Raw genomic sequence first — 144,179 nt, 5'->3', positions numbered from 1 at the left:
TTTCAACTAAAAGGGGATGGGAAACAAACGAGTAAATCTAATTAGTATTTCAACACTTTTCCTAATTGAATTTTGGCTATATCTATTGGATTTACCTCTTTTAATATAATGATTAATTTAGTAAGATTGGTGGTTTTATCATCTTAATTTTTGAAACCCACATTTTAAACCATTACACTAGATATCATCAAAAAGCTCTCAGAGTCCTCCATCCAAATCTGAGGTCCTTTTTTGCATAATATTCATCAAGTATTAGAGATCTCAATCTTGTCATTTTGGGCTCCTTTCTTGGAACACATGCAAATTGGGTCTCTATTTGTATTGAGGGTTTTTGTTTTTGTCCCATTTTTGGAGATTATCTTATGGAGTGAATCATTTATAAGGGTTGTAGATGTAAATATTGTGGGGGAAATCAACATGGGAATGAATTGTGTCCTAATTTATCACATAATTCTTTTCAACCCTTGCTTGAGAGTGCATTAAATTCTCAAGTTGCTCCTTGTCCTCCTACAAGGGTAGTTGTTGCACCTTAATTTATTGATACTCTTATACTTGTCAAGTGGGATAATGCATCTTTTTGTCTTCCTGATTGGGATTCCTATTTGATAGAGACTGCTTCATTATTTGTGGAGTCTGGAAGGAATAACAAGAGAAATAATAAAATGAAAATCCAAGTAAGTCTATTGACTGAAGTAAAATTTACCAAGATAGAAGAGAAACTTGAGAGAAATCACCCAAACATGAAGAGGAGACACAAGAGTTTTTGAAAGAGTAAAAGAAAAGAAAAGACCCTTATGTATTATGAATGAAGGAAAAGCCTAAAGAGAGAGAGAGAGAAATCAATAAGCTTATTACAATGTCATGAAGTGAAGAATGAGAGGAGAAGCATCTCTTAAATAGAGATGAGGAGAGGAGTTACTTTGTAACTCCCAACTCTATGGATGCCACCATTCACAACATGTGTGCAATGTGTCAACATCCTCTTAAGGAGGAAATCTAATATTCCACATATTTGGAATAAATAAAATGAGTTGTGAGAACTCAAATAAGATAAAGGACTTGTAGGGATTCCTTAGGAATATTCCTACAAGTAACAAATAAAAGGAAATTAACTTTACCAAGTAAAGATTAATTCCTAACAGAGTTTCACATTTTATATTTGGAGGACACATTTTAGTGTTTGTCTCTCCTATTTGATGATAGTCATAGCACAACTATTGCCACATCACGTTTGTCATTGAAGCTTGTTCAAAACTCATTTTTCATTGGTTCTGTGTTTGTCACCTTCTATTGTGAGTGGGCATGTACCCGATTGGTTTGTGGCATCTTTCATCATCCAAGGACTTGGCAACACATGAGTAGTTTTCGAAGACATCATCATATATTTGGATTTGGATTCCTACATTTTTCAATTTATGGGAGTGACTTCTTGTATCTCTCATGGATTGGTTTCTTCTAAAGAGAAATATTTTTTGTGGGCAATGGATCATGTTTTATCTTCAGGCATTTGTCATTGGCACATGAGCTACTTCTTCATTGGGGGGATTTCTATCCTCATTTTTCTCTCTTATGGGGGGGACATTTATTATACTGTTGTGATAGAAGCAGTCCTTGGGGGTCACATTGATCCACCCTCCTTTCCTTCTTTCTCTTGTACAATTAATTATTTTTCTCTCTTTTGGAGAGTATTTTTCTCCCACTGGGTTTTTCTCCTTTTCTCTAGTTGTGAGAGTTGCATTGGTTTGCATTGGTTTGTACATAAGTACTTGATCAACCCTTCATTGTTAGGACTCATTCATGCATGCATTTTGCATTCATCATTATATTTTTAGCTACTACCTAAGTTAGTCTTAGAGGGGGTGTTTAAGTAATTATATAATTTATTTAATTAATTAGGTCCTTTAATTAATTTTTCACTTAAGCTAAACTTAGGTTATTTTTTCATCTAGATTTTTCTTTTCTAGCTTTAGTTCAGGCTATAGTTGAACTTAATTTATCTCCTCATGCTTTTTATTTAGCTCTCCTAATTTATCAATCATGTATTCACAAAATTTTTCTTTTTCTTTGAAATCCCTTTGTTGACCATCCCATGTTTTAAGCTTTTCAATCTATTTAGTGGTAGAAGTGACATTCTCTGCAACTTGTTCATCCCTATTGTGTGAGGCACTAGTCCAAGAAGTATGGGTTCTCGTCCTCCTTTTAGTGGAATTCTTTTTCTTACCCCTATCATCCTCTAGAGGTGGAGAAGAAAACATATGTATAGAAGTATCCTCATAATCAGTTTTATCCACCCATTCTTCCTTATAGTCCTTATCATTAGTTTCCATTTCTTCAATGTTAGTAAGCATACATGAATAATGGTTAACCATATGGTCTTATTTCTTAATTCTCTTGGTCATTTTCTTGGGGATTTTAGGGGAAAAATATTTAACCTATTTCATTATCAACAGAATTAACCCCTCATTAAGTATGGGGTATTTATAATTCTTCCTATGGTCTTTAATCCCCTTATCTAATGAGACAAGTAAAAAACAAGAAAATACACCATCATTTTATGCATGAAATGGTTAAGGAGAGTGAAATGGACACCATAAATGGTAGTAAACTTTCCATCTAAGGTTACTTATTGTATTATGATCTTTGGTACATCAACCCAAATTTGTTTGATGAAAATTCTTTCATAAACCTCTCAAGGTTGTTTGACAAGTCTCTTCTTCTCCTTCCCTTTGAGAAATTGTTTGATGGTTACATTAGTAGCCTTCCTATATTTGAAAATTTTCATTCTAGTCATTGACAACTTAGTGATATGGGAGATAAGGTCCTTTGAAATAGTAATCTCATATCTAGAGGCAACAATGGTGTGACTCTTCTGGCCCTCAACAAACCTCTTTGAAACATTAGGGTCATGTCCATGAAGTCTTTGAATATAAGCCACCAAGCCCCATCTTCTATAATCTCCTAGGCTAAACCATTATCCTTAAGCCCCTCATAGGAAGTAGGCTCTAGATGGTTCTTGTCCTTACCCATAATCAAATTTATTGACAACAAATAGTAGTAGGGGAAAGCACCAATACACCACCTAGAATGTAATTCCCACAAACCTCACCACCAAAATTCAAAGAAATAAGCCCAAAACCACAACAACATGAGAAAGAAAGTACCAAAATCACCCAAAAAGTGTGTGAAATAGAACCAAGTCATTATCACAAATAATGACATATCAAGTTTAGATCCATTGAAAATCACAAGAAATGATGCTAGAAGCCTCTATGGGAATGGGCCATGGGAGTCCCAATATTTAGTCAAGTGCCTACATAATTATTTATTAGCAAACAAGTTCACTAACATATTCACATCCCTATAGATGTGGGAAATAAATAAAACTTTGAAGAAGTTGATAATGTTTAGGGAATCTTTGACCAGGGCCTTAGTAGTCGAACTAGGCTTGAATAAGTTCTTTAGGAATTGGATGATATTTAATGAATCCCCTTCCAACCACACCTTAGTAAAACCCTTAGATCGAGCAAGTTTAAATCAATTGTAGGCCATCATAGCTTAAACAAAGTGATTGGTTTGGGTACTCAAAAGGAGCACCACTGCTACTATAAGCCTACCATGATCATCTCTCAACATTACACTTCTTGCAAGACCAATATTACCCTCGGAGGAGGGCTCAAAGTGACATTCTCTATGGATTTTTAAGATTTTTCTCATAGGAGTAGAAATAACACAAGTCAAGTTTCACCTCTTAGCAACTTAGAGATCATAATGAGAGGTAGGAAGCTTCAAACCAGGAAGATACTTATCATCAAAACACAACAAAAAGTTATCCTTGATAGATTTGATGAAAATTATTTCAGAATGCAAGCATTCATCCTTGAAAACCCTGCAATTTTGCTCTTTCCAAATTCCCCAAGAAACATAAGGAATAGTAAGATTATATATAATTTTAAGGGCATGGTTACTAGTAGGAGTGACCCATTAATCCCACAAATTAGTAATAACGTTAGGAAATACCCAATCAATTTTGGAAAGGGCAAAGAATTAAGACCAAATTACAAAACCAAAACTACAACTCAAAAGCAAGTGATTGAAATCTTCAACTGCATTCTTACAAAGGACACACATATTAAGAATGAAAAATCCCCTTCTACACAAGTTGTTAGTAGTAAGGATGTTATTCTAAGTTGGGAGCTAGAAAAAAAATTAATTTTTAGAATGAGAAGAGGATTCCAAATCTTAGCCCCAAAAGTGGGTGAGTCGACAAAACCAATAGAAGATTGAAACAAGCAACCCCATTGAACTTATCATCAGGAGAAAAAGACCAAATAATTGTTGGAGATTGTTGTTAGCATGAGCTTGTATGGTTTTAATCAATGTCAAACATAGTTATCCAAATGGATATTGGTCCATATATGATTTGTCAAACCTTGGTTATCTGGATGGATGTTGGTCTAGATACTCTTTTGGTGTTCGTTGTGTCATCATGTATTCAAGGTGGTCCGGAATGCTTTTGGTGCCCTTTGGATATGTTATTATTTGTATTGTATTTTAGTGGATCATGTTATTTTGGTCTGGATATGTGTTGAAAGATGTGTTGAGATGTTTATTTGGGTCTCACTTTAGTGTCTAGAGATTTGCATGCAATATTTTGTATTGGAAGTAGTTATGTGGCTGAGTAGTTGATTATATTTACATGTTATGATGTGTAACATCCTTTAGAATATGTATTAGCATGTGAGGATTTTTGGAACATTCATACAATGATGTATTATGATATGTTTTGGTTCCCTCTTTCTCCTAGAGTGGACCAATCTAATTATATTAGGTTCAGGTGGCTTATTTTGTGTAATATTACTTATTTTGTTTTGGCCAACCCTTGATTAGGATTACAATGTTTTATCTCATATATAAAATGTGCAGATGGATGAAATGAGCATAGATAAGAAGTGAATTGTGTGAGAAGTGTATGTGAATTATTTGCAAATAGATTTGAGTTTGTGGTGATGCGAAAGTTGGTTTGAGAAGATATTTGAAGTTGATATATTCTGCAAGATAGTGTGTTGTGATAGTGGAGATTATCAGAGATGTTTGTAATGTTATTGGTCACTTGATTATTTCTCAAGGACAATTTCATGATCAAGATAATCCTTCTCAGTTTCAGTTCAACTATTTCATTCGTTATTGATTGACAGTGAGTCCTCTGGCAGTAGTTTGTATCTTGTCCTAAAGAAGTATTCTTCAGCTATACAAGTCCTTCTTATATCTTTCCTAAGGTAATGTTCCTTAGTTCTACAAGTCCCTCAAGTGTTGGTGCTGCTTAGCTACAAGCCTAAAATGTCATAAACATTATTATTTTTATTGTGTTAGATACTCAATATGGCTTTTCCTTGTTTGGTTTTTCCATGTAAATTTGGTGTTCTTGTGGTTGTGTTTTTGTGCTTGATGTGATGATGATTAAAGTGTTGATATTAGATAGGTTGATTAATAATTGTTTTTGAAGTTCTAGATTGATTAAAAATTAATCAAGGTGTGATGATGATTAAAGTGTTGATACTAGATAAGTTGATTAAAAATTATTTTTGAAGTTTTGAACTGATTCACCCCCCCCAATCCTGATGGGTGTTTGTAATGTCCCCTTTTTAGCGCAACATGATATGGGGTGTCGTTAGCCTATTCTGACACGATCCCGAAGGCTAACAAGGACATTGTTGGGATCCTGAGGTATTTTGGCCTAGGTGTTTTCAGTTTCAGGCCAATCGGTGCTGCTTTGACAAGGTTTCTAGACACTTACTATTTATAGTAAGTTAGTCTCCAAGCAGTGACTTGGAATTTTTAGTGTTTCCCTGGTTGGCATAATTATCAGTAGAAAATATTTGAAGGCGACAATGATTTAAAGGGATTATCAACAAGGTTTTAATTTTTAACGATAAAGTGTAAAGTTAAATTAAATATTTAACTTTATCGTTATATTATAAGGTTGGGAATATAAAGTAATGTTTAAAATATTAAAAGTTCCCTTTAAAGTGTACATTGTGGGAAATAATATTTTATTCTAAAATGTATTATCCCACATTGAGAAAATGAAGTGTTTGCATCCAAGAAGAAGATATAAATGGAGGTTGAGAGCTCTCTTTTGGGATATGCTGGGATGAATTAATGTTATGCTGTTGGATTTCGTAGAAATCTGATTATTGGGCTTGGAGGACGAAATCCCTCTTTGCTAGCGTTCTCTTCGCTGTTGAAAGACACAGTCAGGAGGATTAATGGTGTTTTCATTCAGGAAACACATTGGGCTTCATTTGGTGCTCTCGCATGATGTTTTTACAGGGGTTTGAAAGTGCAGATTTGAAAATAGTGTTTTTGCTACAGTACCACGTGAATAGTGTTTTTTGCTACAGTACCGCGTGAATAGTGATTTGCTACAGTACCGCGTGAACAGTGTTTTTGCTACAGTACCGCGTGAACAGTGTTTTGCTACAGTACCGCGTGAACAGTGTTTTTGCTACAGTACCGCGTGAACAGTGTTTTGCTACAGTGCTGCGTGAATAGTAAAATGCTACAGTGCCGTGAATAGTGCAGCTACAGTGCGTGAACAGTGTTTTCAGCAGGTTCTATACTTGTGGAGTCCAGGTTTGAATTTGTTTATTATCATATGGTCTGTAATATTCTTCAAATCTGATTTGTATGCTTGGAGTTGGAATTAAATAAATATCATCAGCATTAATCCTCTTGCTTTTGGCATTTGATATGTCTGGTTATTTTTATATTGAATAAACTTGAAAGCTTTACAATAAATACCAGTTTACCAAATTTATCCTATAGCAAATCAAGAACCAAAAAAAATCCAGTAGTCAGCTTGCACGCCAACTGTTTGACAAAATTACACTAATAGAAAGGACATAAATTTAGTACCGAACAGGGGGTGTCCATTACAGTGGTATCAGAGCAGAAGATTCTGCCATCTTGTGGGAAACTTTCACCAAAACATATTGCAGAAATAAAACAGGTCCAGAATGTATGATTGAGCATGCGACAGGGGCATTATAATTTTCGCAATACCAGGGCCAGACAAAATAGAAATCCGGATAGTCAGAGTGAGCAGTCTAGTTCATCCGTGCAGGTGGACATAGAATCCAGTCATACAGATATAGAGGAAATATTCTTCGATCAGGACAGCAGTATGGGTGACCGAGATGAGAGGAATATCGTTCCAGATCAGGGGGAGGTGATGTTCAGACAGTTGCTGGGTACGTTAGAGCAGGGGCAGCGTATGCAGCAGGAGCAGAATAGGCGAATGGACATGATGTTGCAGCTTATGGCTAGACAGATGGGCATCAATATTAATCCAGGTGATGCCAACAATGGAAACAATAACAATGGGGGAAACGATAACAATAGGGGAGATGATAATAATGGAGGCCGTGGCAACAACAATGGCCCTGAGAATAATATTAATGGTAATAATGGACATGGCAACAATGGGAATGAGGCGGATAACTTTAGACACGTTGCACGCCCAGCTCGAACAGCGAGCTCGAGACCTCTTCTACCCACCTTCCCACCTAGGGATCCGATTCAACCAGTGAATGAACCGCAGATTACTGAGTTACAGGGTCAGTTCAGGAGGGACTGGGAGGCCAGTGGACCCGAGTTTCAGGCAGATATTTCCCTCAGAGATTATATGGACTTGAGGATGAGACATATGCCTAGAGCAGGAGGGAGGAATCAGAATTTTGAGCTAAGAAAGAAAGTTGGAAAACTTTCCTTGCCTTATTATGATGCTTCAGGGAAGATGACTGCACGAGCTTGGGTGCAGAAGATAGATACATACTTGCAGCTAAATCCTATGCCTGAGGATGAGGCTATCAAGTATGCGGCTATGCATTTGGACGGCGTTGCGCATGAATGGTGGCATCATGGCATGGTGACTCTGGGGCATAATCAGATTACATCCTATGAGGAATTCACAGAAAGATTGATCGAGAGATTTGACACTAGGGATCCCGAGTTACATTTCAAGGAGCTAGCACAGTTAAAACAGTCAGGTTCAGTGGATGCTTACATCGCCGAGTTTCAGCGTTTGTCTGTACTTGTTACTGATATCTCTCCTAGGAGATTGGTGGTGTTATTTTGTGATGGGCTTGCTGATCCGTTACGTGGTTGGGTGAAGGGACATGATCCACTCACCTTAGCAGAAGCAACTAAAAAGGCACGAGATTTAGCCCCTTCGGTATACAAAGGAAAATACCATTCAACAGATTCTCCCTACCGCAAGGACAAAGACAAAAAACCATTTCAGAAAGAGTATAACAAACCCAAAGAAGGATCAAAAGGACTAGACAGTGAAACCTTGAATGAACTACGAAAGAAGAAACTATGCTTCCAGTGTAGAGAGCCTTGGGACTTATCTCATAAATGCCCTCTCAAGGCTAAGGCAAATCAAATGGAGTATTTTTCAGCAGAGGAGTCAGAGTCAGAGGGGGAGGATCAGCACTCCGATTCAGATGAGGGTAACACGATAGAGGAGAGCAGCATTCCTAAGGATGATAGATCGTTGGCACGCTTGACAGGGGCCCAAAAGGCAATCACGTTTAAGGTCAGGGGTACTATCCAGGGGCAGAAAGTGATATCTCTCATTGACACTGGGGCTACACATAACTTTATAGATACACAGTTGGTAGCCAGGAGAGGTTTACAGACAGAGGAGCATGATGGTTTTAGAGTCATGGTGGCTAATGGCCAAAAGCTATTATGTACTCAGAAGGTTTCAAATCTTCACATTAGATTTGGAGATGGCTATGAGTTGGAGGATGATTTCTATGTTGTGGACATGGGAGATTACGATGTCATCCTCGGTATGACATGGATGGCATCGCTGGTTGAGTTCACTTTCAACCTAGCGAAGTTGGAAATGAGGTTTCAGCATGAGGGAAGGACTGTTGTACTCAGGGGACTTTCAGATGGGAGTTGCAGGGTAGTCTCTTTGAAGAGAATGGAGAAACTTTTTCGACATAATGACATAGAGTGGGCAACAGAGTGCTTAGTTATGCCAACTTCACCAGAGCCTCGAGTGAAGAGTCATCCACCAGATATACAGGAGATTCTTGACAGACATGCCAAGGTATTCAATGATATTCCGCATGGGGTTCCTCCTGACAGGGGTGCAGAGCATGTTATTGAGCTCGAGGAGGGAGCCAAACCAGTGATGATCACTCCCTATCGTCATCCTAAGAAACATAAAGATGAGATAGAGAAGGCAATTAAGGAATTGTTGGAAATGGGGCACATCAGGCCTAGCAAAAGCCCCTTTGCTTCAGCTGTAGTTCTGGTAAAGAAGAAGGATGGGACAATGCGCATGTGCATCGATTATAGGGCATTGAATAAGAAAACAATAAAAAACAGGTATCCCATTCCTAGGATTGATGAGCTGATTGATGAGTTGCATGGGGCATGTTTCTTCACCAAAATTGATTTGCGATCCGGATACCATCAGATCAGGATGAGAGCAGAGGACATTGAGAAAACAGCCTTCCGATGCCACTATGGCCACTTTGAGTTTATGGTTATGCCATTTGGACTAACCAATGCACCCGCTACATTTCAGAGTTGTATGAACCAGGTATTCAGGGAGCAGTTGAGGAGATTTGTTTTGATCTTCTTTGATGACATCTTGGTCTTCAGTAAGACCTGGGAGGAACATTCACAGCATCTGGAGGAGGTATTATCTATCTTAGAGAGAGAGTCTTTATATGCCAAGGAGTCTAAGTGTGAGTTTGGTATGACAGAATTACTATACCTTGGGCATATTATTAGTGTAGATGGAGTTCAAGTAGACCCTGAAAAGATTAGAGCTATAGTAGATTGGCCTACTCCCACGAACCTCACACAGCTTAAGGGGTTCTTTGGTTTATGCGGGTTTTATAGGAGGTTTGTTAAGGGGTTTTCACAGACGGCAGCACCTTTGACAGACCTCACTAAAAAGGGAGCCTTCGTATGGACAGAAGCAGCGCAACGATGTTTTGACCACTTCAAACAAGTGATGTCATCTTGTCCGGTTTTAGCTCTACCAGATTTCACGAAGCCATTTGAACTTCAGTGTGATGCTTCAGGTGATGGGATAGGGGCGGTATTGATGCAGGAGAAACATCCCATTGCATTCGAGAGTAGGAAGCTCCGAGGTGTTGAGAGGAGCTATTCTATCTATGGCAGGGAGATGTTGGCCATAATGCATGCATTGGCCAAATTCCGATCATATTTGGTAGGTGGGCGTTTTGTGATCAAAACTGATCACAATAGTATTAAATATTTCATGAACCAGCGCGATCTTAATGACCGACAACAGAAATGGGTTACTAAATTGCAGGCTTATGACTTTGACATAGAGTTTGTCAAAGGTAAGAAAAACGTGGTGGCTGATGCCTTATCTCGGAGACCTCACTTATGTGCCCTGGCAGAGATTTCAGGAGATTGGAGAGATCAGATTATAGCAGAGTATGTCGGAGATGCTTGGGCTTCTGGATTGATTTCAGGTACTATACAGGATGATCGCTATGAGGTGATAGATGGATTGATCAGAGTTCAGGACAGGGTTTATTTGATTTCGTCATCACATTTGAGAGAGGTGATACTTAAGGCATTTCATGATGCACCCACAGCTGGGCATCCGGGGATCTTCAAGACCTACAGGCAGATCCGAGAGCGGTTCACATGGAGAGGGCTCAAGGATGATGTTCAGAGGTATGTCAGGGAGTGTGCGGTTTGTCAACAGAATAAGGGAGAGCACACATTTCCTGCAGGTTTATTACAGCCCTTGCCCATTCCAGATAGGAAATGGGAAAGTATTTCGATGGACTTCATCACTGGTTTACCACGAGTGCAGGGAAGGGATTGCATCTATGTGGTGGTGGACCGCTTGACGAAGTTCGCTCACTTCTTTGCTATTCCGTCCATTTACACAGCAGCACAGGTGGCAGATCTTTTCTTTAGAGAGATATTCAGGTTACATGGGTTGCCCAGATTCATTGTCAGTGATCGGGATAGTAAGTTTATGAGTGTTTTTTGGCAGGAGTTGTTTAGGTTGTGTGGTACAGATCTTACACCTAGTACTAGTTATCATCCGCAGACAGATGGGCAAACAGAGATTGTGAATAAATGGGTGGAGGGATATTTGAGGAACTATGTAACTGCACAACAAAAGGCTTGGGTCAGATGGTTGCATATGGGAGAGTATTGTTATAACACCACTTATCATATGTCCATCAAGATGACTCCTTTCATGGCACTCTATGGTTATGACGCACCTAGCTTCATGGATTTAGTTTTGGGGGACAGCAGAGTGCCCAAAGCCAAAAACTTATTGCAGGATAGTCAGGACATCCTGAAAGTGCTCAAGGAGAATATACAGCAGGCCCAGAATCAACAGAAATTGTACGCTAATCAGCACCGAATAGAGCGCAGTTTCGAGGTAGGGGATATGGTTTACTTGAAGCTACAACCATATAGACAGTCATCACTCAAGAAGAGCGGAGCTGAAAAATTGAAGCCTAGATTTTATGGTCCCTACAGGGTGATTCGCAGAGTGGGCGAAGTCGCCTATGAGCTTGAGCTTCCAGAGGGCAGTCGGGTGCACAATGTGTTTCATGTGTCTAGGCTTAAGAAAGCCATTGGTCAAAGTGTAGTGCCTTCTGCAGATTTACCCCCTTTGGATGAGGAGGGGAAGCTTGTGTTAGTACCCGAAGCTATTCTGGATGTCAGGGAAAGGACACTCAGGAACAGAATCGTTAAGGAATACTTGGTGAAATGGAGAGACCTGCCAGATGAGGATGCTACATGGGAGAATGAACAGGTATTGCAACATTCAGGAGTGAATTTGCTTGAGGACAAGCAATTTCAAGGGGGGCGGACTGTAATGTCCCCTTTTTAGCGCAACATGATATGGGGTGTCGTTAGCCTATTCTGACATGATCCCGAAGGCTAACAAGGACATTGGTGGGATCCTGAGGTATTTTGGCCTAGGTGTTTTCAGTTTCAGGCCAATCGGTGCTGCTTTGACAAGGTTTCTAGACACTTACTATTTATAGTAAGTTAGTCTCCAAGCAGTGACTTGGAATTTTTAGTGTTTCCCTGGTTGGCATAATTATCAGTAGAAAATATTTGAAGGCGACAATGATTTAAAGGGATTATCAACAAGGTTTTAATATTTAACGATAAAGTGTAAAGTTAAATTAAATATTTAACTTTATCGTTATATTATAAGGTTGGGAATATAAAGTAATGTTTAAAATATTAAAAGTTCCCTTTAAAGTGTACATTGTGGGAAATAATATTTTATTCTAAAATGTATTATCCCACATTGAGAAAATGAAGTGTTTGCATCCAAGAAGAAGATATAAATGGAGGTTGAGAGCTCTCTTTTGGGATATGCTGGGATGAATTAATGTTATGCCGTTGGATTTCGTAGAAATCTGATTATTGGGCTTGGAGGACGGAATCCCTCTTTGCTAGCGTTTTCTTCGCTGTTGAAAGACACAGTCAGGAGGATTAATGGTGTTTTCATTCAGGAAACACATTGGGCTTCATTTGGTGCTCTCGCATGATGTTTTTACAGGGGTTTGAAAGTGCAGATTTGAAAATAGTGTTTTTGCTACAGTACCACGTGAATAGTGTTTTTTGCTACAGTATCGCGTGAATAGTGATTTGCTACAGTACCGCATGAACAGTGTTTTGCTACAGTACCGCGTGAACAGTGTTTTTGCTACAGTACCGCGTGAACAGTGTTTTGCTACAGTGCTGCGTGAATAGTAAAATGCTACAGTGCCGTGAATAGTGCAGCTACAGTGCGTGAACAGTGTTTTCAGCAGGTTCTATACTTGTGGAGTCCAGGTTTGAATTTGTTTATTATCATATGGTCTGTAATATTCTTCAAATCTGATTTGTATGCTTGGAGTTGGAATTAAATAAATATCATCAGCATTAATCCTCTTGCTTTTGGCATTTGATATGTCTGGTTATTTTTATATTGAATAAACTTGAAAGCTTTACAATAAATACCAGTTTACCAAATTTATCCTATAGCAAATCAAGAACCAAAAAAAATCCAGTAGTCAGCTTGCACGCCAACTGTTTGACAAAATTACACTAATAGAAAGGACATAAATTTAGTACCGAACAGGGGGTGTCCATTACAGTGTTCAACAATAATCTGATCATCCCTTTAAACCATAGGAATATGAAAGAAGGAAAGGACCTTTTTAAAATAAGAAAGACTATAATCTAATTAAACAAAAAAAAAATGAACTCCCATTTTACATATAGTCAGCAAGCCTCTAACTAAAATGCTTGATGAAGGAATCATTAAAAGGTTGCGCCTAGGAAAGAGCACTCAAAGGAGTATCACCAAACTATTAATCCTTCCAAAAGTTAACGAGTCTCCCATCCCCAACAGTCCATCTCAAACCTTTAAGAATAATGAATCAGGAAAAAAGAATACTATTCCAGAGAAAAGAGCCAATATGGAGGGTCTTCAAATACTAAACATCTCTAAAGTTCCCCATGACCAACACAATATTTTAATTTGTGATCTTGACCCAATCATTATTTTCCAAAATGAGTCTCCAAAATTGTTTATCCAACAAGAAATGTTGAAGTTTTAAAAAAAAAATCTAATACCCAAGTCTCCCATCTTTTTTGGCTTGCAAACTTGATCCCATGCCACAAGATGGAGCCTCTTTCTATCCTCAATACTTGACCAAATAAATTTTTATTGTATTCACTCTGTTTTTTCAACAAATTTTCTAGAAACCTAAAAAGGATTTTAGCATAAATAGGTAAGATTCGAAAGGTAGATTTGATCAATTGTATTTTCCCAACATAGTTGAGTAAAGATCCTTTCCAACCAACAAGCTTGAAATGGAACCTATCCAATAGACCATTTCAAAAGGAATCAAAAGCACTATTCAAGAAAAGAGGAAGCCCAAGATGTAGAAGTTATATTCCCAATCTTACAATAAGAAAATTTGGCAATCTTCAAATGATTTTGCAAGGGAGTGTTCATAAAAAATATAGTGTCTTTGGTAAGTAAATATTTTTACTTGAGGAAACCTCATAGTCAAGAAGAGTCAGTTTTATACTTCTAGCCTCTAAAAACAAATGATCTCCCATAATAAACGCATCATCAACAAATTGTTGATGGGAGAAAGCATGTCTATTGGAGAAAGGATGAAGACCTTTCAAGAAACCATTGTCAATGGCCTTCTACAAGATCTACTGAAAGCCTCAAGAAAAATTACGAAGAGGAACGATGATATTGGATCCCCTTGCCTTAAACCTCTAGAGATCTTTCAAAAACTAGAATGGTATCCATTGATATTAATAAACATTTTCGGAGTTGAAATGAGCTACATAACATGATCAACATTTCTACTATCAAAACCAAAACCAGACAAGACTTTTAAGAGGAACATCAATTTACCTCATCATAAGCCTTTTAATAAATCCAAATTCATCAAAAAACTAGCCTTCTTATCACAAAAAGGAAGTGTTGGTAGGAAATAGGGTTGTGAGGCACCACATATGTCATTTAGGTCATTTCTAGAGCAATATATCCATTATATGCCCCTTAAATAGTCTCAGAAAACATCTAGTATGCCTAAATAAGCTATTAAAAAGTAAAACATTATATAATTGTAAAGATTGGAAAATTAAGAATCAAGGTTTTACTAAGTAAATCCACTGATATCCCAATTAACCAAATTACATTGAAAGAGGATTGATCCCAATAGATCTAGGCTCAATCCTAATGGGGAAGAGATTGAGATTCTATTTGGATACAACTAGTTGGTAATGATTAGCATCTTTCTTAATTGAATTTGCAATGTAATTGTGAAATTAGGGTAAAACCATAAACTATTGAAGTAAATTGACAAAAATAGTAAGCTTTAGATGACCCATTGAGCCACCAACTTGGATTTGGGAAAAAGGAGATGTGTAGAACCTGTTCTCATAAGTTTGGATTTCTTTTTCCGGACCAGGTAGCATATATCCACCCTAGTCCTCTGAATTTTTCATCATTGAAAGATGAACATGTTCGCCACTTTCAAATCTACTGGATTTCCCGAATACAGATTTGCACCTATTTATTGCACATAGAAAGAAAGGGAAATGTGTTGGGAATAGGGGTTTACCTTAGGTAAAACCCTAGTTTTAGAATTAACCATGAAATTGAATTGACAAATGTAATGAAAGACTACAGTACAGTAATTTCCTTTTGAGGGAAAGACTGAATCTGAAATATAATGCTTGAAACCACAATGTTTATCTTGATGATTTTTTGTTTTTATTCACATAAAGCTTTTAGGATTCCATGTAGGATGTCTTCATAAAACATTGATTATGAATGCCATCTTCAATTCTTGAACTTGACTTCACTTCTTCTCCAATGCTTGATGAATGATTGATTGCTTGCTCACTTGAATTTTCTAAAGTGTAATTGAGATCTTAGAAATAATTAAATGATTGATTAGGTTTCAAATGAGAGGGGTAGACCTCCTTTTATACTTGACTAGATCAAAATAAATTGAATTTCCGCAATAGGCCGACACTGGTCCAAATTCTTGCTCATCAATAATGACCGTTATGAGGGTTCAATTTAGGGCTTAATCAAGAGGCCTAGGGAGTGGTGCGCTTGATCTTGATTTGGGACTAGGGTGTGGTATGTGTTGGTCCTGTAAACCAGGACCCCAAATTGGAGGTAGAATTAAGAAGTTGATGAAAATGTAGAATGGATGGGTGGTGTGAGAAGAATCAACATTGCAATTAGGGCTTGGAAACTAGAATGCCAAAGTGAGGCGTAGGTGAGGATGAAATTGTAGGCGAGTACAATTTAGGACATTACATTTAGCCTCCACTTTAGTGGGAGTATGAGCTAAGCATACTCATGATAAAGTACAAAGTTGCATTGAAAAACTTCTATCAAGATATCAAAGAGAGAAGACACACTAAGCCTCTAGGGACTTTAGGATTTTACTACTCTAATATCAAGAAAAAAGGGATAACATAAGAGAAGAAGAGAGAACATGTGATTGTACTAGCCTAGTAATATTTTCTTACTATGAGTCATGAAAAAGAAAAATACCAAATTACAAAGCAAAAGGCTCAATTTCAAAGTAACATGAGTATGCAAACATGCCACATTATGTGTATAAAGTATACATTGAGAAAAGTGTATGCCTCCACATTAAAGTGATTCCATACACCTTATTGGGAGCAATTTCTTTAAGGTAACATGCATCCAAAAGACAAGCACATTACCACAATGAGATGCCCCCAAGAAAGGATAAATCAAAGGACAATGGTCTCAAAACACATATGAAAAACTACATAAGGGATGCACTAACTCTAGGGCGAATATCCTCTGATGATAAATAATGTATATCAAGAATATTTGTATTGAATTGACCTCATCCCCCAAAGGTAGTGGAACTACAAACACAATGGAAGAAAAGAACATGTGTCCTTTTAAGTCAACATGGAAGAGACCAAAAGAGATCTCAACACTTTGCATTATCCCCAAGTAGACAACATAAGGGAAAATATATAGAAGAATTGAGATACAAATAGAAGAATGTCACAATAGATTTAGCCTCTTTATTACATTGCACCAACAAAGTAAGTATCAAATCATGGGGGAAGCACATTATAAACAAGAAAACACATAAGAGAGGATCTACGACATAAATAAAGCTAATAAAGAAAATCATGTTCCCCCCAATCTCGTTGAACATAATTTAGGGAAGGTGGAAAATATGCAAGAGGAGCCACTTTGAGAACAATAGATGGAGCTACTACAAGTTCCAAACAAGGACCTTGCTCTAATGATGAGTCATTTTGTTTGTCACTAGGAGCTAGGGTTAATGCTTTTGAAAAATGTGAAGATAAGTCATGATTAACATCAACGAGCTCATACATATCATCATAATTATTAGAATAAATATTGTTATCACGAAAAACATCATCATCCATATCATAATTTTGTTTAATAAAAATATGATCTTGAATGCAAAAAGAGCATGAACCATCATTTTTCTTAAGCATTTTTCATTTTGGTGATTTAGGTTGAAATTTCTCCCTAGGGTTAGGTGAAGCCTAAACAAATGGGATCAAGTCAACTTTTCATGTATTCAGGGAGGAAATGGTTTCAAAAGTAACTTCACAAGCCTTAGCACTATGTCATTTTTGGCATTCTCTCACACAATGATTCCTTTTAGTTCTAGCCAAGACTTGTGAAGGTTGAAGATCAACGATGCAAAAAATGTTGGTCCTCACAATTGGAATGGCAACTAGGTAATTAAACATAATTCAGGGATTCAACATCCTTGAATAGCTAGATTTCCTATAGAAAAGGTTCATTTACTTATCGACCAAGGACGTAAACTTGAAATGGGCTAGCACTGTATGTGCACCAAGTTCATATCACAGCCATTCTATCCTACTGCAGGAGAGGAAATTCTCTGAAGTAAACATGAAAAAAAATAATGAACTAATACTTAATCAGAATTCACAACTGAAAATAACTTAAGCAACTACTACCAAACGGTAATGTTCTGGCAAGTGGATAGAAACTACTTTGCTGCTGTGGTTGCAGGAACAAACACAAGAATTGTTTCTAGTGGCTGCAGGAACATACAATTGCTGAAACAACAACTATTGCAAGATATAAACTAACTGGAAAACACAAAGGATTACTCACCAAGTGGGCCCCCTTGAGTGAGTATATCCAGAACTTTCAGATTACAATTGTTAAGCTCAAAATCACATTGATCTCTTTATTCCAAATTGACTGTGAAAATACATAAGTCTAAAAAATTGAGTATTACAAATACTATGGTCATTATCTTTTGTCCCTAAGAGGAGATAGAGACCCTTTATTTATATGGAAACTTATAACAGATTCCTAGCTGATCAACCACATTCCTACAGAATAGGTGAAAATATTTTATTATACTAAAGAAGAAGTCAATGCAGGAAAACAGTACAACATATGTCCTGCAGCTAAGAAAATATAGCATTACTTGCTTCCTAGATCTAAGCTCCACTAAGAACAATTATAAATGTATTATAAATCATTTTGCTGAAGAACTGGTCAAGTGGCTTTGATCTCCTTCAATGCTACGTTTCTTTTACTGGGTCTGCATTATGGTGGCATGCTTGGTGTTCCTTTAAACTGCCACTTAGTCTTTCCTTCTCCTTTGATGACCCTGCATCATGATGTTAACGTGCACAAAAAACATGTGTATATACTAATGCTAACATGACATAAATTAAACCATACTTAAGATTGATTTAGATTTTTTTATAGATAAACCATTGAAAAACCATTATATGACAACCTTAAGTATCATACAAATCAGTTCTAGAAACACTTAAAAGGTATCAACTAGGAGTGTATCCTAATCCAAATATCATCTAATCACAAGACCTAGGCAGGAACACTATAACAAAAATCTATCAAAATAGAGCCATTATTTAGGCTCATCAATATGTTTCTTATCTTTCTTTAAAGAAGGAGGGATGGGGAAAGACCTACTAGGTTGAGACATAAAAAATGTCAAAACGCTTTCCTTTGTAAGATGTAGGAGGCGAGACCAAGGCATATGTGAGAGGAATAAAAGGAGTAGGAAGAATACCAGACCCATTATCGGGAGGAGGAATATCCATAGGTATAGGACCTCTAGGCTTACTCAAGGATATGATCATCTCATTTTTTCATTTCTAATAAGATAAGAAAAGGATGCCACTTCGAGCCTTAAGAGGTTCAATTTATTGAGGCCAAAAGTAAGCAAGGGTGAAATTACCACACTTGGTTGTGGGTTGGTAAAGGCTATGATTAATTGTTATGATAGTGTTGTTATGAGGGAATTTGAAACATTTATGGATTGTAGAAGCAATAGCATTGAAGAGAGCCAAGGATGGTCCAACTTCACACGAAACTGATTCAAAATAGGAATGATAGAAAAAGTCACATCTAAGCACTTAGTACCAACCTCAACAGGGAGAGTAATAGAACCAATAGTAGGGAAAGGGAAACTATCATACACCTTGACCAAAACATCAAATTTATCATATATATATCTTGATGCAATTTTAAACTATTGTCACGAACCACATTTATCTATAATTACTTATTTTGAAAATGATTCTTATTTTATTTATTTATGAAATCAAAATGAAATGGAAATGGAAATTTTAGTGAAATAGATGATAATGAAATAGGAATTCAAATGCAATGAAAAGATTTACATTACATTATTTATGTAAATACAATTGAATGATCAATATTACTTTTGTGAAATTGGGGATCATCATTGCCAATAAGCAATTGAGTGCAAGTGAATACAGGAACAAGTGAACGCGGATGAAGGTGAGGACAAGCTTCAGGTAGAGTTGTTTTAGCCCTTGGACTTCGCTAGAATAGATGGGAATTTCACACACCACATTAGAATTTATAATCTGCATCTTGTAAAGATGGATGATTTAAATGCCTTTAATTGAGTTTGTGAGATTTTGCCAAGATCAAGAGCTCAATGAAATGTACAAAATAGTGACAAAATATAGGACAAGAATAAACTGTATTCTCATCAATAGATAAATGATCAATATATCAATAGTTGTTCATACAATGAATATGAGCTTGCTTATATAGGCAAGGCTATATGGATATGTGAGCACACAAACATGACATGTGGCTCAATAAGAAACAAGGGTAGGTAGGAAATAGGTGTGGTAGGTAGGAGAAACAATAAAATATTCCACATGAGGTGGATCACCCACCAAAGGTGGAATTATCACTCCACAATAAGTGGATATGATAGAGTAGTAACAAGATCAACACCATAAAAGGTGGAAATTCTCCTACACACACTATCCCAATGTGGCACAAACACCAAAGTGTCTCATACCCAAACTACTATGAAATGCATTTCCTAAGTAAACTTAAGTAAGGTGTAATAATATCCAAGATGAATAATTATTTACACCAACACCCCCCCTTAAGTGCAACTTAGGTGAATACACTTAATTTTACAATGCAAATAAGCAATGCAAGATGGGTCATGGCTACTAGGCCATGTTAGGTACCCATGTACAAATGCAAATGCATGAAAACCAATGCAATAAAATCTCTCACAAAGCAGGGAAAGAGAGAAAAACCCAATGGGAAAAAACCCTCCCCCAAAAGAGAGATGAAGGCTATACAAGAGAACTCTCATAGAAGTATGTGAGGAAAAAAAACCCATGTGAGGAAAAAGTTCCCCTATATGAGAGAAGAAGAGAAGCTAGGAAGCCCCCCCTCAATGTATAATCTACACCAATGATAGAAGCTCGATGATGTATGAAGAAACTGCTCCACGAATGTCGAACAACATTCCTCCCCTTAGGAAGAAACAAAACCAAAGTTGTATCTATGAAGTCTCCCCAATCATGAAGGGAAGATGTATGAAAAAAACTCATGATGAATGAAGTCTCTGAAAACTGCTCAAGTGTCCCCATGTTGATACTGAAAGATACCCGTAGTGAACTACTCCACATTGCTGATAAAGGCACTCCAAGATCTAGTGGAGGTGAATGTAGAACATGATCCAAAGACTCACATGTCTCCTCTAAACATAAAGAGACCTCCTCCAACTACTGTACATAAGTATCCACAATCATGTCAACCTCAAAAGAATGATCATGTAGAGAATGAACAAGAGGGTCAGAGTGTTCCCTTGTAACAATAAAAGAAGGATCATCTTCATAAAAGAGAAGATGAATATCATCAATGATGTCTCCCAAATATACAATGTAGGAATCCACAAACAAACCAGCAATGTCTGTTAAGTAATCATCCCATGAAACTAAAGTTGGAAGACATGATATATCCTGTTGTACTAAATCACATGAAGGCAAAAATGTCACACTATTTGCATCATCAGGAGAAATAGGTGACGTGATATCAATAGGAGGAGATGAAACACAAGGCTCAAGAACGGGGTCACATGTGAGAATCCCCATGTTCAAGTACCCAAAGTTCTCCTCAAAATATGAATCACCACAAGAAGTGTGATCATCATGTGTAGACTCATCATATGTGAAATCATCATCATCAACAAAATTTGAAAAGGAGTATAACCAAGATGCACGATCAACCACCCCAGTCGCAATGATAGCTCTAGTCTCCAAGTCTCTAATGAAAACTGATTCAGGTGTGAATGCCACAATTCTCTTAGTTGCACCATGTGTGATTTGATAGATAGAAAGGAGATTGTTTGTCAAGTGGGGTACAGACAACACATCATTGAATGAGTTATCCCGAATGGCAATAGAGCCTTTCCCAATCACATCCATGTATGTATGATTGCCCATCAAAATCTTTGGCATGGTGCAAGGCTCAAATGAAGAGAACATAGACTATGAAGATGCCATACGATGAGAAGCCCTTGAATCTAGAAGCCATCTCCCTTAATCATGACTTGTAGTAGCACAAAGAGATTTTCCTATTCTTGTCCCCAAAAAGCGAGTCTTCCCACTTGTAGAAGCCATGAATGCTTTCCCTTTTCCTTTTGATTGTGAGGAAGTAGAAGTTGATGAATCATCCTTCTTGTAGGCATTAGGCAAATCAATGTTGTGCTTTTTGATGATGTGGGTGAGCTCATCAATCTTCTTAGAATGACAACGATGCTCCTCATGACCAAACTTTTTACAATAGGCACAAGTAGGTCCCTCCCTCTTTGGTGAATTGTCCCTCTTGGAAGAGGATGAATCTCCTTGTTGTGGAGAAGGTGATGCTTTGTCCTTAGGCTTTGATTGCCATTTCTTCTTGTTGGAGTTATCCTTTCCTTGATTTCCTTTTTTCCCTTGATTTTCCACTAATGCTTGAGACTTAGAAGCCTTAGGAATGCCCATGCTTATCAACTTAGCTTGTTCCATCATCAACATTTCAAAGAAAGCATCAAATTCAGGCACTGTGTAGCTTGAACCCATTGTCATTCTATGGGTTTGGAAACTAGAAACAAATGTTGCATATTCTTATGGAAGCTTGCCCATCAAATTAAAGATCAATTGAGTATCCTTCTTATCAATGCCACAATCCTTGAGTTGTGCTCTCAACTCTTTTACCTTAGTGACATAATCTTGTATAGTATCAAAGTTCTTGGGATCTAACATGGTGAGATCACTATCAATATGATATCCCCCAATCTCATCAACTTGACCATACAAGTCTTGAAACTTTTGCGAAGCATCTTTGATAAGAGTACATTTCTCAACATGAAAAATGAGATCTTTTGATACATACTTTCTTAAGGTACCAATTGCCATTATATTTTTAGTGAGCCAATCCAAGTGACCAATAGGATCAACCTTAGGATCAGTGGGAGAAACAATAGTTCCATCAATATAATGAGTTAGTCCCTTTTCCATAAGTTTACTCCATGCATCAATTTTCCAAGTAGCATAATTATTAGGAGTTAAGAGAGGAAACTTAGGAGAACCCATAGCAGCAAAAAGGAAAGGAACACAAGAGCACAAAAGCACAAGAGACACCCCCAAAATTCACTTAATCAAGGTACCCCCCCCCAAAAAAAACGTCATGATTTGACACTTTATACTTAGTGTGTGTACAATGGGCCACTTGCAAAACAAGGCAAGGTGGACTTTTGATTTCAATTTTACAACTTCTGAAAATGAGATATAAGAGACTTCAACAAATACTGCTAGTGATCTAAACTGAGATCCAAGCAAAATACAAATACCAAATAGGCCAAAAAATGACCAAATACTGAAAGTATAATTTATGCTCAAAATCACTACAAAAAACTGATAGATTATGAAAGTAGACAAAAAATTATGCACTTTCAAAAAAAAGACACCTGAAAAGGAGTCCATATGAGCCCAAACGAAGCCTCAAAAGTTGTAAAAATTGAGATTTCACGATTTCAAAAAAACCCGTATTTGAAAATCAGAAAACTCCTGCACCACTATACAGATCACAAAAGTCTACCCCAAAACAAAAAAAAATTGCTTGAAAAAAGGAGTCCGGATGAGTGAGATATCACTATTTGAAAATTGCCTACAAAATTATAATTTCCAGAAAATTTTTGTCACAGCTTCAAACTTCAAATGCCTCTAGATTTGGCATCCGAAGTTCGATTTGGATGAAACAAAATACAAAAATAACTTTCTTGGACCTCCTCAATCCAATGGTAACCTCGGATTTGACCCATCAAGCTTCAATAATAACCTACAATAGAAAGCTCCAAAATACACAACCCCAAATAGCATCAAATTTCTCTCAATTGGCAAACCAATGACACTCTAATGGCTCTGATACCATGTGAGATTTTTCAAATCAAGAGCTCAATTAAATGCACAAAATAGAGACAAAATATAGGACAAGAATAAATTGTATTCTCATCAATATATAAATGATCAATAGATCAATAGTTGTTCATACAATGAATATGGGTATGCTTATATAGGCAAGGCTATATGGATATGTGAGCACACAAACATGACATGTGGCTCAATAGGAAACATGGGTAGGTAGGAAATAGGTGTGGTAGGTAGGAGAAGCAATAAAATATTCCACATGAGGTGGATCAACCACCAAAGGTGGAATTATCACTCCACAATAAGTGGATATGATAGAGTAGTAACAAGATCAACACCATAAAAGGTGGAAATTCTCCTACACACACTATCCCAATGTGGCACAAACACCCAAGTGTCTCATACCCAAACTAATATGAAATACATTTCCTAAGTAAACTTAAGTAAGGTGTAATAATATCCAAGATGAATAATTATTTACACCAACAAAGTGTTTGTTTAAATTGGAATGAGTAGTTTTAATTAATAGATTGGTTTAAATATTTGTACATGTATTTTTTGATGTTTGTATGTGCATCTTGTGAAATGGATTAAATATCACGCTTATATTTCCACTTCTTGATTTATGATAATGATAATGATATATATATATATATATATATATATGATGTTTTGAAAAGAAGAAAAGATAATTAAATCTGAATTGATTTATTACTATAGTTATATTTATATGTATATATAATTATACGTATTATATATATATGAGTTCGAATAAAAATTTGATCATACACACACACACACACATATACATACGTAATTATTATATATGTAAATATATTAAATTGAACTTAAATTATTTTGTTTTATGAAAAATCATTATATATATATATAAACATGATAGCAACTTATTTGAAAACCACATATCCGATATGGTGGTGGGTTTTAATGCAAGTCATAGTCGACAAAGTATGTTACATGTTATGAGGGAAGTCGATTGTGGTAAGGTCAACTTGGCATAGACTTAAATGCCACTAAGAAATCAATTTGCAAGGGGGAGTTGATAAGAATATAGACCATGAACCTTATATATATTAGGGTGGCAGACTTATTTTATAGCAAAGCACATCGCATAGTGGGAGTCGATGATATAATCGACTAACCTACATAGCATTCTAATTGGCAAAGGAGTGGGGGTCGATTACAAACACCAACCTGCCCACGTAACCTTGTTTGTAGCTGAAGGAATTCGACAAGTGTATCAACTCTGCAACAATACCAACATTGTTTGTAATTGCAACGAACTCATTGAGTTTGAATGAGAGACAAATTTGGTGTTCATAGTGTTTGAATATATCACGACTCTGTCCTACAAATAACCATGCCTACATGGTGCTTTCAAATTTACCATATAAAGTGGCATGGCCAAAAATTAACGTGGTTAACCAACCCACATGAAATCATAAATAATTATGAACTTAACAGCTTGAGCAGTTTGGTTTCACGTAGTGATGGGGTTCACCTAGCTTGCTCACACTTCACCTAGTTGGTGTTGCTCAATTCCACCAACCTCTCTAGGTCTAGCTATGCTCCAAGACCTCCAAGTCCTTATAAATCTCTTCTAGGGCTTTCTTCTTTCCAATCTCAAGGTGTTTGCAACAAGTGTTTAACTAGGAACCCTACCAATTCAAAGTATTTCCCATATTCTCATTCTTGTTGTCTTGTCTTCAACTTGTCAATTTCACTTCCTGCTGTTGTGAGTTTTTGTAGAGGTGTGGAGGTGGATTTTAACATGAAATGAATTCCATTTGGGTCCATTTTTGGTTTGCATCCATTATTCTTCCTATCAATTTTACCATTTTGCCTAGAAAAGGGCTACAAGGAACGAGCCCCTGTTAGGTCTCCAAAATCTGGTTTTCAAGGGTTTAGAAGAAAATGGTCCAAAAGACCCTGCAACAAGGTTTGATTTTCTTCATTTATTCACCTATCCCCAATTTATTTTGGTGGTTTTGGTTTCCCAACTCATCGTACACTTCCCTAACCCAAAAATGAGGGTTTTGAAGGGTTTCTAGGCCTCCTAACTGGCAATGACTGGTCAAGTTTTTGAAATGGGAAACAAAAGGTCTTGTCAAGGTTTCTCCTTTCTATGGAAACTCTATATGGAATTCATGGACCCCTCCAAATGATTTGGTTGTGGTTTGTGTTCACCTCTACACTAAGCACTCAAATTTCACCTTGTCTTCTCTAGTTGAGTTGCTCCTGGACTCGCCTAGAACAAGGTGGTAGCCATATCAAACACCACTTCCAAAACTTCTCCCTACATATGTACACTTTACAAGTGGTTTCCTTCCATGTCCCAATATGCCGTGATGGTATCACAAAGGGATTTTATGGGGCAACCATTTTACAAGAAATTGCTATATACAAGCCAAAACTGACTGATTGAAAACAAAACTATGAAAACACCAACACACACAAACTAAAAAGATTGAAATGAAATAAATGACTCTGAAACACACCAAAGAAACTCAATCCATAACTATATCAATGGATTCAATCCATTTGTATTCACATTGTAAGCAAAAATGAGCCAAAAACAGTGATAACAGTCCGAAAATGAGTAGTTTCAGATTGTTGATCATACAAAAACAAACTTCCAACCTTGGTAACCATGCAATATGAGGTTTTTATAGTCTTCCCCATGTGTGGAGGAATTCTAGGGCATTTTTCTATCCCTAACTCCATCACTAATCACTTTTAGGACAAAAGTTGTCATGACAACTTTTACAATTTTTTCACTTTTTGCTTTGCCAACCTATAAAATCTATTTTAAGTCATTAATCATGACTTTTTAAGCATTCCTAAGACCATTCTAAACCTCTCTAATGATTATACCAAGTTATACCACTTTTGACCATCAAGAAGGTCATTTTCTTACTCAAACTACTACTTATGCACAAAATGCAAACCTAAGAGGAAAACTAACTCAACTAGGCCTACACTTGACTCAAAACAAACATCACACTTACTCTTTGGACCCTCCTGGAGTCCTTATTAGGAACCTGACTTGGCTAAGGTTAGTACAAGCCAAAATTGTGAAAAGACTACAAGCCTAAGTCCTATATGCTCCTGCACCACGTAGTAGATAACGAATATCATTGCATAGAGAACACATAAGTGTTCAAAACAATTTAGGACTGAGATGTTGTAGTTAAACAATGTGTGGTGTCACTTACATACCAATAAATCAGTCCACCACTATGAGAGATTGGCTCAAAAATAGGAATTAATATAGATTTGATCACTATATATATAGACTGTTGGTTTTAGAGGGGAGACACGAGGGAAGAAATATGCAAAAAATATAGATGAAAGAATAGAGAATAGGGATGATAGAATAAAGATTATAGATGATAGAATAGAGAATGGAGATGAAAAGAACACAACAAAAGGAATTGTAAAGCATAGAGGAAGAAAATCATTCGAAATTTAGAAGTTTTGCGGTCAAATTTAGAAGAAGAATTAGTGTTGAACATCACAGTTTTGGCGTCGAATTTTAGAGGTAGGCTCTTAATCGAGCAATAGTTTATTATATTTAAGAATAGGATTATCTTGAGAATTGTTTATTTTAGATCACTAATGAAGAAAGAGATAAACTTTGGATTAGTTTATGCAATAGAAGACATGATAATTTATTTTGAAATTTCATTTGAAGAAGCCATATAGGTATGTGCTTTATCATCTTACTTAATACTTGTTGTAGAAAATTATTGAATTTAGATAGATGAATTCTTAAATCATAGAAAACACATGTTAGTGTCAAATTTAATATGTTATTTGATGAAAGAATGTGTACTCATATTCTATTCATTTATATGTAAATATACATACATACATGTGTTATACCTTTTTATTTTAATTCTTGTCTTTGATTTACTTGAAAAGATAGAAGTGAAAGATTGTTCTCTTTTCAGATATATATTTGTTTATCCATGAAAGATTGTTTTCTTTCCAGATATAATTGGTTATAAATGAAAGATTGTTTACTTCTATTTTTATTTAACAAAAGATAGTCTTCTTTAACATTGTATTTTTATTTTGTGAGAAATAGGAAGCTAGAATTGAAAAATGAAAAAGTGTCTTCTATGTATTTATTCTAAGTTTCATATGAACATTAGAAAAGCTAGATATGCTTGTGTTTGTGGGAAAGTTACCTTCCGGGACGGGTGCCGAATGTGGAATCATAGAGAGAATAGTTTGCTTTTTCAAACTATATTTTATTTCTATGCATGGCATTATTCTCAGCCGAGTAACTAATTGACCATTGAAATAGATGGATTTATTTATGATTTCTACCATATCCTTGAATGATCTTGCCTGTTTCTTAAAGGAATTAGAAAATAAAAAATGCATGTATCATTCTAGGCACACACCAGATTCCATCTTGTCTATCGAATTCCTTTTGCTAAGCAATTCGTGCAGGGTCGGGTATTCTTGATTGACCAAGGATTCCGGGGAAGTGTAAGCTTCAAGGTTGGGTGCTAAAAGCACCCGAATCTTGTTTTCATCTTCATTCTAAAGATTGCATTGAAGATAGCTTGGATTGTAGATCAAAGGACACATCTCATCCTTTACATAATAATTTCTTGTTATTGAACTTGAGGCATTGAGAAAGGTCTAAGTATTGTATGTAGATATGATTGAAATACTACTACACTTTATTATTGAATAAAGAATCTATATCTCCTTATAGAAATATCATGTTTATAATGATATCATTGGAAATGATCATTTAGAACTAAGGATGAAATAGTGGAAGTAAATAGACTTATTTAAGGAATTATGAGTTTATTTAAGAATAACGAGCATTACATTTTATTATTGAAATTAGAATGTTTTATGTCTTTACATCTTGGTATCAGAGCGCTAGGTTTGAAACACTAGGGTCTTTGACCATTACGCTAAAGAAACATTTCCTTGATACAGGAATTGTTGAATTGCAATGGGTTCTAGAACTACTAGAGTTGGACCGAGTAATGGGAATGAAAGACTTGACTAGATTCTTGATCTTTTAATTAGCATAATGCTAGGATGGATGGAATCGAACAAGAAGTTTGAAGGGTTGGTGAGGTTCAAAATGAAATTCCTAGAGTTGAGGAACAACCTGATTATTGAGCTAGGATTGAAGGGGAGTTAGCCAAAGACTTGAGAAGGATAGCCCCACCTAAGTTCGATGGTAAGACCATTGGTGATGGTGCTAAAGCTTGGGTAATTGAGATGGAGAAGTATTTTGATCTTTGTAACATGCCCAATTAAACTAAAGTGGTATGGATTGTTTATCAACTTCCTAGAGAAGTTGCGACATGGTGGGACAATGAGAAATTGGAGAAGAAGTTACAACCTGGTGATATTACTTGGGAACTATTTTTGCAATCATTTATGAAGAGGTGGCTTCCTCGGTTATTCTTCGACAAGAAGATGATTGAATTCCAGAATCTGACACAAGGTGGTTTGATAGTTACTCAATATTTGGAGAAGTTCACCAACCTCCTAAATTATGTTCCACGATACCAAATGGATGAATTATTCTTCATTCAGAAATTCATCTTGGGTTTGAGGACTTACATTGGAGCAGAAATGGATATTCATAATCTATTGACTATGGATGAAGTCTTTGAGAAAGCAACTAAACAGGATCAAAAGTTGAAACAACTGGTGAATTTTTGAAAGAATGTGAATACCAAACCAGGTTTTGGGAATAGGAATTTTCAAAATAATGATCATCAGAAGGGCAACTGATAGATAAGGAATCCTAAAAGAGGACCTAACACTCAAGAGAAAGGAAGAGTGAACCAGGATGGAAACAAGAAAGTGAATAGTAACACCAACTTCACTAATCCCAATACTAGGCAGAAATTTGATAGGAATAGATCAGGTGGACACCTAGGAACTAGAGATGGATACTACAACTATGGGGGAAATCATTATGCTTCAAACTGTCCACAACATTCCAATTCTCAAATAGGAGGAAATCAACAAGGAGATTCACAACATTAGATTCATGCAGCAGTTCACAACCGTCAGACTTCACCTATCCAGATGACGGGTAAGCTTTTTGGTCCATCAGTTTCTATTTTGATAGATACAGAAGCTATTGAATGCTTTATTGATCCTAAAGTAGTTTCTAGATTATCTGTTAGACCTAGTTATATGTCAAATGCATGGATGGTTCTATATGGAAATCAAGCAGAGAAGAGGGTAGATTCATGTCTATTTTGCAGTGATTTAGAGCTTCCTAGTTTCCAAACTCAAGTTAATCTATATGTGGCCCCACTAGGATTGTATGATGTAATCTTAGGTATCAATTAGTTAACTGAGCACAGAGCTATAGTAAACTATGAGGATAAGGTTGTTAGTTGTAAAGATGATTTTGGAAATCTAGTTGAGATTTTTGGCTCTCGAAAGCCTTTTGAATTGAGACACATCTCAACTATGCAACTCAATAAAGCCCAAAGGAAGGGATGTTTCAACTTTGCTGTCATTATAAGTGACATTAATAATGCCAAGAAGAGCCCTAAGGATTATCCAGTTCTTAGAGAGTTCTTGGATGTTTTTCCAGAAGATCTTACTAAGTTACCACCAAAAAGGGAATTTGATTTCTCTATAGAACTCTTACCTAGAACTGAGCCACAATCTAAGGCTCCATATAGAATGAATACCACAAAATTGTATGAGCTTAAAGCTCAAATGCAGGAGTTTCTTAGGCAAGGTTTCATAAGACCTAGTGTATCCCCATGGGGTGCACCAGTAATCTTTGTGAAGAAGGAAGATGGTACCTTGAGATTATGTATTGATTACAAGATGCTAGACAAGGTAAACATTAAGAATAGATATCCTTTGCCTAGGATAGATGAGTTATTTGACCAAATGAAAGGAGCTATAGTATTCTCTAAGATTGATCTTCGATCAAGTTACCACCAGTCGGGGATTAAGGATGAGGATATTCCTAAGACAAAATTTTGAATTCGGTATGGACACTATGAGTTCACGATCACACCTTTTGGTCTAACCAATGCCCCAACAACATTCATGAACCTTATGAACAACATTTTTAGAGATTATTTGGATGATTTTGTGCTTATATTCATTGATGAAATATTGATTTATTCAAAGAATGAAGAGGAACACAAGAAGCACTTAAGGATAGTTTTGCAATGATTAAGGGATCAAAAGCTTTTTGGAAAGTTTTCAAAGTGTGCTTTCTTTCAGGAAAAGGTGCACTACTTAGGTCATGTTATATCTTCTGAAAGAATTTCAATTGATCCTGCAAATATAAAGGCAATTGTAGACTGGCCAACACTTCAAAGTGTTACAGAGGTTAGAAGTTTTATGGGTCTTGCAGGATATTAAAGGAAATATGTGGAAGGTTTTTCAAAGATAGCAACACCTATTACTTCTCTTTGGAAGAAGGGAAGGGAATTTGAATGGACTGAGAAGTGCGAAGAGGCATTTCAACTTTTGAAGCAGAAGTTGACAACAACACTAGTCTTGACTATACCAGATCCTAATGGACACTTCACAATTATTACAGATTCGTCAGGTGAAGGTGTAAGAGCAGTGTCAATGCAAGAAGGAAATGTGGTTGCTTTTGAGTCTAGGAAATTGAAGCAATATGAATTAAACTATGCACCACATGACTTAGAGCTCTTAGCTATTGTTCATGCATTACAAATGTGGAGGCATTACCTTTTAGGGAAGCCATTTGAGCTAAAGATAGACCACTTAGGACTGAAATATATCTTTACACAACCTAGCCTTAATGCAAGAAAGAGAAAGTGGCTTGAGTTCCTAAGTGAGTATGATTTTGGTATTGAATATATCAAAGGAAAGGAAAATAGGGTAGCAAATGCTCTCAACAGAAGAAGACATCTATTTGCTATGGTTACTACAAGGTCAAACTTGAAGCAACAAGTGTTGCTGAATCTTTCTGAAGATGAGCATTACCTAAGGGTTGAGCAAGCATTGGGAGTAGATCCTTCAGATCACCGATTTGATGGATATGAGTTGGAACCTGATGGTATTTTGAGATACCAAGGAAGGATGTATATTCTTGAAGGTGGAGACTTAAGGAAATTAATATTGCGTGAGGTGCACAATACACCTTATTCAGGACATCTTGGAGTGACAAGGACTGTAGAAGAATTGAGATCTTTGTATTTTTGGCCTAAACTCAAGAAAGAGGTGATTGAGTATGTGGCATAATTTTTGAAATGTCAGCGAGTGAAAGCTGAGCATGTTCATCTGACAAGACTTTTGTTTCAACATGTCATACCAAATTATAAGTTACAAGTAATCAGTATGGATTTTATCCAAGGATTACCTATGAGAAAAAACAAGCATGATAGCATCTTAGTAGTTGTGGATAAATTGACAAAAGTTGCACATTTCATAGCTGGAAATCTCAAGGATGGATAATTTATTCTTGCAAAGAAATTTGTGCAAGAAATATTCTGATTGCATGCTGTACCAGAAACCATTATTTCAAATAGGGATACCAGGATGACATCTAGGTTTTGGACAACATTGAATGCAACTTTGGGAACCATACTGAACTTTAGTTCAACATATCATCCTTAGACTAATGGCCAAACGGAAAGGGTTAATCAGGTTGTGGAGGATCTTCTACGGATGTATCACATAGATCAACAGTACAAGCGGGAGGAGTATTTGCCTTTGGTTGAGTTTGCATATAACAACTCTTATCACACATCTTTAAGGATGACACCTTTTGAGGCACTTTATGGATGAAAGTGTCACACACCCATTAGTTGGGATAGAATGCAAGATAGGATCATTATTGGTCCTGATTTGCTCAAGGAAATGGATGAGTAGATGAAGTTGATCAGGACAAGATTGAAAGAGGCAGCCAAAAGACAAAAAAGCTATGCTGATAGAAACATGACTTTTAGATAGTTTACTGCAGGAGATAAAGTATTTTTGAGGGTCAAGCCTCATAAGAGCTTTATCTCATTTGGGAAATCATCAAAGTTGGCACCAAGATATGTGGGACCCTTTGATGTGTTGGAAGTTATTAATCTAGTCACTTATATATCAGCTTTACCACCTTCTCTAGCTCGAATCCATAATGTTTTCCATGGTTCTTTGTTGAAACCTTATCATCTTGATGCATCTCATATTCTTGATTAGTGATCTTTACAGGTACAGGATCCGGGGGTGGTGCTAGTGGAGCCCATCCGAATCCTAGATCAACATAGCGTGAAGCTATGTAGCAAAGATTTCATTCAGTATAAGGTCCAGTGGGACCAATATTATGAGGATAGTGCTACATGGGAGGATGCTGAGATGATTGACCTCCATTTTCCTCATTTGATTTCTTAGAGTAGTATTTGCTTAGTGCATGAGATACCTTGGTACTCTGATTTGATTTACATGTTGTGAACTTGGATAGCATGGATGGTATTGTTATTGTTTATGTTTTGGTTTGAGACTATGATATATGGTTAATATTCTATGATGTTGAAATACTATGTGCTTATTGATAGATAATAAGACATTGGGGCGATGTCTCTTTCAAGTGGGGAAGGATGTCACAAACCATATTTATCTATAATTACTTATTTTGAAAATGATGTTTATTTTATTTATTTATGAAATCAAAATGAAATGGAAATGAAATTTGTAGTGAAATAGATGATAATGAAATAGGAATTCAAATGCAATGAAAATATTTACATTATGTTATTTATGTAAATGCAATTGAATGATCAATATCACTTTTGTGAAACTGGGGATCACCATTGCTAATGAGCAATTGAGTGCAAGTGAATGCAGGAACAAGTGAATGCAGATGAAGGCAAGAACAAGGTTCCAGTAGAGTTGTTTTAGCCCTTGGACTTTGCTAGAATAGATGGAAATCTCACACACCACATTAGAATTTATAATCTGCATCTTGTAAAGATGGACAGTTTAAATGAGTTTAATTGAGTGTTTGTTTAAATTGAAATGATGAATTTGGAATGAGTAGTTTTAATTGATAGATTGATTTAAATATTTGTACATGTATTTTGATCCGAGAAATTCAAAATGAATTGGCAGCATAGTGCCCTCTGAATGTTTGTCTATGAATAAACTATATTGAGTTCAACCTCCACAAGTGAAGGTTCCCTATGAGTTGCCAAAGTTGTAGATCCTATCCACAAGCAATCGAGTTGATCTAACCCGAGATATTAAAAACCTTGTGCCTTCAATTCATGCATCCCTTTTTGAAATATCATCACATGGAAATATGGTGCTCTCTCTCAAGGGTGCACAATATTTCATTTGTGTAGAAATTTTGTAGTGCCCCTCCCTGATCCATCTTTCCTTTTTGTGCATCGATAAACTATATTGGCACAACTTAGACTATTTTGTGACACTATGATTGGGTGTTTATGGATTTACTTATGATTTGAATGTTTCTTTATTGGTGATAGACATATTATATTTGCACTTGACATTATGATTTTATGAGGATGATGATGGACTCTTATTTGATGATCTATATGTACTCATTTCATATGCATGGTTAATATTTGTTTATGGTGATTTGATGATATTTTATGATGTACTAACCCTATTTCATGATTATATTGGGTACGATGATGTTGATGATAGTGCTTGATTGTTGTGACTATCTTCTAAGTGTATTCGTGATAGAGATGATGTCATATCACTCATTGCAAGTATGATATGATGTTGTGATTCTCTTCACTTGCATGTTTATTTACGTTAAATGTTATTGCATATGTTGTTGTATATGTATTGGTGGTGACAGGTTTGCAAGTACCAGATATCAACTCCACCTAGCTCCATAAGTCTGAGCGTGTCTTTGTCTCAATGGCAAGTTGATCGGAGATGACATGAAAACCCACTTTATACTCTAGGTTTAAGCTAATCACCCTTGTCAGTTTAGTGTCTTGGTGCGAGTAGTTGCCTAGCGTCAATTCGTTTCTTGAGTTATCCTATGTTGGATTGTTTTGTTGTGTATGATTATTGATTGGTTTAATTATTAATTAATTAATTGATTGATTAAATTGATTTATATAGTTTAATAATGTTAAATTAAATTAATGGATTTACGTAATTTATAATAAAAAATTAAATAAATAGTTGATATAAATTTTTAATATTAATGTGTGATTATTACTTAAATTAAAAATTAATTAATTATTTTATATAATTTATTAATATTAAATTAAATTAATGGATGACATTAATATTTAAATATAATTGTTAATTTAATTATTGAAGGTTATTATTTATTAATGTTATTTTGTGGATCATAATATTTGGTATTTATAATTATGCATGAAATATTATTTATTTACTATTATATTTTATACGTATGTGGGATATATTAATGGCATTGACTTTAAATTATTATTGGCTGGAGCATTTATATGTATTCGTACATTTAATTATTTGTTTATTATTTTATTTATTTATCCATTTATTTATTGTTGGGTTATTTATTACTTATTTTATTATTTATTATTTTATTTATTTATTTATTTGCTTTATTATTTATTATCTATTTATTTATTTATTGGTTATTTATTTGTTATTATTTCTTTACTTACCCCTTGTTATGATTGGCCCTCTTGGGAGTTGTGGTTGTGAAGATAATATTATTTATTTGCTTGTTTATTTTTTTTTATTATTTTGTAGTTTAACATTAATTGGGCATTTGATTTATTTATTCTATATTAGCCCTTCCTATTTTATTTATTGGTTAATGAGATTATTTATTATTTATTATTTATCTTACCTACCCTCTCCCATTGTTGGTTGTGAGTTTGGAGATTGTAATAATATCATTTTATATTATGGTTGTTTTAATTTTCGAGATGGTTGGTAAGAAATATATTATTTTGGTTTAATTATTTATCTATTATTTAATTATTTATCCTACCTATAGTATTTTATTATCGATTGATATATTTGGGTAAGTTAAATAATATTATTTTATATTGTTCTACCTCAATATTTGGCATGGTTGGTATGAAATATTATATTTTAGATTATTTTTATTGGTTGGAGAAATTGTATAGATTTTGATCAATTTCTGTTTATTGGGAGATTTGAGTTTGTTGCATGTGTGGCCTGGTTGGAGAATTTTCTGAGAATTATTGATTTGTCTTTTGGAGCTTGGCTTGGATTCGCTTGAGGTTGCAATTTTTTATGGTGGATTGAAGATTTGTCTTGTCGCTTCTGCAACAATTTTGCATTCCATAATTTCTATTTTCCAGGTTGGGGATTTTAAATCCTTTTTATGCAAATTGATTTGAAAAGATTGTATTCTTTGTGTATGTGAAAAATATATGGTTAATGTATTCGCTGGGATTTTATTCTTGATTTTGGTTATTGAGAATTTTGGTATTTAGACTCTCGTGCTTGTGCATTGTCATGAATGAGTCTATCCCTATGATGTTGTATGCTTGATTTATTGATTGAGATGATTGATTTCATTATTGGACTGAGCAAGATGAGAAATGCCTTGCTGTTATTCTTTGGGCTCATGTTGAATATTTTTTATAATGAGATTCTTGATGTTTAAGGATTCTTGGTTGCCTTTGTAAGGTTGTGATATTGGCATATGTTGTTCATGTTCTTGGAGATTATTATTTGATGTGTAACCTTGGTTATCCGGGTTATGATGCATCTGAGAGCCCTTGGTTATGTTATATTATATTGTGTGTGTGTTGTACCTTGAGGTCTAGGTGCATGCTAGGGGGAGTGGGCTTCCAAGTGAGTGGCTGGGGTCGTGGGGAGTAGACAGCTAGGTTACCTGGGGTCTAGACTGCCAGAATATCTCATTGGGAGTTTATCTTGTAATCAAGTGATAATTTAATTAATTGATTCTAGGAAGGTTAGGTAATAGTAATTCATCATAATAAGTTAAGAAATGGTTTGTGGCCTCAACACATATCCCTAGTGTGTTTATAGTGATTTAGGAATGGTTGAGAAGACCTTGGTGATCTAGGTAAGCTAATCTCCCTTACTCCTTCAAGGTTGAGATGGCTCCACATAGGAATTATGGATGTTGGGAGAGGCTCCTAGGTTCCCATTATGGCTGCATGTGATGGCACTCCTTCCCTACATGTAGGTCCTAGCACCTTGAGTCTTGATTTGATGTATTGCCTTTGGAGATTTTATGTTGGAAGTTTTATGATTCTTAAGCCTTGTTTTGGCCGTGTGATGTGCGGAGAGTTATCCTTTGGTTATTAGGTGTCAGCCTAGATCTAGAGTGTGAGTGGGATCTTGTGTCATCTCCTAGCACAAGGGGTGGTTCCTTATGGTTCCACATGGTCGGGTGGTTTGATGCCTTCTTCCATTGGGATGTTCTTTTTGGATTCTAGCATGCGTGGATTGGATTCTTCTTCATGTGATTATTCTTGGAGCTTATTTCTATGTAATTGGTAAAAAATACTATGTATGAAGATGCTTTATATTTGTAAAAGAGATCATGTATTCTTATGCTATGTATTGTGAAAGAAAACATGTACCCTTTTGTTATGTATCTTCTTATGATGTAATAGTTAGGTGAAGTTCATATGGTATGTTCATTGATGTATTAGTTATTCCTTTATGTAATGATAGGTCATAATTCTATGTGAAAGAAAGAGATAGTATTTTGTACTTGCATTGTATTGATATTGTATGAAATAATTGTATGTGTAAGCTTACAGGAGAAATTAAATTAGAAGGATAGTAGTTTTTGTTATTATTTGTTTAAAGTGATGGAAATCTTCAAGTTGTAAGGGATTATGTTGTTTAGCTAATTGAGCTAGTTATCTTGAGTTATGTAATGAATCTTAAAGGTTTCTCTTATTTTTTATAAGATAATGATTATTAGGAGTATTTATTTGGGTTGTTTCTTAAGGAATCTAAAGAATATGATAAGGGATTAAATTATGCTATGTGGTTGAATTAAGCTTATGAGTTAATGAAATTGATGTAGTTGAATGGAAAGTAAATGGATAATTTGTAAGTTATATTATGATGTTCTAAATGGTTATGTGATGTGTCATTTTTATGTCAAGTAGTGACGTTGAGATACCCTAGGGAATGGATATGCATTGTATGGCTTAATTATGGAGTTAAGTTAATGATTGATTGGTTATTCTGCTTACATAATATGGTTTCATGATTATATTCATATATATTTCATGTATATGGTAATGATGCAATAATGATTTAAGGAAGTAATGTGTATTCTAGATGTTGTATTGTAGTAAAGATTTATTGAAAAAACAAATTATCTCCTTTGTTAGTAGATTTTGGTTTATTTCTCTAGGGTATTTTGGTGGGCATTACAAATTTGTAGGCATGCCACGTGGTGATCATGTGTTCTTTCAAAAAAGTCCTATTGCTTAATTGACACCCGTAAGGGAGTGTGACATGTGGAGGCTTTGTGGAAGTTTGGAGCAAGATCAAAATCAACACCTCGAAAATCCCCATCACAGTGCCATGTACCCATAGCACATGTGGGCTTGACAAGCTTGTATGAAATACTTTCAAGCACTGAAAAAATGTATCATGTCTCAATTGTGCGAGAGATATAAAAGATTTTATGTACAAAAAGAGAACGCAAACATGCCATTAGTTGATAGGAAACAAAGATGAACCCAAATGAACCGCATAGCCAAACTAAGAAACAAGCATTGAAAATAGAAAAGTAGATTCCATGCCTAGATCGTTTCGATCAAAATCATCGGAAATCTAGGTTGTTCTCATGCCACACACTTAGGGAAGAATAATGATGCAAAATTATCTCATGTGGAGACAATTATAAAAATCTCTATGATAAGGGTAACATGTAATGATTCAGATGTAAAACTCTTTTCCATCTTGGAGAAGTGATTCTATTGAAGCCTGTGGACATTCTGTAATGAGGGTTCAACACTTTAAACATTTTTTAGAGAAAAGAATTGAAAACATTTTAAGCTCAGTAACTTGCAGCCATGCTTAGACCTTAGCATGTTTGTTCTTAAATAAAATATTCAACTTGTGCCTATGTTTTCCTTTTTGCTTATTTTATTTCTATATAAATTCTTTGTGTCATTTAGATATAAATGTAGTTACCGATTCTCAATATAACTTTTATGATTCCTATTTAATCTATGAATTATGGACCATTTAAAGCTCTTTAATTCTTCCATTTTCCTCAGATTATGAAGTTAGACAATGCTCTTGATGGATGGAACCTATGAATGGTTAATTATTGTAAAAATCCCCAACGATCTATACAACTTACCAAGCCTTGATATATGCTTCCCATGGTGAGGATTTGATTATCATATCCTATGTTTGTGTAACTTTATGTATCTTATTCTCCTCCCAACTATGAAGGGTTTGTAGTGTGTTGTGCTCAATTCTAGAAAATGATATTTTCTTGTGCTTTTATTAGGGAAAGTTTGAAGTGTTGTAAAAGTTTTGCATCAACATTTCACCTTAGTTTAGTAGATTTAGTATATATTATCCTCTCCCTTTTCATCCTCCTCGAAATTCAAAGAGTTGTCTTCTAATATCTCAAAGGTTGTTTCACAAGTCGCACCAAGTCCCACACTTGTGAAACATCTGGACTTCCCTCGTAATAAGAAAAATCCTTGGAGGTCAACAATATACATCAACCCTTAGTACATAGTAGGTTGGTATAGAGGGTAAAAGTATTGTAACACATTGTTTTAAGTTTTTTTTTCCCTCAAGTGTAGAGGCACATTGTTTTTACTTTCAGGTCAATTGTAGTAGCATTTTTAGTTTGATTCTTGCTATTGTAAAAGGTGCTAACAATTGTGTTCAAGTCTACATTTGAGTTGGTTTTAGGTTGTGGTGACTCTTTAGCCCAATGGATGACATAAGATATCCAATCCTTAGAGCTTTAGTAGGAAAATCTTAAGCAGAATTCACCAAGAATGTTACTCATTTTTTATTTTATACTATTAGGTCATTTTTTGTTTTATTTTTGTCATCTTTGGTGAGTTTCTAGTGAGTCTTAGACTCTTAGTCTTGGTACACTAAAAAGAGGGATTGCATTGAAGCAAATTCAATAAATGTTAGTTAAAATCCTAGGGTTTTAGCTACTCCCATGCCTTGCTCATCCCCTTTCTTTGCATAGGACTTAGTCAAAAGTTCCTAACTTTGTTAAGGAAAATAATTTTTAATCGTCAAAGCTATTTCCCATGAAAAGGGAAAGAGAGGGAAATGTTTTTTTTTGGTTCTTGTTTCCTCATGAAAGACTTGTGTCTACTTTGAATGAAGATGTCCTCCTTACACGAGCATCCTATGGTTTTTGTTTTGCAATAATGACACATTGCATAGAAGGAATGAGACATGTTGTAGCATATTATGAAGGATATATACTTCCTCGAATGCAGAAAGAGGGATTTTAAGAAGTTGGGAAAACACATCTCCACATGCCTGAAGGATTACAAAGGTAGTTTCAATGTATCAATCACTATGAAAGGTCCAAGTATCCTTTTATGCTCTAATAAGTATCTTTGATGTGTCATTCTTCCACAACTTTCCAACTTTTATCTAGTTAAGGGTTTTTGTTATTTGTCAAGATCCTTGGAGCTACGATAGAATAACAGTGTCCTTGAATGTTTTTTGTACATATAAAAAACCATGAGAAAATGAATACCTTAGCTCTTAGTGTTTTCAACAAGTTTATCACCATGTTATCTCCATATGCTAACTTATCTAGTCCCATGTTTAGCGTGTAAGCTTTCTATCGTAGGACCTTTTACAATCCTATGTTTAGGTCATGCTATTTGTGATGTATGCAAGCAATATGTGATATTTAACAACACAATGAGCAAGACAATTAAATGCAAAGAAATATACAAAATGAAGGCTAAAAGATAGAGGGAAAGAATGGTCAAAATGTTGAATAATCCGTCTAAAGATCAAAGGCCAAGATAATAGAAGATAAGAGGTTGGATAGACAAGGGACGATGAAGTAGAGAGAAACCTTTAAGGGAACAACATGAATCAAGAGTAAAATTTGTTGTTCAAAAATATTATGTTCATTTTGTTGAATAAAGGATAAGTAGATATCATGAAACTCAAAGGTTTTAGCATAAACAATGAAAACACTACTAAACAAGGGTAGTAAACTATGATAAGAGGACAATATTAAGAAGAGGACATACTTGGGATCACTAAGAATATATATGAAACCCAAATTATTGCATAGTGAATCTTTAAAAAATGATAGTGTTTCCTAGGAAAAGACAACAAAAACAAAGCTTGTTAATTGGTTAAAGACAGTCCCACATTAGAAGATATGTTATAGTCTATAAGATAAAAGAGAAAAATAAAAGGTACCAAATTCCTTCAAACCACAATAACAATTTCTTCAAAATGTATGATAGTGACTTTCACACCACAATGATGGGGGATTCAATAAAAATGGCCCTCAAAGGATAGTGCATTACATATAAAGATATTAGTCATGCTGAAGAGGTCTGTTACAAATCAAGTGTTTTTGTCTCCAAGTCAATGCGACTATTCAAACCATGACAAAGTTGTGGAATGGCTATAGAGGATAGTGCATAGTCAAAAAGCCACGGAGAGAGGATATTAAAAGCCTTGAAGAAACTCAACAACCACTCCTCCTAGGCACCCAAGTAGGTGGAACTAGTTTTTTCCAACATTTATTTTCTTCATAGATGAAACCCTATATTCAACAATCTATTTTTTGAGATGAGATATAGGAGTCCTAGGACCTAGTTTTTTTTTTAGTTTTTACAAATTTGTGCTAAGTTGTAATTTTTGAAAATTCTTCCAACAAGAGAATATTGTCTTGTAACTCAAAACCAATCAATTTTATGACTAGACAATAGATGCAATACTTGTTTTCAAGAAAATATTACGTATTTTTAAGACTATATTGTTGTAAGAACATCTTTATATCAATAAAATTCAATGTTATTGCCTTCAAAGATAGTTCCTTTGTGTGCAATGTGATGTTTGATGCATACTTCATGTGATTTTGTGAACTCCTCAAGTAATTATCTCATTTGTAACACCTTAGAAAAAGAGAGCACATACATTCATGCAAGTTGCTAGTTGTGTACTGATATAACCAACCACAATTTGTGAAATAATATCATTTTCCTTTTTAAGACTATGTAAATTAAAACCTTTGTGCAAAATACAGATGTATGAACACATTTAATGCTTAAGTTGTAAGAAAAAATAACTAAATAGTAGAGAAATTGTGTCAAAATAGTGGTATAGGTCTTATTAATAATTTGGTGCGTCACCATAAAGTAGTCTTAAGTATCATTTCAAGCTATTTATTTCTCTTTACCTCAACAAAGTCAGTAGGTGAGTTAGGATTTAGGTGATAAGTGAGGGAGTCATCCTTCTCTAGAGGTTCATTTTCAAGGTAGGTAGCCCACAACCTGAAAATGATCCAATGTTTCACTAAATTATTGAGTTGATAGCTCAATAAAGGGTACAAGCTTTAGTGATAATAAGTATAAGAACATAATTAATTACCCACTAATATGAGTGCCATCACCATATGAAATAGTAATAATCAACACAATATGTATATGTATGTGTGTGTGTGTGTGTGTGTGTGTGTGTGTGTGTGTGTGTGTGTGTGTGTGTGTGTGTGTGTGTGTGTGTGTGTGTGTGTGTGCGCGTGCGCGCGCACTTGATTTTTATAAAAGAGGTTTGATATTTATGTTGTTCACAATCATTACTGAAATGTTAAATAGACATAATCCATGTTTTTGAAGTTCCACCAACATGTTATATACAACCGAATCTTATATGCATGTGCATGTGTGTGTGTGTGTGTGAAAACATTGTAAAGGAAGACATTGATCATGTAATCATCTCTATTTATAATTTAGGTACAATTACAAAAAAAAGGGTCTAAAAAAATGGGCCTTCACAAATTGTAAGTGCTTGATCTTTATAAAAGAGGTTTGACATTTATGTTGTTCACAATCATTACTGAAATGTTAAATAGAACATAATCCATGTTTTTGAAGTTCCACCAACATATTATATGCAGCTGAATCTTTTGCATGTGCATAGTCTCTTTCTTGTTTGCCTTGAATTGAGAGGCTTTCTTTATTGGGAATGTCTACCATGACTTTGAATAAAAATCTACATAAGCAAACCATAAGTGAATAACAGTTGAGTGCAAAAACATAATCATTATGAAAATAGAGTTTAGAAAATACTTGTTTTCATGAGGCATGCCAACTTCTTCTATCAACTCAAATTTAGGTCTCCTAAAATGCATTTTTTGGCACACTTCATTTAGATTTTTTCTATAAACACCTATTCATGAAACAACCAAAAAATGCATATTGTGAAATAGATCGCCATAAAATAAATACCAAACAATATTACTCTATAGGAAATTCTTATTAGTTTGTAGGTCTAAGTAATTTCACTATCTATAAAGCTTATTTATTTAAAAAGTGATTATGGCTACTTGTTTTTAAAGATTTAATAGAGTTGTAACTATATATATTTTTTCAACAATATCTCACATCAATACACCACTCTTGTGTCGCAATAATATTCATGACATAATATAATGTGTCCATGTTTATTTAAGTTAAATGCAAGTTATTAGGGGTAATGTTATATGGTCATCTTTTATTTCTATAATCTCTAAAAGAACACATGAAATTCATCATAAAAATGAGGATTAATCAATATTAGTCTATAAGAAAAAATCTTACCAATTTGTGGATCTAAATTCAATATTTATAAAGCTTATTTATTTAAAAAGTGGATAATGGCTAATTAATTTGAAAGCTTTAATAGAGTTATAATTATATATACTTTTTCAACAATATGTCAGATCAATACACCACTTTTGTGTTGTAATAATATATTTTATTTAAGTTCCATGTGAGTTATATCAGTGGTAATGTTGTATGGTTAACTTGTATTTCTAAAATATATAGAATAACGCATACAATTCATCTTGAAAATTTTGTGATCTAATTATTGCTATTTTATTACAGATGTATCTACATAATTAAAAGTCTATTTAGAAAATTGGTGATTTTATAAAGTATGGTAAATGGAACTAAACTTTGGCATCTTTATATTATAGTCAGACAATGTTTTTATTCACTTAAAAAGTATGTTAAGTTCATCTTCTAAGAATATAGTCCCAACATCAATGAAAGATGGGTTATTTTTAAAATTACAATAAATCATTTGATAATTTTAGACCCTTATATATTTCCCTAGTCCTAATCAACTAAACACACCACCTAGACAAGTGGACCATTCACCTAAAGCCTCCCACATAAGTAAATAATCTTATTATTTAATTAATCCCTTTTCCATCTCATCTCATGTAAATAAATAAATTATTATTATTGACACCTATTTTCCACCTCACATATGGCTAAAATAACCAAATGATTATTATTGATTAATTATGGTTTTATTCCCTTCACCTATCCTAAGAATAAAGGACACCTAAGAACACTTGTCCTCATAGTTCAAATATTTTATATACCAAACCCAAGGATAAAGGACTCTTAGGTACACTTGTCCCTTATGTCTCTCATTAGCACAACTACTTACTAAATTTAGTAAATACAACATATCCCTTCACATTCTAACATCTAAATCTCAACTCTCCATTCCCTCCTTGATCCTAGAAAAATATTCTCATTCATTTTCCACCGTTGACCTCTCCCTCTCATCTCAACCACCCATTGCTCTTCCAAAATCCTATTAATTGAGGCACTCTCTCATCCATTTTCAGTCCATCACACTTAAGCTAAGTACATGCTATCAAAATATGTAATGTTTAAGCAAAGAAGCATCTAAATACCAACTATCATTGGAGCAAATCATTCAACATCGGAGTGTTATTGATAATGTTATTTTGATTGTCCTATTTCTTTTGTTTGAATTCATTTGTTGAGATTTGGAGTAGTTTGAAATAGGAATCTTGTGTTTTGCATTTGCCTCCCTATTCAACTTTGAATTATTGCTTATAATAATTATTTAGTGTCTCTCTAACACACTTCGTATGAAAATTTATAAACATATTCCTTCGATGGTAAACCTTGTAGATTCCATGTAAACAATATTAAAAGGAATTCACCATAATCATTCTTCTTCCTATTGATCAATTATTTTGATAAGATACAATGCTCTCAAGATAAATAAAATAGAATATCATGCCATGAGATTAATTATGAAGTATGAATTATAGGCTTATCCAATTGATTCCATCAATGTCTCTAGTTAATTGCATAGGAATTTCCAAGATTTTTTTTAATTTTTTTTTAACAATAAAAAAATTAGTATCTCAAACTCCCAACTTATGGAATTCTTATCATCAAATGTAATGTGCTTTTTGTTTGAAAATTGGAGATGTGTTCATCTCAGCCCTAGTTTGACTATGTATCTAGGGATGCATAGGGTTGTGGATGTAATGAGCTTCTCGTTTGCAAATTGGAGATGTGTTCATCTCATCCCTAGTTTGACTATGTATCTAGGGATGCATAGGTCGTGGTTGTGTTTTTTTCCTTTGAATTGATTTCTCATTGTCTTTGCTTCATCATGCAATTGTGATTGGTATCTTATGAATTCATTGTGTATAGACCACCCACATGTTCAAGATGATGTTCCTCAACATGTCGATTGTTGGTATTATTTTTATTCATTCGTGTATGATATTGTGTCACGTTCCTTATGAGCACTTAATGCATTCTTTTGTGATGATAGTTCATGTGATGTATATGTCATGGTATTATACCTAATTTTATTATGCTTCAATTCAATGATGTGTGATATATTGGTTAAATGTACACTAAATGTGATTACAAACTTATGATGTTTAGAGATATTCATGTTAAAATGGAATGATAATGTGATTTATATCAATAAAATGTAATGAGATTATGATTATGATGCATATGTCACATTGGCCATAACTGTTTAGCCCTACCCATCATACTCGTTCGAGTATAATTTTTTGTTAAAATGTTTAGTGAGATACCCCAAATATTGTGGTTGGTAATGCTCTGAAAACCCTAATTCTTATGTGGATGACCAAAAAAGAGTGTTTGGGCATTTTGGTGTTAACTTATATTTATTGTAAATTAAAATATGAAAATGAGCTTTTATTGTTTAAATTGTATATTCTAAAATATAATCCTAAATTAGGCTTATATGAAAATGAAAGACTGGTATGTTAAAGAATATGTTTGAATGTCTATTCTGGGTCCAATGGTGAACTCGGGAGAAAATTTAATTTTCAAACAAAATAAAATTGTTAATTGAGTTTTAGGGTGTTAAAAGGGAAATAGAGTTTGTTTTGGAAAGAAAAAAAGGTGCAGGGAAACTCCTCTCCTTTTAAATTTGTTTTGTAAATTGGGAGGGAAAATTGTGAATGGAATTGAGTGAGATTGCATTCATTAGGATAAGATTAGGGAAGTAATCATGCTACCATGTGGATTCAAGTATATGTTTTGTGTGTGTAAAGAAATTCACATTTCAAGTTTTAGCTAAAATTAAAGTTCCTCATTTCTTCTCCATTTTGTTTGGTTCTTGTTTCTAAATGATTCAAAGGTATTTAATGGACTAGAAATTACATTTCCACTGGTTGTAGAACCGAAATTAATGTTTCATTTAATTATATTGAGATTTTTTGTGAAATTTTCCAAAATACATCGTTATTATGCCTATTTTTTTGTAGGATAATAAAAATGCTTATTTTATGTTAAAAAGAGGGTGTTGGGCACTTTTAAACCAAAATAGTATTCTCAAAAATTTGATTTAACAAATTTCAAGTGAAATTCGAAGGTATTTAATGGAGTTTGAAGAAATTTCCTAATTTTTGTGCTTTGGAGAAAAAATGGAAAATGTGAATTTATGATGAATTTAGATGAATTATTTGTGGAAATGATAGTATACTTATCAATTGTGAAAAGAAATATGTTTGAATCATGTGTGAATTTGGCAAAAATGAGAGGTATTGGGAAATGATACATTATTGAGTATTTTATGCTTTGTGTTTGTTTTATGTCATGCTTGTTGGAGAACTTGATGAGCCTAGGGTGTAGGTATTAGAGAGGGTTATCATTGGAGTTATTTGTTCAACCCCACAAGCCCATGAATCACCTAAAAGAAAAACACCTATGACATTTGAAGAGAAAAAGTAATTAGTAATGTTATGCAACCTTGAGAGAGATTGATCCAAAGAGGATTTTGATATTGAGATTAGCATGTAAACGAATTGGATAGATTATAATGAATGAATGACATGCTTTATAGAAAGCAAGAGAAACCTAATATAAAATTAGGAAACTAAAGATTCACTCAACTAAGTGAACTTAATCTATTATTAGTCTAATCTAATAAAAGATAAAAAGAACTTGTGCTTAGCTTAAATGAATAAAGTAATTAAAGGACCTGATTATAGAATCAATTCGATAATGTCCTAACTACTCCAACACCTCTATTTAAGATCAACTTAGGGATAAGCTAAAGAGATAATGAATGCATGGATGGATGGGTCCCAACAACATAGGGTTGATTAGGTACCCATGTACAAACCAATACAATTTCTCACAACAACAACAAAAAAACACTAGTGGGACAAAACTCTTCTCCAAGAGAGAAAAAGAAATACAAAATAATACATGTGACAATAATGAAGGACTCAAGATGTCCCCACAAGTATTGAATCAGTCACATAAGTACAATCAATATTCCCCCTCAATAAGAGAAAGAGTGAAAAGTATGAAGCCCCCAATAAAGAAGTAGCTCCTATGCCAATGATGAATGTTTGAAGACATAACACAATCCACTGCCTACAAACAACATTTTTCCCCTTAGGATGAAACAAATCTACTAGAGATATGAGAAGCCACTCTCATAAACTGGAATAAGTAGGAATCCAAATCCAAATTGTGTGTGCCTCTAAAAACTACTCAAATGTCACTATGTCCATGAAGGATGATGATGTCACAAATTAAGTTTATGCTTAATCAATATAGAAGGTGACAATCAAGGACTGTGTGAAAACTAATGTAGAACAATCTCCATAAGCATAGAAAATAAGCTAACAACGCTAATGTGGCTACCAACAAAGAGGAGATGAATGTCCTCTAGATAATCCTTTATATTTGCGATATGTGACTCCACAAACAAGAATGATATGCCCGTAAGATACGAATTCCAAGTAGTTGTGTTTAGAATAACAATTTCTTGTTGCACTAAATCAATGGGGGCTATATATGAGCCAATGCCAAGGTCATCAGGAACAACAAAAAAAGAAGATGATTGAGATGGGATCTCAATGTGAGGACTAGGAACTAGAAGACAATTCTCTGATCCATCAAACACACAAGACCTATGATATTATCAAGTTCCTCTAAATTATCATTTGAGGATAACATTGGATGATCAAGGAATGTCCTGATGTGCTTTGCATCATGCTAGATGGTTTGTTTGATGTTGCATTGTGACTGCAATGGGTGTTTCAAAGTAACTGCTCTGGTTCGGCTGACAGATGTTCATTTGCTTGTAATGAAACTTCAGGTGGCTTTGCTTTCTTTGTAGACTATGTTGCATTAATCTTGGGTCCCACCTTGGTGTGTGGAGATTCACATCGAGCCTATTCATCTGGAACACATGTTTTGGGCTGACTTGTGGTGTGTTGCTTAGTGTATCTACACATTACTTTGTTTTCGACCTTGAAGGATGTGTGATAGCATGTGAATCATTTCGAACTTCTTAGAAAGAAGAAATATGATATTTTAGGTCCTCTCTATCTCCTAGATTGGACCACATTCACCATACTTATGTTTTGGTGGCCGCTTTGATAGGACCTATGTTTGTCCTTTGCTTGGTTAACCTAATTGATGTTTGCAATGAAAAAGATGGTATATATAGAAGATCAAATTGATGTTGATGGTGTAGATGAGTGTGCGGATCAATATGTCTATTGTGTTTACATGATTATATCATTTGCAAAAGTTGTGACAAAGAAAGGGTGTGGTGCTTGTTGTGAAGGTGATTGCTTGATACAAAGATCCAAGGACAACTTCATATTTGGAGATCGTCAAAGGCTATGTTGCCAAAGGCCTATCCATTCTTGATTCATACATTCATGTACCTTGCTTGAAGATAGTGTCTTCATTGCAAACTCTATATCTTGCCTGGAGGTAGTGTGTCTCAGCCTGCAAGTCATTTGTATCTTGCCCTAAGATAGTACATCTCAACCTACATGTCCTATAGGGAGTAGTGTGCTTCCTTGACAGTGAGCCTAAAACAAAATTGTAATAATTTCTTATATTGTGAGTTGACTCTCGCTGTGGTTTTTCCTTGTTTGGGTTTTTCATGTAAATTTATGTTCTGTTGTGCATGGTGTTTTCATCATTTTATCTTTCCTTGTTGTTGATAAGAGTAAGGTTAAATTGATTGTAAATTGTGGAATAAAGTTTAAGTATTTGTTCCAAATTGATTCAACCCCCCCTTCTTAGTCCTAAAGTGTGTTCAACAGTTGTCATGCTTGAACAACAAATTAAGAGGCAAAAGACCTCTGACCCAAAGGAGAAAGGGAAAGATCCTATTGAGATTATGAAGATAGAAGATGTTTTAGAGGTTCCAACAGGGATGATTGTCCCTAGTATGCCTGCAAATAAGAGTGAGGAGTATTTGAAGGTTTTCACTAACAAAACTAGTCTTCACAAACTCATCATTAGAATTAGATGAGATGAGTATTAGAAAAGGGTTGTAGAAGAAAGGAATAAGGTTGACCCATCCCAATGGAAAGAGGTGGCAAAGCAAGTTTTGCCACAAATAGATTTCAAACAAGACAATATCACTCCTGAACAAGATAGAAAAATGGTAAGAGATAATGGCATGTTATTGTTTCCTAATTGGAACATAGCAACTACGCTTGCCTTTCACACAATAAGGAGACAAAACAAATAGATATCTACCACAAAAGAATAGGTTGAGTAAGCATTCTTTGGTTAGGGGTTCGGCCCAAGTTTTGAAACTCTTGCAATTTGGGCATTGGCTCCCAACACTAATAAGTTGAATGTTGTTAATAACATATAAGAACTTAAGGGAGTTATGGTAATAAAGAGAGTATCAGAGACTCCCGCCCTTGAATTTGCATCCCTAGTTATCAACACTACTCTATTCAGTGAAGCAACAATCAAGAAATTGCAGAATGATCATAATGATCTACAATAGAGATACATGTGGGTTTTGGTAAATCTCAAGGTACATTATGAGGAGTTAGCATCATCTAGTGCTCATGTTCCAATAATTGCAAACCCTTCAAAGTTTGCAGAAGTCTTTCCATTGGATAGAGAGGCTTTTCTCTTTGAGATCAAGGATTTGAAGGAGAAAGTGTGAGAAATAAAAGAATATAAGATGCAAGTTATGAGAAAAATGGTCTCAGATTTGGTTAACCATAGGTTAACTAGAATAAATGGTAGGTTGGATGAAGCATATAAGGCCTATGGTGACCTAAATTTTGCCTTGGCCAAGAATGACCAAGATTCAGATAATCTTAAGGAGATTAGAAATAGAAGGATGTCAAGGACTGCAGTACAATTAGGTAGATTGCTAAGGTGTCAAATTTTGATCTTGAGAAGTTTGCATGGTTGAAAGATGCTATTGAGATTATGGAAGCCTTGGAGGAATTAGTGACCTGCATGCTCAATCTTAACAAGCAATTGAGGGAGAAGTTGAAGCCGATTGACTCTATGGATGGTAAGGTTATGCCCAACATAAACATTGAGAAGGGTCAAGCTAAAACCTTAGAGCAATGGAAGGAATAATTCAATAATGTTGACCCAAAGGCGGTATCCTCTATTTGTGTTGATAGTGAATTAAACATGGGGTTAGTGAATTCAATATTAGATGAGATGTATTCTCTATAGATGCAATGTGATAGTTTTAGCAAGGAAGTAAGGGCAATTTCAGATGTAAAATATGCTAATCATAATCATAAAATTGTCAAGAATTAAGAGTTCCAATGGCTTGATGAGAGGACATAGGTGGCATGGGAAGAGAATTATGGAGGATAGAACATACTTGCATTTTAGTAAGTCATCAAATTTCAATCAGATTAAATCTAGTTTAGTAGATGACTTAGTTTTTGACAATTTTGTGGCAATGCAACATTCTTGGCCTATGCAAATGGATCAAGCATCAGAATTGGAGCACTGTATTAGCAAACTTGTTATTATTGATGTATTTTAAATGCAAAATTAGATATTGTTATGGGCACAAGTTCCCAAATCTATTTTATAATTTAAAAGTCAAAATATTGTAAAAGTTGTTATAAGGTCCTAGGCCAACATGTTTTCTAATTTTCCTATAAAAGGGAAATTGTAATTTGTAAAAGGAATCCTAAATGTTCTAAATGTAATTGAAAGATAGTCAAATTGGATCTAGTTGAAAGTTTTGTGATTTTTAGGGATATTTAATCACGAGAAGTACCATTTATTGTTGCAAAACAAATTTTGTAAGTAAGTGGAAAACTATGTATGCCAATTTTCTATTCAAATTGAGCTAAAAACAAAAACACTTCGTGTGTGTACTTTACAATTGTCCACTTGAATAATGCATTTTACTTTTAAGTGAAGAAATCAAGGATTTTTAAGCTTATCAATATACATTTATTGTATAGTGTATCTTGTTTACTGCTTCTATTCAAGTAATGGATTAAATATGCTTTAAATGAGATATGGGGGAATATGTATTATATTGAGGTATCCTTAAGTAGAGTTCCAAATTATACCCTTTCATGGATATATCATTGTATGGCAATGATATCATTACCAGTCCTTTGAATAATGAGTTGTGTTGTTAGAAGAAGGTAGTTGCATGTAGTATTTGACTTTGTTGCCCTAGATAGACATCAATTTGAGAATAATTTTTGGTTTGAAACCTATATTCTCAAACCCTAATATAAAAAAACAACTCTTTATTTTCTTATAATGTATTCAAGTTGTTCCATGTTCTCAAGGTGATGAAAACAAGCTTTCTGGAGGACATGTCCCTGAGCCTATTTGACTCTCCCAAAAATGGGGATGTCCCAAGAATGTGAGGATGCCTCAACAACATCCCCAAGTTATTCACAATGAATCCCAAATTTTGAAAGTAATTTGAATTAAGTATTAGTGTTTGAGTTTTGATTTATTAATTTATTTGACTATGACTCTCATGTGAACTCTCAATTTAACACAAATGTTATATATTAAGGTTCTATAATGTATATATGCATCCTTTATCCATGTTTTCATATGAATATTTAAAACTTCCCTATATATTTTAAATTTTCCATATATTTAATATAGTCATCACCTTTTCTGTCCCCTAGTTGTCCCCAAAAATGGCTCAAAAAATCAAGGACTCGAAAACATGTCCCCCCATCCCAAAAACTCAAGTAACCTTGGGTGAAATAGATATCTTATTGAGGGTCTAGCTAATTTGATGTAAAATCATTTAGTCCTTAATACAAGTGTGAGAACATATTTGCATTAATCAATATCTCAATGTAAAAAGGCCAAATCTTATAGACATTCTAATAAGCGCTACTCACCTAGGTCAAGTAAATCCTAAAGTGTATAGGAGAACACATCATTTTCTCATGTTCACTATCCACTGATTTGAGAGTCTCAAGGATTAAAGATGGCTACTTTCTATAGATAATTAAGCAATCAGTTGGAAACACCAACAACTCCCCTTGAATACACACTTCATTTGAAGAACTTAGTGACTAGATGAGAGTGATATCGCTCCTAGTTTCTCCCTTAGGTACTCAAAAGTCTTTATTGGAAGAGGCTTTGTGAAGATGTTCATAATTTGTTCCTTTGTAGTGATATATTCCAAATTTAATTGTTGATCTACCACCCGTTCCCTTAAGAAGTGACACTTGAATTCTTTTTTATGGAGTGCGTGATTGGATTCTTTGAAATGTTGATTGAACTTGTATTAATATCACAAAATATAAACATAGGATGATTATTCTACTCTTATATCTTTCAATGTTTGCTTCATCCATAAAACTTGAGTGCAACAAGATTGTTGCAATGTACTTTGCCTCTATAGTGGATAGGGAAACTAATGCTTGCTTCTTATTCAAACAAGAAGCAAGTTATCTCCTAGAAAGAATGCACCACCACTTACACTCTTTCTATCATTAAAAATTTTGTCCTAATTTGCATCTATATATGTTGTTAAGGTGAATTCTTCACGTCGTGGATACCATAAGCCAAAATCTAGTGTGCGTTTCAAATATTTATATATCGTTGACTTGAACATGAATTTATTTAGGTACAACCTAAAACCTTGCTACCATGCCAATTACCTACATAATATCAAGCCTTGAAGATGTCACATACAAATGGATTCCATCATTGACCAATGGAGTGTCTGCTTTGCCTTGGGTGATTCATCATCCTTAATTTAAATCTTGTTACATGTGTCTGCTAATGAGATTACAATCCTCCATTCTAAACATCAATATTTTCTTATTATACTTGGGTTGTGAAATGAAAATCCCCTTTTCCATTGAGAAATTTGTAGCCCAAGGAAGAAAGATAACTCCCCAAGAATAGACATTTCGAATTCTTTTTTCATCTTCGTAGAAATACTTGACACATATTGTCACTACTTCCCCTAATATAATATCATCTATGTACACTACAACTATCAAGTAATCTTCACCAACGATTTTGATAGAGGTTATTATCCACAACTCTATCTTGAATCCTTCTTGTTGTAGCTATTTATCCAACCTTGCATACCATGCTCTGGGAGCTTGTTTTAGTCACTACAGTGGTTTCTTCAATCTGCACACATTATCCATGTTTTTTGACAACAAGAACCCTTCTAGTTATTCAATGTATACGTCTTCCTCTAGATTGCCATTAAAGAAGGTGGATTCACATCCATTTGGTGGATTTTGAAATTCTTAAAGCTAGCAAGAGCTAAAAACATCTTTATTACCTCCGTATGAGAAACAAGAGGAAAGGTTTCTTCAAAATCAATTCCTTCGACATACTTGTATCCCTTGCATAGTAATATTGCCTTGTTCCTCACAACTTGGTTATCCTCATTTAGCTTGTTTCAAAATAACCACTTAGAGTCAACGTTCCCAAGTTTCATTTTTCTTGATTTGATCCAATTCCTCTTCCATAGCATTTATCAAATCCTTGTCTTCACTTGCTTCTGTAAAGTTCAATTATATTTGTCACAACCCTCCTTTATCACCTTTTTACAAACTCTATTATATTTCTTTTGGATAAACTATTGAATGAATATTGTAAAGGAATAAAAATAATAAATCACACACACACATGGAAAACATATATATATATATATATATATATATATATATATATATTTATTGGTTATTTAAATTCCCTCACCCAAATTAAGGCACATGTTGTAGGAGGAATAAGAAGCTTCTAGAGGCTTCTCCACCACCTTGCATGTAACTCCTCCCACTAAGTCTAATCAATTTGCATGAAGGCCAAATTGGGAGAGAATCTCTTTTTTTCAATTAAAAATTAGGTAGTGGAAATTTGAAATTTTTTTATATAAAAGATGTACAAGTTTCAAAAAGAGGTGTTGGCTATTCCATAAGAAATTCTCAAGTAAAATTTTCCTTTGTAGTCAATTTTCATTTCAGCTAAGATTTTTGTTTGGGAGGACTTCTCTTCAATTTTGGTGGGTTACTACATGTGGTATCAGAGCAAAGGTTCAAATCTAGGCCTTGTGCTCACTTCAATTTATTCAACTAAGGGAATGTTTTACAATAATAGAAATTAAATTTTATTCTATTTTAAAAAAAAGGGGGGGGGGGGGGGGGGGGGAAACTAACTACATAATTTAACTTTCAGGTAAACCCTAGAATGGCAAGAGGAAGAGGAAGAGGAAGAGGAAGAGGAAGGGGTAATGGAAGACGTACTAGGAGTCAAAGGGAGGAAAACCATGAGGAAAACCATGAAGGAAACCATGAGGAAGATCATGAAGAAGATCGACACAACCCAGGGAATAACGGAGATGGGGTCCAAGCTATAATTGACCTTCTAACCAAACAAAGAGATAAAATCAACTTCTTGGAACAATCACTGCAGGACCTTAGGGAAAGGCAGAATGACTATGAGAACAGAAGTGGTACCGAGAATGGAAACCCTCGTAGCAATCAAGGAAATGTGATGGGTAATGGAAAGGAAAATAACATATTGGAACTCTCCAAGGATTTAAAGAAAATCACCCCTCCTAAGTTCGATGGGAGGCAGATTGGTGAAGGGGCTGAGAATTGGCTAAATGAAATGGAAAAATATTTTGAGCTAAGAGATTTTAGCGAAACAACCAAGGCTTTATGGGGCTCCTATCAACTCACAAGGGAGGCGGCTAGTTGGTGGACCAACACCAAGGAACAAAATGGGTATAACAGGGATACGATCACATGGGATCAATTTGTTCACCATTTTCGAGATAGGTGGCTCCCTCAATTGTTCTTTGATGAGAAAGTGACAGAATTCCATAATCTACGTCAAGGGCCCCTATCCGTTCAACAATATTGGGATAAGTTCGCCAAGTTGCTTAAATATGTGCCTATGTACCAAAAGGATGAAGAAGGCCAAGCAAGGAAATTCATTTTGGGGCTGAATACCAACATAGGGGCAGAGGTTGACATGCATGGACCCAGAAATATGAATGAAGTACTTGAAAAGTCCCTAAGGCAAGAGAGGAAGATTCAAACACTAGCAGGATGGAACTATAATGGAAACCACTCATTTAAAAGGAAGCAAGAATTCAATGGAAACACTAATTTCAACAAGGGTCAAAGGAATAACTCTTCCGAAAGGAGACCACCGCCTAATCAATATCAGAGGAATGGAAATGATAATAACAGGGGCAATAATAACAGGGACAATAATAACAGGGGCAATAATAACAGTGGCAATAATAACAGGGGCAACTATAACAGGAATGACCAGCAGAACAGGATAACTTATCCACCCAGGGGAAATGAAACAAGGAATGATCCCCCTAGAAATCAAGGTAGGAGAGGTCCTCCACGTGGATGCTTTATGTGCGGGGAAAACCATTTTGCTAGAGAGTGCCCCAGGATGCAAGGACAAATTAGGGCCAATCAACCCCAACAAGGGCCCCAACAGAGGATTCATGCAGCGGTTAGGAACCAAAGAAGAAGATACCAGAATGTTCCCGTGGAAACTACAGGTACACTATTTGAACAACCAATATCAATTCTAATTGACACTGGATCATCTGAATGTTTCATCTCACTTGAATTAGTGAACAAATATGCATTAAAAGTTAATCAAATGGAGTCATCATGGACGGTTCAATATGGGGATAAGGCAACTAGGGAAGTAACTAAGTGTTTACCGAGGGCAAGGGTACAATTCCCTAAGTTCGAAACAAGGGTAGATCTCTATGTGGCACCCCTAGGATTATATGATGTAATTATGGGAATGAGTTGGTTAGCAGACCATCAAGCTAATGTAGCTTGCTATAACAAAGTTGTTGAATGTTTGGATGATGGGGGGAAAAGGGTCAAAATCCAAGGAAAGTTTAAACCCATTAATATAGAAACTATCTCAGCAATGCAATTAAAGAAGGAAAGGAGAAGAGGAGGACAAATCTTTATGGTTGAAATTGATGAAGGAAAGGAGGAAAATACACCAACATTTGAAAATACCCCTTTCTTAAAGGAGTTTAAGGATGTTTTTCCAAAAGAATTACCCGGTTTACCCCCCAAGAGGAAGTTTGACTTTTCTATCGAAGTACTCCCAAGAGCTGAACCAGTATCAAGGGCACCTTATCGGATGAACACAACCAAATTACAAGAACTCAAAATGCAATTAGAGGAACTCTTAACTAAGGGATTAATAAGGCCAAGTGTATCACCATGGGGAGTGCCAGTCTTATTTGTTAAGAAGAAGGATGGAACCTTAAGACTATGCACCGACTATAGGATGTTGAACAAAGTCACCATAAAGAATAGGTATCCCTTACCTCGCATAGAGGACCTTTTTGACCAAATGAAAGGAGCGGCAGTTTTCTCAAAGATAGATCTCCGGTCAGGGTATCATCAACTCAGAATTAAGGAAGAAGACATTTCGAAGACAGCTTTCAGGACGAGGTATGGACATTATGAATTCACAGTAGTCCCTTTTGGTGTAACTAATGCCCCAGCTGCATTCATGAACCTAATGAATAGTGTATTCCATGACTACTTGGATAAATTTGTTTTGGTATTTTTGGATGACATATTGATTTACTCTAGAAATGAAGAGGAACATTTAGTGCACCTACAAATTGTTTTGCAAAGATTGAGAGAACATAAGTTATATGGGAAATTGTCCAAATGTGCCTTCTTTGAGGAAAAGATTCACTATCTTGGGCATATAATATCAAAAGAAGGAATAGCAGTCGACCTAGATAAAATAAAGGCGATAATAGAATGGCCAATCCCTAAGAATGTTTCAGAGGTAAGAAGCTTTATGGGGCTAGCAGGTTACTATAGGAGGTTTGTGGAAGGATTCTCTAAGATAGCAAACCCCATCACCTCGTTGCAAAGGAAGGGCAAAAGGTTTGTGTGGACCGAGCAAAGTGATAAGGCATTTCAAATCTTGAAGGGAAAACTAACTTCAGCACCCATTCTAAAGGTACCAGATCCAAATGGACACTTCACAGTCATAATAGATGCTTCTATTGAAGGGTTAGGAGGAGTACTTGTCCAAGATGAAGGGGTAGTGGCTTACGAATCTAGGAAGCTAAAGACTCATGAAGTCAATTATGCACCCCACGACTTAGAGTTGACAGCAATTGTGCATGCCCTGCAAAAGTGGAGACACTTCTTGCTAGGGAAGCCCTTTGAGCTAAAATCAGATCACCAAGGACTAAAATACATCTTTACCCAACCTCACTTAAATGCCAGACAAAGAAGGTGGTTAGAGTTTCTAAGTGAATATGATTTTGAAATTGAATATATTAAGGGAAAAGAAAATAGGGTGGCAGATGCCTTAAGTAGGAGGAGACACTTGATGACTATAGCAACCTTCAAAACCTCCTTCAAAAGGCAAGTAATGGATGAACAAGGGCATGACCCATGGTATGAGCAAGTCAAATTAACTATAAGACACAACCCGACCGATCCTAAGGTCGAAGGGTATACATTAGATGAAGATGGGTTGCTCAGATACAATAATAGAATCTATATTCCTAATTCAGGGAACTTAAGGGAAGTAGTCTTGTCGGAGGCTCACAATGCCCCTTATTCAGGCCACCCAGGAGTTAACAAACTTTATGCAGATCTAAAGAAGTTATACTTTTGGCAAGGGTTGAAGAGCGATATTGTCAAGTATGTAGCTAAATGTTTGGAGTGTCAAAGAGTAAAGGCAGAACATAGACACCCAGCTGGATTGTTGCAATTGCACGATGTACCTCAACATAAGTGGCAAGTTATTAGCATGGATTTTGTACAAGGGTTACCCATGTCACCTTCTAGGCATGATGCAATAATGGTGGTAATTGACAAACTCACTAAGGTGGCACACTTTATACCAGGAAATTTGACGGATGATGCACCCACCTTGGCTAGACGCTTCGTTAAGGAAATATTTAGGTTGCATGGAATACCAGAGAAAATCATATCAGACAAAGATGCAAGATTCACTTCAAGGTTTTGGACCACTCTTCAATCAGCTCTAGGAACTCAACTAAATTTTAGCACCGCATACCATCCGGAAACCGACGGTCAGACAGAAAGGACAAATCAGATTATGGAAGACCTGCTTCGCATGTACTGCATGGACCAACAGAGGAAATGGGAAGAGTACCTACCTTTGGTAGAGTTTGCCTACAATAATACATATCAAACATCTTTGGGAATGGCGCCTTTTGAAGCTTTGTATGGTAGACCATGTCGAACACCTTTGAGTTGGGATAGTCTTGAAGATAGAGTGATTATTGGACCAGATGTGTTGAAAGAAATGGAAAGGAAAACTAAGGAGATTAGGCAAAGGTTGAAGGAAGCCTCAGATAGGCAGAAAAGTTATGCAGACAAAAACAGGACACCAAGGGAGTTTGAGGTAGGAGAGAAAGTCTTCCTAAGGGTTAGGCCACACAAGAGTTCCATAAGATTTGGGAAAAAGACTAAGCTTGCACCTCGTTATGTCGGACCTTTTGAAATATTGGGAAGAATTAATCCAGTTGCTTATCGGTTGGCCTTACCTCCCCAATTGAGCCGAATCCATGATGTCTTCCATGTATCTCTTCTTAAAAAGTATGTACCTGATGAGAAACACATTTTGAATTGGGATGCTTTACAGGTCTAAGAAATGGGAGGAATAATGATAGAGCCATTCAGAATCTTGGAGAGGCGCTAGTGCCAGTTGCGCAACAGAGAGGTTGATCAGTGCAAAGTGCAATGGGACCAGTATGACGAAAAGAATGCCACGTGGGAGGATACTAAGGAGATGCAGTAGTTGTTTCCTTTTTTGTTTTGAACATGGACTATAAACTCTTTTTGAATGCATTTAATAAGTGCATCGGGACGATGCACAGATTAAGGGGGGGAGGATGTCACAACCCTCCTTTATCACCTTTTTACAAACTCTATTATATTTCTTTTGGATAAACTATTGAATGAATATTGTAAAGGAATAAAAATAATAAATCACACACACACATGGAAAACATATATATATATATATATATATATATTTTTATTGGTTATTTAAATTCCCTCACCCAAATTAAGGCACATGTTGTAGCAGGAATAAGAAGATTCTAGAGGCTTCTCCACCACCTTGCATGTAACTCCTCCCACTAAGTCTAATCAATTTGCATGAAGGCCAAATTGGGAGAGAATCTCTTTTTTTTCAATTAAAAATTAGATAGTGGAAATTTGAAATTTTTTTATATAAAAGATGTACAAGTTTCAAAAAGAGGTGTTGGCTATTCCATAAGAAATTCTCAAGTAAAATTTTCCTTTGTAGTCAATTTTCATTTCAGCTAAGATTTTTGTTTTTGAGGACTTCTCTTCAATTTTGGTGGGTTACTACAATATTGTGGAGAGTAAAAACAAATTTGCATGTTCTAATGTACTAAGAAGTCTCCTTGTCTAAATTTTGAAATCTTTGTCCCCAATAATCAAGTTTTTTAGATGATTCTTTTGGACAAATCTGGGTTACTACAATATTGTGGAGAGTAAAAACAAATTTGCATGTTCTAATGTACTAAGAAGTCTCCTTGTCTAAATTTTGAAATCTTTGTCCCCAATAATCAAGTTTTTTAGATGATTCTTTTGGACAAATCTGGATGGTATCATGGATGGTGCCCTTTTGGTTCTTTTTGCTCAACTTCTTCATTCTCAATTTCTACCTCTACTTCCTCTTCTTTGCAATTTTCTTCTTCTTAATGATCAACTTATTGAGCCATTTCCCTCTAATGCCTTTCTTCATCAACTTTTACATTTATACTTTCAATAAACCTGTTCAATATTTTATTATAGCATTGGTAAGCTTTATCCTTTGTGGAATATTCAAGAAAAATACCTTCATCACACCTAAAATCAAACTTTCCCAAACCTTCATTGTCTCTTCTAATATAGTACTTGCTCCTAAAAACTTTAAAATACTTCACAAGTGTTGGCCTTTCCTTCCAAAGTTCATATGGGGTTTTGCTATTGTTTACTCTGATTTTCCATGATTCAAGATACAAACCAATGTATGAACTGCATCTATCAAAAAAGTGTGAGATAATTTTGACTCATTTAACATGGCTCTAGCCATTTTTAGGCCTATTTTATAATTTCTAAGTTCCACCACTCCTTTTTTTTTTTGTCGAGTCCTTGCAGTTGAAAGTTGTCTTATTATCCCATGCTTTTCGAAGAAGTCTTCAAATTCATTTGAAGTAAATTCTCCTCCTCTATCTAATCTAAGACATTTGATCTTCAAACTTGATTTGTTCTCCACTAAGGCTTTGAATGCCTTAATTTTCAAGAGCTTCATATTTCTCTTTCAAAAATGTGCCCCAATTTATTCTAGAATAGTCATCAATTAATACCATGAAATAGATTTCTCCATGCATGATTTTTGTTTTGGTTGGAGCACAAAGTTAATATACATGGCATGGTAAGGATGTAATGGAGTTGAAGTTGCTTGCTACTCGTATTTTATAAGTTGTGAGTGACTTATTTATAGAAAGGAATAGGTCCACATACAAATTCATTTAGTCTATCACAAGGAATATGCTTACCTCTCAAAATGTGACAAAATTGGCAGTTGTATATAGTTAGAGCCATGCAACTTCATGATTGACAAACTCCCAAGTATTGTGAGACTCCAACAACATGATGGAATGTTGTTCCTCAAGATGCCACAAAAATTGATGAAAAGACATGTGACAAATTAATAAGGGAACCATTGGATAAGTTAGTCCCACATATTGGGAGAGACTCAAAGAAAGAAATTTTGATATGATATCTCTAGAAAAAGATTAGGCATAACTTCAAGATTGGCAAACTCATTAGTATCATGAGACTCCAATGCCACACAAATTGATGATATGACATATGAGGAATTGGATGGGTTATTGTTGGACAAATTAGTCCCTCATGAGAGTGACTCAAACTTAGACTTTGATTTTGATGCAAAATCTATAAACAAAAATCCAATGTCATTATAGGAGATCTAGTTACCATTTCATTTTTTTATTTTTTATTATTTGGTAGTTGTAGTCTTTCTGCTTTTTAATACTTGTCATACATACACATTAACAATGAAAATAATGAAGGTGATCTATGCTAAATGTGATGCTATTGTTGTGGACTTGGCTGCTCTGAAAGTGAAGGTGACAAACCTAGAGAAAAAGATGGTGCACATCTCCAAGTTCAATTTGAAAGTTATGCATAGTTTAACCACCACTTTGTGCCTGTTGTAGAAGGTCCTTGGGGAAGATGCTGAAAATGAAGGAAACTATAAGGATCTATTTAAATTCCTTACTAAAGACTGGGGCAAAATGTTTCCTTGACCACCTTGTGGTTGCCTTTTTTGGTAGTTTTTGTTAAGTATTTTATACTCTAATAATGCTAAAAACTCGTTTACCTATAAAATTTATGTGTTTTTTATATTTCAAGTATAAATTGCTCGGTGTTGTTAATGCTACCTTTGGTCTATTTGTATATAGGGTCAACACCCTTGTTTTGATGCTTTAATTATTAAAAAACAATAAAAATATTGTTTTTTGTTAATTTATGTGTCCACAATCATGTGAAGTCACAATTCAATTCTAATATTATGTAACATAATTCTGATGAATTCTTTATAATCTAAATGATTAAAAATTTCTATACTTTTCCCTATTTGTTAATTGTAGTCCCATATAATCTCCAAACAAAAATACCCTCAATCTCCTAATGTCCCAAAGAGTGTTTTCTACCATTCCTCTCCTTAAAACACCATGAAACTTTGTTTACTTTATATGTGAATAGCATTTCCCTATGACATATAGCTCATTTTATTTTACACATGGATAGATTATTTAAGAGCTAATGTGTAAGTACATTTGTCCTCCATATACCAACCTTTCCCTCTTCCAATTCACATTTTCTAGTCTAGACAACCTATTATCCATTTTGTTAGTGAACTTTGTATTCCAAGGAGAACCAAAATTCTCATTGTTCAATTGAGAAGCAACTCTCATCGACTCCGATGTGAAACAAGGAGGTGGAAAAGTGTAATGTCCCCTTCCTAAGGTGTTTATTGGTTTGTGACCGTTAGCCTATTCCTTGGGGTTCTTGTAGGCTAGAAACTATTTGATGAGGGAAGTTCACGATGTTTGATGGTTAACAAAGCAATGCTAGTAGACTCTAGTTGTCTCTTGTAGTTTCAAATGATTTTTCCCCTACTTACTAGTTTTAGTAAGTTGGTCCTAGGGCATGGTTGGGTTAGTTAGCAGTTGTCTTTCGTCAGGAGATGACATTTTCAGTGTTAAGCCCATGCTTGATATGGTAGATGTAGTATTTATTTTAAATGACATTAAACATTAAAGTTAACTTAAATATTTAGCTTATGTTATTTAAAGTTATAAAGTGACTTTATAAAAAGGACCATGAGGCATCATAAGTTATTTTTAAAAGGGGTAAAAGTGTGTCTCCTAGGGATGAGCGCCCCTCTTGGAGAATTTATAAAGTATTAAAAAAATTTCCTCCTTTTTTTGGACGACCAAGTGAGGGAGCATATTTAATGGACTTGAGAGCTCATTTTAGGGTGTTGGAATTTGATACTTCATTTTTTGATTTCTTGAGGAGGGCTTTGCAATTCGGGTTAGTAAGGGTGAAAACCCCTACAGATAACATTCCTTGTAGAGTTGAAAGATACTTCTTTGAGGAATTTGAAGGGGAGATTTCACACAAATGTTCACTTTGGTTCAATTAGAGAACTTTTTGGATGAGGGGGTGTTTGGGAGTTTGAGTTCTTTGCATGCATGTTGAAGGAGGTTCGAACCAAATTTCATTGCAGCTATTGTACACATTAAAATCAGTCATATTCTTGCATATTGGATGCCAACGGAAAATATAACATGTTTTAAAACATTATATTTAGAAAATCTATATATGGGTATTGTTTAGAGTAATTGAAAATGTCATTTAGAAGTTTTATATGCATGTGGGTATTTCCAATTTTTGGTATTTTGTATGATTTTTCGCATTTTAGCATTGTTGTTCAAAAAACCAAAACCTCAAAAAATGCAAAAAAAAAATCAAAATGGGGTTGCATATTACAAAAAGACCTAAAGAGGCATGGGAAGAAGGAATGTATTTTTTGCTATACTAAGGTAGTGGAAAAACAATTTATTTTAGAACCTGAAGCTTTCAAGGACATTAGGGACAAACATGCCAACTTAATGACAAATGTTTCGTGGCATAGTTTATTCAATGTGGAGACAATTAAGAAGGTGGGGATGCTTATCATCTCTTTGAATAAAAAAGGGACAGAAATATAGAAGATCGTTATGTCAAGGTTGGATGTCCCATATGCTATTTTTAGCCTCGGGAACATTAAAAGCTATATCTATTTATCCATGTGAAAGTTGATTAAGATCTTTACCTTGCATTGATTTGCTGCTATAAAGCAAATTCTTCTCCTGATCTACTTGTCCTCCGCAACATTGATCCACTTCTTCCGAATCTATTTGTGGACTGCTAGCAATTATCTGATCTAGCATCAAAACATTGTTTCTATTACTTGCATAAATTTTTTTTGAAAAATAAGAGCTCTTCATAATTAATCTCAGAATTTATACTGAAGTCAAACCATTTTTTCTTGAGCAATGAGATTGGATAAACGTGGAGCTTCATTCCCAATCGTGTCTATTGTACTCTGGACAAAGATATGGCGACCATGACCTATGCCCTTAACCTTATTTACAAAACAACTATTTCAAGATCAGAAATTCCCAATTATTATTAGTCTTGTCCAAATGATGATATCAAATGGTAAAGTTAAATTTAAATATTGCAATTAAACTACTTAATCTTCTTTCATTATTATAGGCATGTATGTACTAAAGGCTTCTTCGTCAAAATACTTGGTAATTTAGTGCCTAGCCTTTCTTTACTAGATGTATCATGAGAGAAGGCAATGTTTGAAAATACCCGTAGCTGTGCCAACGCATCTATGGCGGCTTTAGTCATTGCAAGCTTTGAATTCTTATTTGACCCTTCTCCATATATATTGAAGTCCTCGAGCTGTATTTGTATAGTGGCGGCATAAACATTCCCTGTCTTAATAATGGGCTTCCAATTGTATTTATAATGTTGCTGATCACAAAGCTCATACAACTCTCGTAGTGGTTGTGGTACCACATTTTCAGGTGTAACAATGGGAGACAAAATAGGGTATATTTTATCCCATACAACATTTGGTTTAAGTTGGGTATCCACTAATATTGCGCCTGAAATGCTTTCTATTAAATCTCCTAGTACCTACATCCAAGAAAAATGGTAAAATTACATTAGTTTTAATTGAAGAGGGCACTTATATTAATATACAAGGGATATTTCTCACAATGTAAAACTAAATAACTTGCCTTGGGAGCACGCATCCCTCCTCCAAATGATATAAATTGGCAATCGCCACCTTTACATCGTTCAAAATCCTCTACAAACTTTGCTATTTGATTTCGTAATTCATCTGAATTATGATGAATATAGTTGTGAATACCATGTTTCACTATTGCTTGAGCAAAATTCTCGTTATTAACAGCTACCTGTCGTAAATCTGATAAAGTTCCTGGAGATAGTTCTTGGTATGTTGAATATAGATATTGAGTAATAAGAAGATCCAGCACTGAGTCGCCTAGGAATTCTAATCGCTGTAAAATATACACGTAATATTGACATTCAGTCTTATATTCTTGAAGAATTTCTTCTTGCAAGAATTATCAAAGTACTATTTGCATTGTGCAATGTAAAGGTGAAATAATATTACCTGGTAGGAACATCTTCCACGTTCATTAATTGAAGCATGCGTGAGTGCTTCCATTAAGAGGCATGGGTTCTCAAAGTGATAACGTAGAAGCAATTGCAATTCATCCAAACTTGTGTTCAATCTCTCTGTCTTGAATGCATTAGGATGAGCAAATGAGTGATTGAATGCAATCTTCACCGACTTGTCTTCAATATCAACCTCCATGTTCATCCACCTCATGAACTCAAGGGCTGCATTTGTGCCCCCTCCAACTAAATGTGCTCCAATTAAAGCTTCCACAACATCTGATATTGTTTTCGAGTAAATCCATCGATGTCCCTTGTCACAAACTTCCCCCATTCGAAGACTGTTAGGATCTCCTGGGTTACAAGTGCAGGGAACAATACTTCTAAAAAATAACCCAGGAGCGACCCATTTACACACATCAAATAGTTCATCTATAATGTATCCCTTTTCACAAAACAAATTAAAATTAGCTTCTCAATACCATATTTAAATAAGAAAGAAAAAATATTAGACTAAACATAAAATAAATAAAAAATTCTAAGTTACCCAACATCAAAATGATTTCTTTTCCAAATAAGAAAGTAATGGTTTTCCATAAGCAACAATATCAGCTAATACTGAATCAAACAGTTTAAATACAAAGCCAATATCATCTTAAAGAACCAAAAGTCTTTTGCCTCTAAGAAGACACATATCAGCATATTGCCTTCATATTAATGTCCGTATTATACTTGCCACTAATTTTCAAGCCATGAGAAATTTCAGACAAAAGAACATAACAGTTCTCAATACTTGGAAATCTGAGAAGACAAATGAGAAGACAAACACAACAGAAAAGTCAGTCTATATTTAGGAAATTGTAAGACATGAATTTTAGGTAAGTGTTAATTCTATTTTATTATTAGATAAATCAATGTTAAAATAACACTTAGAAATATTAAAATAAAAGTTTTAGGAAGGCCTCAAGTCATTTTTTCATAAGAACACATGTATTAGTGATTTTAAGAAAGATAATTGTATGCCTGTTGAAAACCACAATACCTGTCCATTTATGCCTTTGTCAATACAACTCATAAAAACACTTCTCTTACTCAAAATTTCAAAACTAGTTATTCCTATTTTTAGAATTCGAATGCTGTTATGTGTAAGATTTCAGCATTGGTTATTCCTGTTGGTACTATAAACTCTAGATTTCCTGATAAATGTTTAGAGCTTCAAGTAATATGAATTGAAAAAAAGCATGCAAATGAATAGTAAAGAGTAAATGAAACTAAACAGCAGCTCATTTTAGCGTTAGGATTTCTAACCTATGATATATTTACCAAGATTTATTAAGCTAATAGCTAGTGAAATATCACATTTTAATACCTCCAAATTGTGATCCAGGGCTAAGCGATGAAGAGTTTTGTTACAAACTGCCTCAGCTCTACGTGCTGATAATTGTCCTTCATCCTCATTTTCATATTTCATAAAAAGATGCTGACTAATGACAAATTTCAAAAATGAATCACCTAATAACTCCAAGCGCTCATACGAAAAACACTCAGAGCATTTACGTGAAGTGAGTGCTTCCATTATCTACGAACAAAATAAAGTCATTAAGAGGTTAAAAATATAACTTACAACCCGTGACGAACAAAAGAGGAGCAAGTAATCTGAAGTACAAAATGCAAACATAATATCAGTTTGAAGTTCTTAGGAATAAAAGTACCAGCGATGCAGGTACAGGGGGGCAATCTGAGCGTTCTTCCCTGATTGCTTTATGGAGTTGGCTTGCAAGCATTAAAGAAGTCAGGCGATGCATGACAGATGGAACCAAATACAATGATCTCATAACAGAACTTGAAACACCCAAATTCAAACACAACTCTGGAGGAAGCTCTACAAACTTTCCTTCATTCACAATAGGCTTCTGCTGGTCTTTTACAAGAAAATTATAGAGTTGCTCGACATGCTTTACCATAAGAAGTGGTTGATTCAAATGCTTAAGTTTCTTTCCATGCCTGCAAACTCATCATCATATGCAATTTAGAACCATTACGATCAATTTTATGTAAATAAACATGGATGGGCATTAAGACTATAAAAGATGAGATATACTCACATTTTCTGAAAATAGTCGCTGTAGCTATCATAACGTGGCTTAGAATCTTTTTTTGACGGGAAGGGACTCTTAGCAGTTGCGTCATGAATAATACTCACCACTTGGTAAATCATTCCATTATGAACCGTAACTACTGCTTTATCTATCAAATTTGAAGATTCACAAATGCCGCGTGCCAGAATTAAAATTTCTGATTCCCCTTGGCTATACAAATGCGTTGATCCTGCCATAGGAACCTTTTTTGTATTATCAATAACAATAGTACTATGGTTCTCTTTTGAAATGGTTGAAAGTAATTTAAATTCTCTAGCACTTGCTGCGCATGTTTCAATGCATTTCCAGTCAATACCAATTGCACCAGACTTATCTGATTCTAAGGGCAAAAGGAGGTACATATAGGAACTGCACCATAGATTTTTTGTTTCAGTGATTATTTTCCTATTCCTTAGATTCCCATAAATTCCATTGAAAATTATTTCTTGAAAATCTTTTGCATTCCTCAACTGTTATAGAATACAGAGTGTCAGTTACATAAAAAAAGAAATTCATAAATAATTGGAAGGAAATTATCATGTATAGATTGGAACTTAAAAATTTGCACCTCTATTTCCATACCTGGGTCGAATTCAAAGTCATTTTTCCACTTGGCAAAAGTTTTGCCTTAACAATTTTATCTGAAGTTAAAAATAGATCTATATCTGTATCTGTAATGTCGATATCCAATACAGATTTAATAAAAAAGGCAAAATGTGAATATGGCTTCTCATCATTGCATTGAGATGTAAAAAGCAGTTCGTAAACTTGCAAAATTACTCCTCTCTCCTCATCATCCCAACTATCAGATAAAGCATTTACTTTAGTGGTTGAATGTAGCTCCTTCCTTTTAGATTTGCCTTCAAGAAAGACCGATAATATCAGACAACTAAGCCTTCAAATATCACAACCTATGAATCATGATAGAAAACCCTATTAACTTTGAATTTAAACATACCAATAACCGTATGACTACTATAAAGAAAAAACCCTGTACAAGGGATAAGAGGAAAAAAGTATGGAGATTTTCAAGAAGCAAATAAGGAGGATGGTAAGGATACTAGAAAGGAGCTTTTGGCTCTACCACCGAAACGATCTGTAAACTTGAACTTTGGTGGAGCATCTAAAGAAAAATTGGGATTTATTGATTTTGAGAGATTCAAAAGATATATTCTTATATGGTAGTTCTTTATTTTTTTTGAAGCATACAAATAATGAGATAGAATGGGAGGTCTTGATAGCAAGCATTAGAATAGCATTCTTTCAAAAATTTGATAGTAAAAGGAGATTCTCTAAATGTTCTAAAAAAAGGTTAAGCCCAAATTAACAAATTGATCATTTTGTTGAAGAGATGCAAAGTCTGAAAGAGAATTTTTCCAATATCAACTTCTTCATAGTTGAAAGAGTTTGGATACAGCAACTGATTACTTAGCCAATATGGGTACGAAGCAAGAAACCTCACAACCTATGCTCCATGGGGATGCATCCCCTACATTTTTCGCTTCGTCCCCTACAGGGGACATTTCAGGGACTCTCGAACAGCTCGGAAGCGTCCCCTCCCCATCCCTATCTCCAGCAAATTTGAGAAACATCCTTATAACATGTTTGAGAAGGAAGGGGATGCCCCTACGGCTTGGCATATTATAACATGTTTGAGAAGGAAGGGGATGCCCCTACGGCTTAGCATATTATAACATGTTTGAGAAGGAAGGGGATGCCCCTACGGCTTGGCATAGTTTTAAGTAAGTTTTAAAAAAAACGCACATTTTCAATTGAAAGAAAAGGGATGGGCAGGCCCACAAGGACCCCCCAACCCCTCCAAACAAAACCTAAACCTAAATTACATACCTAAACAACCAAAAAGGAAAAAAGTTTCTCATTTTAATATTTGCAAAGTTGTGGTTAAGAGCATCAAGGAATAGCACCAGGTTAAAAGGAGTGAACAACAGTTGAAAAAGGAGAAGACATCAAATCCATTGCATAAGAGGTAGATTCTTCATCATTCTATTGTTTTTTCATTTGGTTTGCATTTTTCCAAGTTTTTTTCAGGATTTATAACACAGGGAAGGGCATTGTAGTTTATTTTTCCTTTTTTTTTGAACTTACAGCTTTGTTTGAAATTCTTAACGAACAAAAATTATGAGAAGCAGTTATAGCACTAGTAGTGATAGTGATGAGGTTGAGATTCAAGTGGAATCCAGAAGTGGACCTAGAAGTAGAACTCATATAAGTATGGCAGCCACTAGGGGTTCATTAGGGAGTGGGAGTGTACCGGGGCCAGCAAGTTCAAACCCTTCTGAATGTCCTTCCAAACTCCTTAAAAAATTTGCACAAGGGCCTTATAACCCCAAGAAACCTCTATTGTAATTTGCCACATGAGTTGATAGTGATAAGAAAAATATACAAAGGGGAGTAGAGAATGGCTTTGCCATTTGTGCCACCAAAAATATAGGGCAGCTATAAGAGAGTTTATTGTCATGTTATGTGGATAGGTGGTAAAGGGGTGAAAGGTTGTGAAACCGTAAGTCCAACTCAAAAGATTGAGGAAATTAGATTGCATATGGAGGGCAAGGCAAAAAAACAAGGAACTACATTGAAGAGTTTTCCGCCTAGTGTATCATTACCCACAACATCCATAGATGTTGGATCACATGGGGGAGAAATTTTTACTTCTATAGATGGTGGAAAGATTGAAAGACACAATTTAAGTGCCCATTATTTTTTTTTTCTCAGTAGGAGTTTGTCAGTATCATGACATAATCTAGGACTATTGAGCTCCTCACTCCACACAATTATCACACATAGAAACTAAAAATGAGACAACTACTACTATATGAGATACTATGGCAAGTGTTGGCTAAAAAACCACTAGGATTCACTAAGGAGTTTGAAAATTTTGCATATAGAAACAAATTGCATGAAGACATGATTTTACTTGGATTGCAAGTTTCGGATAATTTGTTGCTTCATATTATAAAGTGCACAACACCAAAGCAATATGGGACAAGTTAATGATTTTTTTGGTACCATTTATGTGCTTTGTGCATTGCAATTAGAGGTAGATTTGACCTCACCCTCTCCTAATGATCATCCCTCAACTGAAGACTTCCTTGCTAAGATCAAGTTGTCACAATCTAAGGGTTTTGAGAAAGATAAATCTAATAAGGAATGTATCTTCTTGATTTTGTCTAAGTTGAAGGGTCCCTTTCAGGTTTTCTCCTCTACATTCTATTCCACCATGGATGCCCTAGGATTTTATTTTAAGATGCCCCAAGTTGTTTTGTTGGCATCTTGTTAGGGTATAGACCAAACTTATTTAGTCGAATGTACTTCCTAGTTCTAAGATCCAAAATTTTGTGGCTCAATCATCCAAAGGTAAAGGTATAAATAGTCAAAAGCCTAAGACAAAATTTCCCTCAGGTAGTGAGTCTCCCTCCAAACCAAAGAAAAAAATAATAAAAAATCGACAACTCATTTTTTAGTTGGATGAGTCTTCCTCCACAATAAAGAAGATAGGTGAACCTTGCAGCTTGTGGCAAGCTTGGACATGACAAATCTAAATGTTCGGAAAGGCTAGAGGCTTTGGACAAAGCCATGTAGCAGAAAAAGATTTCTAACTTCAAATCCTTTTCCACAAGTAAAGAGCAATCCCTTTATGCTCAAGCTTTGCATGGTTCATCATCACATGATTAGGTACTTGATTTAGGTTCTTCTCACTATATGACACATTCACATGATATTCTCACATTGCAATTGGAGGCTTCACAAATTTCAATTTTGGGATCAAGGACAATACAATTGCCAAATGGTTACATCAATGATGTTCTCCTAGTTTCAAATATTTCTAGTAACCTTTTTGTTTATCGAATTTTTCATTTTGATAAGGAAAAACAATTGAGTTCACTTCACATGATGTAGTCATTTGATAGCTACAAGATCCTAAGATTGTTATTAATTTAGGGTGGGTTGATCACAGTTCCCATTTGTAAAGGTTTGATGGTTTTGAGTCTTCATTAGGATCATCCCTCATTGCACAAGCAAATTCTTAAGAAAAATTCGGAACAAACAATATGGTCATCTAAATTATGGTTAACTTCAAGAGTTTAGCATCTAGGATATGATGATCAATCTTCCTAAAGTTCATGTACAAAGAGATTTTGTTGAGGTTGTAATCCTGGCAAACATCATCAAGACACGTTCCCTAAAGGTAAGGCTTCATGTGCTAAGGCACTCTTGATTCGGTTCATAGTGACCTTATGTCGTTTATAACTCCTTTTTAAATGGCCTAGTATGTGCTCACCTTTATTGATGACATTTAACAACACACATGGGTGTGCTTTCTTAAGCACAGAAGGGAGCTCTTATCTACTTTTAAGGCCCCTTGAGCATTTGTTGAAAGGAGATTTAATCTTTCTATTGGACGTATCTACATAGATAATAGAGGAAAGCATTTGAAATGAGAATTTCAAGACTTTTGCAAGGAGCATGACAATGGGCATCAACACACAATTCTTTACACTCAATAGAATGGTGTGGCCAAACAAAAGAATAAAACTTTACAACAAACTGCAAATCATACAATGCAATCCAATAATGTGGCACCCACCTTTTGGATTGAAGTAGTGAATTGTGCCAACTATACTTAGAACTGTATGCCCCACAAGACAATGTGGAAAACAACTCTAAGGATGCTTGTACCCATGTCAAGTCTAATGTTTCTTCATTCAGATTATTCGGTAGTGAGACAAGTATTCATTCTGGATGGTTAGTGTAAGGCTATGGAGAAATAGATCCAACCCTTGATTTGTGTTGCCTATTGTGAGGATGCAAGGGCCTATAAGTTGTTTGATCCTACTACTAGAAATGTCTTGTTTTGACAAGATGTCCAATTTGATGAGCACTTCACATAGGTGGATACATTGTCTCCTACTTCTCCCTCACTTCCTACTCCATCTTTTGAGGACACTTTGCTTCTTGTGGATGATGATGATGATGTTCTTAATCCACCATCTCCTAGTGCATAATCTTTTCCCCATTGGGCCTACACTGCTCTTGAGGTAGGACCTTTTGTTGGTGATCCCACTGACTCTCACTATATTTGCTCATAGACAATTAGTGTCAAGTTTTTTATTCACGGTATTTCAAGTGATCTTCAAATACTTTTATATGCAGAAAGTATTCTAGAGTGCAACAATGTTATAGTAGAGGAGTATTCTTCTTTGATGAGGAATCACACATGAGATCCTCTACCTCTTCCTAAGGGAAGAAAGTTGGTTTGTTTTAAATGGATCTACCAAACCAAATATGTAGTAGATGGGTCCATCAAAAAGTACAAAGCATGTTTTGTGGCTAGGGTATTTTCACAAGTTGAGAGCATTGTCTATTCCAAGACCTTTGCCCCTAAATCCAAGATGGATTCTAATCATCTTATACATTAATTAGCTACATCACAAGGATTGTCCACATAAGAGATGGATGTGAAAAGTATCTTTTTGCATGGTGATCCTTATGAGATCTATATGGAGCAAGCTTTAAGTTTTGTGTAAGATTTGTAACTTCTTTGTAGGCTTCAAATTTCACTCTATGGTCTCAAACATGTCCCCCAGGCTTAATATGAGAAGATAGACATTTTTTCACTTGCTTCTAGTTTCAAGGGCTACCATTCTAATTATACAATCTACATGGGCATGGGGAGAATCTTTTGGCACTTGTTCTTTATGTAGGCATGTAATGTCCCCTTTCTAGCACATGTTGTATGAGGTTGTCGTTAGCCTATTTCTCCATGGTTTTGTAGGATAACTAGGATATTAAAGGGATATTGAGGATATTTGGCCTAGACAATTTCAATTGCAAACAATTCTGAGGTGTTTCAATGTGTTTTTGGGATACTTACTATTTATAGTAAGTCATCTAGGCCAGGTTTGGATCGACAGAGAACTCATGAATAATATCCTATAGATGTGTTGATCTTGACTAGAGATTTTAATAATCGCAAGCGATTATTAATTTATTTAACAATAAAGTTAAGCTATAAAGTTAAATTAAATATTTAACTTTATTAATGTGGGAATTTAAGAAAAGGGAAAAGTTATTTAAAAATTAAAAGTTCCCTTTCACTAAAAGTACTTGGAGACTTGAATATTAAAAAGAAAAGTATATCTATTTATCCTACATTGGCTGGAAAAGCATGTGAGCTATCCCAAGAAAGTTATAAAAGACTCCTAAGAGTTCATTTTGATCATGCTTGGTTTATTATTTTCTCTTGGAGAATTTGGGAGCTTCCAATTTTTAGTTTTTTGTGACCTAGGACGAAAAACCAGCTCTACTTGAGAGGTGAATTCATTCAGAATTCACTATTGAACTTATTCACAGAGTTTTGGATCCAATCATGGAGCTAATGTGCAGATTGGAGGTTGTATGAATCTATAGTTTGGGCCTATTTGCAGTGACATGAACAGTGTCGTGAACAATGCGTGAATAGTGTTGTGAACAAGACCATGAACAGGTTGTGAATAGTGCATGAACATGAACATGAACAGTGCTGCTACAGTGACGTGAACAATGTTAGCAGCTGGTTTTGATTTGATTGAGCAAGGTTTGTTAGTATTTCATTGCTAAGTTGTGCATAGGGTTTGGAGGAGATTTTTGAAGAAGGATTTGGTATATTTTGGTAGAGTTTGGCATTGTTCAGCTAGTGTTTGGAGGTCAGCTTTATATATCAGAATTTCAAGGGTCATTTGCTGCCTATATCAGCCAACTACTTCATATTTGGTCACCATTTGAGGCAGTTGTGCTTTCCACTTGATAATGGGCTTCTATTTATGCATTCAGGTATGTGTGAAATCTTTTTGATTAATTATAACCCTCATATCTGAAGGAACTCGTTTGCTGTTGTAGTAATATCAGACCTGTATCAAATCTGATATCATTGTATTTTCCATTGTTTTTCAAGGAGAGATCATAAATTTATGGTGTGTTCCTTCATCATTTATTTCCCATGTTATTGTTTATCATTTATATGTGTTTATCTATGATTTGACATTGAGAACAAATATCAAACACAAACTCTAAACTTCTAAAACAAAAAACATACTCAGAAAATCAGTCCTAAAGATGAATACATGCCAAGTGTTTGACAAAATGACAAACCACACAAAACTGAAAATATAAGTGCAGAAAGGAAAGGTGCCCTTACAGTGGTATCAAAGCAGGTGTATCTTGCCATCCTGAAGGGTTAATCAGAAAGATGAAGACTTATGAAGAGCTACTAGAAGATCTTTAGTACTTGCGTGAGCACCCCTATTGGTTTAGATCCATCTTCAAAAAGAAATCAGAAACAAAAGAAAAAGACTTTTTCAATAGCAAAATTCAGGAGGCTAGCAAGAATGAGTTAAGGAGGCAAAATCTATGCTTCTCTTGCAAAAAATATTGGAAGCCCAATCACCAATGCATAAATGAAAAGGTGATAGAAAAAGATTTTCCATCTAGTTCCAAAAATCTTTTGCCATTATTCGGTTCTAGAAGAGGAAACTACTTCTGTAAGTTCTAATGTTCCTCAAGTCAAGAATGAAGCTAGTTCTACATGTGTTACTATTTGTGGTGAGTACTTGGATGTTCATGGGATCGAAGAATTGATTTGACAAAAGAAGTTTGGATAAACAAAAAAGAGGAGGAAGAATCAATTGGTATAGGTGAAGGGTACACCAAGTTCTATGTTGGAGAACTAGAAATCAGCATTGATAAGGCCAATGAAGAGTATTCTTTTGAAGAGATTGAATTTAATGATTCTCCTCCATCTCCTCTAGAGGGTTGCATGGTAGCAACTAGTGGTTCAGCTAATATTAATGATGACATTGCTCCTATAGATGATAGTAAATCTGAAAATTCATTGAGTGGCAGACCCCATTGTCCTTGGTGAGCTTGATTAAAGACCTTCAGATGTGCAAGATTTGAAGGAGCGTTTTATGGTTTCGGAAGGTGAAGTTGTGCAGGTATTAACAAGAGGAGACAACACTCATAAATTCATTGAAGTCCTCATTTGGAAAACCCAAATTGAGGAAAGACAAAAGGGAGTTGCAACTGGAGTCACTAGTGCTCAACTTTACACAATCAAAGAAGCATTAGAAAGAATGAAATCAGATTATTTGCAATTACTCAAGGATAGGGATCTTGCAATCAAATTTGTTGAAGACAAGGAAAAAGAAGCTGAGGATCTTTGCATACAACTTAGCATGGCTCATTGTTCATTATACAAAGCAGAAAATCAGTCATCTATTGCAGCCACTCCTATGGAACAAAAAATGAATAGTAGGACTACGGAAATCATGCAATTTGTAGAAGGGATCAATGCACTTGATAAGGATGAAATAAGGAATGATGATTCCAACATATTCTATCCTAAGGAGATACAATGTGTTGATGAAGACCAATAGGAACAACAAGAAGTTGAACTCATGAATGTTGTTGGTCAATCTTCCCAAGATGGTATAGTTTGTAGCCATAACCTAGTTGTTTTAACAAGGTTTTGTTGACGTGTCTAAAATCGCATTGCTACAAACTCCATATGGCCAACACAGAATAGAATGAACTCGCTGAGTATCCTATCCTCTCTTGAGATAAGGAAATCCCTAATGCTATTTCTTACGTTTGATCAAAGGGGACAACCTCAAGGTTTCGTTCGTCAGGTCTTGACTGTGGGATTACTCAGTGGTTTGATGTATTTTTGCTGGAGACACAAGGGGACTTATGGTAAAATAGGCAATTGCTGGATGAGTTCTCTGGAACTTTAATAGTCTCACTTATCAGATGGTTTAAGTTGGATTAATACTGTCTTTAGCAAGACTGCAGATTCTTCTCGATAAAAAAAGGGGAAAAGGAAGGATAGAGAGATAGGTGCAGAGAATCTAAATTACTTAACTAGATAGCAGATTCAGTAAACAGACAGACACCTCCAAATAACTAGATTAAACATTACCAGCCATTTAAGGACAATACTTGCATCAATCCAGTGTGATCTTCAAGGGAAAATTAAGTTTTCATGCTATCAAATACAACATCAGAACTTTTACATCCATTCAGTGAGCATTCAATAACCGAACTAAGCATATGAAAGGTTCAGATTAACCATACAGTAGGAAAGACAGTCAGCCATTCCCTAATGGTATGAACAGCGAGGCTTCTATCAGATGTTTACTTTGAAATGCTATATACAGAAAGGGAACATAACTGAAAATTCTAAATTAATGAAGAAGGAGACCATGCACTCACAACGAAACTTGAAACAATCTTAACTTTGCATTAAATCCTTCAAATTTCGCCAGAGCTTCAACAACAATCCATGAACTTCTTACAAAATGAGGGAAAACCAGTCCCTTAAATAGGCTTCAAAAATGGATGAATGGCCAAGATTTAATCTAAACAAAAGGCTCAAATTCATCCTTACAAAAAGGGTACCCATACCCATAAATGGAGGGTAAATATTAGCAACTACCCCAAAGGGAGTAATAACTACCCAAAAAGGTAATTAGAACTTATCCAAAATAATCCCAAAAGGTGCATACACATAAAGTTTTACATTTAGTTGACTTGGAAGTCAAACATGACCTTTTGGCCAAAAAATGCACTTTTCAAAATTAGAGGAAAAACAACTTTAGGAGAGCACTTTTCTTTTTCAACTTCACACCCCTTTTCTAGGAATTCTTCCTCGCCGTGCAAATATTCTTGCCAAAGGTCCCGACCTGCTATACATTCCTCATGAACATATTCTTGGAACCTGAGGCACAATTGGTGTAGCGAATTGAATGGAGGCATAGGAGGATGACGAATTTTATACTGCATGCCTTCAAGGTATTGATCTGCGTGCTTCAAACCATCCTTCCAGTTGGAACGATTACACTTGAAGCACATGCCTAAATAGAATTGACTAGCAAAACTCAAGTCCTTAGCGGAAAAGGTGATCCTATCCATCCCTAGTAATTCTTCTCAGTCCGGCTGTATCACTTCATCAGACAAGTCATTTTGCCATCCCGAGACCATTGATCGGAGGATCATTTTGCCGAGTTCTTGCATGGTTTTTAGAATTGTCTCGCATGCATCGTGTTCTTTATCAATGATTTCTCGTGTCATTCTTCATGGTGATAGTCCAGTACCATTCCTTAAGAGTGCTGATGTTAATAGGATCTAGGATGGTGGACAATGCAGGAATCTGTGCATGGGTCCAGAAGAGAGCTCTCATGAGGGGAAGAGTAGTGGCAGCCACTTCATGCATTCTAAGGGATTCCCTCTTTACCTCTAATAGCGGGACCAGGGTGGTCTCTCGATGGTGAGCCATCTCTTTTACTTCTTCGAGGATCCGTTCTCCCCTCCCTTTGATGCCTTGTATCTGTTATCACTTGAAACTGCACCCCTGTTTGCTAAGCTATCAACTCAGCAGGCTTGTGACACATGGGAACCCTCCTAGGCCTGTGGGTTGCCTAAAAAATGGAGTGAACCTCCAGAGTAAGCTGGTTCTTTTCAGATTCTGCACCTAAACTAACAATTTCTTCAGGGAAAAGAGTAAGGAGGAGAAAATGTAAAACTAAAACTTGAATCTAAGGTGATTGCACCAGATGGTATTCTTTTTGGAATCTATCTAAGCAAAAGACACACAGTACAACAATGATAATAAACCCTTTTTTTTACACTGACCAACAACTCATGACCCTTGCATCAATGCTTCATAAACAGGCTGGATAATCACAGTCCTAAGATGGAAAAAATCCTTTTTCACAACCTAAGACTATTAATCATTAAAACACAGCTTATGACCTGCAAGTAGTATATATGTTTCTGCATAAGGCATCAAAAGGAGATGTAAATTTTAAGGGGGGCAAAAGCCAACCACCAAAGAACTGACTAACCCTGAAGATGCAGTAACAAAGAAAGATGAGAAGTAGAACAGCAAACCAAGCTATTATCCTTGCCAAACAGGTATCACCAAGCTTTATAAATCCTGAAAATGTGTTACAAAGACATCCATTCTTGCAGAGAGAACCAAAAAATTACAGTCTGCTCCAAGATGAATGAATCAGAACCCTTACAAAAATGAAGGTTCCCAGTATATATGCCTTTTTCCAAAGTTATCAAGAAGTCTCCACCTCCTCATTTTAGGTTGAGCAAACTCAAAAACCCTACTTTTCTTTTTCTGCCTCCAAATAGTGGCCGATGCTCAAGATCAAGCACATCCTCCTTATTAGCCCGATAAAATTTCACATAGAACCTACAGTCACAGCCATCTCGATGTGGCTTCTTGTCACTACTTATGATTTTTGCATCATACCATGTCTTTTTATCCATTTCCGATAGAGTATGGATGTTTCATTTTTACCATATGCTCCTTCCTCTGCACGTTCCAAGACACATCCTGTTTGTAATCTTTCTTGTGCCCATCTTGATTGGATTATATTCTAAAAGTTGATTGCCATTGACACTCACAGCTGATTCAAGTGCATCCTTTGATAACTTTACTGCTGTGTGCATCTTTGAATGACTGTTTGGACTGAAAATGGTGAAAAACAAACACTAGAAACCATCCTTTTGTCATCTGCCATTCAATGCTGTGCATTAAAAATAGATATTTTATAAAAACTGTAGCTGCCATTTAAACATTGTTCTCTTAAAATCTGAATATTATTTCTAAGGACGCAGCTGACTTGAATTTGTTGAAATGTCTGATCAATCACGCCTTTTCCAGCTTATCATAAAAAATCTTTTAGGCTTGATGCATAAGATGTCGTCTTGTTGATCATTTGTATGAAACCTTGCCATTCCCCACATGAGCTGGGCTCAACCCTTGTGGGAGCCGCATTCATCTCCACTCATCTTAGTGAATTTCATAAACAGCAAGCTGTCCTTTTTCCTTTCCTACACATGAAACAAACCTGTTAGCAAAAATGCATATGTATGGTGACTTTCCTTTGATCTGATTTTTTGCCTTTTGGAGATTCCTTTCTGATGCGAGCTATATGCATTCGATGTACGTAGGGATCATATATATATATGCGTGCATTAGTACATATGTCAGAAATGCAGCCAACTATTGCTTAGAACAAAATGTTCTAACACATTGTTTGTTTCAACTTTTTGCAGATATCAGAAGGAAAACGTCAACGGACCAAGGTGGAGCAGCAAGACAAAGGCTACGACGAGCGTCTCTCAACTGTTCCAGTCATTCAGGCAATGACTGGTTCCATTTTTGACATGCCTTTGCCTCATTTTTTTTTTGTACTTGCATACATATATGTATATTTCCCTTCTGCATTGGATGTACGTAGCTAGTCCCACGGCTCCTTGTGTGGGATGAAATTTTGAATATGAATAAAATACTTTTCTTTTGCAATGAGATGTTTTTCTCTTTGTTGTTACAGAATAAAAGTACTTAGGAACATCATCTTTAAAACACAAAAATAGAGAATAAGTATACACTAGCTTTCTTTTGTTCATGCTAGCATTTCTCAACCTATTTTTCAGCCAGGAGCGAAAAATAGGTAACATTTTTGGCGACATCTGCTATATGTTTGCCTGCTAAACATCTCGACCAGCTGCCTTGAAAATTCATTGGGCACAGAGTCACTTGCAACCTTTGTGAAAACTGGAAAAATGCATCATAATCCTGCAAAACTCTCTCCCTTTCCCCCTCTGAAGCTGTCATAGCCTATTGAGTATAGGTGTGGGGTTCATGGTAGCGGTCCTGACAGACTGCTGTTATGAATTCTACATGTGTATTTGATAGTTTATGACAGGTTAGCTACAAAGCACCTGTGAAAAGCACTCTCCTGCATTACTGAAACTCAGCGCTAAGCAAAAACCTCACCAAAAACAGCCTTAAAAGACTGCTGTGAGCTGTCCCAGCTTTATGAGGTGGATATATATGATGTGGGGCAGTGGAATGTATTCACTGTTTCATATGGTAGGTATCATCTTCATCAAACTGTGGCAGCTCACAGCAGCCTTTCCTCCACAAAACTGAAACAACTAACATCTAACTGCGCACGAAGCGCTTAGGGAAAACTAAACAGCAACTAACTAACTGTGCAGCAGCACTTATTCAACATCCAAAACCTACTCTATTATATACAAGCTGCGATCATACCTCAAAAGCAATGCTTGAGGTGAATCCCGTTGACCGGAATTGGCTCCACGTTACCGTCCATCTTGGAGAGCTGGAAAGCGTTGTGCTGCTTACATTCAGAAATAATGTAAGGCCCGCTCCAAAATGCATCGAACTTGGAATGCCTTCCAGGTTTGCTTTTGAGGGTGTCCCATTTCAGCACCACATCTCCTTCCTGGAAGCTTCTTGGAGATTCTCTTATGTCAAATGATCGCTTCATCTGAGCCTGATGAAGCTCTATCTTATTCAACGCGTCCTTTCTAGTCTCTTCTAGCTCAAACAATTGAGCTAATCTCACTGTAAGGGGGCCCTCCTCCAGTGAGTCCAACTGATTTGCAAGGTCTAGTGCTGGAAACTCGGATGAAATAGGAAGCCTTGCTTCCTTACCGTAGACCAGCATAAAAGGTGATTTTCCTGTGGACCTCTTTGGGGTGATCCTATCAGCCCATAAGGCTGATTTTAACTGAGTATGCCAAACCCGCTGGTTGCCTTCCATAGTCCTCTTAATGATCCTAATCAGATTTTTATTAGTTGATTCTGCTTGGCCATTGCCTTGCGGGTAATAGTTGGAAGACGTATTTAGGTAGATCCCTTTCTTGACAGCCCAATCAGAGATTTTAAGACCAACAAAAGCGAGCCCATTATCTGAAATTATGGACTCCGGTACCCCAAATCTGGCAACCAGATCTTCGTAGAAATTTAGGACAGCGGTCTCATTTGCCTCTTTAAGTGCTACTGCTTCAGTCCACTTGGTGAAGTAGTCAGTGGCTGTAAGTATCCACTTATGGCCAGCGCTGGATGCAGGGTTTATCACTCCAATAAAGTCCAAACCCCACCTCATGAAAGGCTGTTCCACCTGAATTGGCTGCAAAGGCAAAGCTGCCAATCCCATTTTGCCAGCAAACATGGCGCATTCTTTGCACTTTCTGACCCACACGTGTGCATCTCTGAATAATGTGGGCCAATAATAGCCACCCTTCATCACCTTAAGAGCTGTTGCTCTCGGTGAAAAATGGCCCCCAGCTGATCCCTCATGAAAATCATGCAGCAGCTTACTCATTTGGTCAGGCCCAACGCATCTCAACAACACACCATTAAAATCTTTACGAAACAAGATGCCATTAAGGAGTGTATAAGGTATAGACTGCAGTCTGAAATACCTTCTTTTAGCTCTATCCAGCAACTCAGGACACTCACCAGTTTGCAGAAAATGAGTCATTTCCTGCACCCAATCAGCAGTAGGAGTCCCAACTGATTCTTGCTCGTCACCTTGCAGTGTTAGAACAGCTTCCTGTTCATACTTTGGCGAACTAGAAATGCCATCAGCAAGCTGTTCGCATAAGCCTTTGCCTCTGACCAGCTTGGTAACCTGAATTTTGACGTCATACTCCATGACCTTGGTTACCCAACCAGCCCTCTTGTCATTTAGATCCCTGCTCAATAGAAACTCCTTTATGCTTGGGTGAGCAACCATTAAATAATGCTATTGTTAGATAGCATGTGTTTGAATTTCTTCAAACTCCTGATAACAGCCAGCACATGCTTTTCCACAAAAGTGTATCTTAGCTCGTAGTCCTTCAATGCTTGACTGAAGAAGGCTAATGGCTGTTCCGAGCCTTCATCGTTCTGCTGTACCAGCATAGCTGAGATAGAATCTACATTCCCATAGGCATACAAAGTGAAATCCTTAGAAAAATCAGGATTTAGAAGTGTAGGGGCAGCGGCTAACGCTTCTTTAATCAGCTGAAAGCTTCTCTTGCCCTCCTTGGTCCAGCTGTAAGACACATTCTTTCTCAACATAGCAGTTAAAGGGTTTAGCAAATCTGCAATATCAGGGATAAATCTCCTGACAAAATTAATTCTCCCTATGAAGCTCTGCAGACCTTTCTTATGAGCTGGTAAAGGAAGGGCCAAGATGGCACTTATCCTCTCAGGATCAATGGTAATACCGTGCTTGGATACCACGTACCCAAGCAATTTGCCCTCATGGACAACAAATATACACTTTTTTGGATTAAGGGATATCCCAAACTGCCTACATCTTTCGAAGATCAGCCTCAACTGGTCTAGATGATCCTTTGCTTCTTTTGAGAACACTGTGATATCATCTAGATAGACCAGCACTATTTTATACATCAAACCTTGAAACGCCATATCCATGGCACGCTTGAAAGTTGCCCCTGCATTGGACAACCCAAAAGGCATCTTCTTATAGGCCATAGTGCCCCATTTAGTAGTAAAAACTGTCTTGTACTGGTCCTCCTCTTTGACTAAAATCTGGTTATAACCAGAAAAACCATCTAACAGAGAAAATATCTCAGAACCTGAAACTACTTGCAAAATCTGCTCCATAGAAGGTAAAGGATAATGGTCTTTCAACGAGGCTCGATTAAGGTCTCTAAAATCCACACAGAGCCTGATTTCACCATTCCTCTTCCTTACCGGAACTAAGTTTGAAACCCACGAAGTGTGCTTGATGGGAAAAACTATGGCACTCTCAATCAGCTTGTCTAATTCCCTTTTCATCAGGGGCTCCAATCTGGGATTTATTGGCCTTTGTTTTTGTCTCATTGGTTTGGAATTAGGCTCGAGTTCTATCGTATGTTGTGCAAGCTCGGGGTCAAATCCCCTCAAATCAGAATATTGCCAAGCAAATATATCATTAAATTCTTGACAGAGGGATATAAAAGCTTCTTCTTTCCCTTTGGTATGAAATTTGCCAAGTTTAAGAAGCCTACCTCTCGAAATCTCAACTTCTTCATAGTGGTCGTGATCAATCTGAATGCTGGACTTTTCTTTCCTAACCTGATCGTCAAAATTGAAAATGGATTCCAAGGAGACCAATCCCTTGGGTAACTTATTACCTTTCAGCTGAATGATCTGGTCACCATACTGGTGTTGTAGTTTCTTCTGGTTGGTATGAGAGAACTCAGCTTCCTCTCTTAGGAAACTCACAATCTGCTGGTCACTTTCAAAAACCTGCCAATGTATATCATTATCTGGTACAGCAGGCCTAATAACAATCTTCACATGCTGATGACTACCATTGCTACCAATTTCCTTGGGAATATCATATTCTGCCCCTATGGCTGCTAATCTGTCAGCACACTTATTCCGATTTCTGGGTATGGATATCAGATTGAAAGCATCAAATCCTTCTAAGAGGTCCCACACCCTATGCTTATAAGACTTAAGCAAATCATTCTTTGTAAGACAAATATTCCTTACCTGATTAGCAACTAACTCGCTGTCCCCAGAAACTTTCAAACAGTTAATACCTCTCTGTCTTGCCCATTCCAAACCGTGGATAAGAGCCTCGTATTCAGCAACATTATTAGTACAGCTGAAACAAAATCTGAAAGCTGAATAGTATCTCTCACCTCTTGGGGAAACAAGCATGCATCCACCACCTGTACCAACCTTGTTCCTTGAGCCATCAAAAAAAAGCTCCCACAGCTCACAATCTTGCTGATTACCGTGCTGTTCTGGATTCTTTTCTATATCAGGTATGAAAGGATCAGCCTCAAGTATCACAAAAACACCAAAACCAGTATCTTCGTGTTGTTCACATGGAACAGCAGCGTGGGTCTGAGCTGCCCACTCATCAAGGAGGATATCAGGTATATTTTCTGTGGACGTGTTGCCTTCTTGAACTGCAGATTCCCCTTCACATTCACTTGCAATCAAATTGGCATTAAGGGGGGGCGGATTGTAAGGTTCTATATGATCCTTGGCTATAGGTTCTAACCTTACAGTGACTTTTGTGCCATACCTAGTCCTAAATAGCATATGGGACCAATCTGAAGATAAGTAACCTCCTATTTTTGCAGTAAAATCCCTTGATAAGCATATAGCAAAATAAGGAGGCAATTCTATAACGTAAATATCTTGTGGAATAGAGAAATTTGGGCATGCATGAAGGGTTAAACTCAGATTTTTAATAACTCCTACTGTGTTAACAGCAGTCCCGTCTAATTGGACAACCCCTTTTTCTAAAGGTTCGTACTTGATCCCCAACCTATCTACAATCTGCTTGGGCATGACCGAACTGCTAGCACCCGAGTCTATCATGCAGTTATGTACTAATTGATTTCCAATGATTAAGGACACATAAAAGGGTGGGGGTTTAACCTTTGAAGCTTCTTTCTCTTTATCATTTGTAGTAGCATTGGTCAACACAGCCTTGGGTTTATCTTCCTTAAGTTCTTCAAATATGTCTAAATTTGACAAGGCTGATTGGAGTAAGTCCCTTTGGCCGGGGATACACAAGGAATCCCACATAGTCATGGATATGTTTGCTTTCTTCATGTGATCAAGAATATTGAAAGACGCATTTGACTTTGCTTGTATTTTAGGGGCAGCAACCTCACCTTGGGCAGCAGCTGTCTGGACTGATGGATTAGGTTGCTTCTTGCCTACCAAGGGCTGGCTTGTTGGCGATTGCCTAACATTTTCAGTGGTTGATGGGACAGCAGCATTCTGATCCAAGTTCGGCAGCTGGTGTATCAAGGTTTGATTATTATCCAATTGCTGCCCTCCTTCTATGGCTCTCTTCTTGGACCTTGTATAAACCAAAGCTGCTGGATCAGCTTGGTTAATCCCACAAAATTCTCCTCCCTGCCAATTTAAAAGAGCTGTTTCAGGTTGTTGATCCCCTTGCTGCTGGATAGAATCTTCATGGGACGTATCGAATTGCCCGCTTGAATTATTTTGGACCATCAAGGCCTGGTTAATCACCCCATTTGCACAAGTGCTTTGGTTATGGGGCAAATTGCAGGGAAAACACCAGTCAAAGTCCTGTGCCAAATTGTTTTGAATGGGCATGAGCTCTTTTGAAGAGCTGGCAGCATTGGGGCTATAAGCTTGATAAGGCCTTGGCACGTAGGCTTGTCTTGGGCCTTGATTATTTGGCTGATAAGGTGGTCTATTTGACTGATTTTGCTGATAATTAGACTGGAATGGAGGCTGGTAAGGCCTGAAACCCTGATTTTGCTGCCTCTTCAAGTTTACTATTTCGCTGCCAAATGTTTGCAGCAGTCCCTTGATCTCCTGTAGATCACTTGATTGTGCTGGAAAGTTATTTTCAGGTCTAACAGGCTGAGAAACTGGTGCTGGTAAGGCTGGTGCAACTGGGATGATAGCTATAGGAGGTATTTGCATTGCTATCGGTGGCTGGATAGTAGGAAAAATTGGCATGGCAGGCCTTGGGGCAATTTTACCAGCCTGTATAAGGCTATTCTCTGCTCTAATGGCTATAGAATAGGCCTGAGGCAATGAAGTGCCTCCCATCGATTGCACCATCACCGAGATATCACTATTCAAAGCTCTTAAATAGTATAAGAAGGCGTGGTCAGCTGTGGGTCTTACCGTTTGTGGGATTCTATCCCAAGTTTTTTGGAAATGGTGGCTGAAATCTGACATGACTTCGTGGGGAGCCCTCTTTATTGTTGACAGCTGCTCCATTAGCGACAAATGGTCTGATTTGTCCTCGAAGAAACTGCATAATTGGTTACCCACTGGTCCCATGTCGCAATAGAATTAATAGGAAGGCCTCTGAACCATTGCAAGGCTTTACCCTTGAAAGATGCTGCAAGCAATCTGACTGCAACATTCTCCTCTGTCACATGGTGAACAGCACATAAGTTTGCAACATCCTTTATGTGTTCAGCTGGGGTAATTTGATCTTCACCATGAAAATATGGTAAGCTTTTCAAAGCAGCCACTGGAATATCATCATGCTGTGTTAAATTCAGTGGGCTGCCCTGGTTAAATGCAACAAATGGCTGATTTCTGCCTGCTGGAATCATGATTACTGGGATTATTTGTGACACAGTTTGAGCCCTAACAGCAGGGGGAGTAGACTTAGCTCTCCTGGAATAAACACGATTCTCCTTCTGTTTCTCAACTACCCTCCCTCTTCTTCTAGGGGGGGATAACTGCAAAAATTCGAAGGATGAAGAATTACTCCTGGTTTGTATCCTTCTCATAAGCAAAATTGCACTGACTTTACTAAACCAGAAATCAGAGTCGCCAGGTATGTTGGAAGAATGTCTCTGAAAGACTAAAATTACTGCTGTACACACCAAACAACACCATAAAACATCTTATAAGGGCTGAAAATTGTGCTCTCAGTCCCACCGGGCGTGCCAAAAACTGTTATCACTTGAACCTACACCCCTGTTTGCTAAGCTATCAACTCAGCAGGCTTGTGACACATGGGAACCCTCCTAGGCCTGTGGGTTGCCTAAAAAATGGAGTGAACCTCCAGAGTAAGCTGGTTCTTTTCAGATTCTACACCTAAACTAACAATTTCTTCAGGGAAAAGAGTAAGGAGGAGAAAATGTAAAACTAAAACTTGAATCTAAGGTGATTGCACCAGATGGTATTCTTTTTGGAATCTATCTAAGCAAAAGACACACAGTACAACAATGATAATAAACCCTTTTTTTTACACTGACCAACAACTCATGACCCTTGCATCAATGCTTCATAAACAGGCTAGATAATCATAGTCCTAAGATGGAAAAAATCCTTTTTCACAACCTAAGACTATTAATCATTAAAACACAGCTTATGACCTGCAAGTAGTATATATGTTTCTGCATAAGGCATCAAAAGGAGATGTAAATTTTAAGGGGGGCAAAAGCCAACCACCAAAGAACTGACTAACCCTGAAGATGCAGTAACAAAGAAAGATGAGAAGTAGAACAGCAAACCAAGCTATTATCCTTGCCAAACAGGTATCACCAAGCTTTATAAATCCTGAAAATGTGTTACAAAGACATCCATTCTTGCAGAGAGAACCAAAAAATTACAGTCTGCTCCAAGACGAATGAATCAGAACCCTTACAAAAATGAAGGTTCCCAGTATATATGCCTTTTTCCAAAGTTATCAAGAAGTCTCCACCTCCTCATTTTAGGTTGAGCAAACTCAAAAACCCTACTTTTCTTTTTCTGCCTCCAAATAGTGGCCGATGCTCAAGATCAAGCACATCCTCCTTATTAGCTCGATAAAATTTCACATAGAACCTACAGTCACAGCCATCTCAATGTGGCTTCTTGTCACTACTTATGATTTTTGCATCATACCATGTCTTTTTATCCATTTCCGATAGAGTATGGATGTTTCATTTTTACCATATGCTCCTTCCTCTGCACGTTCCAAGACACATCCTGTTTGTAATCTTTCTTGTGCCCATCTTGATTGGATTATATTCTAAAAGTTGATTGCCATTGACACTCACAGCTGATTCAAGTGCATCCTTTGATAACTTTACTGCTGTGTGCATCTTTGAATGACTGTTTGGACTGAAAATGGTGAAAAACAAACACTAGAAACCATCCTTTTGTCATCTGCCATTCAATGCTGTGCATTAAAAATAGATATTTTATAAAAACTGTAGCTGCCATTTAAACATTGTTCTCTTAAAATCTGAATATTATTTCTAAGGACGCAGCTGACTTGAATTTGTTGAAATGTCTGATCAATCACGCCTTTTCCAGCTTATCATAAAAAATCTTTTAGGCTTGATGCATAAGATGTCGTCTTGTTGATCATTTGTATGAAACCTTGCCATTCCCCACATGAGCTGGGCTCAACCCTTGTGGGAGCCGCATTCATCTCCACTCATCTTAGTGAATTTCATAAACAGCAAGCTGTCCTTTTTCCTTTCCTGCACATGAAACAAACCTGTTAGCAAAAATGCATATGTATGGTGACTTTCCTTTGATCTGATTTTTTGCCTTTTGGAGATTCCTTTGTGATGCGAGCTGTATGCATTCGATGTACGTAGGGATCATATATATATATATATGCGTGCATTAGTACATATGTCAGAAATGCAGCCAGCTATTGCTTAGAACAAAATGTTCTAACACATTGTTTGTTTCAACTTTTTGCAGATATCAGAAGGAAAACGTCAACAGACCAGGGTGGAGCAGCAAGACAAAGGCTATGACGAGCGTCTCTCAACTGTTCCAGTCATTCAGGCAATGACTGGTTCCATTTTTGACATGCCTTTGCCTCATTTTTTTTTTTGTAGTTGCATACATATATGTATATTTCCCTTCTGCATTGGATGTACGTAGCTAGTCCCACGGCTCCTTGTGTGGGACGAAATTTTGAATATGAATAAAATACTTTTCTTTTGCAATGAGATGTTTTTCTCTTTGTTGTTACAGAATAAAAGTACTTAGGAACATCATCTTTAAAACACAAAAATAGAGAATAAGTATACACTAGCTTTCTTTTGTTCATGCTAGCATTTCTCAACCTATTTTTCAGCCAGGAGCGAAAAATAGGTAACAGTATCCATTCTTTGACGGCCCTTGCAGTATCCCATACTCCTTCAAATTCTGTTGTGGTCCTCTGTGCGAAGGTCGTCGGGGGAATGTGGGATTCGGAAGCATTGTGCAATGGTCTCAGGAGTTGATCAATGTATCCCTCAGCCTGCTCGGCACGAGCTCGATACATGTCCTTTTCAGCTGTTATCTCTTCAAGTTGCCTGAGCATGTTCTGTACTGAATCCTTGAATTCCTCCTTTTCCTGTTCCTTAGTGGCTCGTCCGATGGGGACGGTTGTGATGCTATAATCTGCCAGTGTGATCTGATCTGCTGGCTTGTCTACAGGCGGGGTGGCGATGTGAAGAGTATGGTTCCTTTGCTCATCTTTGGTCATTCTGGAATATGCCTTGGGCTTTTTCCTCCTCTTGGCCTTAGCTTGATCTATACGTGAGAAGATGTCCTCCAAATCAATGGGTGGCTTTGTGGCGGCCTTGCGTTGGGCTCGGGCAATCAACCATTCCTGAGGTACAGTCTGGGCTGATGCTATGGTTAAATTTTCACTATGTTCTTTGATGTTTTCAGCTATCTCATCACAAATTTGCAGCTGCTCGGTTACGAGAGGAGTGGAGGAGGTGTCAAGCTCTTTGCTTGCAACAGAGTTTTCTCCCACTTCACTGAACAATTGTCTAGTGCCTTCGTGTGATGGTAGCCCTTCAGTCTTTTCGAGCTTGCGGGTCTCCTCTGTCCTTTGCTTTCCTTCAACGGTAGAGTCATCTTTGGCAGTGTTATGGAGCAGCAGTTCATGGCGACTCTGTTGGGTGGGTTCATGTAATTTGATCTCCTGAATGGATGGAATCTCCCCTTCCTCAATTTGGTTACCCAGCTCGGCTGATTCAATGACTCTTAGCTTAGCGTCTAGCATGTCGGGTGCGGGAGGATCATCAATTCCAAATGCATCGATGTCACTCTGGGAAGGAGGAGCAGGTATATAATCCAATTCTACTAAATCGTCAGACGAATTGGGGTCCTTTGATGATGAAGTGACCTCTGGTCTCCTAATGGTAATCTTCTCCCTTCTTGTTCTCTTGGACGTCTGAGTTCCTTTGCTGGCTTTAGCCTTCTTCCTTTTCTCAGGCTTTTCAATTTCTTCCCTAGGTGCACTGGAAGTTCCCTCATCTTCGGAGGACTGAGAATCAAGGCTACCCATTAAGTGGTAAGTGAACTGGATTCCTTCATGAATTAGTTGCTCAATCTGTTGATGCAACCATTGGTCTGTATATCTTGCTGGGGCTGCCATAACTACCTCAAAATCAGTGATCGGGTCCTGTGACCAATCAACGCCTGGCAAAAGATGCCTTACTGCCTCAAATTCCCGAACTTGCAGACAATTCCCTGAATCTGTGAGTTGATCTGTGACCCGACGGTATTCAAAGAGTCACATTTGCTGCACACTTAGCCTAGAATATTCACGCCTTCGGACCTCATAGTCATCAGAGCAGTTTTTCCAATAATCTTCAACTAATTCGTTTGCTCTGTAGCGCCTACCATAGGCTCTTTTTGCCAAATTGTCATGATTAAAGCATTTCCTTGGAAAATGCTCTTGTAGGCCATAGGAGGCTAGATCTGTGAAGGATTCCTCTACCTGGGAGGGGGTCTTCAGATGGACATCCTAGTTGCCTATAATCATGGGGAATGCGAATCCGGCCTACTTGCTGTCTCTGAGTAAGCTATCGGCCGGACGTGACTGCCTTGCGACCTCCATAAGAACTATCTTGTCGGTTTGGTACCGTGGAAGCCGAAGAGGGGCACCATCAAAGCCAGCTATCTGGATATAGGAGAACCTTGGGAACTAGATGAACCAGGCTACGTATCTCTGTACTAGAATAGTAGCTTGCTCTGAGAGCCTTATGTGTAATCCTCCCTGGATAAGCCTGACCAAGCGCACTGTGAAGGCGTCATTGACGAGCTCATACTGGCCAACTGCATAGGCCGGGTTGTTCTTTTCCCTTTGAGCTATATCCTGATAGTGTAGCTGTGGGTAACAATCGTATACTTTTACTTGATCAGGTCCATTCCTGATTTGACCTTTCATTATTAAACCTAGCAGTGGTTGGTTCTTGGAGAACATGTAGAATAAATAGGATGTCATAGTGAAGTACTTCTTTGCCTCAAGTTTGATCAGTTGGGTGTGGATATTGTCTCTTATGATCTGGGCCCAGTCAAACTTGGACTTCCAAGCGAAGACCTGTTCTGTGAAGTAAAACATCCATTCTTCAAAGTAGTTGGATTTGGGAAGTCCCATAACCCTGCTGAGTAGTGTGACCATGTCCCCATGCTCATTGTGAAAGTCACTTCTTGGGGTCTTTTTCCCAATTCGGACGCTTGGAGGTCTTCTCTCCCTGTACCACTCTTCATTGATCAGTGTTCTGCATCTGGCAGGATTCATATCATACGCCCCCTGTGCTTCATCTATAGTTGTGGCTGTGGGATTGTTTGGGAAGGGAATATCAAATGCGTCGCCAATGGCCTCAAGAGTGAAGTTAGCGAGGACCATGTCCTTGAGGAGCACCAATCTGGAACTTGGTTGGTAATGTCGGGCGGCCTCCACTACTAACTCATAGTTTTGCACTGCTGGGGGAAATCCCGCTGCTTGGGCGATGCCACTTTCCATCATCTGCCATAGGCATCAGGGGAGAAGACTCGACTTCTGAAATCTTGGATATCGATATGGCCTAGGTCAGTATCATCGACATTGTCCCAGACACTTTGAACTTTTGACTCCCTCAGTCCCCCTCTTTGATACTGGTATTTCATCCTTTTGACTTTGCGAGGGATATTTGATTTGGATGCTCGCGATGTCTCAGCTGTAGCAAGCATCTTTGATGATTATACCGCTGATTTAGGCATTTATCCTGCACAGCCGGACGCAGATTATGAGGCAATAAAAAGGAAGTAAAGCGGGTTAGACACAGGACATACCAGCATACCAGGATTAATTGAATTGAAAGAACATCATGATATTGTTAGCTAAAAGCTTGATTGATTTAAACATGAATAGTTATGAAGCTTTTCGATTGCGAATTTATATTTAGGCATTAATTTCAAAATGGACAAAGCTTGAGAAATTTTCCTAAGTTTGAAAATGCAATTTCTGGTTAAATCTTAGGAGTAAATTTTGATTTCGATTGCTTTGCATGATGCCTTACAAATGTAAAAAGATGCGATTCTCAAGACTTAAGCATTTTAATCAGATTTTTCGCACACACATCTATCCAATTTGTAAATATTTCGAATGATTTTAAAAGAGGTGAAGTGGGCTTACCTGGCAAAAATGGATGGCGCGAATTTGCCCAACTTGCAAATTTGAATGGAAGAGTTATGCAATTTTGAATTTCAACGGTTAACTTTTAATCCGAATTCTCATGCCTATGGTTTGAAAAGAATTTGCAATTTTGAAGACTTAGTGATTTCATCACCTTGGTGATTTTGGCGGTCTATTTAAGCTTGATTTTACTTTGCGTGTTTTCCCTTTATGGCTCGATTTGCGGAGCTCTGAGGCACTTTGCCAACTAAGAAAAACTTCACATGATTCTACACTTCGCCAATTTCGCGCCTCATTCGAACTTCGGCGGACTAGGGCAATTTGTCAATTTCGTTTCTCAAGCGTTTAGTCTTTATGCAAAATTCGGTGCCTTGGGATGATTTTTAAACCTTTCGAAATAATCACCTATCGCTTGGATTGCGATTTTCGACATTTTATGCAACTTTGTCAACTCTTCAATATTTTTGGACCTTATTAGCTATTTGCGAACTTTCTTCTTTTGGCATTTTGGCCTTAAGGTCCGAATTTTGGCCCTTTTGGCCATTTTGTCAACTTTTTCACTTTGAAAAAAAATTCGCTTCTCCTTTTCCTTTTAGCTGGCGAAAATTGTCATTCATTCAAATCTCGTGAATTTGTAAAAACGAACATCATGTAATCTCTCTCATCATTCCTATGCGAAAAATCGACAACTTTGGGTCCTCATGCGACCTTCAGAAGCGTTGTCCTTTTACTTGGCGGACTTCGCCAGTCTCCATCATCACACACCCATTCAAGGCGATTTCACAAGCTTGAACAATCTCTTGGAATTCATGCCCGAGGGCTCGACTGACCATACGGATCACTGGCTCCTTCACTCAATATCATCATCTCACGGACTAATCACAGGCTCGCTTGAAAGGATGCGAGAGGCCTTGCGTGGAACTCATAGGGTGAAGACGAAAAGGCCCAAAAAAGGGAAGGGGGATCCTGTCGGCGACAGGGAGCGTGTGCAATGCACAACAAGTTTGTAGGTGGTTTTTAGGATGATACTTTTGATGGATCAGTAGCTGATAATGAGCATCCAAATTTGAAAAAAGGATTGGAATATCATTTTAGAAATGTTCAAGAAATGGTTTTGTGGTCTCAAGCTACTTTCAAGGTATGTCATTCTACAATAGTCTTGTTGTTCCTTGTTTCATTAAGACACCTTTGCTTGACATTTTGGAAAGACACAAGGTTTGTAAAGGTCTTGTCCTATTTAGAGGATTGTATATGCATTGGAGCCATTCACTTGAAAAACTATTGATGGGAACTAATAGATCACCTCTTGAAAAGATAATGCAATTTGATAATGCATGGCTTATCAAAGGGAGTGTTCCTTCAAGAGGTAGTGTGGAGCAAAAGATGGGAGAATTTTCAGATTTGATTCTTTGGTTACCAAGTTACTCATCAATGATTAATAGCTGTCCTATGAAGTTGATTGTGAAATTTTCAGACCCTGCAGTGACATTAACAATAGGTTGTAGAAATTTGTATGTGCAGGGTAGTCTCTATAGAAACCAAGAGTTGGGTGTGGATGATAATTTATTAGTCCATGACAACAAAGGCACTCTTGAGGCGATCAACAATCAGATTCCCAGAATTAGTACTGCTACTATAATTTGTCCCAGCAACTTTGAGGAAAAGGAGATTGCAGATTTTGGAGATGACAAAATGAGGTATGAATCATTCCAATTTTCAGGTTTAAGTTTGGCATCACGGAAGGGATTTCAGTTGCATGTTTACATCAGCACTAGAGGCTTCTATTTGTTTGGGTTTGGTGGTGCTAGCTTTGCATTGGGAATTAAGTTGATGTAGCCACATAATCAACAAAATCATCTGCTGTTGAAAGCTTCGGTGGATGATACATCAAAGATGGCAATGGTTGTAGGTGGACATGATGAGGTTGCATGGGCAGCCCATCTTCTTGAGTTTCTTCAATTTCCTTCCTTAGAGAATATGTTAACTCAAGGAATTGATGTTGATAAGTTTCCCTCACTAGGTATGTCTTTGGGTAATGAAGTTGCTATTCTTGGTTCCATGAGGGCATATCTTTGTGACAAATTGGATTTGGTAAGATGTTTGGATTAGCAAAGGTGTATGAGTGGATTAATTCATGAGGGTCACTTTTCAATTTGGAGATATCAGTTTCCAGCATTTGCATTGTTAAATACAACTGAGTATGTGGCTTAGCGTCGAGAGGATTATACTTTCAATTTTGACCGATGAAGCATTGATGAGACACCAACATTTGGAGTTTGGATGAGAGATACTCATTTCATCTTGTAGGTGTATAACAACCTTATGGTTTGGATTCCATGGAGAAGTCAGTTGCTTCACATGATGTTGCAGTATATTGGTTGTATTAGAGTGGTGCAGTGTCAGCATGGTGGTTCCTTTTTGAGATTGATTTGGAACCCTGGGGTAACTCGGGTTTGCAGTTCAACATTTGAAGATGAGGAAGCCAATGTTGGCTTACTAGGGTTTACTCCCATGGTGTTCCAGTTTAGTATTTTGGGACAACAGTTTCCAAGGGAGTTGACAAAGATAGTGCAATATTTGATTGCTCTACTTACTAGTTCTTATTAGGAGGTCTCTTGTGTTGGCATCCAATAGGGCAGTGCTTTTAGCGGTTGGTGCTATAGATCTCCAAGGTTGTCTTGGGACCCTGGTATTTGTTGATGGTGTTTTTACACACTATGCAACACTGAATAAAATACTAAGTATTCTATCCTCTTGAACAAAGACTCCCAAATGCTAAGCTGTGTGATCAAGTGGGATGGCTCCAAGGTTCTCAAATGTCAGGTCTTGATGTGCTCTTGGATAGACTCAGTTTTATATGATGTGATATATGTGATATTGCTGGGATCGCAAGGTGGACTTACGTTGAATGCCTAAATGCTTGAATAATGCTAGAAAGTGGAATTTCACTTGATTTGAAAAAAAAGGAAAAAGGATAGGGTTTAGAAGGCTATTCTAACTCTAAGAACATAATAGAAAAGGACAATCTTTGGTGGAATTCAACTAAGTCTTGCTTTGACATGCAATGAACATCTCCACAAGGCTAGTGCAATCTTCTAATGATAGCTTTATGATTTTCAAATCATCGCCATAAGCATAGACATCATCAAGTTGATGCATATCAATGAAGAAGCGATAAGTGAAGTTAAGCTTGGCTAAGATGAATCCAGTTGACTATGCAAGGCACTTTACAATCAGCAAAGTGTTAGCAGTATGGATGTACAAATTTCGCCATTGATCATACACAAAGTCTTCCATTCATCTAAATAACATGAAAATTAAATGAGAAGTAGAGATCATGCAAATTGTTGAATCAACATATCAATTTCACCATATCTTCAATGAAGTTTACATGCCTTTTGCAATAATATTTTGGCAACAATCTTCGACTTCTCTTCCTACTCTACTTTATTTATTGAACTACTATCTTCTGTCTATTCGCTATTAACTATTAACCTTTACAAATGAAGAAGTGGAGCCTTTTATAGTGCTCTCATTACAATTCAATGGCTCAAATTAATTCAAGACCAATGGCCAATATTGAAAGATAGAAACCCTAATTAGGGTTTGTTGAACCCATTACAAAGCACTTAATGCTTGACCAATGATATAATTACAATTGATGGGACACATGTCCTTCTTAGAAAATTTGACCAATAGGTGACAGTGGTAGGTGCATCGAACTTTGTGCCCGTATGTAGTAGTTATCTTCTTTGACATATGAGTTAAGTACATTGAATCTGGATGCCTTCTCATGAAATAATGTGATTGGATAAATGATGACTAGGAGCCACCTCAGCTTGCTTGATCTTCGTAACTCATCACAAGTTGTAATTGTATGAATGAGGTATATCTCTTGATTCTCAACATTTCCAAGCCTTTGATGTGATAACGACTTTGCTCAAATTGATCTTCTAAATTTGATTAACTCTTTTGAAACTCTTGTCTTGATTGCTTGCATTTGTGTGCTATCATCTGGCTATACTGACAATGATTCTTGGATTTCCAAAGGAAATTCAAGATTGTGAAAATTCTTCTTTGAATGCTTGATGTTGCTTTCAATGTAGACCTTGTCTTGCCTATGCTTGATCCTTCCTTTACCTTGAATGCATTGATTCTCATCATGCTTGGACTCTTCTTTGTGAACTCCTTCCCTTCGAGCGGCTTCCTTGTAGAGGCTTGAAGTGCAATGTCCTTCTTGATGAGAGCTCGCCTTGCTCCAGCCATCGTGCACTTGTGAAAGTTGTTCAAGTTAGTGTTATGATATGAGATTTGCTTGCAAACAACTTAATGATCCAAACCTAAGGCTCACAATTTCCATTCATGAACTATAATCACTTATGCCAACAATAATTCTATGTAAACGTTCAAAAGATGATCAAAATTCATTAAAAGAGCCCTTCTTGAAACAGAGTTCAATGAACTGAAGCAAAATTAGACAGAGATAGAACTGAATTCAATCTCAAATTGAAGAAATCCACTCAGTGTCAGACCTATGATTTGTTCCATATCACACTAGTAATCAAATGAATAGATCAAACTGTCTTCTTTCCAAGCACGCTAAACAATAATCCTGCCTCCAAATTCGATTGTTAATTAACTCCAAGTCAAATCTCTGGCAAAGTTGCTGATCATTCTTGGTATCGTTCACTGTGATGTCAAAATTGCCACCTTGCTGATCTCAGAATCGACTTGCTGTCAGTAATGTTATTTTCTATCACCACCTTGATATTTGCTTCTATTCACCAAGTCAAAAGTTGTAAATCAGAAATCGAAAATCATTTTTTTGAATCATGCAACTTGCTTTGAACATGAAGATTGCCCAAACCTTGGAAAGAATTCACTGTATAATTACCAATTTGGATGCACCTCCGATCGAATTTGAGATTATCATCAATAATGTGTTTGCTGATGCTAAAATTAAAATTGCATTTCGTAGACTGGTCACTGTTTGAATGAAGATTGCATCATTTCAAAATTATTCCATACACAAATCGATCCTTATGAAGATCTTGAATCAATCAACCAAATCGCTGATCAAAGTAGAGTCACTGATGATCGAAATGCAGAGATGAATTCGCTGCCCAATGTGGATCAAAATCACTGTCAAACAATTCACACAGACTCAATAATGAATTGCCATTATTCACTGATCGCCTTGATGAAGTTGAATCGAATTGCAAATATAAAGGTAAATTTGATCAAATTAGAGCCTATAATCGTTCAAGGAGGTTGGTACCTCATCACAGGCATCAGCAATTCTCATTAAATGTAATGCTCTTGTAAATTGATCGAATTAACTTAGCATTGTATATTTCAAATGCATCTCACAGAGCACACCCCATTCATTAAATATGATTTGATCAAATCTGGCGAAACAACATAGAACTTTGCATCCTCATACACCATCATCATTAATAACCCAGCTTAGAACTTCAAAAACATCACATCTCCAATAAGCTGGCTTCAGCGAACTTACAATGTCATAGGCATCAATCTTAAATGTCTTTCATCTTGCACAACCACCTTCGTCAAATGCTTTGCCTTTATCATCCTTTGAAGCTCATAACTTACATTGAATGCAGCCTACCAATTGCATTGTGGAAGCTTGAGTGTTGAGGTGGCGTCATCAAATGCCTATACTGTTGGTCGTAAAATGGGATTTTTACTACTTGTTAAGCTATGTTGGTTAAGTATGTTAGTGTCGTCGAGGGTAGTTGTCCATTGCACGATGGTTCCCCATGGGTGGTAACCGCAACCCTCGACCGTGTCTTTATATATGCTCTTGTACTTGTTGTTGGATATACTGATGCAAAGAATGATTATTGTACTAGACATTTTGGCATTAATGGAAGCATTACTCTCAGTTTCTGGTTACTACTCTATCCTATGGTTATCATCTAACTGTTGATATGCAATATTAATAACACACCCCACGGGGTAAACATTTGGTGCCATTGCCTAGACATACTCGGGAAAAGAAGGAGCGGACAGCGTACGGACACGATGGGCCTACCCGTTGGTGAGATTAACCCAGAGGCCGACGACGCACAAACGGAGCTCTACGATGGAGAAGACACTGCAATGAGGGAATTCTCAATCCTCCTTCAGGTGGCCATCAAGATCTACGTCCGAAGAGAGGCCACGGAGGCTGAAGTCCCAACAAGTGTTGTGTGGACCGCACTAGAAGTTAGCCCCGCAGTGAATCTGTTGATGAACCACCTCCCTTGGTTGCCTGCACAAGCATCACTGGCACAGCAAAGCCGCCTGGAGGAGATTTCCCGTGAGGAGCGACGCCAACAGGTCCTCCGACAGTACGAAGAAAACAATCGTCATTGCGAAGCGGAGCGTGATGGTAAGAGGCGAAGGGGAAATTGAACCCTGAACCTCCAGGAGGAATAAATTACATTCTATACTTTGATAATGGTGTCGTACTACTGACATAAATTGTATCCGAAGAGATCAATTAATAAAGAAGTGTTCTATTTTTTATGTGTTGTTGCTATTTACGAAGATGTATGGGAATTAATGCCCAACTTATTAAATAAGGATAGAAATAAGAAGGCACAAAGTGAGGAGTGGGAGGCCGCATAGAGAGCCTTGATTTTGGAACAACAAGTAGAACATAGACGAAGACTGAGGCAACTTGCCGAAGGACGACCTGCCGAAGGGTTGCCCAAAGGGAACCAAGGAGGTGTCACAGAGAGTGTAGGAGCAGAAGCCGAAGGAGATTTCTATGTGTCGCCAGAACACTGTAGGGTGAGAAGCCACGAAGAATTTTTGGAAGAAACAAGGCTACGAAGAAATCTAGTTGAAGAGACCCGGGATCAATTCAGAAATTTATCCCTTACACCATGCATGGAGGACCACCAAAGGGAGCGAACAGAGGACGAGGGTGAGAACGAAGGAGAGGGCAACCGTACGACCGTAGGTGCAAAGGAGGCACAGGCACACGACAGACAGGACCCCCTCTTGGGACCCATCACACCAAGCATGCGGATACAAAACATTGTACCCCCAATCACTCAAACAGGAAACACCACTGGCGCGGGGGGGAGTGGCGCGAGTGCACGATAGAAACAACCACCTCTGGGGACATGACCCCCATCAATGGCCAATAGGCAGAAGCTGCCGAAGTTCACCAGCGACGAGGAGGATCCCGTAAGGCACTACAGAACCTGCAAAACCATATGAATGGCCAATGGTGTCACGGACCAGGACAAATGGACGACGCAATTTCCAGCGACATTACGGGGAGTTGCCATCGACTGGTACTCGGATATTGATAAAACAGCAGTGGCAACATGGGACACGTTGCGGAGAGCCTTCGAGAAGGAGTTCCACCTAGTCCTGGATGATAATGAAATAGTGGCAGAGATATACAGTACGAAACAAGGACAAAAGGAATCAGTTCGTGCCTATGGAAGGCACCTGAAGTAGCTAATTGGGAAAATGGAGAGTCAGTCGGCCGAAGGACTCAAGAAGAGGTGGTTCGTAGAAGGCCTAAAACCCAGTTTGAAGAAGAAAATGAAGATAGTCCCTCCTTTGTCATACGATGATGCATACAATAGGGCTATGGACTTAGAAAGTGAATACAAAGCATCCAAGAAAAAGGGGAAGTCCTCCTTCGAGGAAAATGACTCTTCCTCTGATGAGAGTGGTAACAAGGGGTCGAAAAAGAAAGTGATGGCCCTATAGAGGGACATGGAGCGTATGATGAGGGAATTTAAAGCGATGAAAGGCTCTACTAGCTGAACTGAAGGAGACGTGTGGTGCATGAAGTGCAAGGAGGAAGGACATACGAAGGGTACATGCCCGAAGAAGGCCTTTTGCGAAATTTGCCAAGTAATGGGACACTCCATCAAGGAGTGCCCATACAATATGAAGGCCCGAAATACGCAAGTGTTGTTCACTAAGCAGGCCACAACATCCGCACCAGCGGGTACGGCCTAGCAAACCAACACAACAGCATCATCTGGAGGTTACCGGGACAAAAGACGCAATGGAGGAAGGAATAACAACAACAATAACAATACCCGAACTCGTGTCCAATATGATGCCAAGGGCCAACCAATGATCCAATGTAGGGCTTGCAATCAGTGGGGGCACTTCGCCTAGGATTGCACGAAGGAAGCCACCCCTCAACACCTCTGTCGATGGTGTGGGCCAGGCGACCGTGAGGATGCAAATTGCCCGAAGCCAAGAGTAAACCTTTTGAACATCCAACCCACGAAGGCAGAAGTGTTGGCAATCACAAGGGCACAGGCCAAAAAGGCCGCATACCCAGATCCTCGCACGGAGACCGAGAGAGTGCGGGAAGCAAGGGTTGAGATCACAAAGGAAATGGCTGCACAAGGGCAAAACAGCCACGAGGCCACAAGCCCGTCACGGACGAAGGGAGAAGAGAGAATCCTACGGCAAATATTGCAAATAGAGGTACTCGTGAAGGTTCAAGACCTCCTTGAAACCATACCATTGTTGAAAACGGCTATCTTGAACTTCGTACCCACATGTTGATGTGTTTTTTATGCACATGCGAACACAAAATAAAATACCTAAAGGTACCCTATCCTCTCTTGAGCAAAGTTTCTCGATTGCTGAAGATCTCGCTGAAGGATCAGTCGAGGCAACTCCAAGGTTCTTGTTTGTAGGTTCTCTACTCGTGGATAAGCTCTCTGTGGTATGATGTGATTTTGCTGGAATCACAAGGGGACTTACACTTGATGACCTAAACGTCTGATTTGCTTTGAATATTACTAGAACATAGGATTTCACTAGTCTAGATTTTGAAAAAAAAGAAAAAGGATTAGGGCGAGGAAAGGATCTAATTCTGACACTAAGAGTGTAAGAGCAATGAATGACCTTTGATGAAATTCTAACTAAGTCTTGTTTTGACATCTCAGGACCATCTCCACAAGGTTAGTGCGATCTTCGGAGGAAAGCTTTGTGATTTTCAAATCATCACTACAGGCATAGACACCATCAGGCTGATGCATGTCAATGAAGAAGCGACAATTGAAGTTAAGCTCAAGCTGAATGATTCCAGTTGACTACACAAGGCAAGTCTGCAATCAACAAAGTGCTAGTAGTATGGATATACAAATTTCACCATCAATCAAACACACTTCTTCCACTCATCTAATAACATGAAATCAAAACTGAGAAGTATAAAGACCATGGAAATTGTTGAATCGACCCATAGATTTCACCATTTCTTCAATGAAGTTTTACAAGCCTTTTACAACAACATCTTGGCAACAATCTTTTGCCTTCTCTTTCTATTCTACTCTAATTGCTATACTATTAACTGACTTATTCACTATTCTAACTATTCACCTTCTAACTCCTGACTAACTATTACTATTGACTGACTATTAGCCTTTACAAATGAGGAGCCAAGGCTTATATAGTGCCCACAATACAATTCAATGGCTTAGATCAATTTGAGATCAATGGCCAAGATTTTACAATGAAACCCTAATTAGGGTTTGTTACAACAAACTCAATTCTGGCCAATGAAATAATTGCATTATTTGGACACATGTCTTCTCTGGAATATTCGACCAATGGATAGCCAGGGTAGGTACATCGAAGTTTGTGTCTTTTTTGATGAGTCGGGTACATTGAACCTGGATATGTTGAGGTGGACCAATCCAAATGGAGGGATGATGACTGGGATGCCACCTTGTCTGACACTTGCAACTTGGTATATATTCAATTTGATGATGTTGAGAAGATGACTTTAATTAACTTTTCTGCCACCGTCTGCTTCTTCAACGAACCCTTTCTTTAATCCTCTTTTGTCTTTGATGTGCAGGATGGATGGTGTACCTTCCCTTAAAATGCTAGGTTGGAAGAGGTCGTCCCTGTCGATGCTGGACCAGAGAAGGCCGTCCTTGATGATGCTGGGCTGGAGAAGGACGTCCTTGTTGATGCCGGACTAGAGAAGGTCGCCTTTTAACTGCAAGACAAACAAAAAGATGATTAAGGACACATAATAAATTCATTTCAACATAGCATTTTCAACTTAGATCATCAACAAAAAAGATATTAAAATGAAGTTAGTTCAAGATTCTTTCCAAGGACAGGCCCTATAAGAATTTCGCCCTGAACCCTCTGGAAGGGTCAGGAGCGAATTTTGCATTCCTAGCTCATTTAGACCTCCTTTCAATGTTACCTCACAATTAGCTCCTCGCCTGGCCCCAACAAGGTGAAAAATAGTAGTTTTAAAGGATTTCGCCTTGGACCCTTTGGAAGGGTCAAGAGTGATTTTCTTGATTAGGCCTCAATTACCCCATTTGTCCACTCAAAAATCCTCCGGAAGGTGAGCATATGCTTGTTTTAGTCCAACAAAGTCTAGGGATCCATCCTTTTAGCTTCTCATATGAGCAAATTAGGTGATAATGAGAATTTTGCTCTGGACCCTTTGGAAGGGTCAGGAGCGAAATTCCTTCTTTAGGCTTTATTTTACACTTCCTTTACTTCACTTCACCCTACAAGGCGAGAATATCTCACCCCAGCCTCAACCATGCCAGAGGTATCAACATTTTAGCTTCACTCAAGGGAAAAATGGTTGATTTGGAGAATTTCAGCCTGGACCCTTTGGAAGGGTCAAGAGCGAATTTCTCTCTTTGCTTGTTTTCCTTCACTTCAACTCATCTTGCAAGGCTTAAACAACCTTTCTCCAGTCTTTTCATGCCTTAGGAATCAAAATCTTGTCTTGATACAAAGAGGAAATAGTGACTTTGATGAATTTCGCTCTGGACCCTTTGGAAGGGTCAGGAGCGAAATTCACTTTTTGCTTGCCTATTCACACTAAATTTCACTTTCTTCACTTCACTTCATCTGGAATCCCCCATATTGAACCCACTTCTCAACTTGGCAACATTGGTTTGATCTTCACAAGGCCTAAAAAGTCAAATTCGCTCAAAAACCTAGCCAAGGACAGGACCTATCCAGAATTTCGCTCTGGACCCTTTGGAAGGGTCAGGAGCAAAATTCTCTCTTGAGTTCAAAATTCACATTTTTTGAAGATTCAAATCTTTTCAAGGCATTCTAAATGGCTTCTTTTACTGCAATCCAGGCTTAGTTTTACTCAAACCTTGAAGGAAAAGGTGACTTTAGTGTTTTTCGCCCTGGACCCTTTGGAAGGGTCAGGAGCGATTTTTTGCTTTTGTAGCTCATTTTTTATCATTCCAACTTCAATCCACCTCACAATGCTAGGAAATATCTTTCTTCTTTCACCCAATCCAAGTTTGATTTCGTTTTGCAACGCAGAATAAGAGATTTTAGGATTTTCGCCCTAGACCCTCTGGAAGGGTCAGGAGCGAAAATCCTCCTTTGGCCTAAAATCATCACTTTTGGAAACCAACATCAAGTCAAAGGTAGTCTCAAGGGCATTTCTTACCTTAATCAAGCCTTGTCTTAGCATAAATTTGAAAGGAATGGGTAGGTTTTAGGATTTTCGCTCTGGACCCTTTGGAAGGGTTAGGAGCGAAAATCTTGTTTTTAGGGCTATTTTGCCATCCTTCCAACTTCAAATCACTTCCAAGGCATAGAACATCTTGTCTTTCTCCTTCCCATGGTATAAAAACCAAAATATTATCATGAATTGCAAGGAAAAAGAGGAATTTTAGAAATTTCGCTCTGGACCCTTTGGAAGGGTCAGGAGCGAAATTTTCATTAGGCTTTCAATTTTGCATTCTTGGCAACCAAAATTCATTCTAAGGCAATCCAAATGCCTTCTCACACCCTTGTCCTAGCTTGGCCTTGCCCAAAATTTTGAAAAAACAATGTTTTCAAGGATTTTCGCTGTGGACCCTTTGGAAGGGTCAGGAGCGAAAATCTTGTCTAGGCTCAATTCCTTCAATTTCAATGTTTCCTAGCAACTTGAAGTTACTCCTAAAGACTTCTTCCATCCCAATTCACTTTAGTTTGCAATTTTCTTGTCACAAAATTTGGAAAAAAGGTGGTTTTGGTGAAATTTCGCCCTAGACCCTCTAGAAGGGTTAGGAGTGAATTTCTTAATTTAGGCTTATTCCTCCATCATTTCAAGCTGAATTCACCTCAAAAGGCTAGAAAACACTTCTCCTCTCACATCCAACCCAAGTTTGATTTGATTCTGCAAGGGAAAATAGGTGGTTGAAGAATTTTCGCCCTGGACCCTTTGGAAGGGTCAGGAGCGATTTTCATCATTTGGCTCAATTCCTTCAATCTTGATAATCATTGGCAATTTGGAGTCATTCCTAAGGCCTTCTTTAATCATGATCCACACTAGACTTGGCATGAAACTAAGGGAAAAGATAGGTTTTGCACAATTTCGCCCTGGACCCTCTGGAAGGGTCAAGAGCGAATTTCCCTTTCTAGACCAAAATCATCATTCTTTCAATCCCAATCTTCTTTGCAAGGTAAAATCTCCTCTCTCTTCGCCCTAGGAACAAGGTCTAAGCTCAAGCAAGGTTAAAAAATATAGGCTTGTAAGGAATTTCACTCTGGACCCTTTGGAAGGGTCAGGAGCGAAATTTCTTTCCTTGGCTAAAACACTCATTCCTTAACTCTTTCAAATGCCCTTAAAGATTTCAATATGCCCATTCTCTCTTTCAACATGCCTTGGACATCAAAATTGGGTCAAACAAGGAAGGAAATGCATCTTAAGTAGATTTTCGCTCTGGACCCTTTGGAAGGGTCAGGAGCGAAAATCATGTTTTGAGATTGATTTTTCATTTCTTCGACGCTTTCAAACATTTCAAAAGTCCAAACATGTCCACACTTCCCTTCAAGATGCCTTGCAACTCAAAATTTGGTCAAACTAGGGAGGAAATGAGCCTTAGGAGGATTTTCGCTCTGGACCCTTTGGAAAGGTCAGGAGCGAAAATCTCATTCTAGGCTAGATTCCTCACTTTTCAAACTCCGAACCACTTCGAGAAGCAAACTTAGATCATTTTCCACCTGAGGAAGAAGGTTTCAAGGTCAAACAAGGTAGCAAATGAAGTTTATGATGAATTTCGCTCTGGACCCTTTGGAAGGGTCAGAGCGAAATTCTCCTTTAGGCCAAAATCTTGTTCTTCAAAATGAATCAAACTCCCTCTCAAGGCAAAAACATACCCATTCATCTCCCATCAAGCCAACGCCTAGCCAAAATAAGGAGGAAAACAAGAGTTATAAGGATTTTTGCTCTGGACCCTTTGGAAGGGTCAGGAGTGAAAATCACCTCCCAGGCTAGAATCCATCATCCCAAGGTCTAAAATCTCCTCTCCAAGGAAAAGTTGCATCAAACCTTCTCAATTATGCCTCAAAAGTCTACAAACTTGATCAAGCTAAGGAGAAAAATAGAGGAAATATGAATTTCGCTCTGGACCCTTTGGAAGGGTCAGGAGCGAAATTCACCTTATGCCATGATCTTGACTTCATTTTTTCACATTTCTTCATTCAAACAAGTGCTTTTGCCTTCATTCAAGCCTAGGAATGCATTAGTTCTAGGTTTTGGTCAAAGTAGAATGTCCTATGGAGAATTTCGCTCTGGATCCTTTGGAAGGGTGAGGAGCGAAATTCGCTTTGGACCCTTTGGAAGGGTCAGGAGCGAATTTTGACATTCTTGACTCTCCGTCAGGATCATTTTATGAAATATAACATTTAAGTATAAGAAATACTTTAAGTTATATTCCATGTATACTTTCAGGATGTTTGAGAGTGGTTTCGGACCTCCAGGAGTTATATTGCAAAATCTAGTTTTTGGAGGATTCTTCAGTTTTCCAGACTTAGTCAAATTTCAGGATTAGGACATTCCAGACTTAGCCAAATTTCAGGATCAGGACATTCCAGACTTAGCCAAATTTCAGGGCATTTGAAGATCAGGATGACATTCCAGACTTCATCACTCACCAACTTGACCTAGCTCGGACCTTCAAGAATGATACACACTCACAAAGCAAGACACAATTAGCAACGAGAACAAAATCAGGCCCTAAGGAAGACTCTCAAAGAAACCCTAATTCTAGGGCCCCGTGGACTCACCCTGGCTCAAGCAAAGCCTACCATCCTATTGATCCCCTGGCGACACTCAAAATGCAAAGGCTAACAGACAAAACCCTAAAAGACCTAGAAAACAAACCCTAGAAAGCAAAAAGTAGGGGTCCCCATTTGCAATGGGGCGATGTGTGAATACGTCACAACACCACACAAGCTAAAATGAAGGAGGTCGTAAGTCCCATGGTCGACCCTATGTTGCTAGTAGTCAACAGCGGACGACACCCTGCAGTGGTAGAAATGGGCATCCTGGGGACTACCTTGACGGACACCATTGTGGATGGAGGGTCAGGAGTAAATGTGCTCCCAGAAGAGACATGGAAAAAACTGGGAAAGCCTACATTGTGGCCCCCTACGTTCAATCTGCAAGGGGCAGATCAACACAGGATTAAACCCCTCAGTACCCTCATGGGCCAACAGGTGATGATCGGCACGCAACCATTCATGCTAGATTTTGTAGTGATTCCATTGAAGAAGAAAGGGTACGACGCCATTCTCGGACGTGGGTGGCTAATTGCAGCAAAGGCAAACCATAATTGGAAGTGGAATACGCTCTCCCTAGAAAGTGTGGGGAGGAAGTACATGATCGATCTTCGTACGCAGATGGTGAGCGAGGAGTTGGCATCCTCCTCCGAGTCCGAATCTGAAGGAGACCAGTTGGGTGGGGATGAAGACCAATGCGGAATGGAGCCCAGTGATGAAGGGGTATTAGAGTTGGAAGCATGCTCGGGGGATGACGGGGACTCCATGAATGGCCTATTCCATTGGCAAATGGAAGATTATGAGTTGTTTACACCCTCGTGCAATGTATTGAGTATCGAGGAAGAACCGGATACATTCCCTCCCGAATACGGGGAATACAAGGGGAGGCTTGTGTGAATGACACTCCCACACACCAGTTCTCGAAGGGCGCACCTATTAAATACCAAGAAACCAATTTGAAGGAGACAAATCTGGGAAAGGCAAGTGATCCCAAGGTCATCCTTGTCGAAGATGACTGGAACCCAGTGTTGAAGGCCGCAGCCTTCAAAATTTTCCTAGAGTAGAAGGATGTTTTTGCATGGACTTACAAGGACCTAGAGGGTGTGCCCCCAGAGCTATGTGTACACCGCATAACATTGGTACCGGAAGCCCAACTGGTAAGGAAGCGGCCTTACCGTATGAACAAAAATTATGCTGCACGGGTGAATGATGAAATTGAGCGGATGTTGGAAGCGGGCATAATCTTCAAGGTGTAGACAAGCAAATGGGTGTCTCCCGTTGTGATTTCCCACAAGAAATAGGCCAATCAGATCCTGATCTGTGTAGATTTCTGGTGTCTGAACGCTGTCACTATTAAAGACCCGTTTCCCATACCCTTCACTGCATCCTCGAGGAAGTGGTTGGACATGAAATAGACTCCTTCATGGATGGGTTCTCTAGGTACAACCAGATATCCATAGTGGAGGAAGATAAGTTGAAAACTACCTTTGTGGTGGATGACGGTGTGTATGCATAAAACCGAATGGCCTTCGGCCTATGTAATGCATCGATGACCTTTCAACGCATCATCTTGCACATCTTCGACAAGATGTCAGTAGGAAACTTCAAAGCTTTCTTGGACGATTGATCTATTTACAACGGGCAGGACATCCACCAAAAGGCCCTCGGGGAGTGCCTGGAGAGATGTCGAAGGGCACGGTTGGCCCTTAATTCGAAGAAATGTAGATTCATGGTACCACAAGGAAGATTGCTTGGACACATTGTGTGCAAAGAAGGATTGAAAACGGACCCTGACAAGATTCGAGTCATAGTAGAAATGGAAGCTCCTCCAAACGTCACCGGGGTAAAGTCTTTCCTTGGTCATGTAGGGTACTACAGAAGGTTCATCAAGAACTTCACTGAGGTGTCCCATCCGTTGGATAGATTGACACAGAAAGGGGAGCCATACATCTGGACGAAGCCACAGAGTGATGCATTTGAAGAGCTGAAAACGAGATTGATGGGAGCACCCATACTCGCATACCCAAACTGGGATAAGGAATTCCACGTTCACGTGGATGCTTCAAATTATGCCATCAGGGCTACACTAGCTCAGGTAGGGGTACACGGGTTGGACCACCCAATTTATTTTGCGAGCAGGTTGCTCTCCAAGGCTGAAAAGAACTACAGTACCATGGAGCGCGAAGCCCTCGGCATGGTCTACACCATACAGAAATTCCGACATTACCTACTGGCTACACCATTCACATTTTATGTAGACCACCAGGCACTAATGTACTTGGTAAACAAGCCTATTATTCAAGGGAGGATAAGTCGTTGGCTATTGCTACTACAGGACTTCATGTTTACAATTGTGGTAAGACCAAGACGAAGCCATGTCATAGCAGATAAGTTGTCTCGGATTAAGTCGGGGGAACCTCCAGAGGGAGTAAATGATGACTTCCCGGATGCGCACTTGTTCCAAATAGCCGTACTCCCTTCATGGTACAAGAATATTGGAGAGTACCTGTCAACATCCCGATTCCCGGAGGACATGCCTCCAAGGGAACGGAGGAAGCTAGTATTAAGGAGCAAGACCTTTCAACTAATCAATGGCTTACTCTACAAAATGGGACCCGACTAGGTACTAAGGCGCTGTGTCATGGAGGAGGAAGTCACCAGTGTATTGAGGGAGGCACACGAAGGACCCGCAGGCGGACATATGGGCCCGGACACTATAGCACGCAAGGTGTTGCTGGCAGCGCTGTGGTGGCCAACTGTACACAGCGATGCTTGGGAGTGGGTCGTGGGGTGCGACACTTGCCAACGGGCAGGTAAACCTTTGAAGCGGGACTTCATGCCCCTCAACCCTTCGCACGCACAGGAACTATTCGAACAATGGGGACTCGACTTTGTAGGGCCTCTTAAGGCTAGCTGTGCACGATGGTGCCGTTAAATTGTGGTCGTGACAAAATACTTGACTAAGTGGGTGGACGCGAGGGCCCTCGCGGATAACTCTGCAGTAAGTATGGCTAAATTTATCTATGAACAAATTATTACGAGATATGGCATACCTATTCAGTTGACAAGTGACCGAGGGGGACACTTTGTGAACCATGCCATACGGTTGTTGACCACCGAGTTTAAGATTTTCCACTCATTATCAAGCCCGTACTACCCACGCGCCAATGGGCAGGCTGAGGCCACTAATAAATTATTGGTGTCGGTAATCTACAAGTCCTACGGGGTAGAAAAGGAAGATTGGGAGGAGAAGTTACCCTCCGTATTATGGGCCTACAGAACGACTTACAAGGTGACCACCGGTCAAACTACATTTCAACTGATGTATGGTTAGGAAGCAGTGGTGCCTGTCGGATTCATGGTGCCGAGTCTACAATAGCAATTGAAAATAGACTCGGAGACATGGAAAGCCTGCGGGAGAGGCTTTACAACTTGAACAAGTTGGACGAGCGTCGAATGGTGGCATAGTGGGCCATGGAGGTCGCACAAGTGAGAAGAAAAGTATGGCATGACAAACATTTAAAACGGGAAAAATTCACCCAGGGACAGCTAGTTTTGAAATACAATGGCAAACAACGAGATCAAACCAGGGAAGTTTAAGGTGAGATGGCTAGGACCCTTCCGAATTGGCAAAGTCGGGGCCAACGGGGCAATCCGACTGACAACGTTGGACAGAAAAGAGGTGCCCCAGGCTGTGAACGGCTCCAAATTGAAGCCGTACCACGAGCAACGACCGCACCAACAAGTCCTAAGTGGAAAAAAATAAAAAAATTTAAAAAATTTAAAAAAAAAAAAAAAACCGAACAAAGTGGCCATGGTGGAACCACCGCACAAACCACCGCCACAACAGCCCCATGAAAACAACAAAGCCGCGGGAGAATAAAAAGAAGACAAGGCCAGAATAGAGGAAGAGCTCCGCCAACGCCTCCAGGAGAATAGAGACAGAGTCGCACTACCATAGGAAAAGGTAACGGTATAACCGTTGGTGGAGAAATGAATTCCATAGGGAAGTGCCAGTGGAGAGCACAGTTATCAGACTTGGACAAGACTGCAAGGGTTTTACCATCAGGAGTAAGGATTGCAGGAGGCATGGACACAAGTACTAGTAAAAAGAAGCACCGACCAAAGGTTGCAGCAAGCCCATGGCGGATAACAGCACACTGTGATGTTTGAGGGTTTACATGGGTTGAACTGCAGAAAATGGTGGAGTGATACAGCGGAAAACTATCTGGTGAAGGAGAATTTGAGGAGAGCGGGCATACAATGGATTATCTAAATGCCAATCTTTCGGATAAAGGAGTTTGAAGGGCCTCTTAGAGCCATGATTCGGAATTATGATAGCCATGGGAGTTGCTTGGTGATTGATTATTGTGGGAGGAATCTCACTGTGTCCTTCTCCAGAATAGAGGTTGCCCGGGTTTTTCGCCTGCCAGCCACAACAGCCACAAAAATCGATGAGGTAGGGAAGAGGGCCTCACAGTAGGACAGGGAAAAGATGTTGGGTTTAGTTTGTCATCAGCTTTCGCAGAAGGAATGGGAAGACGTAGCTCACGCACAGAAGAAGAGGGGCGTAAAGGACTTCATTGTTGAGGACGACATGCATTGCTTAATGGACGTGGTGAAAAGCAGGCTCACCGGTTCCAGCCATGCCTCAGACATTTCTACCCAGCACATATTTCTCATGGACGGGTTGCGCAATGGGATATAGTATGACTGGGCAGCTGTCTTAGCAAATAAGTTGGACAAATTTCTCTTGTTACGGCACAAAAATTTTCATATATCGCACCATGCCATTGCTTTGTTCCTTGCGGCCACGATGGACCAGGTCCCACTGGAGGACAACGAGTTTAAACCACAATTACCAGCGAACGATACACACCCACCTGTCTGCTATTGGATGCATTTGGACAGCTTGGGCTCTAGGCCCAACAGTATTCCACCGTCTTCAAAGAAAAGAAAAGTACAGGTGGTAGTCTCCGAGTTTGATGGGGACAATGGTATGGAAAGTAACAGCTCAGAGGAGGACACAGAGGAGGCCTTCTGCACGGAGGGTACAGAGCGCGAGGAGTTAGAGAGTGTGGGACCAGCCGTGGGAGAGAAGGGACACGGTCATGGGGGCATGGCGCAAGCTGGCACACAACAGGTTGCATCTCCCATAGGGGAGATTCTTTTTTCACCTGCCCTTCTTTCGGGTACTTTTCCTATGGATGCGAGGACACGGACCCCTAGCCCTGCATTTGGGGAACTACAACTGGCCATCACCCTCAGTCCACCCTAGGAGACACCATCAAGGGTAGCACCAGCCTCAGCCGTGCATACAGGGGAACCAGTTAGTACCAGAGGAGTGACAAAGCCAATTCGGCATGTGGGAACAGAGGAGATTCCGCACATTGAGAGCGTCGTTGTGGGGCAGGCTAGCAGGATGTTGGGAGAGCCTATGGATGCAGCCACAAATGCCTAGGTTAGTGAGTGGGCAATGCAGCCTATGCACTCGGTCGGAGTTCCTCCTTTATTGGGACGTTGTCACATTCCCGATGAGGTCGTGGAGTTGGAGGATAGCGCGGGTCTGGAGCTCATGGGGGGCGAGGTGCATGTCTCAGATAGGGCGGATGCTCGCTCTGGAGTGAGGTAGGGCCAGAGGTCGTCAGTGGATTGGCTTCCATGGGTGCATACATGGCACACATTACTGAGGTGGGAGAGTCACTATTGGAACAGGGCCATAAGCTGGCGGAGAGTATGCAGGCAGCTGGGATGGATGTTGTTGCAAAAGCCTTAGCCAGGCGAGCGCAGGTCCTTACTGGGCAATGTGAGTAGGAGTTTGAGCAATGTTTTCTTTCTCAGGGATGGCCTGCAGTGGAGACACCGAAGATGGTAAGTGCTTGGTAGGCTCCATGGCTTCCGAGTAGCCACCAACTGTACTCCATGGTGTAGAAGATGGAGCAACAGTTCCGAGATACTTAGCCTTGCAACGGGCTCAGCATCGAGGTGCTTCTGTAGAGGCTGAGAGACTAGCTGCGGTGAAGGCTAGGCGGTGTATTGAGACTGAGTTGACTTGCGAGAGGGAGTCCAAATTGGTGGTAGAGGCAGAGTTGGCTAGAGAGAGGGAATCCAGGTTGGCGCTGGATGCTGTGTTGGTTCAGGAGAGGGAATTTTGGATGTCGTTGGAGACCCAGTTGGGGACAACTCAGGAGACATTAGATGCGAAGGAGAAGAAACTATTGGAGGTTGTGTTTATGGTCAAGAGATCTCGGGAAGGCCAGTTGGCGGCAAAGCATACTTTGAGGCAATTTACTGAGCAGCAGTAGTCCAGGCCTTCTTCATCAGGGATGCTTCCTCCTCCTCCTCCTCCTTCTTGATTTTCTTCTGTGTAGCATTGTACTCATCCCCATTTTGTTGTCTTAGTCCTGGATTTTTGTCCTTGTCGCCCGAAGACGACTTTTCTTAGGGGGGGATGATGTTGGTCGTAAAATGGGCTTTGTACTACTTGTTAAGCTACGTTGGTTAAGTATGTTAGTGTCGTCGAGGGTAGTTGTTTGTTGCACGACAGTTCCCCACGGGTGGTAACCGCAACCCTCGACCGTGTCTTTATATATGCTCTTGTACTTGTTGTTGGATATACTGATGCAGAGAATGATTATTGTACTAGATATTTTGGCATTAATGGAAGCATTACTCTGAGTTTCTAGTTACTACTCTATCCTATGGTTATCATCTGACTGTTGATATGCAATATTAATAACACACCCCATGGGGTAAATATATACTTCGCTTGTATCATTCTTCATTCATTGCACCCATTGGATGACTTACATTGTGTGGAGTTCAAGGCATTGCTACCTTTCTTTCATCTTAATCGAACTTGACTTGATCATGAAAATCGATCAATGGTAGATCATCAAAGTCAATGGACGGGTACTTTAGTCAAAGGACAAGGTCTTGTACTAGAACCACTAGTGTTCTAGCCTTGAATGGGTAGCTTCCTGGCTTGGAACATCTAGCCTTGGATGTACTGCTTGGAGAAAGGATGAGGGGGTTTGATCCAAGGATAGGGTTCTCGTTCAAAGGACGGGGGTCTTGTTTAAAGAAGGGGGTTCATGTTCAAAGGACGGGGTTCTTAGCTAGAACACCTCAACCTTTCCCATGCCTTAGCCAAATTTTTTATTTTTCAAATTTTAAAGGTGATCAAAGATAAATTGCTCAATCTCAAATTCGCAAGGCTAAATTCATACTTCCAGACCCAAAAGAAATGTTGATGCTAATTCAGCCTCTATGCTGAAGTGGCATAATTAATGCCCTTGAAAACATTTTTGCTCCCTATTCTGAAATTGGTTGGGCCAGCATGCTACGGTGGTGAGGAAAGGGTCAAAGGCAATTGCCAACATTTTAAATCTCCAAGCCAAAAGTTTGGTGGGTCCTGTTGATGTGTATTTTATGCACATACGAACACAGAATAAAATACCAAAGTAGTTTAACCCTCACCTGAACAAAATCACTGAATATGCTATGATTGCGAGGAAGACCATATAGTATTTCCAAGGTTTCTACGGTCAGTTGACATGTGGGTAACTCAATGGTCGATGTGAATTGCTCTTTTCACTTGGGGACTTACGTAATTGTTTGATATGAAGATTTTTCATAAATTTGGATTTGGAATAAGAATGTTGATGGCTTTGGAAACTGCAATTAAGCTGTTGGTCTATTTGTTGTGCGTTGCACACACTCCCTGTCACCGACAGGGTCCCCCTTCCTATTTTTTTGGAGCCTTTCGTCCTCGCCCTGTTGAGTTTCGCATAGTGTCTCACGTCTTTTCGAGCGAGTCCGCGACTGGTCCGTGAAGTAATGATGTCGAAGAAAAGAGCCAATGAATCCATCAGGCTAGTCTAGCCCTCGGGCATGAATGCCAAGAGTTTGTTCGAAGTTTTGAAAATCACCTTGGATAGGCGTAAGGTAATAGAAATTGGCGAAGCTCGCCAAGCAAGCGCAGTGTGTCTAAAGGTCGCACGAGGACCCAAAGTTGTTGTTTTTCGTGCTAGAGCTATGAAGTAGATTGCATAAGGTTTGTCTCCACGATGTTTGTGGGATTTGAGTAAAGGATGATTTTCGCCTGCTGGTGAAGGAGCGAATTTCTTGGCCAAAATGCCGAGGCTGCGAAACTTGCCCAAATGCCTTAGAATTCCGAAGCCTCCAAAATCCAAATTTGTAGAATCTGGCGAAAACTGGTCTAAAGTCCGAAATTTTGCTTAAGTCCCCAAAATTGCCTCAAGTTCCCAATTTTAGACCTAGAGGCCAAAATGTTAAAATTTCACAAGGTTAAAAAATTGCTAAAATTGCCCAAGGGGCCAAATTTCGGACCTTGGGGCGAAAATTTCAAAATTCAAAGTTTCCTACATGGTCCGAAAAAAATGTGAAATGTTGCAAAAAGACCCTTTAGGTCCGAATTTCACTTAAAATGCCCAATTTCGGACTCTGGGGCAAAAACTGGAAAATGTTTAAATGTTGCAAAAAGACCCTTTAGGTCCAAATTTCACTTAAAATGCCCAATTTCGGACCCTGGGGCAAAAACTAGAAAATGTTTAAATGTTGCAAAAAGACCCTTTAGGTCCAAATTTCACTTAAAATGCCCAATTTCGGACCCTGGGGCAAAAAATTTGAAAAAGTAAAATGTTGCAAAAGGACCCCAATGGTCCGAAATCCACTTAAGTTCCCAATTTCGGACCCTAGAGCCGAAATTCAAAATGATAAAGTTGCAAAAACATCCAAAAACTCCAAAATTTGCGAAAAGGTGCTAAAGGTCCGAAATTTAACTTGGGTTTGCAAAATCATACTAAAGGTCCGAAAACTTTTCCAAGTTCCAAAAACGCTAAATCTCTGAAATCGCAAGGATGCTTAATGCTCCGAAAATCTCCAAAATCGCAGAAGGCGTTGAAGCTCCAAAACTCGAAAAGGCGAAAACTTGCAAACATGAGCCTAGGGTCCGAAGTTTTTGAAAATTGCAAAAGGTGTTAAATGCTCTAGAATATCTCCAGTTCACAAAAACCCCAAGCACTCTGAAATTCGCTAGAAGCGTTAAAAGTCGCGAAATCCCAAAGGGCGTAAATGGTCTGAAGTCATTTGAAAATCGTAGAAAGAGGTGTCTATATGGTCTGAAGTCCACCCTTAGGGTTAGATAAAACAAAGTTTAAAGTTTTGGAGGGGCCTCCATATTCGCCAAAGGGTCCGAAGTTGAAAGGTAAAACGCATTTGAAATTCTAAGGTCCTCTACTTCTCTGAAAATCGCTGCGCACAGGCCTAGATATAGAAATTCAAAATTGATAAACCCCCTCCATGTTGCTACATTTCATGTAAAGAGAGATCACGTCCGATTTTGAAAGGGAAAGAAAGCTAATTTCGCGTGATTCATATTCAAGCTAAAACGCTGCATAAACTATTCCAAATCAATCAAGTTCAGATTGCCAATTACCCAAGGTAAAAAACCTTTTAAAATGATAAGTTCTTTTCCATCCAACAACGACGAAAATTTGAATTAAGGAGATAACCGTTGGGATTCAAAAAAAATTTGCAGAATTGTCCATTCGTTTTCACGTAGCAAAGTCAGGCAATTTCTCGCCATCCACTCTCATCAGGTAAGTACGTTTTGTCTCTTGTGATCATCTAAAATGCTTATAAATCAAACAGACGTATGTGCGAAATCTGATTAAGATGCTTAAATTTTCGAAATCTGCATCTCTTTCGCTTGTAAAACGTTGTTCAAAGTAGTCAAAATTTAGAATTCACTCCTAAGGTTTAACCAAAAATTGCATTTTCAAACTTAGGAAAAACTTTTCGAGCTTTGTCCCTATTGAAAATAAATCCAAAATGCTTAAGTATAAATTCCCGATCAAAAGCTTCATGAATCCTTTGGTTTAAAATCAATCAAGCTTTTAGCTAGAAATGCCGCTCCATGTCCAATCTAAATTTTGAATTAATCCTTGCATGCTGGAGTATTCTCTATCTAACCTGCCTTACTTCTTTTGTATCACCTCGTAATATGCGTCGGCTGTGCAAGATAAATGCCTAAATCGGTGGTAGAATCATCAAAGACGCCTGCTGCAGTCGAGACATCGCGAGCATCCAAATCAGATATCCCACGCAAGGTTGAAAGGATGAAGTATCAATATCAGAGAGGAGGATTGAGGGAGTCAAAAGTGCAGAGCTTCTAGAACAATGTCAGTGATACCGACCTTGGCCATATTGACATTCAAGACTACTGGAATCGGGTCTTCTCCCCTAACGCATATGGCAAGCCTAGACAAATGGTGGAAAGTGGCATCGCCCAAGCGGCAGGATTTCCTCCAGCAGTACAAAACTATGAGTTAGTGGTAGAGGCCCCCCGACACTATCAGCCAAATTCCAGATTGGTGCTCCTTAAGAACATGACCATCGCCAACTTCACTCCTGAGGCCATCGGCGACACATTCGACATTCCTTTCCCAAACAATCCCACAGCCACAACCATAGATGAAGCACAAGGGGCATATGATATGAATCTGACCCGATGCAAAGAACTGATCAACGAAGAGTGGTACAAGGAGAAAAGGCTTCCAAGCACTAGAATTGTGAAAAAGACCCCAAGAAGTGATTTTCATAACGAACATGGGGATATGGTCACATTACTCAGCCGAGTTATGGGACTTCCTAAATCCAACTACTTTGAAGAGTGGATGTTCTATTTCATAAAGCAAGTTTTCGCTAGGAAGTCTAAATTCGACTGGGCCCAGATCATAAGCGACAACATCCACACCCAGCTGATAGAGCTTGAAACGAAGAAATACTTCACTATGACCTCTTACTTGGTCTACATGTTCGCCAAGAACCAACCGCTGCCAGGTTTGATAATGAAAGGTGAAATCGGGAATGGGCCTAGTCAGGTAGAGGTCTATGATTGTTACCCGCAGCTACACTACCAAGATATTGCCCAGAGGGAAAAGAGCAGCCCAGCTTATGTAGTTGGCCAATATGAGTGTGTCAATGACGCCTTCACAATGCGCCTGGTCAGGCTAATGCAGGGAGGATTACACATAAGGCTCTCAGAGCAAGCTACTATTCTGGTACAGAGGTATAGAGCCTGGTTCATTCAATCCCCAAGGTTCTCCTATATCCGAATAGCGGGCTTTGATGGTGCCCCTCTCCGACTTCCACGGTACCCAATCGACAAAATAATTCTTATTGAGGTCGCAAGGCAGTCACGTCGGACCGGCATCTTACTCAGAGAAAGCAAACAGGCTGGATTCACGTTCCCCATGATCATAGGCAACCATGATGTCCACCTGAAGACCCCTACCCTAGTAGAGGAATCCCTCGCAGAGCTGGCCTCTTATGGTCTACAGGACCATTTTCCGAGAAAATATTTCAATCGTGATAATCTGGCGAAGAGAGCCTATGGCAGGCAGTATAGGGCAAAGGAATCAGTTGAAGACTATTGGAAGAATTGCTCTGATGACTACGAGGTCTGGAGGCGAGAATATTCTAGACTAAGTGTGCAGCAAATGCAACTCTTTGAATACCGTCGGGTCCCAGATCAGCTCACAGATTCAGGGAATTGCCTCCAGGTCCGAGAGTTTGAAGCAGTAAGGCATCTCTTGCCAGGCATTGATTGGTCCCAGGACCCGATCACTGATTTCGAGGCAATCATGGCAGCCCTAGCAAGGTACATAGATCAATGGTTACATCAACAGATTGAGAGGCTAATACACGAAGGAGTCCAATTCACCTACCACCTAATGGGTAGCCTTGATTCTCAGTCCTCCGAAGATGAGGGAACGTCCAGTCCACCCAGGGAAGAAATTGAGAAACCTGAGAAGAGAAAGAAAGCTAAGGCTTGCAGAGGGACTCGGACGTCCAAAAGAACAAGAAGGGAGAAGATTCCTATAAGGAGACCAGAGGTCACGTCATCATCAAAGGACCCCAGTTCGTCCGACGATGTAGTGGAATTAGATTATATACCTGCTCTGCCTTCTCAAAGTGACATTGATGCGTTTGGAACTGATGATCCTCCCACGCCTGACATGCTAGAAGTTGAGCTAAGAGCCCTTGAATCGACCGAACTGGGCAACCAAATAGAGGAAGGAGAGATTCCATCCACCCAAGGGGTCAAAGTGCATGAACCCACTCAATAGAGCCGCCACGAGTTGCTGCTCTACAATACAGTCAAAGATGACTCTACCGTCGAAGGAGAGCAAAGGATAGATGAGACTCATGAGCTCGAAAGGACTAAAGAACAAAATCACATGAAGATGCCAGACAGTTGTTCAGTGAAATAGGAGAAAATTCAGCTGCAAGCAAAGAACTTCGCAACTCTTCCACTCCTCTGGTAGCAGAGCAGCTACGAATCTGTGATGAGTCGGCTGAAAATGTCAAAGAACAGAATGCAGACTTAACCTTATTATCAGCCCAAACAGTGCCTCAAGAATGGTTGATTGCCAGAGCCCAGCACAAGGCCACCACCAAATCACCTATTGATCTAGAGGATATCTTCTCACGCATAGACCAAGCAAAAGCTAAGGGGAAGAAAAAGCCCAAGGCATATTCTAGAGTGACCAAAGATGAGCAAAGGAACCGCACTCTTCACATTGCCACCCTGCCTGTAGACAAGCCAGTAGATCAGATTACACTAGTAGATTATAGCATCACAACTGTCCCCATTGGATGAGCCACTAAGGAGCAAGAAAAGGAAGAATTCAAGGATTCAGTGCAGAATATACTCAAGCAGCTCGAAGAGATAACAGCTGAAAAGGACATGTATCGAGCTCGTGCTGAGCAAGCCGAGGGATACATCGATCAGCTCCTGAGGCCGCTACAAAATGCCTCCGAATCCCATATTCCCCCGACGGCATTGGTGCAAAGGACCACAACAAAATTTGAAGGAGTACGGGACACCGCAAGGGCCGTCAGGGAATGGATACAAGACATCAAGAAAAGGGGAGAGCGAATCCTTGAGGAAGTAAAAGAGATGGCCTACCATCGAGAACTCACTCTAGTCAAGTTATTAGAGGTAAAGAGGGAATCCCTCCACATGTACGAAGTGGCTGCCACTACCCTTCCCCTCATGAGAGTTCTTTTCTGGACACACGCATAGATTCCTACATTGTCCGCCATTCTAGATCCTCATAGCATCGGTACTCTTAAGGAATGGTACTGGACTATCACCATGAAAAATGACACCAAAGAAATTATTGACAAAGAGAATGACGCATGTGAGGTGATTCTGGGAAACATGCAAGAACTAGGTAAGAGAATCCTCCAATCAATGGTTTCAGGATGGATAAACGCCTTGTCCGATGATGCAATCCAGCCGGACTGGGAAGAAAGATTAAGAACGGATAGGATTACCTATTCCGCTAAGGACTTGAGTTTTGCTGGTCAGTTCCATTCAGACATATTATGCTTTGAGCATAATCGCTCCAGCTGGAAGGACGGTTTAAAGCACGTAGACCAATATCTCGAAGGCATGCAATACAAAATTCGCCATCCTCCCATGCCTCCATTCAGTCTGCTTTTCAAATTATGCATCAAGTTCCAGGAATATGTCCGTGAGGAACGGGCAACAGGTCATGATCTATGGCGGGAATATTTGCATGGCGAAGATCAATTTCTAGAAAAGGAGTGTGAGATTGAAATGGAGAAAGTGATTTCTCAAAAGTGCCTTTTTCTCTCTAAATCTTAAAAGTGCACTTTTGCACCAAAAGGTGACATTTGATTTTCGGTCAACAAAATGTAAAACTTTATTAATGCACCTTTTTTGATTATTTTTTGGAATTGTTGTAATTACCTTTTTGTGTAGTTATTGCTCCTTTGGGGGTGGTTGTTGATATTTGCATCCCATTTATGGGTATGGGCAGCCATGCTTTATGGATGAATCTGGGCCACTTGTTTAGATTAAATCTGGGCCATTCATCCTTTTTTGAAGCCTATTTAAGGGACTAGTTTTCCCTTATTTTGAAAGAAGTTCTTGGATTGTTGCGAAAGCTCTGGCGAAATTTTACAAGAATTAATGCAAAGATTAAGACTGTTTTCAAGTTTCCTTGTGAGTGCATGGTCTCCTTCTTCACTTAATTTAGAAATCTTTCAGTTATGTTTATTTCTTTTACATAGCATTTTCAAGGAAACATCTACTAGAATCCTCGCAGTCCACACCATTGGGGAACGACTGATTGCCTTTCTCTCTGCATGGTTAATCTGGACCTTTCATGCTTAGTTCGGTTATTGAATACTCACTATGAATGTAAAAGTTCTGATGTTGTATGTGATAACATGAAAAAACTTATTTTCCTTTGAAGATTGCACTAGATTTATGCAAACACTGTGCTTGAGTAGCTGGTAATGCTTAGTCTTGTTATTTGGAAGCTTCCTTCTATTTGATGAAACTGCTATCTTAGTTAAAATTTACATTTCATGTATCTCTCTCTCCCTATCCTTCCCTCCTTTTCCCCCTTTTTTATCCAGAAAATCTGCAGTCCCATTAAAACAGTAACCGAAATCATTTGATAGAAAGATTATAAAAGTTCCAGGGAACTTATCTATAAATTACCCATCCAACGTAAGTCCCCCTTGTGTTTCCAGCATAAACACATCAGACTACTGAGTAATCCTGCAGTCAAGACCTGACAAACGAAACCTTGAGGTTATCCCCTTTGATCAAAATGCAGAAAATAGCATTAGGGACTTCCTTATCTCAAGAGAGGATAGGATACTCAGCTGGTTATTCTATTTTGTGTTGGCCGTATGGAGTTTGCAACAATGCGATTTCAGACACGTCAACACTATTCTAACAAGAATTTCTATAAAAGGGGGCAAAGGAATAGGGTTTAAGAATTCTATTCTAAAGTATAGAATGCAAGAAAAGTGTAAATGATTCACTGGAATCCTACTAGGCAAGGTCTCATCATCAAATCGAACAACTTGACAAAAGCTTAGTGCAATCATCTAAGTTATACTTCAAAGATGTTCAAATCATTACCATCAAACATTGATTACCATTCAAGTTAATGCATAACAATGGACGTATAACAATTGAAGTTAAGTGCACATAAAATTCCAATTGACCATGCAAGGCACACTTACAATCAACAAGAGGCTAGTGGTATGGACTAATGGATTCCTCACAGATGTATTCAACAAATTCTCTCATTCAATCTAACAAGCACTTAGAGCAAATTTTAATCTAAATTTCTAATCTAACTTGGAGGAATTGAGAACCTTGAATGCAAGATAACACTTAAAAAAATATCACCATCGATTCAAACAATGATTTGTATTCAAATCTGTAGCATATACCAACAATTCTCAAAAAAATCTCTCTTACAAATGAGAGGCAATGGGGTTTATATAGAGTCTCAAACAAAAATGAATGGCCAAGATTCAACCAAAATCAAGGGCCAAGATCATGCCAACAAAACCCTATAGTTGCCCTAATTAGGGTTTACATAAAAATGGAGCCACCAACATATGACCCAATAAAATAATGCCTAGTCATCAAATAAGGAATATTTTAGAAGATTTTGTCCTACATCTCTCTCTCTCACAGCATACTCCAAGAATCTAACCAATACAAAATCTAATTCCTCCATGGAAATGTTGGGCAAGGCATCCTACTGCAAATCAATTATGTCCAAAGCATTCGAGCAAGCATCTAAAGTGTTCTCCCAATTTGGCATAAGCTTCTGCGAATTGTGGACATGAATCAACAAGGAGACCAAATCATCCATCTAACTCTTCTTCAAAGAGTTCAACTGATTGAAGTACATGAACTTCATCTGATCCTTCAACTCTGCTAAGTGTAAACCATTGGCCTCACTGATATCTACTCCCAATAACTCCTCAATAGATGCAAGGATCTTTGACTATATCTCATGAATTGATCCTTCCATCTTTACACAATCCTTTTGTGCGTGCTCATAAGTAGATTTCTTCATGGCCAATGAACAATACCATCCATGGAAATCATAACTGTCTCCATCATGCACGATTTTTTCCTTGATCAACATGTACATAGGAATTCTCTTCAATACTCTGAGGCAGGTAATAGTCTTCTCTTGAATGGATTGGAATTCTTCCCAAACTCCTTCCAAATATTGAATCCCGAATATGAGTGTCGTTGTCTTGTCAAATGCCTAGACGAAGTGAGTAAGGAAGTCATCCGCCTGCCTCTTCACATCTTCAATCCATTTTCCCAATTCCGAGACTATATCTCTCACTGCCTCATAATCTACATGTAGTACACGATCAATCACAATAGGAGAAATGAGGGCGGGATTCTCGTGCCTCATTCCTACAATGTATTGCTTAAGTTTGATATTATCTTCCTTATATTTCTTTTTCTTCTCAATCTACCTATCCATTCTTGCATTGATCACTCGAACTGTGTCACCAAGTTCCTGAAATTCTTGCTCCTTCGTAGTTCGTCCGAGGTAAAATGAGGTAATATGGAAATCCATGGGAGTAGCCGCATCTCTTGTAATATCTCCAATGGGAACAACCTTCGCAATCTGCATTCCTATCTCCTCTCTAGCAATGTTCAAAAGAATCTTAGCCCTTTTAGGTTCCTTATCCTTATTGCTCCTAGCTAAGTAATCATCAGTATCATCAATTGGTTGCGCCTCTACCATTTTCTCACTCTTCTCCGTGCTCTTCATTAGCCAATCAGGAATATCAGTCATCTCCATCCCATCATCAAGACACATCTCTCTATTGAGTTCCTTTAATGCTGAGATAACATCATCACCATCATCATTATCCTTAGTCAAATCATACACATTCTTCCCCAAGCTAACCTCTAAAAGGATAGTGGGAGACCCCGGCTGATCATCATCTTCATTTGGTGGAGTGGATGTGGCTATGGCATGCAACTCCTGAGTATTTTCCGGTAATATCACTGTGTTTGAGCATTGCTCAAAATCTTTATTCTGCTCTGGCATATCAATTTCCTTGATTGATGAGACACTGAGGGGAGGCGAAGGAATGCTAGGTTTTTGCTTCTTATTTACATCTTCAATTTTCTTCCCTCTATCCTTGACTTCTCCTGGTGTATTCTTCCTTCGTTTTGGAGCTTGACTCTCATCTACATGAATCCTTATGTCATTGATTGTCCTCTGATCATCCTCAGAAAAGGAGTCCGCCTGCTTCATCTTATCATATGTGAAGACAACACCCATATCAACTAACCTGTTCATCTGTCTATCTACCCATCCTCGAGAGAAACTCAAGACTTCTCTCATCAACACACTCAAATCTGTTACTTCTGGCTCTGACCAATTGGGCAATAGGATAGCCTTCATCTCATCCTCACATTGTGGATGGGTATGATATTGATCATCCAACACTTGATCAGGAATGAGAAAGAGTTCACACCTTCTCATGAAATCCGCAGATATTCTGGACCACATTCTTCTCTTCACTGCTTGCTCGTCCATCAGGTTAGCCCAATAATCTTCAATGTCCACCTTGTGTATGAATCTATCTCCTCTGATCCTTCCAACTTTCTTATGTGGATCAAACCCTTCTCTCTTCTTGTGCATTCCGAGGTGATAAAATGCAAGTTCTTCAATCACTGTGTTAGCTGCAACGGCGGAATGGCAAACCTCCAACGTCTTTCCTATGACAATAGGAAATGTCATCCCCATTCTATGTTTATCCTTCTAGATAGAATCATATTCCAGAAGCCAGAAGCTGCCTCACCACCTCCAATATGATTATTCTATTTGTAGGATACCTAGGAAGCCTGTATGGTTTGAATTGAAATCCATGAATCCTAAGGTATGTGAAAGTGGGAAACTAGATATACCAAGATCCGTATTGCTCAATCAGCTTCGTTGCCTCCTTGGACAACCTCTTGTAGATTTCGCCTTGCAACATCGTTGTAATGTACATGGTGAATGCATCATTCACCCTCTTGTAATCTTCAACTCTATACATATTCAACTGTGGATAGCATTCATTACTTGTGTATTGCCCTTGTCCATTCCCGACTTCACCTTTGCATATCAATCCTTTATAAGTAACAAATCATGCAAGTATATAGTCCAGCTAAGAAGTCATGGTGAATGACTTGGATCTCTCCACATTCCTCAGCTAAAAATCCAAATTGTCACTTATGATTTTCGACCAATTGATCACTATTCCTTTCAAACAATCCTGGATAAAATAGAACATCCATCCATGATATATTGCACCTTGAGACATCCCCATCATAGGTTTAGTAGGAATACCAAGTCGCTATGTTCTTTCAAATCTATGCACATGAGTGTCTTGGGAGCTTTGGAATGATGAGGTCTAGGTTCGATCATCCATTCTTTGTTCACTATAGTCTTGTATGCATCCGTCTTTTCCTTATACTTCGCTTCATATTCATCTTTTGTTTTGTCTATCATGTCTGCACTGCATGGAATTCCAAACACCTCAGCAATCACATCCTTAGCAAGGTAAGCAATGGTCACACCCTTGGGAGTCTTGATCATTCAGGAGAGAGGATCGTAACATCTTGCGCACTCCAGGATCAACTCGCTGCACTGTATGGATTGCGGAAATCCAACGGCCTGATAGATGTCATTCTTCATAATATTCGCATAGGTAGGGGTGGGAATCTGATTTCCAATTCCGAACATCCGCTACCACATCAAGTCCATGTTTAGGAAATGCATATTTGTATCCGTAATCTCTTTCCATCTGGAAGACATCTTGGATTCTAGATAGAATCCACTCTCAACTATCTTCTGTTGTTCCTTCCGAATGCTAATTCCAGACTTCAACATTGCACCTATACAAAGCTAGAAATTAGTAGCTTTGGAAAATCTTCTTGATAACTATTTCAGAATTAGATAAGTTATGATTTCTACCGATTTAGACAATTTTTAGGGATGAAAATAAGAGATTATATCCAAATTCCTAACAAATTCTGAAAATAGAACATAAATGTGATAAGAATTGGGTCAAAACCCTCATGAAACTCTTGAAATTATTATTTTCAGACTTAACTAAGTCTGAAGATACTAGCATACTCAGAAAATTTCTTGAAAATATAGGTCATAGGAGTATACTAAATCTGGAAATGAACTAGGAAAGGTGTGAAAAGTTTGATTTTCACTAAAAAATGTATAAAGACACCCTTCCAAGTCCTCAAATGGCTGCCAATAAGTCTGAAGACAACCTGCAACACTTAAGATCGATCACTAAAATCATGTTGCAGCCACCTAGAATGCAAAAGTTTGATGAAAACAATCTTCCCAAAGTGAAAACAATCAATTCCGGCTGTGAATGTAGGGCTGGTAAAAGAAAGTTTTTCTGAAGACAAGTCTGAAAATAAAAGTTTCAGACTTAACAGCACCCTAAATTATGATGATAAACCCAGAATGTGACCCCAAAATGGCATAAAAATGCCTTCTAAGTGAAATCGCCAAAGTTGGGAAGTGGCTGGAAATGAATTTTTTTTTGAGGACAGCCTGCAATAATGGTGTCTCAAATCTACAACAGCACTAATAAGCTCTAAAAATGCTCTAAAATGTCTTCAAAATCGCCTTAGTATGGATTAGCTAGGCAATAAAAACTAAGTCTGAAAATGAGCTCCCAGCCAACAATGGAGGTCAAATAAGCTTCAACAATGATGAAAATATGCAGATCTGAAGGTTATAACAGAAAGCAACAGCAATGGCAATCCACCAACATGAAGGGAATCTCTCAAAAATGGGGGAGTTTGACCTCCCAAACAAAATCGCCCTCCTCCACAAATGGCACCACCTTACAAAAATCGCCCGTCTGAAAATTTGCCCTCAAGCTTACTCCAATGGCTGCCAAATAAAATCACCCGGGTCTGATTGGGCAGAAAATAGACAACAAAATCAATTTCTAGCTCCAAATGTGTCAAGTTGACTCTTCACCAAAATCGCCTAGCTAAAGAAATTCACCCAAATCAGCAACTTAGCAATCACACTTGGCAAATATAATATTATTTTAATGCTGGCCTCCTCTTTTGAAACATGTTTTTGCCTTGAGTTTTCACCACACAAGCAATGTGGGATAAAACTTTGCTCTTTATACTTGCCTGGGGAAAATCGATTTGCTTCTAGAAGTGTAAATCATTTAATGTTTATTGCAAATCATTTATTAATTATTTTTTATTTTTAAATAATCATTGGCAATCACAAAATTAATTAAATTTGGGGCTGACCTATTTTCAAAATTTAAATCACTTTAGCCCTCTTGGGGGGAAATTTGCCCCATATTGGGATATAAATCCCAATGAAAAACTTATTAAAATCATTAAATTGCACTTGTGGGGAAAATCACCCCTTACTGGGATAAAAATCCCAATAAAATTTCATCAAACTTGCATAAAAACACCTCTAGGGAAAACCGATTTAAGTCTAGAGTGAAAATTCCAACTTAAATTTCATCATTCAACTCAAAACACTTTGGGGGAAAATCGACCCCTGTCTAGATAGCCATCCGGATCCAAAATCATCAATACTTGGACTGGTGGAAATTCGCCTCATGTCTGGAATCATTATCCGCATTAAAATCCTCAAAAATTTGATCATTATTGGCACTAGTGAAAATTTGATCATCATCAGGGACGTGAATTTTATCTACATTAAAGTCATCTGCACTGCCAGTGGAAAAACGTGGGTCATCTAGAGGATTTCCCAACACTTAGTTAAATTTATGTCATCCTAGTGGAAAATCGCCCTGCATCAAGAAACTAAATGGGGGAAAAAAGAGGTCCATCATAAATCCAGTGGAAATTCTTCTCCCATCAGGATTTTGAGTGGGGGAAAATCACGGGTCATCGGAAATATGGGGGAAAAGCACCTCCCATGAGGAGTTTTCACATTTTGACCCTTAGAACATGGATTTTCATGAAGAATTTAATTATTTAACCACTCAAAATCATCTAGACACTTAAAATTTCATTAAAAAACATTAGAATTTAGGCAAATTCACCAAAATTTGAGTGAAACAAAAGGAAACCTATCGAGATAAAGTGCAAATTGGACTTGAATAACCTCCTAGGAGTGAGAAAACAACTCCTAAAGGCCCTAAAACACGTAGGCACTTAAATATCACCAACGAGGATGTTCAAAAACATGTTAACACTCAAAGGGCTTAGACAAAATTTAGGATCACTCAGACATCTAACAATTACGTACTCGATCCCATAACTAAAAACCCTAAATGACAATTAGGCATGATTAAAATTTTGAGACTCGGGCACTGGAACTCAACTATGCTGCCAAAACCCTAAACTAAGCAACATAGAAAGCAAGAATAGGGGGTCCCTGTTTGAAATGGGACAATGTGTGAAAACATCACAACAGGGCCTAGCAAAGAGAGTTCTTAAAAAAAAATTGAATTCTCCATGTAAAATTTTGTGGTGGGGCCTAAGTATGCTACGTGGTAGATGAAGCGCTGAAGGAAGGTTTAGGATGTAAGGGGGTGGGATGAGAGGTGACACCGTGGCAAGGAGGGAGTTATAAAGGGAAGTCACGGGGTAAGAAGAAGTAACGGGGTGTGGTAAGAAAGAGCCACGGGGGTATGCAGGAAAGGATACAAGAGGTATAAGAAAGGGGTGTTGCAAGGTAAAGTTAGGATAAGAGGGGTAGGTTAGGAGCTACGAGGTTATGGGGGTTTAATAAAATAATAAGAGGTTGGATGTAGGGTGTAGGGGGTAGGATAGGGGTAGGAAAACATGATATGTAGGTTAGTATAAATAGTGGATGGGTAGGATGAAGGGAATAAGGGGGTAATGTGGTAAGTGAGAGGTGCGAGATAGGATAGAATAGGGGTTATGATAGGGTAGCAAGGAGGGTTATGAGGGGTATTAAGGGATGGGTTAGTATAGGATAGAAAGGAAGGTAGTTAAGGAAATAAACGGGTAAGGAGAATGGGATGAGGTTAGGATAGGTAGGGAGTGATAGGTGAAAGGAAATGGGGAAGATAAAGAGGTGTAGGTGTAGGCATAGAGGGGTGGAAGGAAGTGAAAAGATAGAAGGCAATGGAAGTGGAAGGTGGTGAGAGGAAAAGAGAGAAGATGGAAGGGATGTGGGATGAAGAGGGAATGAGATGGAAAGATGGAAGGGAATGGATAAGAGGGGAGGAGTGAAAGAGATGGATGGGAAGCGATCAGGCTTAGGGAACCACTGGCAATGCTAGGAGAGGCAGGTCGGCAGCTTGGTTGGGCAAAGGAGGTGTTGTATCTCATGTCATCCAACTAAGAGAGCCTAAACTTGATCAGTTCCTAACAAACTAAGCTTCTTCAAATGAAAGGAAAATAGCTTAAAGACCTAACAAATACCCTAGAAAGCAAAAAAAAGTGGGGGTCCCCATTTGCAATGAGGCGATGTGTGAAAACGTCACAACATGATCATACTCAGTTTCAATTTGATTCATCATAGTGATCTTGGGGCTACATTGGAATTGCTTGAGGGCAAGCAATTTTGGGAAGGGCAGACTATAATGTCCCCTTTCTAGCACATGTTGTATGAGGTTGTCATTAGCCTATTTCTCCATGGTTTCGTAGGCTAACTAGGACATTTAAGGGATATTGAGGATATTTGGCCTAGACAATTTTAGTCGCAGGCAATTCTAAGGTGTTACAATGTGTTTTTGGGATACTTACTATTTATAGTAAATTAGCTGTGTCAAGTTTGGATCCACAAAGAACTCATGAATAATATCTTGTTGATGATAGTGTTGATTTTGACTAGAGATTTTAATAATCGCTTGCGATTGTTAATTTATTTAACAATAAAGTTAAGTTATAAAGTTAAATTAAATATTTAACTTTATTAATGGGGGAACTTAAGTAAAGGGAAAAGTTATTTAAAAATTAAAAGTTCCCTTTCATTAAAAGTACTTGGAGACTTGAATATTAAAAAGAAAAAAATATCTATTTATCACACATTCGCTGGAAAAGTGTGTGAGCTCTCCTAGGAAAGCTATAAAAAACTCTTAAGAGTTCACTTTCATCATGCTTGGTTTATTATTTTCTCTTGGAGAATTTGGGAGCTTCTGGCTTTTAGGTTTTTTATGCCCTAGGACGAAAACCCTTGGGAATTTGTAGGTTTGACAAAAACCCAGCTCTACTTGAGAGGTTGACTCATTTAGAATTCACTACTGAGCTTATTCACAGAGTTTTGGATCCAATGATGGAGCTAATGTGCAGATTGGAGGTTGTATGAATCTATAGTTTGGACCTATTTGCAGTGAAATGAACAGTGTCGTGAACAGTACCATGAACAGTGCATGAATATGAACGTGAACAGTGATGCTACAGTGATGTGAACAGTGTTAGCAGCAGGTTTTGATTTGATTGAGCAAGGTTTTGTTAGTATTTCATTGCTAAGTTGTGCACAGGATTTGGAGGAGAATTTTGAAGAAGGATTTAGCATATTTTGGTAGAGTTTGGCATTGTTCAGCCAAGGTTTGGAGGTCAGCTTTATATATCAGAATTTCAAGAGCCATTTGCTACCTATATCAGCCAACTACTTCATATTTGGTCACTATTTGAGGCAGTTGTGCTTTCCACTTGATAATGGGCTTCTATTTATGCATTCAGGTATGTGTGAAATATCTTTGATTAATTATAACCCTCATATCTGAAGGAACTCATTCGCTGTTGTAGTAATATCAAACCTATATCAGATCTGATATCTATTTATTTTCCATTGTTGTTCAAGGAGAGATCATAAATTTATGGTGTGTTCCTTCATCATTTGTTTCCCATGTTATTGTTTATCAGTTATATGTGTTTATCTATGATTTGGCATTGAGAACAAATATCAAACACAAACTCTAAACTTCTAAAACAAAAAAAAACTTAGAATATCAATCCTAAAGATAAATACATGCCAAGTGTTTGACAAAATGACAAACCACACAAAACTGAAAATATAAGTGTAGAAAGGACAGGTGTCCTTACAAGGCAACTTTATTCTCATAGATGATCGTGTTGATGTGTTTCTTTCGCACATGCGAACACAGAATAAAATACCTTAAGTATCTTATCCTCTCTTGAACAAAATCTCTCGGATGTTGAAGATTAGCGTAAGGATCATTCGAGACGACTCCAAGGTTCCTGAATGTAGGGTCACTGCGTGTGGATAAGCTCTGTTGGTGTGATGTGATAATGCTAGAATTCACAAAGGTGACTTACATTCGATTGCTTGAATGCTTGATTTGTTGGAACTCGAGTCATCTGATATTTCAATTGGGCGATGCTCTTTGTCCTAGACTAACTGAATTGGAAAAATGGCAAAGGACGAAGGATTAAGAGAATCTATTCTAATCCTAAGAATGTAGGAAGATGAGTGAATGATTAGATCGAATCCTACAGAGCGAGGTCTCACCATCAAAATAAACAATTTGACACAAGCTCAGTGCAATCTTCTAAGGACGTTTCTAAGATGTTTGAAACAATACCATCAAACATTGATCACCATTCAAGTTAATGCATAAGCAATGAGTGTAGAACGATTTCAAAGTTAAGCTCATAACATTCCAGTTGACCACACAAGGCGCAGTTACAAGCAGCAAGAGGCTAGTGGTATGGACTAAGCGGATTCCACATGAATACATTCAACAATTTCCTCCACTCAAATCTAATTACATGAAAGAAAATTGAGAAGCAAATACCATGCGAATTGTTGAAGTAACAAATCAAATTCACCATAACTTCAATGAAATCAATTGTTCTTTACATCCATGTTTGGCAACAATCTTTGCCTTCTCTTCCTACTCTACTTTAACTTCTATTCTATTCTCTTAAGACTATCTACTGACTATTAACTCACTATTAGCTATTTGCTGACTTTTAACTATTGACTACTATTAGCTATTCTCTCTTACAAATGAAGAGCTTGAGCCTTTTATAATGCTCTCAATACAATTCAATGGCTCAGATCAATTTGAGATCAATGGCCGAGATTTTACAATGAAAACCCTAATTAGGGTTTGTTACAACAAACTCTCTTAGCCAATGAGAAAATTACATTCAATGTTTGTGAACCAATAGGAAACCGAGGTAGGTACATCGGAGTTTGTGCCTTCATGTATAAGCATGGTTCACTAAATCTGGACATGCTGATTTGGACCTTTCTAATTGGAGGAACAGTGACTGGGATGCCACCTTGTCTTGCGTTTGTGTTTGGTCAAGGAACGTTGAGCAATATCTCTTGATACTCAATGCGATGATGATGAGAAGAGGACTTTGATTAACTCTTTTGAAACTATCTACTTCTTCAACATACCGCTGCACTGACCTTGGTTGATCCTCCTTCGTCCTTGATCTACTTGATGAATGATGTACCTTTCCTTGACTCTCTTGTGTTTGATGAAGCTTCTTCATGATCAAGTCATCCTTCTTCTCTAGTAGCTTATCTCACCTTGAAGTGTTTGTATGATCTCCTTTTGACATCTCGTGATCTCTCAATGTGATACAATGAGGATCTTGAAGATAGCTTTCTCTATTGCTTATAATTGTTAAACACTTTAAGTCTTTAGCACTTTGAGTCTTCTTCTATGCACTTAAGATGTCCTTGATTATGATGAAACTTGAAGAGGTCCACCTTGTCTTTGCCTAATCTCCCTCCAACTTGATCTTGTTAATCTATAAAACAAACAAAAGATGGTGTTAAGTACACATGATATATTCATCCTAGCATGGTATTTCTCACTTCAAACCATCAACAAGAAAGTATTTGAGCCAATTTTGCATGAAGTTGGGAGGAAAGGGCACGTTCATTCTCCTTGTTCAATCTAGTTATTACCTTCTCCTTGTCATTATAGCCTTAGATTGGATCCTTCTCATGTGAAGGTACCATCATTTTGACCCCCAAAAGGCTTAAGAGTAGGTTTTGCTTTGGTGCCTTGACAAGGTACATAGTCTCTTTGGTAATTCATTCCTGTCCCTTTGAGAGGTATAGGAGCGAATTTGGCATTTATGCTCAAATTCTTTGTCCTTTCTCACTTTCATTAGCTCAAACCATGATCCAAAGTGTGGATAGGGTCTTATTTCCTTAGGCAAAGCCCTTGGAGCAGGGATTCTACCCAAACTAGAAGCAAGATATAGACTTTGAAAGAATTCGCTCCTATACCTTTGGAAGGTACATGAGCGAATTTAGCATTTTACTCAATTTCTCATGATCACTCACTCTTCAAGGCTTCAAACTTCATAATTGTGTTTCCTCGAGGCATGGATAAGTCATTTCAATCCTAGAAAAGAGCTTGGGAAGAGCAATTCGTCCAGCATAGGTGTTTCTCATGTGTCTTGGAGAAATTCGCTCCTATACCTTTGAGAGGTACATGAGCAAACTAGGAGTTGTCTCAAGTTTTTTCTTACTTATTTGATGAAGGCACACTCAAATTTCATGGTTTTTAGGAAGCTTAGGATTGTTTGACTTTGAACACTAGAATCACCTTTAAGAAGACCTTCAAAACTTCTTATTAGCAAAGGACTTTCCTCTTGATGTAATTCGCTCATGTGCCCTTGGAAGGTACATGAGCAAATTTCTTCTTTGGCACAATCCATCTCTCATTTCCTTTCAAATCACCTTAAACTTGACTTTTGAATCCTTCCTTCATCACAATCATGTCAATTTGCTCTCAAATCTGCTCAAAACAAGAATCATTCAATGATTTAAGCGAAAAGTGAAGTCTTTCAAAGAGGTTCGCTCCTGTACCTTTGTAAGGTACATGAGTGAATTAGGAGTATTAGGCTTGGATGTTGATCATTTGCCCATTCTTCACCTTCATTCACGTTGCTTTAACCTTGGTCCATGCTAGGAAGGCATCCTAAAGGTTTCCTTGCTCAAATTTGGGATCAAAGCACAATCCTTAAAAAGTTCGCTTGAGTACCTTGGCAAGGTACATGACCCCCCAATGAAATTTGCTCTTGTACCTTTGGAAGGGACGGGAGCGAATTTGGCTTAACTGCTCAAATTCTTAATATTTTGTAATCACAATCCATTCAAATGCTTGTCTAAGGGTATATCTAAGTTATTTCCACCTCAATCAATGCTTTGGAGCATAAGTTTGATGCAAATTAGAGGAAAGATGGAGGATTCAAGAGAATTCGCTTCTGTACCCTTGGAAGGGACAGGAGTGAATTTGGCTTTATGGCTCAAATTCCTCACATTTCTTCAATCATATCTGTTGTGTGTTGCACATGCTCCCTGTCACCGACAGGGAGCCCCTCTTCTTTTTTGGTCTTTCCGCCTTCACCCTGTTGAGTCCTGCGCAGGGTGTCTTGCATCTTTTTGAGCGTGCCCGTAGTTAGTCCAGGAGATGATGATGTCATGAGCGGAAGCCTGAGAATCCGCAAGGTGAGTTTAACGTTTGGGCGTTAAAATTCCTAGAGATCGTTTAAACTTGTAAAATCGCCTAAGTTAGGTAAGGAATGGTAGAAGCTTGCAAAATCCCCCAAATAAAAAAATGAAACGTCTAAAGGTCGCAGAAGGACCCAAAGTGCCGATTTTCGCCAAAGGATATAGAAGGGAGAAAAAATTGTTAAAGTGTCAAAAAATGACAAAACCTCCCAAAATCCCGAACTTCGCACTAAGGGGGAAAATTACAAGAGTTTCTAAAAGTTTGCAAAATGGGTGAAAATCCCGATTTTCGCCAATCAAGGGTAAAATGCAAAGAGTTTTAAAGTTTTCAAGACCCCCTAAAAATCCTGAAATTTGCATTAGAAGGTTTAAAATGTAGGAATTAGTAAGTTTGCAAAGTGCCTAGAAACCCTGAAATTCACCATAAGGAGGAAAGATGTCAAAATTACTTTTACTTTTCAAAAGTGCCCAAATCGCCGAAATTTGCCCACAAGGCGTAAAAGTGTGAAATATCTCCAAAGTTTTCAAAGCAACCCAAAACCCCGAAAATCGCACTATGGAGGGTAAGTGAAAGAAAGTTAAAAGGTTTGAAAAGCAACCCAAAACCCCGAAATCGTGCCATAAGGCAAAATCGCGATTTTTGAAAAGGTTAAAAACAGACCCCAAACGCCGAAGCTCACATTATAAGGTAAAATCGCGATATAAAGTTTGCAAAAAGTGCAAAAACGCCGAAGTTTGAAAAGAACCCCCAAAATCGCGATTTTTGGGTAAGATGTGAAAGTTTAAAAACTTGTAGAATGTCCTATTTTCCTGAAATTCGCCATCTAAGGCAAAATCGCATTATAAAGGGTAAGTGAAAGAAATGAAAAGTTTGAAATAGCTCTCCAAACTCCGAAATTTACAGTCCAAGAGGAAATCGCGATTTTCGATGAAGTAAAAAAAAAGAGACTCCAAATGCCGAAGTTCGCGCTATGAGGTAAATCACGCAATAAATGGTTTTCAAACCCTCTCCATTTGCCGAAGTTCGCGTGAGGGCAAAGTCTCAAAGTTTATATCATTTGCATAAAACACAAAGTCACCAAAATTTCCCTCATTCGCTGGAGATTGCGTAAAGTAGAATCGCGAAGTTTATGAACTCTGCGAAGTGCAAAACACCACAAACCCATTTTTTAAAGGTAATCGCACAAAAGTTTAATAGTTTGTTGGAAGAGAACAAAACACACAAAATGCCCAAGGTAAAATCATGCAGAAGTAAATCACCGAATTCCAACCAAGGTAAGTTGCTAAATCCAAGTCTTCAAAATTGCATTTTCCTCCAAACCTAGGCGCGAAATAAGAGACACAAAGTTAACCGTTGAAATTTGAAATTGCAGAACCCTCCCATTCCAAATTTGCAAGTTGTGCATTTGTCTTTTCAAAAGCATAGGGCATAAGAGGGGCATTTTCAAATTTCAAAGGAAATCAATCCTGCAAGCTAGATTGTGCGGATTGACACCATTTATTTCGCCAAGTAAGTTTGCTTTGTCTCTCTTAGAATCGTTTAAAATATATGCAAAATTGGATAGATGTGTTTGTGCAAAATTGATTAAATGATTAAATCCGTAAACCGCATCTTTTCCCATTCAAAAGGCATCAAGCAAAGCAATTGAAATCAGAGTCTGTTCCTAGGAGTTAACCAAAAACGCATTTTTCAAACTTAGGGAATATTTAAGCCTCATCCATTTTTGAAAATTGATCTTAAAATGTCTAAGTGCAAATTTAGCAGTTGAAATCACCGAAGTCCTTGAACCGCAGCCAAATAAGTAAATTTGTTATCAAAGAGCTTCATAATGTTCATGTTCAAATTAATCAAGCTTTTTCGCTCAAGTATCGTGCTTTCTTCAAAATTCGGGTTTCAAATTAATCCTTGTGTGCTAACGTATCCATTTTATCTAATCCGTTTTGTTTCCTTTATCTCGTCTCGTAATCCACGTCCGATTGTGCAAGATAGATGCCTAAATCTGCGGTAGAGTCCTCAAAGACACCTGGTGCAGCCAAAACGTCCCGAGCATCCAAATCAGACATCTCTCACAAAGTCGAAAAGATGAAATATCAATATCAGAGAGGAGGATTGAGGGAATCAAAAGTTCAAAGTATATGGGAAAATGTAGGTGATACTGACCTGGGCCACATTGATATTCAAGATTTCAGAAACAGAGTATTCTCCCATAATGCCTATGGCAGGCCTAGGTGGATGATGGAAAGTGGTATCTCCTAGGCAGCAGGATTTCCCCCGTCAGTGCAAAATTATGAGCTGGTAGTAGAGGCTACCTAGCATTACCAACCAAACACCAGATTGGTACTCCTTGAGAATATGGTCCTTGTTGACTTCACTCTTGAAGCCATTGGCGACGCATTTGAAATCCCCTTCCTGAACAACCCCATAGCAACAACTATAGATGAAGCGCAAGTGGCGTATGATATGAACCCTGCCAAATGTAGAACATTGATAAATGAGGAGTGGTACAAGGAGAGAAGACCTCCAAGCATTAGAATTGGGAAAAAGACCCCCAAAAGCGACTTTCACAATGAGCATGGAGATATGGTCACATTGCTCAGCAGGGTTATGGGACTCCCCCAATCTAACTATTTTGAAGAGTGGATGTTCTATTTTACAGAGCAGGTCTTCGCTAGGAAATCCAAGTTCGACTGGGCCCAGATCATAAGTGACAACATCCATACCCAGTTGGTCGAACTTGAGGAGAAAAAGTACTTTACCATGACATCCTATCTAGTCTATATGTTCGCCAGAAACCAGCCACTGCCAGGTTTAATCATGAAGGGTGAAATTGGGAATGGGCCCAATCAAGTAAAGGTATATGATTGTTATCCGCAATTACACTATCAGGACATAGCTCAAAGGGAAAAGAACAGCCCTGCCTATGCAGTTGGTCAGTATGAGCGTGTCAATGACGCCTTCACAATACGCCTGGTCAGGTTGATGCAAGGGGGACTACACATAAGGCTTTCAGAGCAAGCTACCATTTTGGTACAAAGGTATGGCGCCTGGTTCATTCAGTTCCCAAGATTCTCCTACATCTGAATAGTTGGCTTTGAGGGCGCTCCTTTCCGAATTCCACGATACCCAACCGATAAAATAGTTCTTTTGGAAGTTGCAAGGCAGGCACGTCCGGTGAACAGTTTACTCAGAGACAAGAAGCAGTCTAGATTCGTCTTCCCTATGATTTTAGGTAACCTCGATGTCCATTTGAAGAATCCAGCTCATGCCGAAGAATCCCTTGCTGAGTTAGCCTCCTATGGCCTACAAGAAAATTTCCCAGGGAAATGCTTTGATCACGACAATCTGGTGAAGAGAGCCTACGACAGGCGCTACAGAGAAAAGGAATCAGTTGAAGATTATTGGAAGAATTGCTTTGATGACTACGAGATCCGATGACGCGAATATTGAAGGCAAATTGTTATTTCCGAATGTAGAGAGTTTGACAGGATTCACAAGACTGAGAACTAGCATGTACCATCATGATAAAAATATCAGATTTTTCCATGCCTACAAATTCATGCTACCATTATAGAGTTGTCAGATACCAGAAAACTTGTTGAGTAATATCAACTTCGAATTATGTGGACACAACATTATTCTCTTGTAAGTAGCGGCTATGTTATTCCTTATGGGAGGGTGTGACTATTGATGTCATGGCGGAGGTCATGACAGTTCGCCCTACCCAAAATTTGCTTGACCTCAAGCAAGCTTGTACTAATATGTTCTTAGGATTACAATGGTCCCAATCAATTGTGGCTAGTATGCATGCCTCACTCCCACCATCATAGTCTTTTAGGGTCATAGGATTTATAACATTTTCTTAAGAATGAGGTCAATTCTTGTCCACTATCCTTTTGATTTACGTACTTGAATTTCCCAATATCAACAAAAACCCCGAGTTGACAACTAGGAAGGATTGTGGTTCAAGACAAGTTTTCTCTCATCCTTAGAGAAAAGTAACAAATTCATCTTGCATAGCATTAGTCTGAAAATCAATATCTTTTTGGCATCATTCATAGCTGCAAAAAGCTGATTCGGTGGGTCTAATCCTTGCACTGTTTTATAGATTTTTCTTTGATGCCTCCAATGTGATTAAAATGCACCACAAACCTTATGTATAATCTTTCTTCCAAGAGAGGAGGAGTTGAATGGTAACATCACTGACCTATTCTACTTTTATCATCAAGCGATTGTGAGTTAAAGATAGTTAGAAACTTGAAACCAAGAGTCCACATGCCCTATGATTTGTGAACAAAGGAGTTTGATATGGAGTTTTGAATTCATATGCCAAATTACGATCTTTTGATGATGAGTGAAAATTCAATTTGTTTTGGTTGTTTGTTTCAATAATTGGATTGATGCTTTTTGGTTTCTATTGCTTGTCAAGGGTTTATTGAAAAATACATTTCCTTTCCTATTTATAGGAAAACTTATTGTACTCATCAACAGGCAAATTTATTGGATTGAAAGCATGTACATAAATACACATAGAGGATGAATCATATACATTGCAAGGCATGAAACTTGTAAAGAATGAATATACGTACAGCATGAGTCATACAAATGAATACATGCACAACATAAATCATACATATAGATACACATAAGGTGTGAAACGCCTATGTGAATACACATAAGGCATAAGGTACACATATGAGTACACATAGCCATGAAGCATACATACAAATATATGAACATACACTTTAATACATTCAAGGCCTATAAATATATTTGAAGCATATGAAATTACATAAAGCATGAAACATATACTCAATGAATAGATGCGGGGTATGAATCATAAATGCATGTAAGGCATTAAATATACACATGAAGATGTAAGGCATGAAGCCAATGAAGCAGAAATACATGTAAGGTGTGAATACACACAAGTTATGTAGCATAAATTTAGAAATCACAAATTTTCGCAAGGTAGGAAGCATACATTTGTAAGGCATGAAGTATTCATTTGAAAGTTACCCACATATTGAAGAGAAATATTGGCTTATCTATTATTTATTTACTTATGAAGGGGGTGAATAATTAACTCTAATTGTATGGCAGTTTTGTAGTTTTGTCCCGTAGGAAGGCAGGATTATGCTTTGATACCAATTGTAATGTCCCCTACTAGGATTAAGCCTGTTTCCCATAATTAAACATACATCATCATCACTTATCATGCCTTCAATCAGATTATTGAAAATAGAGAACAATTAATTATTCATAGTACAATCAATAATTTTTTATATTTAGGCCCCATCCTTACTTCTTTCCTAACCCTAACGGAGGACGGGGATTTACTGTCATAGGGAACTTGGAAACCAGTCTACAAGTAGCTCCCTCAAGGTTTTAGGACTCTATCCATACCCCATCTTGGGGTTACCCATCTTGTGAGGATTTACTCCGCCTCTCCCTACACACACACACCTATTCTCTCGAAGGCAATAGCGAATGATTAAAGACTAGGCCATTAATATAAAAGGTTTCATTTATTATGAATGCATGTGTACATAAATGCAATTAAGGATAAATCTGATCTCCCTATTATTAACAAATGCAAATCTTATTGACATACTTCTTTATATGTACGTATTCATACCCGAATAAATATAATAACTCGTATTACAGTTATATATATATTCTCATTATTCCTGATAGAATGCAGGCGTAACATAACATAAATGTAAACAAGCATATGATAATAAGTAAGATACAGCATACCAATCTTCTGTTCTGATATTGATAGTATTTAATTCTGATTTCTTCTTCGATGCAGACTTAAAGTCTTTTTCCTTGATCTCCTTCAATGATGATCCTTGTTGTGATCAACTAAGTCCCCAGTTCATATCCCATATCAATCTGTTCTTCTTTCTTATTATACCTTCCTCCATCGCTGAAAGGGTGTGCTATTTGAGTGGACCTTTCCCTATAAAGATGGTGTCTCCTCTTATATCATAATCACTGCTCTCTTAACTAGCTTGTTGCCTTAACAAATCGTGATGGCTAATCTGTCCTTTACACAATGTTTTCTCTTGACCACTTGCTGAGGGGCAAACTACATACACTTGATATTCAGATTATCCCCCTTTATGAAATAAGGTAGTTTCCTATTCCCTTGCATTGGGATGTCAGATGGGGGTTATGACTTGCTTACCCTTTTCTGATTCCATTATCTTTTCCTCTTCATTGCAAACTATTATTTCCGAATGCAGAGAGTTTGACAGGATTCACAAGACTGAGAATTGACATGTACCGTCACGATAAAAATATCAGATCTTTCCATGCCTACAAATTTATGCTACCATTATAGAGTTGTCAGATACTAGAAAGCTTGCTGAGTAATATCAACTTCGAAGTATGTGGCCACAACATTATTCCCTTGTATGTTTGGCAGTATGTAACCACTATGTTATTCCTTGTGTGAGAGTGTGACTATTGTTTTCATGGCGGGGGTCATGACAAATTGGCATGCGCTGCTATTGTTAAAATAGATGTGTCATTCAATTTCTGTTTTGCCATGGCCTTTTGAGAGAGTGGAAAAGGAATTATCCATGAGAAGAGGAGAAGTTCTCTATGACCGTGTGATGTGAGGCATGAAGGCAGGTTCTAGCATTGAAATTGCTAAAGAGAAGATTAGTGTGATTGTGTGAGGAAGAGAATGATAAAGGTGAGAGAGTGCTCATGAATTCTGTGAGAGAAGATCCCAGCCCTCCTTGGTGATGGTGATACTGCTTATTCATCTAGTGAACAGTTTCGATGTATGCATCATTGTAAACTTTGATGTTGCTTTCGTATAGTGAGAACATGGTAGTTTGGGGGGCTGTAGTTGGTGGAAATATTGTATATTTCGCTATTTGCTAGTGGTATTATGGCTTTTTTACCTTCTCTCTGTTTTGGGTTCCAGGAGTTCCCAGGGATAAAAATAGGTTGGGACTGTGTAGAAGCCTAAGGAGGTGGATGTTTGTACGGCTAGAAGAATTTATATTTGAAGGTGTCTTTTGATGGTTGGTGTGAGCCCGGACCTGAGTTTGGGAAGAGAATTTTGACAAGGCTCATTTTTTGATGATAAGGGGCTGAAGTCATTGTAGAAATAGATATACACTGTACAGTTAATGACCCTTTTTAGCAAATGAACAGCTGAAGCACAGATCAAGAAGCAATTACAGTAAGATGATGTATCATCCAGTGTAACCCTGATCTCATAACACGGTTTTTCAGTTTGATAAAGATGGGGATGGATGAATCTTTTATTTTTTGAATTGATTTGGTGAACCATAAGTTACCAAAATCTGTGCTTAAGAGTCTAGACACTAAATCTTTTGCAGCTCTTGGGTGCCTAACCTGAGTTGTATCAAGCAAAAAGATAATGGGCATTACATAGACAATGTTGAGAATCAAATTACTAAACAAAAATGGACACTCACAATAAAGAAAACAAAATGCTAAGAAATATTTAAATAAATAATCCACAAGTAAAAATGAACCTAATATCCACCAGTAAGGAGAACATTGATGATTTTCAGCGCTAATGAGAATTCTTCAAATTCTATCACCGAAAAATTATTTAGTAAACTTATTTTTAAATGTACATTCTCCAATAATACAAAAGAAAGAATTTTTGCATACCTGATTTTGTAGATATTTTTCCCACTTTGCTCTCTTCTTCCTGTTTTTCATTAACTCCTTGAAGATCTTCATCACCTTCAACTTCATCCTCTCTTTCACTAACTCCAAGATCTTCAACAGCTTTGACTTCATCTAGCCTTTTAGATTCATCCTTTTCAACCACACTTTGCTCTTTAGTGCAAGGCCTATCATTTCTATTCAATGCCATTCGTTGAAGATGTTTATCACTGTCTCCAGGTTTTTCCAATCTTTTAAAAAAATCTTTTTCAACTGCATTTAGCTCTTCCATGGAGGGCATAACATTTCTAATCAATGTCATTTCTGGAAGATGTTCATCAACATCTCCTGGTACATTCTTTTCAATTGTATTATTCTCTTTAATAGAAGTGTCATTTCTACTAAATACTGTGTCCTCCATAAGGCCACACTCTTGATTATATCAGATAACTATTTTTTCTGCTTCTCGTCACCACTGAGAATTCCAAAAAATGACAATATTTGATGTAAATATTTAGCATTAATATTGGTAATAGGATTCCTAGATTTTACAAAATTTGAAATGCCTTATAATTCTAACTCTGACTTACTTGCATTATTCATTCCTATAAACAGTGATTAATATTAAAATGCCAAGCTCAAAGCTTATTGTAATGATGTGCTACATGCAACTTCAAAGCAGATAAGAATGTAATAATTGAGTTTACTTGATATTAGATTTACAAGTTACCTCTCAAAAAATAAGATGAACTTAAAGTTTTCTCGATAAGAACACCCATGGATTGAATATAGCTGTGCAAGGTTAGCAGAAAATCAAAACACATGACACAATTACAATTTTTGGCAGCAACACCCTCTTCAATCACATCAGTTACTAAAACTTAAACCTGCATATTCATATTCAAAAAGCATCATTCAACCCAACACATAGCTTTTTCAAAATATCAACATTAATAACATTTCTGCATATACTTCCGGAAAAGCTGCCACCAATATTAACATTTTGAATACCAACTAAGAAAATTTTAATTGCTAGGTAACTTTGGATAATATAGTTTTGACCACATTAACATTTCTATATTTCAAAGCATGAAAGATTGAACTCACCTTTTCAGCAGAAAAGTCCCCTAAAGCTTTTTGCTGCTTCTTGCTAGCAGATGTAGAAGCTACACTAGATAAATTTCAGTCTTAAGACGTTTCAAACAATCAAGCTTTGAAACAAACATGATATTACTGCAGCTGCAGTCACTCTTTGCACATATACCACACCTTCCCACTGCTATGATTAGTCATGCCTCTTCTGCAGAAAAAGGTGCACTAATAGCTTCACCTTGGGAGTTAACTCTTAACAGCATTTTCAATTCCTTCAGGTGTCTTGAATAATTTACTCACATCTTAAGTGCCAAATTCATATTTTCTGTTAAAAGATGCTAGCAAAATTTGAATCCTTACATTGAACAAAAACAATATTTTATCCTACAAGAAAAGCAGGACCCAGTTTATTAACTTTAATTTATCAAATTCATTATCCATTCCAATTTAAATACAGGATTTATATTTTCATGCAGAAAATCCATATGAAAATTGAATTCAGAAACAAAATGATGAGATTCAGTCAAACTTTCACATTTTATCAGTTGAGAAAATATCTTAACAAGATTCTGAATATCAATGGTCTGAACATTCAGAGTGATCAGCATGCTTATGTCTACACATAGTGCACAATCTTATATCTATGCTATAAGATTGGAGCTGGTATAACCAGCCTACCAGTTATTTAAGCTTATTCTAGATTCAAAAAAAAGGTACAAAGCGAAAAAATTATTAATTATTTCTCAATTAACTATATAAATTTCAATTTAGGATTAATCATAGTCCTATGGAGGTTCAGAATGGAGAGACAAAGGGATGGGTTTTGAAGAGGGGGGGATGGCGGGAGGGAGTGGGACGTAAGCACCTTGATTTGGGGATACAAAGGGCATGTCATTTGGTAGGGATTAGGGCCAAAGACCCAATGGAGTTGAGGGGCATTACCCTACACCCATATTGGGGCTGGATCATCTAACCAACCTACCATGTATTCTGGTTTCTACCTAGAGATACAAAGAAAAAAAAATCATCAATGATTTCTCAACTAACTCTATAAATTTCAAGTGAAAATTAATCATAGCTCCATGAAGTTTCAAAATGAAGAGATGGGGGGGCAGGTTTCAACGCTAAGGAGAATTTGCAGCTGTCTAGGGGCATAGCCCCAATGGTGTTGAGGGGCAATGCCCTTCATAAGGGTCTAGGGGCACTGCCCCAACAAGATTGAGGAGAAGCACCCTTCATGTGGTCCAATGGCAACACCCCTAGCGAAGCCCATACCACAAGCACAAGTTAAGGGCTTTAAAGCCATGTAGACCTTCGGAACACATACCATTTTCATAATTTTATCAATGTGATGCAGAAGCATCTAGAGGTGTAAGAGCAATCTTGCATCACCAAAAAAAAAAATTATTTTAATTTATATTGGGCAATATGTAATGTCCCTTACTAAACACTTCAGTTTGGTGGACTATTAGCGTATTCAGTGGAATTCTATAAGCTAATAAGTAGGGTTAGGGAACTCATGATGATAGTTCAATCCACCATTAACAAATGTTTCATTGATCTTAGGGGGTTGAAACATGCATAACGCCATTTTCTAGAGTGGTTTTGGATGATTTCTCCCATACTATTTTTAGTAAGTTTTGCACACTAATTAAGCGAGTTGTCAGTGTTATTAATTTTAAGATGTGTTGGTCTAGATATTTGATATAGTCCAATGCTTAAATTCTAATAACAATGATTTGTATAATTATAAAGTTGAATTAAAGATTTAACTTTATGGTTATTAATTGTGGACTATATGGGCGCCTCAATATTGAAGTAAAGTGCAAAATTTAATTAAAGGGGTCTTTTTGGGGATGAGCGCCACTTTTGGGAGACAAGGTTTAAAAATAAATAAAATTAAATTACTCCTTGGCTGGGGGTGTGGCTTTTGGAGAGCCTATAAAAGTAAGTTTGAAAGCTCATTTTTAATTATGATTGATTGATATTTTGGAGACTTCCTTCCTAGTTGAAATTTTCATCCTATGGATTTGTGAGGATGAAAACCCTTGTAAGAAACATCTTCCACATTGGTGAGAGATCCAATTTGGATGATTCCTTGAGTTTCATACGAAGATCACAATTGGGCTTCATTGGTGATTTGCATCTTGAGTTGCACAGAGTATATTCAAAGAAGAATTGTTAAGGGTCAAACTG

The 144,179-nt window shown here is 37.8% G+C and overlaps 1 protein-coding gene across 5 annotated transcripts; it reads right to left on the bottom strand.

Moving 5' to 3' along the window:
* Positions 1–42,336: 42,336 nt before the first annotated feature.
* Positions 42,337–142,397, bottom strand: LOC131037540 (endoribonuclease Dicer homolog 3). 5 transcript variants are annotated; one of them, XM_057969726.2, is made up of 14 exons: positions 141,999–142,397; positions 141,622–141,778; positions 140,895–141,366; positions 67,666–67,943; positions 67,051–67,553; positions 66,658–66,949; positions 66,315–66,524; positions 64,941–65,390; positions 64,540–64,824; positions 64,106–64,435; positions 63,765–63,869; positions 63,558–63,663; positions 42,630–42,729; positions 42,337–42,552 (listed from the first exon to the last, which is right to left on the bottom strand). In XM_057969726.2, exons 3-14 carry the CDS (start codon positions 141,310–141,312, stop codon positions 42,405–42,407), a joined length of 3,225 nt encoding a protein of 1,074 aa, XP_057825709.2. In that variant the 5' UTR covers positions 141,313–141,366; positions 141,622–141,778; positions 141,999–142,397; the 3' UTR covers positions 42,337–42,404. The 5 variants fall into 5 exon arrangements, with proteins under 5 accessions (XP_057825709.2, XP_057825712.2, XP_057825714.2 ...); XM_057969729.2 differs by having other exon boundaries at positions 42,630–42,680; positions 141,999–142,396; XM_057969731.2 differs by lacking the exon at positions 67,666–67,943 and having other exon boundaries at positions 67,051–67,273; positions 141,999–142,392.
* Between the last annotated feature and the right edge of the window lie 1,782 nt (positions 142,398–144,179).

This window comes from Cryptomeria japonica, chromosome 6 (genome assembly GCF_030272615.1).
Source record: "Cryptomeria japonica chromosome 6, Sugi_1.0, whole genome shotgun sequence".
Taxonomy (NCBI): Eukaryota; Viridiplantae; Streptophyta; class Pinopsida; order Cupressales; family Cupressaceae; genus Cryptomeria; species Cryptomeria japonica.
Note: the sequence above shows the minus strand (reverse complement) of the source record. Positions and strands in the feature narration are given on the sequence as shown.

What these genes read in the sequence shown, in the direction of transcription:
- LOC131037540 (XM_057969726.2), bottom strand. Translation starts at nt 141,312, where the DNA reads ATGGAGGACACAGTATTTAGTAGAAATGACACTTCTATTAAAGAGAAT. An exon ending in CCCCTGTACCTGCATCGCTG is followed by an intron (nt 66,525 to 66,657) that starts GTACTTTTATTC and finishes TTTTGTTCGTAG; the next exon opens with ATAATGGAAGCACTCACTTC. An exon ending in CCCTGGATCACAATTTGGAG is followed by an intron (nt 65,391 to 66,314) that starts GTATTAAAATGT and finishes TTTTGTGAAAAG; the next exon opens with GGATACATTATAGATGAACT.